The sequence below is a fragment of the Phocoena sinus genome, chromosome 3, assembly GCF_008692025.1.
Source record: "Phocoena sinus isolate mPhoSin1 chromosome 3, mPhoSin1.pri, whole genome shotgun sequence".
Taxonomy (NCBI): Eukaryota; Metazoa; Chordata; class Mammalia; order Artiodactyla; family Phocoenidae; genus Phocoena; species Phocoena sinus.
Genome location: NC_045765.1, coordinates 5,643,618 through 5,767,401, shown reverse-complemented (window position 1 = coordinate 5,767,401; position 123,784 = coordinate 5,643,618). Strand labels below are relative to the sequence as shown.

At 51.5% G+C, this 123,784-nt stretch overlaps 3 protein-coding genes across 5 annotated transcripts; 1 reads left to right on the top strand and 2 right to left on the bottom strand.

Moving 5' to 3' along the window:
- Positions 1-3,334: 3,334 nt before the first annotated feature.
- On the bottom strand, positions 3,335-7,771 carry TEX45 (testis expressed 45). The gene is made up of 9 exons (XM_032629139.1): positions 7,197-7,771; positions 6,765-6,780; positions 6,079-6,161; positions 5,882-5,986; positions 5,506-5,618; positions 5,315-5,424; positions 4,767-4,968; positions 4,088-4,173; positions 3,335-3,562 (listed from the first exon to the last, which is right to left on the bottom strand). Exons 1-9 carry the CDS (start codon positions 7,769-7,771, stop codon positions 3,335-3,337), a joined length of 1,518 nt encoding a protein of 505 aa, XP_032485030.1.
- A 4,736-nt stretch (positions 7,772-12,507) lies between these two features.
- PEX11G (peroxisomal biogenesis factor 11 gamma) lies at positions 12,508-23,865 on the top strand. Of its 3 annotated transcripts, XM_032627318.1 has the most exons (6): positions 12,508-12,547; positions 15,696-15,765; positions 17,480-17,668; positions 20,065-20,243; positions 22,622-22,684; positions 23,302-23,865. In XM_032627318.1, the coding sequence occupies exons 3-6, from the start codon at positions 17,480-17,482 to the stop codon at positions 23,606-23,608; spliced, it is 738 nt and encodes a 245-aa protein (XP_032483209.1). In that variant the 5' UTR covers positions 12,508-12,547; positions 15,696-15,765; the 3' UTR covers positions 23,609-23,865. The 3 variants fall into 3 exon arrangements, with proteins under 3 accessions (XP_032483209.1, XP_032483208.1, XP_032483205.1); XM_032627317.1 differs by lacking the exon at positions 12,508-12,547 and having other exon boundaries at positions 15,609-15,765; XM_032627314.1 differs by lacking the exons at positions 12,508-12,547; positions 15,696-15,765 and adding an exon at positions 16,031-16,116.
- A 1,905-nt stretch (positions 23,866-25,770) lies between these two features.
- On the bottom strand, positions 25,771-121,596 carry ARHGEF18 (Rho/Rac guanine nucleotide exchange factor 18). Its single transcript, XM_032628198.1, is given in 33 exon segments — positions 25,771-27,908; positions 27,995-28,111; positions 28,890-29,220; positions 29,592-29,930; positions 29,932-29,961; positions 29,963-29,983; positions 29,985-30,077; positions 30,199-30,246; positions 30,339-30,397; positions 31,139-31,264; positions 31,675-31,812; positions 32,908-33,055; positions 33,057-33,091; positions 41,069-41,160; positions 41,954-42,132; positions 43,489-43,565; positions 44,836-45,084; positions 45,962-46,079; positions 47,765-47,890; positions 48,624-48,874; positions 50,204-50,344; positions 50,503-50,615; positions 52,126-52,264; positions 92,966-93,107; positions 93,254-93,356; positions 94,269-94,346; positions 94,839-94,883; positions 95,201-95,258; positions 95,940-96,054; positions 96,729-96,879; positions 97,805-98,070; positions 104,339-104,460; positions 121,297-121,596. Coding segments are annotated over 33 exon segments (4,491 nt in total). The 5' UTR covers positions 121,583-121,596; the 3' UTR covers positions 25,771-27,753.
- Positions 121,597-123,784: the final 2,188 nt, after the last annotated feature.

The following is a 123,784-nucleotide window of genomic DNA, read 5'->3' as shown; positions in this document are numbered from 1 at the left end:
GAGTCTTTCTGCCCTCTAGATTGTAACCTGGGGCAAGATACATGCTGTGGGGCTGGGCAGGCACAGGTCTGTTGCTAGGAGACAGGATCCAGCAAGACTGGGCTCCAGACTCCAAGATCTTGGTGCAGTTTGGAGAACCAAATCACCCAGGCATCCAATCACAGCATTCCATCCCTCTGGGCACAGTGATTGGTTCACAGCTGGACATGTGACTCAAATGGGCCAGTCAGAGGGTTGTTAAATTCTAACGTGAGGAGTTGAGGGGAGGACCTCCACCCCTTCCTTTGGGGCTTTAATCATTAGGATTTGCGTTTTGTTTTGTATTGTTTTTGCTTTTGTTTTTTGCCACCGCTTCGACTGAGAGGCGGCAAGGGAGAGAGCATGCCTGATGAATTAGCAGGCTTGATGTTAGACCTAATTACAGACTTTCTTGTTTCTAAGTCAATAAAATCCCTTTCTGCTTGAGCAGATACAGCTGGGTTTCTGACACTTGCAACAAAAATACCCAAGACATTAACAAAATTTAGGCACTGTTTATTGAGCTGCATCCAAGTGCGAGACCCTGTTTTAAGAATGGTATATGCGGGCTTCCCTGTTGGTGCAGTGGTTAAGAATCCGCCTGCCAATGCAGGGGAGACGGGTTTGAGCCCTGGTCCAGGAAGATCCCACATGCCGTGGAACAACTAAGCCCATGCGCCACAACTACTGAGCCTGTGCTCTAGAGCCCGCGAGCCACAACTACTGAAGCCCACGCCCCTAGAGTCCGTGCTCCACAAGAGAAGCCACCGCAATGAGAAGCCTGCACACTGCAATGAAGAGTAGCCCCCGCTCGTTGCAACTAGAGAAAGCCTGCACGCAGCAACGAAGACCCAACGCAGCCAAAATAAAATAAATAAATTTATATATATATAAAAGAATGGTACACGCACATTTTATTTACTCCTTGTAACCACCCCATGAAGGAGGAACTGTTGCCATCCCCATTTTACAGATGAGGAAAGTGAGGGTCAGAGCATGAAATCATTTGCCTAGGGACAGAAAAAGACAAGTCTGCTGCTTAGCAATGATTACCATTGACAAAATGTTTCCCTTTAAAATTTAATCTCTTTTCCCATGTTCAATCCTATTTTACTCATCTTATTTCATAAGTCTTTTTAGTTTTTGTAGTTCATATGAAATGCCTTTTCTGGGGGGTAAATGGGATATAGGAGAGATAGACATAAATCCATAGAATACATCCAGAATCATCATAATGTAGTGTCTTTCTGTACTGAAGACATCCTGAGTAAAGTTTCTGTTTTTTCCTGGCAACCCATCCTGGGGCTGGTCCGTTCCATTGTTAGAAAATGCTTCAAGTTGTGCTGAAATCTGCTTCCTTGTAACTCCTACCCATTATTTCTCATCTGATGTCTCGGTTGTTTAAACCATTCCTAGAACCAGGCAGGAGTACACATAATCCTGCAACTGGAGCTACATGGAATCAAAGCAAGCTTTCTGAGCTTCCTGGAAGGCAAGGCAAAAAGGGAAAGCTTTTTGTACATGTAGTCTGGTCAACAAGCAGACCGGCTTTACCAGGAGAGCCTAATTTTATCCTAGGAATCATTGTAGGATGGGTTTATTGCAGTGGTTCTCAACCAGGGGCGACTTTTCCCCCCAAGGGACATTTGGCAATGTCTGGAGACAATTTTGGTTGTCACAACTGGGCGGGGGAGAAGGAATGTGCTACTGGCATGTAGCGGGTAGAGTTCAGGGATGATGCCAAGCATCCTACAATGCACAAGACAGCCTCCAACCGCAAAGAATGATCTTATCCAGAATGTCAATAGTGCCGAGATTGAGAAAGCTTGTTTTATCATGAGGTAATTCAGACGAGTGTCATCTACATCATTAGTGGAAGCAAGCAGAAGAGGTGTTCTGCCTCTAGCAGACCCTCTCATGGTCGACATGGATACCATGACTGCAGCCGAAAGGTCCATCTTGTCCCCGTGGGACCCCAAACTGGACTCCTCTCCTTCCTGTGGAAGTGACAAGCTGGTCTCACAGGATTGCTGCCCATGGGGAAAGGTCTCCTGGCCAGGCTTGAGGTTGGCTCTTAGTGGCCCATTTGATTGGGGGCCTTGGTCTTTAAAGGTCTGTCTACAGGGTCAGGGAACCGTGTTCATTCCCTGAAACCAGATTCTCAACAGCCTGCAGAGGCAGGGCCCAGGCATGGCCACCAAGGCCCATCTTATCGTCCCAGACAGATCTGGCTTCTTGGTGGTGATTCATCAGACCCCAAGACTTTCAAGGTGGGGTGCTGTCCAAGGTACTAGTCCTTGACATACTTGATGTCCTTGACATACTTACCAGCTTCAAGGCTCCACCCCATACTCCTCCTTTCCACCCTTTTCATTCTGTCTCTGGCTGAACACCTACCCCCTTGGACCTGAACACATGCTGATGACTTTTGTTGATGTGCCCCTGGACCCAGCTGTGATCTGGGGGCCAGCTGCCCAGCCAGCCAGTGCACCAACCATTCAGCTTCCAGCCTCTGCTCACAATAGGGGGGTACATTGCTGGGCCATTCTCAGCATGTCCACCCTTTCATGCCCCCCTCTGAGCCTCACCCAGTCTCTCAATGATTGAGCTCCATCCTACACCCTCCTTACCTTCATCCTTGGAAAGGAAGCTCTCCCTTCTTGACCCCCAGCCACGCACACTAACCAGTGTGTACATTTCTCATTTACAACAATCTAATGAGAGAGAGCTATTGTTTATCGCCATTTTACAGATGAGCAAATAGAGGCTCAGAGGGGTCAAATGACTTGCCCAAGACTACTTTCCAAGACATGGAGGAGTCAGGATTTGCACTCTGTCCATTCAGCCCCAGGAGCCTACATTCTCAACCTCTCACCACGCTGCCTCCGTTCAACACTGTAACTCCATCCTCCCACACCATTCAGAACTTTTGGCAGCGAGAATTCCCTAGCGGTCCAGTGGTTAAGACTCGGCGCTTTCACTGACATGGACCTGGGTTCAATCCCTGGTTGAGGAAGTAAGATCCCACAAGCCCTGTGGCACAGCCAAAAAAAAAAAAAAAAAAAAAAGAATAAAAGAAAGAAAGAAAGAACTTGTGGTATCACCTGAACACCTTACAAGCGTCAGACCACCAAGCTTTTGCACAAACTGAGATGGCCTCCCTGCCCAGAGTGGGATGACACCCAGGGTCTGCGGAAATTCAGGGCTTCTCCATGGAGTCATTCTCTCCTGTACGTTCTCTCACCAACCCCACAGGCACCCTATCCTCTTTCACAGCTGACTGATGGAAAGCGGTGGGATGTTGCCAAAGTGGTGTTTATTGCTGGCTGCGGCATGGGTAGGTAGGGGTCTGGGGGGCCCGAGGGTCCACCTTCCCAGCCCCACAGCCCCACTGGCGAGGGGAGCCCAGGGGCACATGACCCTCCTGGAGGTCGTCCCATCTCAGCACTCCTGGGCCCTGGTACTTGAAAGCAAACTCATCCTTGTTTAGGGTTGAGAAGAAGCGCTGTGTACCCAGCGGGGGCTCCAAGTGGCTATACTTGCACTGTGGAGTCAGGGTGGGGAGCCTGGCAGGGCAGCCTGGAGGATGGCTGGCCCACCCTGGCCACCCTGTAGTTCCTGCACCACCTTGGGAACATCAAAGAGTGGGGAACGGCTCAGCGCAGTTTGGCTGATGATTGGGTCCTGGGGAGGTGGGCAAAAGGGAACCCCAGGTTGGGCTGACCCAGGAGCTGGATGAGAAGCTGGAGAGAAAGCAGGTGGGCCCCTGGAATGACCTCAGGGCTGGGTTAACCGTAGGTGACTCTGAGCTAACCCCTGGCTTGGAGTATAACTGTGGCTGGTGATACGAAGCTGACCCTGACATGACCCTGGGGCTGAGCTAGAGATGACCCGGGACTGGGATGACATTAAGATGACCCTGAGCCTGGGGTGACCCTGGGGTGACCCTAGAGTGACCCTGAGCGGACTTGACAGTGAGTCTGAGTTGATGCTATAGTTTTCCTGAGAAAACTCTACACTGATTTCGGGGGTTACCTGGTTAGAGAGATACCCCTTCCCCCTCCCTCACCCACTGTAGCATCTCCTCAGTCATGGAGGCTGGAGCTGTTCTGTGTGGCTTCAGCATCTTCTGGTTCATGGTAAAAAAATCTGTTTCTGGAGATTTGGGAGGGGTGGCTGAGCTGAGGGGCTGAGGGAGGAAAGGCAGGGCCCAGGGGGAAGGGACATGGGAGACTAAGGATGGGGTAAGGGTTCAAGGGTGACGCCTGGGCTAGTGCTGAAGTTGTCAGGGGAGGAGGATGGATTATGAGGCAGGGAGGACGGGGCAGCCAGGATAGGGCTGAGGACGCCAGGGGCGGGGCAAGGGTAGACTAGCGAGGGTCGGGGGCTGGGGGGGAGGGGTGGGCAGGAAGAATAGGCTAGCTGGTCATGGGGCGGAGCCAGAGTGTCCCAGAAGAGGAGGGGTAAGAGTCAGGAGAGGGCGGATATGGAGAGGGGCGGGGCCAGACCAGAGGGGCGGAGTCATGCAGCGGTGGGGCCATGACGGGGTGTGTCGGGGGGCGTTGGGAGTCACGATCACGAAAGAGTGGGGTTGTTCAGGGTCAGAGTTGGTAATCTTGGCTCATGGGGTGGGATCTAGCCTTTCAGGAGGCGGAGCCAGACTCGGGCAGGGGGCGGGGTGGGATCGGCCGGGGGCGGGACCACAGCTGTGCCAAGGGCGGGGCTTCCGAGGTGGGTCCCGCGCTCACCGCCTGTGCCCTGGGGCAGGTTGCTCTGCAGCAAGTGGAGGTTGAGCGCTTTCGGCGGCTTCTGCATCCCAGGGAGTAAATAGTCTGTGCCCATGGAGGTCTGGAAGAACTGTCCGAGCAGCGACGGCTCCCCTAGGGTTATGTGACTCTGTAATTTCTCATGAGGCATGTGGCGGCTGGGTGGCTCGGTCGCGGGCAGCGGCTGTAGGACCACATGGCATCTGGGAAGCTCCCGGTGTCAGGGATGTCCCATGGCCAGGACGGAGGGCAGAAGTGGGCGCTGTGAGACCTTGGACGGCTCACACTCTCTCTGGGTCCCACGTGATGGCGCTGGGAGTTGGTACTGTTATCTCAATTTACAGGCAGAGCCACTGAGGTTTGGAGTGGTTAAGCGACTCACCCCACTTCACACAAACAGATCCAGGAGATGCCCGCACGCATGTCAAGCTCCCTCCCACCTCAGGGCCTTTGCACTTGCTATTATTCACTCTGCTTGGGAAGCCCTTTTCCCTGACGAGCCCTGCTGCCTTCTTCCCCTTCCTGCTGACCTGGCCGTGGAAGAAGTGCGTGGAGGTAGTGAGGCTGCCCGGACCAGGGCACCCATTTCCTTCCAGGATGTGTGACTCCGGAGTCAGGTCGTGGTGAAGAACAAAAGGCTCTGCCAGTGGCAGATTAGGTCCTGAGCAGCTCTGAGAGGCTGCTGTGGGAGCGAGGGGTGGGGCAGGCAGCAAGCTCTCACCTGGCTCCCGGGCATAGAAGTGTTCACCCTTGGTGGTCCTGTCGTGGAAGAGGCCATCTCCAGGTCGAATATTCACACCGTGGTTGTGGGCTGAGGCCTGGGCCTTGTCATACCTGCAGATAAGGAGGTGGGAGAAGGAGGACCCATCTGATCTGAGCCCATGCAACTCCTAGGAAAAAGGAGAGAGGGACAGGCTTTCTAATGGCCGAGCTGTGGGGTGCTAATCGTGGGAAGTGTGGCATAATAGTGGGTCTTGCCTGTGGGTGATGGAGAATTCAAAGGCACAGCATTGGCCCTACAGCCTTAGGTGACACATCCCACATGTCGTTGAGAGCCGTTTGCCCCATCTTAGTAGTAGGCCATGGTCCCTTTGTACCTGTCTGGGGGCAGAACCTGGGGCCTGTAGGCTTGTTTCTGCTCTGCACACATGGGTCCATAGCCAATCTTGAAGTCTCCCAGTTCTATGCTGGAGGAGGCCCGTGGGAGGACAGGGGTGGGAAGGGCAAGACCACCCAGCGCCCACCTCTGCTCCCCCCGCCGCCAGCAGCACCAGCCCAGCCTCAATTTACCCTCTTACACGTCAAGGCAAGTGGGCCTGGAAGGGCCTGGAACTGTCTCTGGTAGGAGGTGCTGTCATCCTGTCTCCTGTGCTCCCACTCCAAAAATAATAAAAAAATAATGAGAACGAGGGCGTTCCTTGGTGGCCTAGTGGTTAGGATTCTGGGCTTTCACTGCTGTGACCCGGGTTCAATCCCTGGTCGGGGAACTGAGATCCCGCAAGCCGCGTGGTGTGGCCAATAATTAATAATAATAATAATAATAATGACAACAAGAATAGCTCTACCAAGTTTTGAGCCCAGTACCTAGGTTAAGTGCTTTGCATCTCACTTGGGGGGCCGATATTATTCCCCCCCCCCCCACCTGAAGCCTCCTTGAAGCTCGGAGAGGTCAAATAACCTGCCAGAAATAATAGAAATTCAGAACCAGGTGGAGTCAAAGCCAACTGACAATCCATGAACCCAGCTTGGAGGGTCTCTGACTAGTGATGTCTACCAGAAGGTCCTCTGTATCACAGAACTGGAAAATCATATGAATGACAGCGACCCTTTGTTGAGTGCTCAGTATTTGACAGGCATATTCTGCACTCGGGGCTCTTTCGGCTTCACCAGTAACTATAAAGTGGGGCCCTGTTGTTGCACCCACTTTGCAGGTGAGTGAACTGAGGCTGGGAGAGATCGACTTGCTCAGAGTCACACAACTACTAAGGTCGCAGGGCTGGGGTGGTGGTGGGGGACACTTAGCAGATTTGCACGACCCCAAACCAGCTTTCATGACTTCGGGCCACCGCACAGCACCCTGGAGAGATTCGGGAGACATGCCTATTGTGTGGATGCAGAAACTGAGGCTCAAGGAGCTTCCAGTGTGTCTCAGCCTCTGCACTATTGACATTTGGGGCTGGATAATTCTTTACTGTGGAAAGCTCTCCTGCGCGTGGTAGGATGTTTAGCAGCATCCCTGGCCTCCAGCCGCTCCCTGATGGTACCGCCTTCTCCCCCCACCCCCACGTCCAGTCGTGAAGACCAAAATATGATCCCCAGGCATTGCCAAATGTCCGCTGGGCTGGGCACAGAATCCGCTCGCCATGAGAACCATTGTGTTGGGTAAATTGCCTAGGGTGCCCGGGCGCGCGCTCACCGAAGTGGCAGGAGGGCTCGCGGAGCTTCGGGCAAATGTCGTGGAGCGAGAAGAACTCCTGGTGCGCGCTGGGCGGGATGGGCAGCTTGGCTCGGTCGCGGGACGGCACCGAGTCGCGGTCGAAGATGAGGCGCGCGCCGCGGATCTGCTCGCTGGCGCGCTCCGGAAGCGCCGGCCTGCCGCAGTGGGCGCGCGCGGGGGAGAGGCCGGTGCGGGCGCGGGAGTCCGCGTGCGCGTGCAGGTTGCTGGCCTGCATGGCGAGCGTGCGCTCCCGTGCCAGTTCCCGCTCCCGCTCCCTTGACAGCAGCGGTGACGCGGGCGCATACGCGCAGTGCGTCTCCGACAGGAGCTTCTGGCCGGCCCAGCGCGCGTCCTGTTGGAAGAGGGACGCGCGGGGCGGCGGCTGGCACAGCGGCCCACGGGTAACGTTCCGGTAGGCGGGAAAGTCCCGGTGCGACGCGGACTGCTCGGCGTCCGCGTGCAGCCGCGGCTCGGGCCCCAGCGCAAAGTGCGAGGCCTTGAGGAATTCCAGCCAGGACATTGGGCACGGCAGGAGGGCTCCCGCGGCCATCGCGGGACGCAGCGCCACCTGTGAGGGCGCGGAGAAGGGACTGAGCAGGTGCCCGCGGGGTCAATGCTGCCTTTTACTCCTTTCTCTGTGCCAGGCACTGGATATCATAAGAAACAGGTGTCGGGGATTCCCTGGTGGCCTAGTGGTTAGGACTCCGGGCTTTCACTGTAGGGCTCGGGTTCAGTCCCCGGTCAGGAAACTGAGATCTCGCAAGCCGGTTGGCACGGCCAAAAAAAGAAAAAAAAAGAAACAGGTGTAGCCCCTCTGCCTGCCCCCAGGGAAAGTAGAGCTATAAGTCATCACTCATATGGCACTTATAGTGTGCCAGACACGGTTCTAGGCCCCCAGAGGGGGTCCATCATTAACAGACCAAGAGCCTTGCTTTTGTGGAGATGGTAATGGGGCCCAGAGGAGACAAACAATAATGTATAAATGTAATCACATAACATGCAGAGTCAGTTACAAGCTGATAAGTGCTGTGGGGAAAAAAGTCACACAGGGTAGAAGGATGGGGTTTCGGGTGGAAGGGTTGTAGTTTTTTTTTTTTTTTTTTTTGCGGTACGCGGGCCTCTCACTGTTGTGGCCTCTCCCGTTGCAGAGCACAGGCTCCGGACACACAGGCTCAGCGGCCATGGCTCACGGGCCCAGCCGCTCTGCGGCATGTGGGATCTTCCCGGACCGGGGCACGAACCCGTGTCCCCTGCATTGGCAGGCGGACTCTCAACCACTGCGCCACCAGGGAAGCCCCCTGTAGTTTTAAATAGTCAGGGAAGGCATCACCGAGATGATAGGCAAAGACCTGGAAAGAGGGGCAGTGGGGCATTTGGGTATCTGGGGGTAAGAGCATTCTGGTCAGAAGAAACAGCAGGTGCAAAGGCCCTGAGGCTGGTGCAGAGAAACGGGAAGAGCTGTAGAATTAACCACTGCATTTGACAGTTTGCTGCCACAACCCACTCTCCTCACGCTCAGTCAGTTGTCGAGGCCATGGCTCTCCGCTCCTTCATGTCTGGGAACCCACTTCCGTCTCTCTGCCCAACCCTGGCCACTGTCCCATCTCTGCCACACACCCCCTCACTGGTTTTCCTGCCCTCTGCAGTTGTCCCAGGTCCTGACTATTCTTTCTGTCCTCAAGCTGTTTGAGGTTGACACACCTTCTACTCATTTCTCTGGGCTTTTAGCTCTGGGCTCCCAGCACCCCACTTAGCCGACTGCGACTTTCTGGTCTTTGCTCAGAGCTGGGGTGTTTCCCTCACTCTCCTCTCTGCACCTTAGAGACCAGACCCTTGGATGCCACCAGCACCCCTGGCTTAGCCTCTTCTCGTGTGGGAGGCCCTCCTGGATCACTTCAGCTCACGGCTATTTGCTCATGTCAATCTCTTTAGAAAACACATATCAAAGGTTTTAACGTGGCAACCACTTCAGCGTGGAGGATTTGACATCAGAGGCCGCTGATGTCCATTATCCCCATTTCCCCAGGTTTTCCTCCTTGTCTGCTATCTAACACTCTTCTGCACAGGATAGGCCGAACCGTCTGAGTCACTGTACCGCTTAATGCCACTCCAGGGCTCATATACCTGCAATGTCGCCTTAGAGACATCTGTGCTCTCCACCTCCAGCCCCAAGACCACCAGGAACACACAGGTATTTGAACACATAGGGCTTGTTACCTGTTGCAGCGGGGAGGGCATACTCTATGGACCTATCAGACTTGGGCTTGCTTGTCTTAGGTGCTTCCTGGGAGGTTTCAGTAAGTGGGGCTTTGCTCTGTGTTGGATTTTTTACCGGTTGGGAATTTGACTTCCTTTTTTTGAGATGTTCCGACAAATAAAAATAATATATAAAAACATCAGGACAGGGAAGGGGGGTGCGGGGAGATGGGAAGTTGACGCTTAATGGGGACAGAGTTTCAGTTTGGGAAGATGAGGAAGTTCTGGAGATGGAGGGTGGGGATGGTTGCACGACAGTATGAATGTACTTAATGCCACTGAGCAATTAAAGATGTTTAAAATGGTCAGTTTTATGTATATTTCACAATACAAAAAAATTTTTTAAAGGAGAAAGCAATTTCTTAAAAAAAAAACCAAAAACAACTAACAAACAGATGAAATAAAAATGTAAGGGTGGTGAACCTGTCCCAGTTCATGGTGCCCTAAATCACCTACTGAATGGGATCTTCCCTTCCTTCCTCCCTCTCTCCCTCCCTCCCACCCTCCCTCTCCTCTCCCTTCTTTCCTCCCTCTCTCCCTCCCTCCCTTCCCTCCCTCCCACCCTCCCTCTCCTCTCCCTTCTTTCCTCCCTCTCTCCCTCCCTCCCTTCCCTCCCTCCCTTCCCTCCCTCCCACCCTCCCTCTCCTCTCCCTTCTTTCCTCCCTCTCTCCCTCCCTTCCTTCCTTCCTCTCTCCCTCTCTCTCTCTCTTTCTTCTTTCCTTTCCATATAGTTGACACAACACTGTGTGAGTTTAAGGTATACAACATGCCGATTTCTGACACATTTCTATTGCAACATGGTTGCTATTGTAGCCTTAGCCAACACCTGTATGGTGTCACATAACTATCACTTCTTTCTAGTGTCTGCAACGATTAACATCTGGTCTCTTGGCGGGTTTAATGTTTATAATACAGCCCTCTGGTCTGTCGTCCCTGTACTTTGAATTTGAGCTCCAGGACTTATGTACTCGGTGGGTTCCTTTTCACTAAATTCAAGCAAAGTTGTTGTTTTGTCCACTGGGTCGAGGTCCCATTACCTGCTCCCTAGCCCAGGGCTCTGCTGAGGGCTTTGGCCCAGCCAGGTTGATGCAAATATACATTTTCCCTGCCCGCTGGGAAAAGGAGGACCCAGGAGGGTGTAGATCCTGGATGCTGTCAGGAAGCAAGGGGGAGAGGTAACACCCTAACAGAGAAACAATAATTTGGATCACGACGTCTAAGGAATGAAGTAAGATTAAAGCAGCGATTGGCAAAGACACAGAAGTCATTTAGATTAGCCAGGAAATGTCTGGTTGCTGTTGTGAGTTGGACAATGTTCATGTTTTGTCTGTGTTCAGACACCACGATGGAGTGGGCTTGTTTTGTCTTGTTCAGCCACGGTCACAGGGTGGCCTTGTCCAATGCGGGCGTTCTGTGAAATGCTGTGATCGCCAGGCCAGGCCCTAGCAACCACAAGGCCAGCTGTGAATGCCAGGCCGGTTCCTGTCTCTTTCCCAAAGGTCAAGCTCAGCCCTAACCAGATGGTGGCAGACACTGGGAGGGCGGGGCCCTGCCTACAAGACTCACCGCTGTCTCCTTGGTGCCTAGAACAGAGCCTGGTGCACGGCAGGCATCAGAGAAATGCCTTGTGTTTTTTTTTTTTTTTTTTTGGCGGTACGTGGGCCTCTCCTGCTGTGGAGCACAGGCTCAGCGGCCATGGCTCACGGGCCCAGCCACTCCGCGGCATGTGGAATCCTCCCGGACTGGGGCACGAACCCGTTTCCCCAGCATCGGCAGGCGGACTCTCAACCACCGCGCCACCAGGGAAGCCCTGCCTTGTGTTTTTACAAGGTCCATGGGGACAGTACAGGCTCAAGAGAAGGGATCCAGTCACTCATGGAGCCGCTCCACAGCCCAAGGGGCCCCCTTCCCTCTGTGGGCCTTGGGTTTGGCTTGGACTTTTTCTGCTTTTTGTGTGTGTGTGTATATAGTTTTTGTTTTTAATTTTTTTTGGCTGTAACATGCAACTTGCGGGATCTTAGTTCCTCGACCAGGGATTGAACCTGCGCCCCCTGCAGTGGAAGCGTGGCGTCCTAACCACTGGACCGCCAGGGAAGTCCCTGGATTTTTTCTGCTGATGGAGCAGTGTGCCCAGTTAGGGGGTTGGGGAGCACACAGACACCTGCACCCAAGTCTTAAGCAAGGAGGACTGTGCTCGAATGTGAGGATTAAAGAGTCTCTTGGATGTCTTGGGGAAGTCAGGCCCTCGGAAGGAGGCTGGGGCTTGGGGTCCGGGTAAGAGAGAATGGGGGCTGCCCATGGAGGAGGATGTGGGCTGGGAAAAAGTAGATGGATTCCAGGGATATTTTGGTGGCTCTTGGGACATGGGAGGGGCATACTGAGGTAGAGAGGTGAGAGTGATGTCCAGGGCTGTGCCTGGGTGATGGGTCGCCTCGAGATGGGAGTACAGAAGAGCAAGATGCCGCTGCTGTCAGTCTGGGAGTAGCTGAGTGTGAGGGGGCTTGTAGGATTTGCAGGGGAACTGTCCAGGGAGCAGGTGGGAGCAGTAGACAGGGCAGGATTGGAGAGAGATGGGGGGGAGAGGCCAGCAAAGGGGTGGCTAGGGAAATCGTGGGAGTGGATAGGATCTCCCAGGACAGTGTGGATGGAGCAGAAACAGTGAGCTTTTGACAGGGCGCTGAGCCCCACAGGCAACACCGCTTATTGAGAAGCTATTTTGTGCCACGCTGTGGGGATCTAGCTGTGACCAAGACAGATCCAAAGCCCTGCCCTGGTGGAGTTCACATTCTGTTGAGGAGATACAAATAACTAGACAACCAGGCAAATAACTAGATGACTAGGTTAAGCCACAACATAGACAGTCATGTTAGGTAGTGTTACCAACTAAGAAGAAAAATAAGGCAGCAAGAAATGTGGGCAGGAAGTGCCCAGGAGGGTGTGCAGGGGAGGTCCCATGAGAGGATGACATTTGAATAAACATGAGGAGGAGGTGAGGGAAGGAGCCATGTGGGTATCTGGAGGGAGAGCCTTCCAGGCAGAGCGAACAGCACACGCAGAGGTCCTGAGTCAGGTATGGGCCGCAACTTCAAGGAACAGGAGAAGGGCAATGTGGTTGGATAGGAGTGAATGAGGCTGGGAGAGTAATAGGAGTCAAAATCAAGAGGAAATTTTTGTTTTTATACAGGAGATCAGTCAACATCGTTAGTGATTAGGGACACGCAAAACAAAACCACGGTGAGATACCACTTCCCAGCTAGTAGGAGATGTGCCATCTGTGTCTCCTTACTGGTAAGCCAGCTTGTCTTTCCCTGACCTCTATTAATTATTTTAGGTTCAGGAAAAATAGGAGAGCAGACGCAATCTTTCACAGGAGGAAAGTATGTAGAGGCATTTCCTCAGCTGACTGGGAAGAGGAAGAAGAAAGCTGATGCACCATGAGAAGAGGATGGAGGTGGGGGGAGTAGGTGGTAAAACGTACGTACGTTAGTCCGGACTGAGCCCATGCTGGCATGACAATATTTTTGGATATGCTGGGTTAAAATGTATTATTAAAATGAATAGTCCAAGTGTTGGCATGAATGTGGAGAAATTGGAACCCTTGTGCATTGCTGGTGGGAATGTAAAATGGTGCAGCCACTGTGGAAAACAATCTGGTGGCTTCTCAAAAAATCAAACATTGGGCTTCCCTGGTGGCGCAGTGGTTGAGAGTCCGCCTGCCGAGGCAGGGGACACGGGTTCGCGTCCCGGTCCGGGAAGATCCCACATGCCGCAGACCGGCTGGGCCCGTGAGCCATGGCCGCTGAGCCTGTGCGTCCGGAGCCTGTGCTCCACAATGGGAGAGGCCACAACAGTGAGAGGCCCACGTACTGCAAAAAAAAAAAAAAAAAAAAGTCAAACATTGTTACCCTATAATCCAGCAATTCTGCTCCTAGGTATATGCCCAAAGGAATTGAAAGCAGGGACTAGAATGAGTACACGCACACCACGTTCATAGCAGCACTATTCACAAGAGTCAAAAGGTAGAGACGACCCAAGTGTCCATCAACCGATGAGCAGATAAACAAAATGTGACAGAGCCAGAGCATGGAATATTATTCAGCCACAAAAGGAATGAAGTACTGAGACATGCACAACGTGGATGAACCTCGAAAACAGGGTCAGTGAAAGAAGCCAGACACAAATGTTCACATGTGGTGTGATTCTATTTATATGAAATATCCAGAATAGGTAAGTACGTAGACACAGAAAGCAGATGGTGGTTGCTAGGGGTTAGGGAGAGGAGGAATAGTGACTACTCGAAAGAGTGACAGAGTTCCCTTTGAGGGTGGTGAAAACGTTTTAAAACTCTAAAGGTGGGATGTCTGTGCAACACGTGAGTGTACTAAATGCCACTGAATTGTACATCTTTTTTTTTTAATGTTTATTTATTTATTTTTATTTGGTGGCTCTGGGTCTTAGTTGCAGCAGGCAGGCTCCTTAGTTGTGGCTTGCAGGCTCCTTAGTTGTGGCATGTGAACTCCTAGTTGCAGCACGCATATCGGATCTAGTTCCCTGACCAGGGATTGAAACTGGGCCCCCTGCATTGGGAGTGCAGAGTCTTTTTTTAAATTATTTTTAATAAATTTATTTATTTATTCATTTATTCAATTTTTGGCTGCATTGGGTCTTTGCTGCTGCACGCGGGTTTTCTCTAGTTGCTGAGAGCCGGGGCTGCACTTTGTTGTGGTGCGCAGGCTTCTCATTGTGGTGGCTTCTCTTGTTGCGGAGCACGGGCTCTAGGCGCGCGGGCTTCAGTAGTTGTGGCTTGCGGGCTGTAAAGCGCAGGCTCAGTAGTTGTGGCGCACGGGTTTAGTTGCTCTGCAGCATGTGGGATCTTCCCGGGCCAGGGCTCGAACCCATGTCCCCTGCATTGGCAGGCGGCTTCTTAACCACTGCACCGCCAGGGAAGGCCCGGGAGTGCAAAGTCTTAACCACAATGCCACCAGGGAAGTCACTGAATTGTATATCTTAAAATGTTGAACTTTTTGTTATGTGAATTTCACCTCAATTTAACAAAAAAAAAAAAAAGGAAACAGGCTATGCTAACTTTTTGAGAAAATGTCTTTGATTTTTTTGACCGGCTAGTCCATAGGGACTGCACAAAATTCAAAAGCTACAAAACAGTGCAAAGGTGAACATTTTAATCTCTTCTCAGTGACGACCAAAGAATGTTGCTCACCGTCTGGCTCTACAAGGACTGAGTCATTGGCAACTGCAGTCACTGACCTTCATCAAACCCTGACAGGAGTTCAGGGCCGAAGATCAGGAATGAGGCTCTTTCTGCTCGGGGAAAACTGGCAGGACTTCACATAGATATTTTCAGGACAAATTTTTTATGAGCCTGGATTCTTGCATCTTTCCAAACTAAGAAAAGCACTAAAATCCTTAACTGCGGTATTTGTTTCTTGTGACCAGAAGCTACCTTCTCCTGAGATGTGTGATTACACATACCCTTCTCCAAAGTCACACATATACTGACCTTTCCCCCACCTTTTCCTCAGAGCTGTCTGAGGCTGTGCCCTCAGTAAATCCTTCAATAAAACGGAAACTGGGGCTGCCCTGGTGGCGCAGTGGTTGAGAATCTGCCTGCCAATGCAGGGGACACGGGTTCGAGCCCTGGTCTGGGAACATCCCACATGCCGCGGAGCAACTAGGCCCGTGAGCCACAACTACTGAGTCTGCGCGTCTGGAGCCTGTGCTCCCCAACAAGAGAGGCTGGGAGAGTGAGAGGCCTGCGCACCGCGATGAAGAGTGGCCCCCACTCGCCGCGACTAGAGAAAGCCCTCGCGCAGAAACGAAGACCCAACACAGCCAAAAATAAATAAATAACAAAACAAAACAAAAAAACCCCCCGAAACTCACAGCTCTCACAGTGTGTTTTTATTTGTCAATACCAGCCACCCAGTTATCCTCTCTGGTGCAATTCCAGTTATCAGATTCTCATCTATTCTTCTAGAACGGTTCTATGCGTTTGACTTTTTTTTTTTTTTAAAGGGGAAGAGTTTATTTATTTATGCATTCATGCATGCATGATGTTAGTCCCAGGGACTGAACCTTCGCCCCCTGCAGTGGAAGCACAGCGTCCTAACCACTGGACCGCCAGGGAATTCCCCCAAGTTTCCTTGACTTTCTAAGAATGCCGTACATGATATGACAACAGCCATCCATGCTCCCTACAGACAAGAAGACAATACAGAAAGGGTGACGCAGGAAAACTAGAGAACTCCCTTCTTGGACCACGGCAGACAGGTTGGTGCTTTTGCTTGGAATATTTTTTTGTGTGTGGGCAGTTGGTTACCTTTGAAAACACGGATAGCTAACTCCGATGATCCACCTGGGTGCACAGGCCCTGGGGAGCGCACACGTGGCGGCCCCAAGGCTGCAAACTCTGTCCCTCCCAGCAGCAGACAAACGGTCAGGCGCCCCACAAACAGTCGCAGCCGCGCCTGCGCAGAACGTTCCCGGGAGCGCGCAGCCTGGTGCCGGGCCCGCCCCCTGGCGCGGCGCGCTGACGTCGAGGTGACGTCACGGCGGATCACCATGGTGGCCCTGAGCGGTCTGGCGTCGGCGCTGGAGTCGTATAGGGGCCGCGACCGCCTGGTGAGGCTGGGGTGGAGCGCGGCCAGAGGTCTCGGAGTCGGGCCAAAGCCCCGAGACCCGGACACTGAGGCCAGAGAGGGAGCGGGGTCACTCACGATCCCCCAGGGCAGAGGCCCTGTCCCCGAGTAGTGGACATGTAGGTTGTTCCGGCCACCCCATCGTGACTGGACATTTACAGTACCAACCAAATCCTCACGTTTGCGCATTGGGATCCGGCCGGATCACTGTAGCTGGTCGTTGGGTCCCAAACAATATCGTATGAGGATTTAGGATGTTGCAGGGTCCCCTCTGGCTGGACATTTGGATCCTGATAAATCCCCTATAGTCGGGCACCTAGGTGGTTCTGGCCAATTCAACCTGGCTGGACATTTCCATGCCAAACAAATCCATGTCTGGACATGTAGGATCGGACTAGGCCACTGTAGTTGGTCCCTGAGTTGTCCCAAACAATCTCATACGGGGATTTAAGATTTTGCAGGGCTTTCCCTATGGCTGGATGTTTAGGATCTCACCACATCCCCTCTGGTTGGGTACTTAGATTGTTCCTTCCAGGCCCCTGAGGTCAGACTCTGAGCTTGTCCCAGTCAGTCTTTTACAGGTAGGCATTCAGATTGTACTAGGGAGTGTACCAGTAGCTGGGCATTCAGGTTCCAATCAAATCCCGTATGATTGGGTGTTCAGGTTTTAACAAATGCCCCCAAGCTGGACATTTAAATTGCAGCGTTTTTGCCATTACAAAGGTGCTGAAAAGGAATGACAAGTAAAAATAGTATATAAAACAACAGGAAAAAGTATCTTCTGAAAAGCAGATGATATAAAGATATAAGGGTGGTGATGCAGACCCAGTTCACCATGCCCCAAATCACCCACTGATTCCCAAATCACCACTGGGTTCCTTCTCACTAAAGTAATAAAAACAAATTATCCTTTTGTCCACTGGGTTGAGGCCTGGCCACCTTCCCAATCCACAGCCCAGCCACAGAATTTCGTGCAGCCAGGTAGATGCAAATATATTCAATACATTTCCACCTAGCCCTCCTACATGCTGGGAGAAGGAGGATCCAGGAGGTGGGAAGTGGGGGGGGTTCTCTTTCTTGTCCCCATCACATATGTCTCCAAAGACTGTGCCATTCAGTGACATGAGCCAATACTCTGTTAGTTTCCCAGTGCCTTTTGGACAATGATGTCATGTGTCTCCATTTATCCCACCTACAAGTATCCTTTTCAACTTTTGGCTTTTACTGGAAGTGTGTTGATGGAGACTCGTCCTCCCACTTGATCTTATGGGGTCCACGGCCAGGTCAGGGGTGATCCAGCTCAGTCCTGCCCCAGGGCCATGCTGACTGCTTCCGGTTTCCCACAGATGCGAACGCTGGGGTACTGCTGCCAGCTGGTGGGCGGGGTCCTGGTGGAACAATGTCCTGCCAGGTCAGAAGTGGGGACACGCCTGCTGGCACTGTCCTCCCAACTCAGCCACTGCAGGACCGTCCTGCGACTCTTTGATGACGTGGCCATGTTCGTCTACACCAAGCAGTACGGCCTGGGGGCAGAGGTAACAGGGCGCATTGGGCTGAAGGGAGGGGGTGTGGACCCCGGGGAAGTCAGCGTCTTATGGACTGGTCTTTATAAAGGCAATCATGTGGGCAGTTTATTACTTTTTTCAATTTTACTTTTTTTTTTTTTGGCCACACTGCACAGCATGTGGGATCTTAGCTCCCTGACCAGGGATGGAACCTGCGCCCCGTGCATTGGAAGTGTGGAGTCTTGATCACTGGACCTCCAGGGAAGTCCCCAGTGTTAGTTCTTTTGGAGACACCATCAGATGTTCTCATTTCAATTTTAATTAAAAAAGTTAGCTCATACGTTTGCACATCCCTAAAGACTACATGATTAAAAAGTCTCTCTCCTTCCTGACCCTCTGGCCGCCAATTTTCCTCCTCGGAGGCAGCCACTGTTGTCAGCTTCTTGTGTTTCCTTTATGAGATCTCCTGCACCTGCACAGGCAAATACACATCGCTTACATCAATAGTTGCATGCCATTTACACTCTTCTACCACTTGCTTTTTTCACGTAACAGTACAACTTGGAGGTCATTCCGTATCAATCCAAAAGAAGCTCCTTCCAGGAATTCCCTGGCAGTCCAGCGGTTAGGACTCCATGCCTTCACTGCCGAGGGCCCAGGTTCCATCCCTGGTCGGGGAACTGAGATCCTAGCAAGCCACGTGGTGCCGCCAAAAACAAAAAAACCAAAAAACAAAAAAAGAAGCTTCTTCCTTCATTATGGCCACATAGTACACATATATAGCCAGATGGTGATTTATTGAACTGATCCCCTGTTGGACAGGTAGATTAGTTACATCTTGCCGTTACTACAACAGAAATGCATCATTTCACCAGTGGATCTAGAGCAGTGTTCCTCATCTGGGTGGTGGTACGATCTTGTGCCCCCCAGGGGATGGGCTGAGAAGCTGCCCTGGGCCAGCCCGGCTGAGTCATGCCCCCTTCCTGGGCTGCCCTGCCCCTCCTCACTGCTCTCCAAGGGTCTCCTCTCTGACTCACTTACTCAATGCTCCCCCATTCTGCCCCAGTGCCCGTGGCCTGATCATCCCCAATCTCAAGTGTTTCCCTGGACTTTCCTCCTGCTTTGACACCCATCTCTTCAGCTTCCTGTGCATCCCCCCCCATCTCCTCTGTGAGGACTCCCCTGAGTCCCCAGGCAAGGGGTGGGGGGCTCCCTGCATCTCCTATGTCCCTTGGCCAGAACAAGAACCTCTTTTGTTGGTCCCCACCCCCGCTCCCACCTCCCGCCCCGGTGAGAATCTCCTCCCCAGCGTAGGGCCCGGACCTTGCTGCTTCTCAGGAAACACCAGTGGAATGAGCACATTGGGGTGGGGGTGGGAGGCCCCGTCCTCACGGAGGGGTGAAGTGTGCCAGAACACCCCAGAAGGCCCCAGACAGGATGGCGGAGCTGGAGTGGGATTCAGAACCCAGAGGGAGGCAGGATCACAGCTGGCCAGTAGGAAGGAGGCGAGCAGCGAGCATTGGTGGGGCCTTGGCTGGGAGGGCGGGGTTCCTGGGACGACAGAGAAGAGGCAGAGGGTATGGCAGGCAGTGAGGGTGACGAGGTTAAAGGTAGAGAAGTGAAGGACTTGGCTGGCGACCCGGCCAGCTTGGAGGCCTTGAGGGGGCCGGACCTGAGAAGCGGAGCCCAGGGTAGGGGCTCCGGCAGCCTCCACTGGCCCTGCGTCGCTGGGTGCAGGCAGGGGTTCAGGACTCAGGGCTGGAGGGCATGGGATTTGCAGCTCAACAGCCTGAGGCCCATCCCTGTATGAGATGGGGTAGCTGGCAGCTTCCTCTAAGAGCCTCAGTTTGCCTGTTGGCAGGGGTGGTGACCCCTTTCTGCTTTGGGGGAGCTGACCCAAGCCTTGCAGCGTAGCGCCTGCTGGAAGTTGGCACCGGGTGTGTGGCAGCCCACCCGGCCACCCTCATCTGCCTGCTCAGGGCTCCCTGTGGGGCTGCCTCCCCTGCTCCCCTCGCAGGGTCCTGTACCAGACACGCACGCACAGGAGCTAGGAAGCCTCTGATGCAGGGTGTCCCAAGTTGTCCTACACGGGAATCACCGGGGACTTAAAGAAATTTCCTGGTGCTGGGGCCCACCCCAGCCTTGCTGAGGCAGAATCCCTGGGGCTGGGGGCTGGGTGTGGCGTTTTTGAAACTCCCTGGGGGATTCCACTGAGTGGCTGAGTTCAGACCCGCCACTCCGCTGGGCAATGTTGACCACACTGCTGAGAAATCAGGCCTTTGTTCTCCTGCAGTGCCAGCTATAGGCCAGCCTGCCAGGCCTGGACATTGCCCTGTGACTGCCACCTGGCATGGCCTGGGCGCCTAACGTGGGCAGTGGGTAGGTCTGATCCCAGGCCCATCCCCCCATCTCTCCCGGTCCTGCAGGAGGAGGCCATCTTTGTCCGCTGTGTGTCTGTCCTGGGCAACCTGGCTGACCAGCTCTACTACCCCTGTGAGCACATCGCCTGGGCTGCCGACGCCAAAATCCTCCACGTGGAGTCTGCGCCGTGGTTAACACTGAGCACAGCCCTCTGGGGCCTCTCCCTGCTCCTGGGGATTGCTAGGTAAGCAGCGGGGCCGCCCGCCAGGGGGCTGGAAGGGAACACCCGAGATCCCCAGGCTGACGGAAAGACAGGCTGGAGGCGCGGGGGTCTTTGCTTCCTCTGCTTTTCCTCCTCACCACCTCACTGTATCCGTCCCCTATTGCCGCTGAAACAGATTTCCACAAACTCGGCGGCTTCAGGCAACACAAATTGATCATCTTAACAGTTCTGGAGGTTGGAAGTCCAAAATGGGTCTCACTGGGCTAAAATCAAGGTGTGGGCAGGGCTGAGTTCCTTTCTGGAGGCTCCAGGGGGGAATCTGTTTCCTGGCCTTTTCCAGCTTCTAGAGGCTGCCTGCATTCCTCGGCTTGTGGCCCCATCCTCCATCTGTATTTTGTTTTTTGATTTTTAAAAATTCTATTTATTTATTTGGCTGCGTTGGGTCTTTGTTGCTGTGCACGGGCTTTCTCTAGTTGCGGCGAGCGGGGGCTACTCTTCGTTGCAGTGCGTGGGCTTCTCATTGCGGTGGCTTCTCTTGTTGTGGAACTTGGGCTCTAGGCGTGCAGGCTTCAGTAGTTGTGGCTCGCGGGCTCTAGAGCGTAGGCTCAGCAGTTGTGGCGCACGGGCTTGGTTGCCTCGGGGCCTGTGGGATCTTCCCGGACCAGGGCTTGAACCTGTGCCCCCTGCATTGGCAGGTGGATTCTTAACCACTGCGCCACCAGGGAGGCCTGTGGCTCCTTTTTGATGTAAGCTCCCCTCACAGCCACAGTGGCTGTCGTGGAGCTGGCCTGTCTCTCTGGGCATTGGCCTTCCTCACGTGATTGGGCAGCCTGGGCTGGGCTATGGCTGCTCTGAGGCTGCAGCGTCTCCGCAGGCTGCCTTGTGACCTCCGGCCCCAAGAGACTTAAGGGGCAGCCTTGGTTCCCTTAATTTTTTTTAATAGACTTTTTCTTGGGGGCAGTTTTAGGTTCACAGCAGAACAGGGCCGGAAGTAGAGAGTTCCCATGTACGTACCCCCTACACACACACAGCCTCCCCTACCATCCACACGGCACCAGAGCACGGCATTTGTTACAATCGATGAACCGACGCTGGCACAGCGTAATCACCCCACGTCCATGGTTTACATCAGGGTTCACGCCCTGTGTTGCCCGTCCTGTGAGTTTGGACAAAGGTATAATGACATGTATCCACCAGTGACGTATCATACAGAATATTGTCACTGCCCTAAAAGTCCCATTTTTAGGATGAATATGCGCTGCCTGTTAGTCCATTCAGTTTTAGAGCTTCTAGTTTCCCCCTCATTTCTCTGTATGTGATGTGAGCAAGGGTGTAGGGCTTGGGAAGCATTTAGTGGGTGCTCATCATGACCGGGGGTTCCTAAGACCCCAGGGTGCCGGAGAGTCATGTGGGAGGTTGTTGAAATGCAGGTGCCTGGCCCAGGCTCCCAGAGGTTCTGATTCTTCAGGTCTGGGGGCCCAGGAAGCATCATTTTGCCTGAGTCCCCCCTGGTGGCTCTGATGCGGAGCCACTGACCTCACTGCGGGTGGTGCCCTCTGTCCCGTCCCCTCAGGGAACATGTCAACTGGATGGGTACACAGTGGCTGGGAAGATGTGATCCGGCCCTGGACGGACCTCTGAGTCAGGAAGCCCGGCTGAGGTCAGCCTTCCAACTGGCGGGACTCGGCACGTTCACGTCCCTGCACGCCCCACAGCCCAGGCTGCAGGGTGCAAGGGCTGTGCAGAGCAGCCTGGTTGGACACCACCAGGGCCCCAGAGTCCCCAGGGAGCTCTAGAGGATGCCCATCTGATGGCCGCTTCCTCAGTCTGCAGACACCAGCCCTCGGGGCCCAAAAGGTCATCTAGTTTCACCTCAGACAGGTCTGGCCAGTGTCCAGGGTGTGTGTGGGGGGGGAGGGGACAGGCCTGGCGCCCATCTGGACCCCATTTCCCTGGTGAGCCAGCCGAGGCGCAGGGAGGGGAACAGCTTTCCCAGGCCGGCTGTGGGCCAGCCTCGGTGTCCTCATCCACAGAGGGGTGGCTTCCCAGCTGGGCCATCAACCCTGCACGTGGCACAATGTTCTTTGGAGCTGTGGTCCTGGGGCCAATGGTTCACAGAGGCCGGGCTGGAGCCTGACTGGCCAGGTCAGAAGCACTGGACACTCCCAAACCTGCAGCCCAAGTAGGTGGGGGGCCTGCCTTAGGGATGAGTCCCCAGGAGCTACCGAGGCACGGCTGCTCTGGGGCTCCAGAAGGGCGCAGGACAGATGGAGCCACCCACTGGCGAAGCTGGCAAACTTTACAGGGTACCTGTGGCCACAGTGGCAGGCGGGAGCCTCCCCTCAGGCCCTTGCGCACCCCACCCGGCTTCTCCAACCCCATCCTCTGTGGTGTTGCAGGTCCCTGTGGATGGTCCTGAAGCTGAGACAGAGGCTGAGGAGCCCCCTGGCAGCCCTCACCAGGTACGATGTCCGGGGTTTTGCCCAGGAGACAGGCCGACTTCTTCCTGCAGGCTGGGTACCCCAGAGGGTCTCCCCAAGCCAGGGAGGTGCTCAGAGTCACCAGCAATCAGCCCCGCCCAGTGCAGGCCCCGTTGTTGGGGGGGGCATGATGTGTGCCACATCGAGGGGCCTCACTGCTGCCTCCGGGTGGATGTAGCACTTTTACAGATGGGGAAACTGAGGCTAGCTGCAGGCCCCCTAGGCAGGAAGTGGCAGAGCCAGGACTCCAGGGCTGAGCCTTCACGGCTGTGCCCCCATCAGGGAGGATGATGGGAGATGGAGTCCGTTTGCTGAGGGCCAAGGTCAGTCACTATCTCATCCTGGGAGAGAACACAGGGTAGGGCCACTCCCAGCACAGGCCCAGAAGCTGCCCACACCCCTGCCCAGCTCCACGGGTTCAGGAGGACAGAGGTGTGGACCTGAGACTCTCGCTCCCGCTGTGGGCAACCTCTGGCGAGTGTGACCTGGACGCAGCCCTGCCAGTCCTCCTCCCTCCCCAGCACTCCTTGCCCTGCCCTTGTGGGTGGGCGGGGGGCGCCCGGGCCTTCCCTGAGCACCCCCCTACTCTGCTCCCACAGCCGGCTGCCCCAGGGCAAGCGGAGGGACATGGAGGCCCAGATCCGGTCGGAGGCGCTGACCCTCCTGAGCAACCTGGCTGACCTGGCCAACGCAGTGCACTGGCTGCCCCCGGGCATCCTGTGGGCCGGCCGCTTCCCCCCGTGGCTGGTGGGCCTCCTGGGCACCATCTCCTCGCTCCTCAGCATGTACCAGGCAGTCGGGGCCGGCGGCCAGGCCTACGCCACCCCTGACGGACCGGGGAGCCGGAACCCTGACGGCGGCCCTTCCCACGGAGCAGCGATCGCCCGTGAGGGGCCAGGTCTTTAATTGAGCAGATCAAGGCCAGGTGTGGGGAGGCGCGGCCAGAGGATGCGCAGAGCAGCCTGGGGCACGAGCCCCCAGAGGGGCGGGTGTGTGTGGGCGGAGTGGGTAGACCCCGAGACTCGGTGCAGTGGAACAGGCACCCGCAGGCCAGAGTCCTGTACCCAAAAGGTGAGCGGGGGAGCCGGGTTGGGATGGCGAGCGCCAGGTGGGCCTGCAGAAAGTGAAATGAGAATCAATTAAAGGCGGTGGTGCTGGTGCGAGGCCAGATGTGAGAGCTTATTCCCAACGCCCCGGTCCCTCCTGTCCGCTCACTCACATGCCCTCTCTCCCGGGCGGGCGGGGGTGCCCCTGGGCCTTATTTTAGGGAGGGTGTGCAGGTGCCCCTGTGGGCCTGGGTTCAGCCTCCTGCAGGCTGGAGCCGCAGTGGGAAACCACAATTCCCCGCCCGCCTTTGGAGCATCCTTGGCCGATGGTCTCCTCCGACGCTGCCAAGCGCGGCCCGCCGACCCTGAGCGGCCCTCAGCCATGGAGGGCGGTCCTCCCTCCCCGCGGGCTCGGGCACCCCGGCCATGGATGCTGCCTCCACCAGGCTGTGCCCGGGTCTCGTGCTCCTGGGCATCACGGGGTGCCTGTCATGGCCGAAGCATCTCACAGCCACCGCTTGGACCCAGAGCAGCCGTTGTCCGTTCAGGGCTGGTCTGAGCATTTCGTGGGCTCTGAGCATCTCTGGAGACGCCCGAGGCTCCTGTCTCCCAGCTCGTGGAGAGCACGACAGGCAGGACAGGACGAGCTTGTTTTCCAGTCTGACGTTTGAGAGGCCACACGCATGTGGCCTCGGCGGGTGGTGGGTGGCCCACATCTGCCCCTGGCTCTTGCCTGTGACCCTCCACATCTGAGTCCTGGCGGGAAAGCGGAGGGAATGGCGCTCTCCCTCACAACTCAGAAGCACCGGGGAGAGCCAACGCACCGGTGGCGTTTACAGCCCCTAAAGTCTCATGTGATTTCGACCACATTTTGTTCTTTTACAAAGAAGGTACGTGGCCGGGAAGAGCTGGGGTGGCTGCACGGACCCCACCTGGCCCCATCCAACGGGGGGGGGCTCCCTCTGGGCTAGGGGAGGGAGGAGGAGGAGGGAGGGGGTCCCTCTTCCCTCTGGTAAAGGGGGGGGCACGCTCTGCCTTCCCAGCACCCAGAGGCACCAGCGACATTAGGGTGGGGGTCAGAGCGGCACCTGCCTACCTGTCGGGAGACTCAGTGAGTTAACACCTGGAAGGCAGCGTGTTTGTCAGGGGACCACGTGAACACCTGGACGTGTAACACGGCAGGTCACAGGTGCCCCAGGAGGCTGGCGTCCCCCTCGGGCCTGGGCCCGCCTGGGCAGTGGGGCGGGGATGCAGCTGATGGCCTCAGGCACAGCTGGGTGGGCTGGTGACCAGGAGCCGGCTCCAACTGCCGTGTGGCCACGCCCTGCCCCGTGCCCTTCCTTGGGCTGGCAGCTCAGCTGCAGGTCGGGGTGAAGCAAGACAGTTCCAGGGGACCGGCCCCGGCGCGGGACTCAGGGAGCGCGTGCTCCGTCAGGGAGCAGGGAGGCTGACGCCCCAGGACCACAGGGGCGGCCTAAGTGGGAGGGGACCGGCCAGGGCGGGAGGACTTGGCGGCATTCTCCGCACCCTGGCTTCATCAGCGCTCCCCCTGGGGGCCACTGTAGCCACCTTGGCACTGGCACTGCCTCCAACTTTGTCAAGATGGAATCACCGTCTGGGGCTTCCTCACCGGGAACAGAGCAGGCTACCTGGCCTGGGCTCTCTCTGTGCAGTCCATCCAACCACTGGTCTGAGCTGGTGCCCAGCGGGGGGAAGGTGCTGTCACTTGCCTGGGAGGTGTCTCCACCTCCCTACATTCCCCACCCCAGCCTCGGGGCAGGGGGAGCAGTGCACCCGGCAGGAGGGGTGACAGCGGCAGAGAGCACTGCTGTGGTGTCCTGGGCCCACATGGGAGGGACAGGGCATCACAGGCAGGCCCTGGGCCTGGTGTTCAGGCCTCCTAGTGCAGCAGAGGGTCCGAGGCTCCTCTCCTCTCCGCCCCCCCCGCCCCGAAAGCACACTGCAGCACCAACCTTTGGGCAGGTGATCCTAAAACAAAACTCCAAAGAACCGCCACTCCGGTCAGCTCATCTCAGACACGTTTATTGCTAGAATCAGGTCTCAAGTTCTAGGGCGGTTCCGACATACATCACAGTGAGGAAATGCTGCCATCATTGTAAAAATAATTGTCAGGTGAACTAAGGTCACGGTCACGGTTAACGTGCACAGATCCCACAGAAACAGGAACATCTGCTCGACCCCTAACTTTACAAATAAGACTGGACTCTACCCGGGAGTGACCCCGGGGTCCTGGTGAGCTGTGCCCACGGTGCTGCCCAGCTGCCGGCACCACCCGGAAATCTCCTCTGCTGATATCCACGCGGCCTCGAGCTGCTGATCGCCCGAGGAATCCTCTGGGAGGGTCACAGCGTCACAGCGGATCTGTGGGTGGGGCTCGCGGCCCAGCAATGTCCTCTTCACAACAGGACAGGAACTTAAGTCAACTTTTCTAAAGTGCTCTGATGCGTCTCAGTACAAAACACAAACACTGATTACAGACGTGGCACGTGTCCTGGGGCAGGGAGGCTGCTGCTGTTTGCTGCTCGCTGCTGCTGCAGGCTCTCGGGCAAGGGCGAGGTGGGGGAGGTCCCCAGAGGGGCAGGAAACAGCTCTGGAGAGGTCCGGAACCACCGTCAGTTCCTTGTCACTGCTGGCTGTGTCACCTCGCCCCGGGTGCCCGGGCTCCTGTTCCGCCAGGACTTAGTCTTCCCGCCAATGCTTCGGGCCGTGGGTTCCACTGGGGAGCCTGGGGTGCAGGAAAAGGCTGGAATGCCCCACCCTCCCGCCTGGCACCCAAGCCTGCACTTGGCCAGAGCTGGAATGTGGGTCTGACCCAGTTATCACCCTGGGACTGTTCATGGACATGCGACGCCATCCCCGACACCTACAGCCTCGCCTTGAGGCTGGACTGGCGGCCTTCTCCCTCCTCCTGGGTGTTTGTTGACAATAAGCTGCAACAGCTCACTGGACTTGAGGTGCCCGCGAGGCGGCCGTCTGTGCACTTGCTGGCAACAGTCACCACCCAGGCCACACGGGTCCCTCCAGCGTTCCACCCCACTGCCCTTTGTCCCAGCATCTATCTGCCCATCGGCTCGGGACACCAGCCCTAGGGGCTACCCCCCGGCAGCCCTGGAACAACTGGCCCATCTCATGGGGATGGAGGACCCTCAGGTGTGTGCCAGCCCTGGCTGAAGCTCTGGACCTGGCTTCCTGGGTGCCTGGTGTTCGAGAGGCCCACAGAACCACGCTGCCTTGGTGAGGCGCCTTGGGAAAGCACCGAGTTTGACAAGAGCAGGTTTTAAAAACCTCCACCACATTAAAATGAGCTACGCTCAGTCCCTTCCAGGTCAGCCCCTTTCAGGACGAGTTTCTGCACCTGTAGGACCCGCCAGGCAAGCCATCAGCCAACCTCTCTGGCTGCCCAGCCCTGTGGCCCTGTCCCGGGAGAGCTGTGTGCCACCCCTGGCTGGGCTCATGTCTTGGCCTGGAGGTTCACCATGAACCCACTCCTGGAAGTCAATTCTGCCTAATTCTGTGGACAGAGCCAACACCACTGGGCCCCTTCTGGTGCCATAATGACTCGTTCCAGGGTCTCCTGGTGGCCATGGAGCCCAGCCTGGGCCAGCATCTCCTCAGGCCAGGGTCTGGCCTGTTGTCATGCTCTAGGTGGAGCCACCACAGTTGGTCACTACCTTGCAAACACAGCCTGGAGTTGATCTCTCCTCTACCCAACTGGGGTGCTACGATGACAGCTCCATGGGTTAGCTTTGGTTCAACCTTCCGTTAAAAACTCTCCTTTCTGCATTAGAAAAAATAAGTTTACAAAGTTGCCCAGGCACCACTGCTAATCCTACAGAGAGCCTCGAGATGGCAGGCCAACGCTGCCCCGGCCTGGTGGTGGTTGGCAGAGGCCTACTTGGGAAGGGGAGAGGGCCGCGGGGCGCGTCCCCAGAGAGCACGGATGGTGGCGGCACAGGAAGGGGTCTGCACCCTGAGCCACGCCCCCTAGAAGAAGATGACATCTTCCTTGCTGGCTTCTTCCTTGTCGAGTGGTGTGGAGAACAGGGCCACGGGTGGGAAGGATGCCCCCCAGGCCTTGAGGGTGAAGTACTCGTTGGGGACATCAGCCGGGACCGGGGATGGGACTGGGAGGCAGGAGTCTGGAAGAGAGAGGGGGTTGTGGGTGTCAGGAGCTGCCAGGCACTGTGGGTGCCAGGGGGTGGGGGTGGGGTGCAGGCCGGCTCACCTGGGGGCGGTGTGGAGCTGCGCAGGACGGGACTCAGCGAGCGGCGGCTCCGAGAGGCGTTCTCCTCTTTGCCCATGAACTTGTTGAGAAGCAGTGGCTGCTTCAGGTCAAATGAGGCTGGAAGCGGGAGGAAGGTGCCGGCTGGGGTGCTCGGCCTCGCTCCAGGCACAGGAGTGCTCTGCGGACCTGGGCCAGGGCCTCATCCCCCTTCTCGCCCACACTTTCCCCAGCGCCCGTTCCCAGGAATAGACCCCACTCAGACGTTAGGCCCCAAATTCAGTGACAAAATCCAGGGCAGACACCCCTGCCCGACCACAGAAGGCCCTGGAGTCATTCAACCTTTGGACGAGAGGCCCTGTGACCCTGCTGCCCAGTGGTCCTGGGACACAGGCCCTGCTCCCCAGGAATGTCCCAGGGACTCTCGCCCTGGGCCTTCCCTACCAGGGCCAACTGGCTGCAGGGTGCTCTGGTGCAAGGGCTGAGCGTGCCATCGGTGGAGCAAGGACACCGGCAGAGCTGGCAGCACCTGGACCAGCGCAGGGCGGGGCTCGGTGGGGGAGCGGTAGCATTGATCACTGTGCAACTTCCTGCCCGACTTCCCGCCCGGGGTGACTGACTGCGCAAAGGTTTCCAAGGCTCGTTTCTGAGTCACCAGGGCGTTCCCTTGTCCCTGATCCCAGTTTGAGGGCCAAGGCGGGAACAGAGCTGAGGTTTGATGTTTCCATTTTTTTGCTCTTTGAGATGAAAGACCTCCACGTGTTGGGGGGGAGGGGGCAGCCTCAGCTGCCTCACCAGTTGTGCCTTGGGGTTTCCTCCCGATGCCCCCTCCAAAGGCGAGGGGCCAGGCGGGCCCTGGGCAAGGTAGGGAGGGGGCTGCCAGGAGGCCCCGACTCACCTGAGCTCTCTGAACGGTGGGAGCCCCGGCTCTTGCCGCCCTTGTCCTTGCCGCCCTTGGTGGAGGCGGCCAGCTTGGTGGGGATCTGCTGCTGCACGGCCGCCTGCCTCTGGATCTGGTTAGTGGCGCTGAGCAGCTGGATAGGCACGTCGCTCTTGGCTGGCCGACCCTCAGCTGGGGTGCTGTCCCTGCGGGTCACCTCGGGGCGCTCTGCGTACTCAGGCCCGGCACCAGACAGCAGCGAGCTCACCCGGGGCCGTGGCGCTTTCACGGCCGCGGACCCTTCCAGCCCTTCCCCGTTGAAGCTGGGAGTGTGGCTGGGGGGCTGGGCCTGAAAGAGCGCCAGAAAACACCAACGCTGGTTCCTTCTGGCAGCCCTTCCGTGTCCCGACAAGGAGCCACGCCCCGCAGATTTGCATGGCGCTGTGGGCCAGCCTCGCCCTCACTCTGCCGGCTCCCCGGGTGGGGCGGGGTTTTTGGAGATGGATGGATCTGGCCTGCCTGCCCGCCCAAACTCCCGGGTGAGGGGTGGCTTAACGGAAGCTTCTTAGCTGGGAGGGTCAGATCTGGGTAGAGGACTGACACTGGTCCGACGGAGCTGCCATTTACCGCCTGCCCCCAAAATACATACACACCCACGCATGTGCTCATGCACTCACAACTCACAGACGCGCGGGCCCAGGGCGCATCCCCGGCGCTCACCTCCGCAAGCACCTCGGGCGGCAGCGCCCCGGCCGCCCCGGGCATCGTGTTCTGCTTCTTCACTCTGCGCAGCAGCTCCAGCCGCTCGCGCTCCCGCTCCACGGCGCGCTGGGCTTCGCGCAGCCGCTCCAGGTCGTGCTGGTAGGCCTGGCGCTGGCGCTCCAGCTCCTCGCGCTCCTGGCTCAGCTGCTCCTGCAGCCGCAGCGCCTCGGTCTCGCGCTGCTGCAGCCGCGCCGAGGCCAGGCCCAGCTCCTGGCGCTGGCGCTCACGCTCGCGCTCCCAGCGCTGCTGCTCCAGCCGCAGCTGGCCCTGCAGCTTCTGCACGCCCGCCAGCTCCTCCCCGCTGCTTCTCGAAGTTGCGCTGCCGCTCCCTGCTCCAGCAGCAGGTTTCCCGCGCGTCGACTGCAGCCGGAAACTATGCTTCTCCCGCTCCTGGAGGGCCGCCCTCTGCGTCCTCCACATAGCTGTCCTGCTGGCGATGACTGCCTGGGGGAGGGGAGGGCCGGTGAGCGGCCGGCTTCAGGAAGAGCCCGGCCTTCCCCCAGACCACAGCCTCAACCCGGAGAAGGGCACGTGCAGCCTGCCACGCTCCCCGAAAGCCGCGTACCTGGAGGCTGAGGAGCAGCTGGGACAGTGTCTGGATCCGCCGGACGAGCTGCTGAGAAGGGGAGAGGGACGTGGGCGCTCTGCAGGAAGCCCCGCGGGCGTGCGTGCCGGCCCTGGGGGGACGCACGAGCCCGCGCTTACCTCCGACTCCAGGAGGGCGGGCAGCCGGGGGCTGGGCTCAGGCACCTGGTGCGGTCCGCCTGTGGAAACACGGCATCACGGCTCAGAGAGCTGCTAAGGGCCAATCCAACTCGAGCGGACACGCGTATTATCGCTAAGGCGTCCCCTTAGCATGGGACAGGCCCCCGCCTGATCGTCTGACGTGTGCCATCCTTGGTGTCTGGAAACGGAGGGCGCAGGGTGGGTGCAGGGTGGCCTCCGGGAGGTGCGAGGGCGGCGGGCGGGCTGGGCCCGCCGTGTGGGAGGCTCTTAGCCTGGCCGCGGGGGTGGGCTGGCAGGGGGTGGTTGTCAGAAAAGCCCAGGCCTCAGACCTCAGAGATGGCCAGAGGCGGCCAGCCTCCAACTCTGAGCCCAGCGCTTGGCAAGGGTGGGCCTTCTGAGTCAAAGAGGGAATAGCCAGTGACCTCAGCATCCGGCCGGGGGCGGGGGGGCAGGACACCTGTGCAGACTGAAAGCTCGTGGTCCCCGCACGGTGGCTCTCACCTGTTGCTGAGGCCGCCGCCCTGAGCCCGCCCCTCCCCTGCCTCCCACCCCGCCCTTGCCGGGGCCTGCAGGAGGAACCAGGAGGGTCACCTGGCCACATGTCAATCTACACGTTAACTATTAGTCCCCCTCAACCGGCACGACGCTGCGCACTATTTGCCCCGAGATGGAAAAACCAGACAAGCCAAGCACGGGCTGTTCACCCTCACTGACGATAATTAAAAGCACCGGGGCCGACTCTGTATGGAGCTTGGGAACATCCCAAGGAGGCAGCGTACCGCCTGCGGTGCTTCCTCGGAGGCCCCCGGGGTGTCGCCGAGCCTCGAGTCCGGGCTGCCCGCGGCGCCCTGCCAGTCTCGGAGGCTGGGGTTGCTGCTGCAGACGTTCTTCCTGAAAACTGCCATCTGAAACCCCAAGTCAAGCGCATGAGATGCCGCGGGTCTCCCGAGGGTTCTGCATGCCCCGTTCCCCACCCCTGCCCCCAGCCTGGGTAGGAATCGTGGCCGGGCTGCTGCCTTCCAACCTGGGCAGAAAGGGCGGCATCTGGGGTTCAGAGACCAGCAGCAGGAACTGGCCTGGGTGCTGCTGTCAGAATGTGACTCACCACCCCTGGAAAGTTCCAGAACCCTGACCCCGGAGAGTTTATAGAAGGTTGAGGGGAATCAGCAGCAGAGATGCTGAACAGCAAACACCTGGGCTTTGCCAAGGATGCTTTGTGAAGGGAACGTTTTAAGAAACTGCACATCCTCCTGCACCCGCCGACCTCCTGGGGTCCCGAGAAGCCCCAGCCCCAAGAGAAGGCAGCGCCACTCACTCTTGCCGAGGCTGCCGGCGCTGTCGTAGCCCCCGGAGGCCTCCACCCTCCGAGCTGGGGACGAGAAGCCACCCCCGTCATCCACCTGGCCGTTGGTGCTGCCCAGCCGCCTGCAGATGAGGCTCTGGATGTCCTCGACTGTGGAAGGAGATGGAGGGGAACCAAGTCACCCGCGGCCCTGCCGTGGGCATCAGAGCAGGGTGCAGGGACCCGGGCCACGGCTTCGCAGGGTGTCAGTTACCCCCTCTGACTCTGCGCACCCCCCTACACAGGTACTGCAACCAGGGTGTGCCAGTCTGTATCTACACGAGGCCGGACCTTGGGGCGCTCTGGGCCCTGAGCCTGGGGCTGCGCTGGGCCTAGGAGGGAGCTCGGTGTGGCCACTGCCTGTGTGCTGACGGTCATACAGAAGGTCAGGGGCCACAGGAGGTGGCCTTGGGGGAGCAGGGCTGGTCACATAAGGTGCTCGAGGAGACGGGCTTTGGCCAGGTGAGGAGGTGGGGAGACTATTCTAGGCCAAGGCACAGGACGTGAGAGGGTCTCGGGAGCCCAAGAGCAGTGGTGACTGGAGGACATGGGAGGCATGGCCGGAGGGAGGCAAGGCTGAGCAGGGGCACAGGTCCAAGCGGGACCCCTCTGGCCTTTTCACTCCGATGGAAAATTCTGGAGGGCAGGGCTGTGTCTGTCTCGCCTGCCGTTGAAAGAACAGTGCTGGCCCTCCTGCCTGACTGCCCAGCAGGAGCACATGCCCTGGCCTAGCATGGGGCTCAGCAGCTGCGTGGAAGTTTCTAGGAGCTCCGGCTGTCAGCTCCCTGTCAGCTCCTGGAAGCAGGCTGCTTACCGGCCAGTGCCCGCCCGTGGCTGTGCGGCCAGGAGCCCCTGAAAACAACCCACCAAATGTGTATGTGTGTATTTTTCTGGGGACAGCATCAGTGACCCACTCATCAGAAAAGAGGAACCGTCTCAGTCAATTTGAGACCCCGGGTCCAGCACTGGGAGTGTTCGTTGAGTGAATAGGAGACGGTACTGTAAATCTGCAGCGAGGGGTCTGCACCCGACTGGGTCCAAGGACCTTCCAGCTCTAAGCAGAATAGAGGCAGACAGAATCGTGCCCGGACAGGGTGGCCTGTGGGCCCCACGGGGCTGTGTGCCCAGCCTGGGGTTCTCCCAGGAGCCCACCAGGCAGCACAGGGAGGGCGGGCCGGCGCTCAGCGAGGGCTGGTGGCTACTTACTCTCACTCCATGGCCGACTTGAGAATCAGCTCCCCTGCAGGTTCTCGGGGGGGTCCCCTCCCCGGAAGAGGAGCCGAGCCGGGGCTAGGTCCTCGAGGCCGCTCATCTCAGCCATCTCCAGGTAGATGTGCTGCTTCTCGCTGAGGCCTCTGGGCGATCTGCTGGTCTTTAATGTTAAGTCGCTCTGCAAAGTGGCAATGGGTGTGGGGTTCGGCCTCCTCTGGGGTAGTTTTCCCCCAGGAGCTGGTATAAGGATGCCTCACAGGGCCAGGCGGGCCTCTGGGAAACCCTGCTGATCCACGCCCTGTCCGGAGCTGGACCTCTCCCTTCGTCCAACATTCCTGACCAGCAGGCAAGGGTGTGGCCCTGTCTCCAGCTTATTTCCCTCAATTATAAAAATCAAGCACGGTGGGGGTATGGGGGAGGACCATAACGGGCTGATTTTTATTAGTTTGGGACAAACTGAGAGCCTTATGAGACTTAGTTTTCTAATCTTCTTACAAGTCTCTGGGTTTATACTTTTTTTTTTTGGCCGCACCACGAGGCATGAGGGATCTTGGTCAGTTCCCTGACCAGGGGTTGAACCCAGGCCCCCTGCAATGGAAGCATGGAGTCTTAACCACTGGACCACCAGGGAAGTCCCTATACCTCTTTTTTGCTGCCACGACTACGACTTATTTTACTAGGACTTTCTCACTGTGATTGCTAGTATAAATATACACATCCCGTTCAGCTAAATTATTGAGCTCTCTTACATTTCAAATAGTTTTCCAGTTGATTCTACAGGATTTCCTAGGCAGATAATCATGTCCCTACAAAAAATAATTCTGCCACCTCCCTACCAATCGTGATCTCTTACTTCTGCTTCTTCCCTTACTACCCTGGCTGGAATGTCCAGGAGGAAGATACTAATGTGAGAGTGGGGGGTGGGGGGCCCTGCCTTGCTCCTGACTTTGATGGGAGTGTCCCTTGATGGTCCAGTGTAAAGGATGAGATCGGCTTTTGGTCCAAGATAATAAAGGAGATCTTGGTGAAGGAAACATCTATTTCTAATTCACTAAGACATCTTGTCAGGAGTGGGTGATGAGGAGACGTTCCTGTATGATTCTGTGGTATCCATGGAGATGCATCTGTTGCAGGGCATGTATTTTATTACCTCCGACAGAAATAAGAGTTATGAACGGGACACACACTGGGGAGGAGGTGAACCAGCGCTGAGGGGACCGGCGGAGCCCTGACAACATTGGAACAGCCCTGAGGCTGAGTGGATGGGCCCCTACTTTCTAGATGTTGGTCTTCTACCACTATTTGCCGTGTGGCTGACAGGGTCTTGGTGCTCCAGCCTGGTGTCAGGCCTGAGCTCCAAGGTGGGAGAGGCCGAGTTCAGGACATTGGACCACCAGAGACCTCCCGGGCTCCATGTAATATCAATGGCGAGAGCTCTCCCAGAGATTTCCGTCTCAACGCTAAGACCCCGCTCCACCCAATGGCCAGCAAGCTCTAGCGCTGGGCGCCCCATGCCGAACAACTAGCAAGACAGGAACACAACGCCACCCATTAGCAGAGAAGCTGCCTAAGATCATACTGAGTTCCCAGACACCCCAACACACACCACCAGATGCGGCCCTGCCCACCAGAAAGACAAGATCCAGCCCCACCCACCAGAACACAGGTAGGCACCAGTCCCCTCCACCAGGAAGCCTACACAAGCCAGTGAACCAACCTCACCCACTGGGGGCAGACACCAAAAACAACGGGAACTACGAACCTGCAGCCTGTGAAAAGGAGACCTCAAACACAGTAAGTTAAACAAAATGAGAAGACAGAGAAACACACAGCAGATGAAGGAGCAAGGTAAAAATGCACCAGACCAAACAAATGAAGAGGAAATAGGCAGTCTACTTGAAAAAGAATTCAGAGTAATGATAGTAAAGATGATCCAAAATCGTGGAAATAGAATGGAAAAAATACAAGAAACGTTTAACAAGAACCTAGAAGAACCAAAGAGCAAACAAACAATGATGAACAACACAATAAATGAAATTAAAAATACTGTAGAAGGGGCTTCCCTGGTGGCGCAGTGGTTGGGAGTCCGCCTGCTGATGCAGGGGACGTGGGTTCGTGCCCTGGTCCGGGAGGATCCCGCGTGCCGCGGAGCGGCTGGGCCCGTGAGCCATGGCGGCTGGGCCTGCGCGTCCGGAGCCTCTGCTCCGCGGCGGGAGAGGCCACAGTAGTGAGAGGCCCACGTACCGCAAAAAAAAAAAAAAAAAAAAAAAAAAATACTGTAGAAGGGTTCAATAGCAGAATAACTGAGGCAGAAGAACGGATAAGTGACCTGGAAGATAAAATAGTGAAAATAACTACCACACAGCAGAATAAACAAATAAGAATGAAAAGAATTGAGGACAGTCTCAGAGACCTCTGGGACAACATTAAACACAACAACATTCGAATTATAGGGGTCCTAGAAGAAGAAGAGAAAAAAAAGGGGCTGAGAAAATATTTGAAGAGATTATAGTTGAAAACTTCCCTAACATGGGAAAGGAAATAGTCAATCAAGTCCAGGAAGCACAGAGAGTCCCATACAGGATAAATCCAAGGAGAAACATGCCAAGACACATATTAATCAAACTATCAAAAATTAAATACAAAGAAAAAATATTAAAAGCAGCAAGGGAAAAGCAACAACATACAAGGGAATCCCCATAAGGTTAACAGCTGATCTTTCAGCAGAAACTCTGCAAGCCAAAAGGGAGTGGCAGGACATATTTAAAGTGATGAAAGGGAAAAACCTGCAACCAAGATTACTCTACCCAACAAGGATCTCATTCAGGTTCGACGGAGAAATTAAAACCTTTACAGACAAGCAAAAGTTAAGAGAATTCAGTGCCACCAAACCAGCTTTACAACAAATGCTAAAGGAACTTCTCTAGGCAGGAAACATAAGAGAAGGAAAAGACCTACAAAAACAAACCAAAACAATTAAGAAAATGGTGATAGGAACATACATATCGATAATCACCTTAAATGTAAATGGATTAAATGTGCCAACCAAAAGACACAGACTGGCTGAATGGATACAAAAACAAGACCTGTATATATGCTGTCCAGAAGAGACCCACTTCAGACCTAGGGACACATACAGACTGAAAGTGAGGGGATGGAAAAAGATATTCCACGCAAATGGAAACCAAAAGAAAGCTGGAGTAGCAATTCTCATGTCAGACAAAATAGACTTTAAAATAAGGACTATTACAAGAGACAAAGAAGGACACTACATAATGATCAAGGGATCAATCCAAGAAGAAGATATAACAATTATAAATATTTAGGCACCCAACATAGGAGCACGTCAATACATAAGGACAATGCTAACAGCCATAAAAAGGGAAATTGACAGTAACACAATCATAGTAGAGGACTTTAGCACCCCACTTTCACCAATGGACAGATCATCCAAAATGAAAATAAATAAGGAAACACAAGATGTTTTAATAATGAAACATTAGACAAGATGGACTTAATTGATATTTATAGGGCATTCCATCCAAAAACAACAGAAAACACTTTCTTCTCAAGTGCTCATGGAACATTCTCCAGGATAGATCATATCTTGGATCACAAATCAAGATTTGGTAAATTTAAGAAAATTGAAATTGTATTAGGTATCTTTTCCAACCATAATGCTATGAGACTAGATATCAATTACAGGAAAAAAACTCTAAAAAAATACAAACACATGGAGGCTAAACAATACACTACTAAATAACCAAGAGAAAAAAAAAATAATAACCAAGAGATCACTGAAGAAATCAAAGAGGAAATCAAAAAACACCTAGAAACAAATGACAATGAAAACACGATGACCCAAAACCTATGGGACACAGCAAAAGCAGTTCTAAGAGGGAAGTTTATAGCAATACAATCCTACGTCAAGAAACAAGAAAAATCTCAGATAAACAACCTAACCTTATACCTAAAGCAATTAGACAAAGAAGAACAAAAAAACCCCCAAAGTTAGCAGAAGGAAAGAAATCATAAAGATCAGATAGGAAATAAATGAAAAAGAAATTAAGGAAACAATAGCAAAGATCAATAAGACTAAAACCTGGTTCATTGAGAAGATAAACAAAATTGACAAACTGTTAGCCAGATTCATCAAGAAAAAAGAGAAGACTCAAATCAATAGAATTAGAAATGAAAAAGGACATGAAACAACTGACATTGCAGAAATACAAAGGATCATGAGAGATTACTACAAGCAACTATATGCAAATAAAATGCACAACCTGGAAGAAACGGACAAATTCTTAGAAAAGCACAACCTTCCAGACTGAACCAGGAAGAAATAGAAAACATAAACAGACTAATCACAAGCACTGAAATTGAAACTGTGATTAAAAATCTTCCAACAAACAAAAGCCCAGGACCAGATGGCTCCACAGGCGAATTCTATCAAACAATTACAGAAGAGCTAACACCTATCCTTCTCAAACTCTTCCAAAATACAGCAGAGGGAGGAACACTCCCCAACTCATTCTACGAGGCCACCATCACCCTGATACCAAAACCAGACAAAGATGTCACAAAGAAAGAAAACTATAGGCCAATATCACTGATGAACATAGATGCAAAAATCCTCAACAAAATACTAGCAAACAGAATCCAACAGCACATTAACTCATGATCAAGTGGGATTTATCCCAGGAATGCAAGGATTCTTCAATATATGCAAAACAATCATTGTGATACACCATATTAACAAACTGAAGGAGAAAAACCATATGATTATCTCAATGGATGCAGAGAAAGCTTTCGACAAAATTCAGTACCCATTTATGATAAAAACTCTCCATAAAGTAGGCAAAGAGGGAACCTACCTCAACAAAATAAAGGCTATATATGACAAACCCACAGCCAACATCGTTCTCAATGGTGAAAAACTGAAACCATTTCCTCTAAGATCAGGAACAAGACAAGGTTGCCCACTTTCATGATGATTATTCAATGTAGTTTTGGAAGTTTTGGCCACAGCAATCAAAGAAAAAGAAATAAAAAGAATCCAAATCGAAAAGAAGAAGTAAAACTGTCACTGTTTGCCGCTGACATGATACTATACATAGACAGTCCTAAAGATGCTACTAGAAAACTACTAGAGCTAATCAATGAATTCGGTAAAGTAGCAGGATACAAAATTAATGCACAGAAATCTCTTGCATTCCTATACACTAATGATGAAAAATCCGAAAGAGAAATTAAGGAAACACTCCCATTTACCACTGCAGCAAACAGAATAAAATACCTAGGAATAAACCTACCTAAGGAGACAAAAGGCCTGTATGCAGTAAACTATACGATACTGATGAAAGAAATTAAAGATGATACAAACAGATGGAGAGACACACCATATTCTTGGACTGGAAGAATCAACACTGTGAAAATGACTATATTACCCAAAGCAATCTACAGATTCAATGAAATCCCTATCAAACTACCAATGGCATTTTTCACAGAACTAGAACAAAAAATTTCACAATTTGTACGGAAACATAAAAGACCCCGAATAGCCAAAGTAATCTTGAGAAAGAAAAATGGAGATAGAGGAATCAGGCTCCCTGACTTCAGACTATACTACAAAGCTACAGTAATCAAGACAGTATGGTACTGGCACAAAAACAGAACTATAGATCAATGGAACAGGATAGAAAGCCCAGAGATAAACCCCCACACAAATGGTCACCTTATCTTTGATAAGGTGATAAGGTGATAAGAATATACAGTGGAGAAAAGACAGCCTCTTCAATAAGTGGTGCTGGGAAAACTGGACAGCTACATGTAAAAGAATGAAATTAGAACACCTCCTAACACCATACACAAAAATAAACACAAAATGGATTACAGACCTAAATGTAAGGCCAGACACTATAAAACTCTTAGAGGAAAACATAAGCAGAACACTCTATGACATAAATCACAGCAAGATCCTTTTTGACCCACCTCCTAGAGTAATGGAAACAAAAACAAAAATAAACAAATGGGACCTAATGAAACTTAAAAGCTTTTGCACAGCAAAGGAAACCATAAACAAGATGAAAAGACAACCCTCAGAATGGGAGAAAATATTTGCAAACGAAGCAAATGACAAAGAATTAATCTCCAAAATATACAAGCAGGTTGTGCAGCTCAATATCAAAAAAAAAACCAAACAACCCAATCCAAAAATGGGCAGAAGACCTAAATAGACATTTCTCCAAAGAAGATATACAGATTGCCAACAAACACATGAAAGGATGCTCAACATCACTAATCATTAAAGAAACGCAAATTGAAACTACAATGAGGTATCACCTCACACCTGTCAGAATGGCCATCATCAAAAAATCTACAAACAATAAATGCTGGAGAGGGTGTGGAGAAAAGGGAACCCTCTTGCACTGTTGATGGGAATGTAAATCGATAGAGTCACTATGGAGAACAGTATGGAGGTTCCTTAAAAAGCTAAAAATAGAACTACCATACAACCCTGCAATTCCACTACTGGGCATATACCCTGAGAAAACCATAATTCAAAAAGAGTCATGTACCACAATGTTCATTGCAGCTCTATTTACAATAGCCAGGACATGGAAGCAACCTAAGTGTCCATTGACAGATGAATGGATAAAGAAGATTGGCACATATATACAATGGAATATTACTCAGCCATAAAAAGAAACGAAATTGAGTTATTTGTAGTGAGGTGGATGGACCTAGAGTCTGTCGTACAGAGTGAAGTAAGTCAGAAAGAGAAAAACAAATACCATATGCTAACACATACATACGGAATCTAAAAAAAAAAAAAGGTTCTGATGAACCTAGGGGCAGGACAGGAATAAAGACGCAGACGCACAGAATGGACTTGAGGACACGGGGAGGGGGAAGGGTAAGCTGGGACGAAGTCAGAGAGTGGCATTGACATATATAAAACTACCAAATGTAAAATGGATAGCTAGTGGGAAGCAGGTGCATAGCACAGGGAGATTAGCTCGGTGCTTTGTGACCACCTAGAGGGGTGGGATAGGGAGGGTGGGAGGGAGATGCAAGAGGGAGGGGATATGGGGATATATGTATACGTATAGCTGATTCACTTTGTTGTACAGCAGAAACTAACACAACATTGTAAAGCAATTATACTCCAATGAAGATGTTAAAAAACAAATTTAGAACAGGACGAAATGAATACTATGTTAACGTTATACTTTCAGGGGTCAGTGGGATTTCTCTGATTTCTTTTGGACATTTTTATTCCTTAATACCTTCAAACTTGCACCTCTCCCCACAAAAAGAAACAAAATACATACTGCCTAATTTTATGCGCTTACTGCTCAAATGTTACCTATGTTAAACATAAATATCACAGTGAGTGACAGAGAGGAGGGGAGTTGCCTGAGACCATAAAGTACTGAGATGGATTCTTGGCAATGACCTCGCTGAAATCTCACAGGAATCTGTTAAAACCGGGGAGCAGAATAAGCACGATGTGGCCCATCCATACAATGGAATATTATTCAGCCTTACAAAGGAAAGAGATTCTGCCACAGGGATGAACCTTGAAAACATCACGCTTGGTAAACTAAGACAGTCACAAAGCGACAACTATCCCCATTTACACGAGGTGTCTGGAATAAGTAAGTTCATAGACAGAAAGACAGTAGGACAGAAGTTCCCAGCTGCTGGAGACGGGGAAAGAACGGGAGTGACTGCTAATGGGGATGGCGTTTCTTTCTGGGGTAATGAAAACAGCCTAAAATTGACTGTGATGGTTGCACATCCTTTTGGTATACACTAAAATCCACTGCATGGCACACTTTATATGGGTGACTGGTAAGGTATGTGAATTATTGAGCCCTTCTTGAGCGAGGACCGAGGGAGCAACCCTAGCGCCCCACTCCCCTTTCCCACACGCCTTCGGGAAGAGCGCTACCCCAGGGCAAATGGCCCAGAGAACCGCAGGACATGGGATAGCCCACAGCCAAACTCCTGGTCACTTGGGCGGCGGTTCGCTCCATGGCCAGTTCTTATGGGATAGAACAGAAAGGCCACTGCCGGGCCCAGGAGGGCTCTCGGGGCCAAGTCACCAGACGAGGTCACACTGACCCCATCCCTCCCACCCCGCCCTTACCTTGGAAGTCCCTCAGCCTCATGGCGCGGGCCTCAACCACCTTCCTCTCCTCCTCGGCCTCGCTGTAGGGGCCCTCCTCCTCGTCCGGGCAGCTGCAGGGAGAGAGGACAGATGGGCAAGCACGCTCCATGGACTGGCTGCCTCTGAAACAGCACTGAGGTCTGCCTGCAGGCCCGGCTGCAAAGAGCATCTCTGATGTGCTGAGAGATTTAGTTTGTTAATGGTCAACCGTGCAGGACAGAAACACAGCCGTCGGCAAGCATCCAGTCTCAAAGTGTCAGGACGTAACCGGCCACAGGTTTCAAATGTCTTGCAGGGTGTGGGGGGTGGAGGAGACAGAGCAGTTCCTTCCCTGGGGACCTCCCAGCTACAGGACGCTGCAAGGCCAGCAGAGCCGAAGTTGAGGACTGAGGGGGCTCGAAGAAGACGAAAGCTTTGAGAAGCTTCTGGGCATAAAGGGAGGGAGCAGCAGGCTGGGGGTGGGGGCTGGACCACCGTCTGTCGGTGGCAGGAGCCAGGCATCACTCAAAGCCACAGGGCTGGGATCCTGAGGTGTCCCCTGGCCTGAGGAGGAAGGACAGCCCCCTGTGTCAGGTGGACAGCCCACCAATACAGAGCTGCAGGCCCCGCATCCTCCAGCCACAGACATCTGGGCCTTTTTAGCCGTTGTCGGAAGGGGCTGAATGGCGTCTTCTGTCTGCCCTTAGATGAAGGGACGGACAGAGCACCGAGGTGGAATGACAGGGAGGGGAAAAGCGAAGGGGTCTTCCGCCTGCGACCCCCGGCACCCTCGCAGGCGCTCCAAGGTCTCTGCTGATTAAGCCAGCCACCAAAGCCATGGGCACAGCCGTCAGTGGAGGGAAGGCCCACCCAGGCCCCTCTCACCTCTCCACGGCCCTTCGGATGTGAGCCATCCAGGTGTTCCTGTCCTCCTTGGAGCTGGTGTAGATCTCGTACATCTCGGGCCCGTGCAGGGAGGCGCTGATCAGAAACATGGCTTTCTCCTCGTTGGCCACCTCCCTCACGATGAGCTTTTGCAGCGAGATGATGGGGCGCTTGGAGTCCTGCACAGGTGGGACGGGGCGGGGAGGGTCACTCTGTACCTGGCCTACAGCCGTGGAGCCGTGAGTCGGCGGGGAAGGGGACTTGGGGGGGAACGGGGGAGGCGTGTACCCTGCTTATCCTCCAACAATTCAAAGCAGAAAGATTTTGCCACCTGGGGGAGACGGCCACTACCGCGATGATATCCTCACATCCTTTTCATGTGCTTGTTCAACGTGCTTAGAGAATGTTTTATAATTGCTAACGCACGTACACTGTGTAAGCTCAGAAGATACAAGGGCAGGCAGTCTGTGATGACAAATACATCTCCCTCCCGGCCGTGCGCCCCAAACCAGCCCGTATTCCCGATCTGTGGGGTGCCCGACAAGAGACAATGCCCTGACCGACCAGTAAAAGGCGCAATTCTAACTGGCTGTTATGGGCTACACTGCACCCCCCATGCCCCACTAAATCCAGATGCCGAGGTCCTAATGTGACGGGATTTGGAGACAGGGTCTTTAAAAAGGTGATTAAGTTAAAGCGAGGTCATGAGGTCATGAGGTCTGACCCAAAAGGACTGGTGTCTTTCTGAGGAGAGGCAGTCAGGACACAGACACACAGACACACACACAGAGGGCAAGCAGGGGAGGCCATGGGGAGCAGATGGCACAGCAGGTCATAGATGTTGCATCACCCCCGTGAGCGAACACACAGCACACACAAGGTGGGCTGGCGTCAGGGTGAGACCACCGTTGGGCAAGACAGCGTGACCTATTTCTGGAAACTTCTTGAGAAGCTAGTTTCAGTTCCTGGGAAAGGGGCGAGACTCTGGAGTTGAGTGACAAAGGCCACCTTCCTCTCCAGGTGAACCCAGAGGCAAATGGGTTCGCGGAGCCCCCCCCCACGGCAGGCACCCACGGGTCACCCAGGCGAGCAGGGGCGGAGGCCGTGTCCCCGGTGGACGTGGGCCGGGTGGGATGGGCGGAATCCCAGCCTGACTCCAAGCCCTCCGTCCGCACGGAGCTCCCGGCCAGCTTGGCTCCCGTGACGCGGCTGTGCTGGGACCAGCATGCCGTGGGGCCGACGTGGTCATAGCTCCCAGGGCAGTGGCTGCCTGCGTGTGCATCCTCAGCGATGCACTAGCTCCCCGGGAAGGAGGGACAGGCTCTTCCGGCGAGGTTGCCCGGGCCTGTGAGGGCCCAGGCGCCTGCGAGGGGAAGGGCCACGGAAGCACAGAGCCCGGGCGGAACTGGGCAAGATTTTGGCATGACCCTGAAGCCGCCTCAGGCCACTGGACAGGAGCCCATTCAGTCCCCCCGTCCCCAGCCCGTGCAGGCAGCTTTCAAGCAGCCCTTTCTGCGAAGGGACGGGACACGTACCACGGAAGCAAAGACGTATTTTTGATCCTTTTCTTGTAGCAGGAGAAGCACGTCCGTCAACAGGACAGCAAGGACATCTAAGGGGAGAACGCAGAAGGACACATCTTACAGGGTCCCGCCGGGCAGACGTGGAATCCCAGGCCGGCGCCACAGCCCGAGGGCGCCCTTCAACCTGACCCCACCCCATCACCCTCCTGGTTTCAGCTTTTAACGCCGAGCCCCTGGACGCTCGTGTCCTGCTCCCTGCCGTAGCAAAACTCTCGTGCCCGCATGCCCGAGCTTCCTGGTGGTGGCAGGCTCGGAGCCTTGTCCCTGTAGGGACATGGTGCGGTGACCCGCCCGGCAGAGCTGGTGCACGTGGGTGCACATCCTGAGCTGTGTTTCCAACAGGAGCGCTCGCGCTGCGGGAAGCAAAGATACCTCCTCCTCGGGGAGCTTGTTCAGACACCCCATCCCAACGAGACCACCTCTCCTCACGGAACTCTCTCGCGCTGCAGCCTGCTGGGATCCTCTAAAGCACTTACTGTGCTTTTCACTGTTTTTGTGTTTACTTCTCTCCTTCTGCCCACCGACTGGAGCCCCACGTGGGCAGGGGCCTCTGCCACCCGCCTCGGTGCCTGGCACGCAGGGGGTGCTCAACTGTAGACTATCTTTTGGCTGCTCGCCTGCTCAAATTAAGAACAAGCACATCCTAGTCGTGTGGGTGTGCTAGGTGGTCGCGTGGCTACCTGCGACACCCCCCAAAGATCTTTAAAGGGGCTGATGCCAGTGGACAGGTTAGGATGTTTCTAGAGGCTCATGAAACACACAGGAAACTCAGGGATGAGCCCCGGGCGCTCTCTGGTCTGGAACCACACCACGGATCTTGAAAGTAGGGCGTGGAGCTCACCCCGAACAGCGGCCGGGACGCTGGGGGCCACAGAGGTCCGTGGCCCAGGTGGCATCCTCTACCCTGACTGGGGCCTGGGACTGTTGTTTAGAACCCTGGGGCCTCTGCTAAATCTGGGGTGTCCTGATACCCTGGCTTTCTGTTCAGGAGTCAAGGACTCAGTGTGCCCTCTTCACCCGGTGGCCTTCCCTGTGTGCACCACACCATCTCAACCACCGGACACAGAGCGTGCTGGTAGGACCACCTCCACCTCGTTCCTGCTCTACTTCTGTGCTCGACCTGACTCAGCAGGTAACCTCCCTTCAGCCGCGAAGCAGCCAGGCTGCAGTGGCTCTGTGCCAGCTGGTGCCCATCAATCCAAAATGGTGCTCACTCATCCAGGAAGGTGCCCAAGACTCCAAGGTGGTGCCATCAACCCAGGATGGCATCCAGCAGAGGTGACTGGAGCGGGACTTTACCTTTTAGGCGCCCGGACGTGGTCTTCCAGCACAGCGTGCCCTCCAGGTGGAGCTGCCGCTGTAGCATGTCCTCCTTGCGGAAGGTCAGCCCATTCTTGAGCTTGCTGGAGGACTTGAGGTCCATCTTCCCCGCGATCTCCCTGAGGCGCTGGCCTTTCTCACACTCGCTGACCCTGGCGTCCACTTGCGAGATGATGCCTTTGATGAGGTTCAGGGCCTGGGTCAGGTCTTTGTGGTCCTCGGAGTCAGCTGCCACACACAGCAGAATTAGCGCTTTCCTTGGTCTGCGTCCACGAACACGATGGAGGCGGACAGGCTATGGGGTCGAGGAGGTGTGTCCCGAGGCCACTGCTCAGAGGACCCTCGAGAATCACCTTCCAACTCGAATTTCCTGAGATGTAAACGCTTCTCCAAAGTAAACGTGACAGCCCAGCGTTTGGTTTTCACCAAGACAGAGCTTCTGTCGAATGCAGAAGCTGAGGTGCAAATCAAGTGGCAAGAACGGCCCCTGCATAACTCCGCCGGCCATTCCTCGGTAAACAGACTCCCCCCTGCCCTCCAGCTCTCCATAAAAGACTCCCTCCACCTCTGGCCATTACCAAGGGCTGGCTCCTCCCACTCCAGGGGCTCTGCTTTCACGGCAGGAGAACTTTGTGCATTCTCCCACCACCCAAATCCCCTGGAGGTAAGGGAGGTGCGGTCAGCACTGCCCTGGCCTCCGGGAACCCCCGGCTGGGCTACATGCCCTTCCTCTCTGCCCTCCACGGCACCAGGCACGTGACACGGAGGTCACCTCTGGGCCTGTGTGGGTCACCCAGGGGTGACCTTAGCAAGGGCTCTGCCTGTCTTTTCATCCACTCTCCAATACTGACTGAGGGCTGCTCCAGCCCAGACTGTGCGGGGACTGGGGGGGTAACGGCAGGCGAGACCAGGCACCCTAGCACCCAGCACAGTGGACTCTGCAAGGTGGCAGCTCAGTTAGTGACTGCCGAGCCCAGCTGAATCCAGAGAACCAGGGACAGATCGCAGAGTGGATTATCTAACCCGCTATTAGAATAGGTGGTGGGGAGACACAGACCCTCCTCGCCACCAAGCACCTAAGGGCAAGACAGGAGAACTACCATACCTTCCGTGTTCTGAATAATACGCTCCACCAGCACGGGGTACTTAGTTATACGCTGCGTGACCAGAAGGATACACTCCTGCACGCCGAGCCGCCTCACGATGGAGAAGTTGCCGATTCTCTATGAAATGGAGAAAACAAAGGCATGCTGCGTGGGTGTCTAATCTCCTGCCACATCAGTTCACAGTCAGATAGCGAGTGATATCCAGTTCACGGTCCCTTTTCGGCTTACGGGGACCTTTTCCTGGCCGCTTTGCAGGTACTTGAAAGCAGGGACTGCCTGCTGTATACAGAAAGGCCACACAGGCAGAGGCAGCCTCACCTGCTATAAAATGTGGGCCCCCACAGAACCCATTAGGAAGAAACCAGCCGGGGGCCGGGGGAGTGAGTGGGGGGTGGTTGTGGGAATCGCCTGGAGAGCTGTCCACGTGCACACACACATGCGCAGACCCTAACCCTGCTGACGGCCGTCGGGACCCTCCAGACGCGGCTGGGCCGGTGCTCTCTGAACTGGCTCCCTGGTGGCTGCTGGTGCACGCTTCTGGCTAAGAGCCTAAGAAGTGGTCACCTGAAGTCACTTTTTTTTCCCAGCCACGTCATGTGGCTTGTGGGATCTTAGTTCCCTGACCAGGGATTGAACCTGGGCCCGCGGCAGTGAAAGTGCCAAGTCCTAACCACTGGACTCAGGCCCCCAAACGACCCTCTCCTTTTCACATCTATCCACTGCCAGGATAATGCAGTGAAAGTTAAAAAAAAAATTTTTTTTTTTTTTGGCCACACCTCGTGGCGTGCAGGGTCTTAGTTCCCCGACCAGGGATCGAACCCGTGCCCCCTGCAGTGGAAGCGCGGGGTCTTAACCACTGGACCGCCAGGGAAGTTCCCTGGGGTGAAATTTAACAACCCTGCATCCTTAACTCTAGACCTTTAGTTGCTGGACATCACTTCAGGGTAGAGTCCTTGGGGTACAGGCTGCAGGTGTGGAGCTGTTGTGGGGTGCAGGCGCCCGGCAGCCTTGACCCAGGAGTGCCTCCCAGGATGCGGGGGGACGGGGTCTTGCCCGACTACTGACTCAGCTCCTGGGCCCTGAGCACTTGCACACTGCTGGGCAGAAAGAAGACAGGTGTGGGTCATTCCACGGGCTGCGGGGGATGCACGGGGACCAGACAGGGGAGGAGGTGATGAAAGGACACAGGCTTAGAAGAAGGCAGGCCTTGCATCTGCTGGAGAATCCGAGGCAGAGCGGGTGGCTCTGGAGGGCCGGTTCCCGGGGCAGGGCGGCCCCTTGCGAGGACGCTCGTGTCCGCTCAACGGTCTGAGGACCCATGGTCATCCATTGAGGGGCATCTCAGGGGCCACCCTGCTGCGGCAGGAACAAAACCCTAGGCCTGCTTTGCTTTACACCCGGGGACTCTCCAGAGCTTTCACCACTGTGCTCTGAATTGAGTTTGTGGTTAAAAATGAGACAGAACCTTGAAAAATCACTGCCTCATAACAAGTTGTTTATAATCCCAACCTCTCCAAAAGCCTACAGTTCGGGGGGGGGGGGGGGGCGGGGGGGGGGAGGGGGAGGAGGGGGAGGGGAACAACCTATTGCAAAGAGGATACTTCTTTTTTTTTTTAAATTTAAAAATTTTTTGGCCGTACCGTGCAGCACGCAGTATCTCAGTTCCCTGATCAGGGATCAAATCCGTGCCCCCTGCATTGGAAGCGTGGATGCTTAACCACTGGACTGCCGGGCAAGTCCGGAGGATATGTTTTTAATTAAAAATAAATACCTTTTTTTTTTTTTTTTTTTTTTTTTTTTACCTTGATCAAGTTCTGAAATTTCTTGTTTTGCTGCAACAGCAACTTGTAGTGACTGACGGCTTCGTTGTGGCCGCTACAGAAGACGCCGTATTTTTCTTTCATTCTCTCCCCGTTTTCACCTGAAAACTGAAGAGAGGCCGTGGAGGCGTTACCAGAAGGAAACACAAAAACCACCAGGGAATGTTTTCCCCTCATTCGCCTGACGCTGCTAAAACGCAGATTGACTTGACTTGGGATTTCACTTTCTTGTCTGGCTCGCTGGCACCCAAACAGAGAAATGCTTCAGTACGTGGTGTCTCGGCACAAGGTACCGAGAGGGAAAAGGAGAAAACGTCTACACGTCACAGGTGCTTGTAAAACATCCCGAAATCCGAGAAGGAAAAAGAAATTTAAGTGGAAGAATGTTAGAAAAATTCAAAAGCGAATGGCGTCTTCTTCTCATGAATCCTTGGGATGCTCCAGGTACTCCGAGGGCAGACGAGGGGTCCTGCGTCCCCTCTGTCAATCTCGGTCTTGGCCCAGAAGTCCACTCAGAAGTCAGCTCAGGGTCAACGGCCCTACCATGGATGGCTCTGGTCCAAAAACCAAACAGCCGTCGAGACCAAAAAAAATGAAAGCCAGCCAACCAACCAAACAAAAGCCCAGAACACCCACTGGATAGTGTCTAGACCAGTGCGTTCGCCGTTTAGGTCTCTGTGTTTCTAGGCTGGTGGCAGGACGCGTGGCTGTTAAGGGGCCGGGACTGAAGTCCTCGGGGGCTGGGGCTCCCAGGAAGTGGGGGGCATGTTCTTTCTGCATTGGAAGGAAAGAGACGGGGCAGGGGCTGGTCCAGGCCCTGAGCCGCCCTGGCCGCGCCCACCTGCTGTACCAGGAGGTCCCCGATCTTCTGGACGATGTAGTTGCGGTCACTGCCCTCCTCCAGGGACTCCTGACGGCGCTCCTTCAGCCGAGAAAGGAAGTGGCCGTGCACCTCCAGCAGGTCGTCTGCGCCCGGGAAGAGGAGGCTGACGGCCTTGGGGCTGAACTGCAGCTCCTCCCGCAGGGCCCTGGAGTAGACCTTCAGCATGATCTTGAGCGTCCGCACGTGGTGGGCCTCCGTCTGCATCAGCTCTGCAGGGACAGGGATGCGGGACTTAGTGGTGTGGGGCCAACACCCCGGCTCGGTTCTCCCTTGTCCCACAATGGGCCAGGCCGCTTCTCAGGTTTCCACGAAGCCCTCGCCCTGGTGGTCTCACAGCCCAGGGGCCAGGCTTCCTGTCCTCCCCGACCCAGCAGTGCTGGGGGCCCAGCTTAAGGGGACAGCGAGGGGTGGAAGGATATCAGGAAAGAGAGGACCCGATGTGCGCTGGGACCTCAAATGCACAGGAGGGGTTCCTGCCTAATATTAACCGAAGATGTTTCCAGGCTGTTTGAAACAAGAAGACTGTTCTGACCAACACCCCTCCCTGGGATGTGAAACCTGCATGTCAGAGACCTGCCCCAGACTATAACTGATGGGAAAAGTGGAGCTCCAGGGAGGATTTTAATTCACTGTTAAAGGCAAAGAAAGATTCGATTTTGTGATGGAGCTCCTCTGCCGTTTAAGTCAAGGCCTTGAAGTTGCTAGAGATGAAACAGAAGTCAGTGGCGCCGGCGGGGGCCAGGGTCGCCAGCCACAGGGCTGGAAGGACTCTGCACTTGCCCAGCAGCGGAGACAGCATGACACAGGGCTGCCCAGAGGGAAGCGACGGACTGCACTGCCCACCCCCCCACCCCAGGCAGGACTCCTGGCTGGGCTCAGGCTCTCCTCTCCACCCACACCCCAACCTGCTCTGGCCCTGGCAGGGAGCTCAGTGTGCAAAACATGGAAGGCAGTTGAGTGTCCACTGGTGAGTGGACACCACTGAGCAGTGCTGGGGGCCTGGAGGGACCCAAGGGGGGCACCCAGCCCAGGGATGGGCGGTGCCTGGGAGATGTGGTTTCCATGGTGACTGCAACATCCCATCTAAGGACAGCGGCTGCCCTCGGCCAGGTTTTCCAACAGCCGGTGGGAAGGGGCGCCCACCCCGGAGCAGCGCTACAGTCACATGCAGAGAGGGACCTGCCTCCAAAACCTCCACCACGCCCGGGCCTGTCTGTGGTCACCAGGGATGGCTGGGATGGGCCCAGGAGGTCTTCTCTCCCGGGGTCACCAGCAAAGTAAGGACGAGTCAGGACTGGGCATTCGGCCATTCCTGTCCTCGGGGACTGGTTCTCACAAAGCCCCGTCTGGCCACCTCCTTCCCGGCCCGGAAGGCAGGGCTACCCTGGGGCAGTAGGTGGAGTGGGCCACACGGTCTCAGGGAGGGTCAGCAGTGGAGCCCTGGCTCCCAGATGGAATTAATAAATTAAAAAAAAAAAATCAAGAAGAAGAGGGAGGAGGGGTAGGAAGTGAAGGGCTGGCGTGGCAGGCCTCCTTACCATAGAGCACATCCTGCCTTTTCACCACCTCCCTCTTCTGTTTCTTCACATATGCGGGGTCCACGGAGAGGCTCCAGGACTCAGCCTCGAACTCGTGGGCATCTGCTTCGATCTCACGCCTCAGCGAGGCAGTGTAGGGGTCTGAGGGAAGGATAGGAGGCCGCTGCTCAGGGGCCCGGGGCCTTGGCAGGCTTGGGGCTGCCCCTGCCCATGCCGCCTGGACGCCCGGATGTGGGTCCCGGCGCCTCCCAGTGAATGGAGACCACCTGACACCCGAGAAAGAATCGAGGTGACGGTACCTTCTATAAAGATGGAGTCAGCGTTCAAAGATGTAAGTGAAAGAGAGTCATCGGCTGCCTGCTTGAACTTCAGAGACACTGTGTCGGTTTCATCCATCTCTCCTGTGACTGGTCTAAATGGAAATCATAAAACCACTCATTTAAAAAAACTGCATTACACACACACACACACACACACTCTACAAAGGCAACTCACGTTATTACTCAATCTGATTAGATACTATTTGAGAACTTTCTGGCTATCAACGTAAGCCTTAACTCACAGATCATTCTGAAAATTAGGAGACTATCTGTCAATGTGACATCAGGTCTTCCATCAAAACTGCCTGTTTTTGGGGGGAGTACAGTTGATGTACAATGTTATATTAGTTACAGGTGTATAACATAGTGATTCACAATTTTTAAAGGTTATACTCCATTTACACTTATTAAAAAACACTGGCGATATTCCCTGTGTTGTATAATATACCCGTGTAGTTTATCTATTTTATTTTTTAAAATAAATTTATTTATTTAATTTATTTATTTTTGGCTGCGTTGAGTCTGTTGCTGTGCACGGGCTTTCTCTAGTTGTGGCGAGCAGGGGCTACTCTTCGTTGCAGTGCTTGGGCTTCTCACTGTGGTGGCTTCTCTGTTGCGAAGCACGGGCTCTAGACATGAGGGCTTCAGTAGTTGTGGCACGCGGGCTCAGCAGTTGTGGCTCATGGGCTCTAGAGCGCAAGCTCAGTAGTTGCGGCACACGGGCTCAGTTGCTCCACAGCATGAGGGATCTTCCCGGACCAGGGCTCGAACCCATGTCCCCTGCACTGGCAGGCAGATTCTTAACCACTGTGCCACCAGGGAATCCCTATCTATTTTATACATAGTAGTTTGTGCCTCTTAATCCCCTGCCGCTATCTTGCCCCTCTCCCCTTCCCTCTCCTCACTGGCAACCACTATTTGTTCCCTATATCTGCCATCAAAACTAACTTTAATCTAATGTTCAAGTACATTCTAAGGGCGCATTCATTATATGCTTCCTTTCCTGGCCACCGGAGCCCTCAGGAACCCCTGGAATTCTTTCTGGCCAGAGTAGGGTGGACACAGCCTCATTGCCACTTGAGATTGGAGGGAGAATCCTTTCTAGAGGAAAAAGAAAATCAGCTCCTTTCCCCACCGACTCATCCAAGGATCACTGCAGTGACATTTTTTTTTTTCTTTTTTACATGAGGTTTTCTACCTGAACGCTGTTGAATGCAATATTACAAGAACCACCTCAAAGTCCTAGGAAAATCGGATTAAGCCATGAATAACAGGACACAAACTTCGCAGCAACCTCAGTGGACTTCCAGCCTCGTCTGGAGGACACAGAGGAGCCCTGTCCAAGGGTCCTTCAAGAGCAGGAAGCAAACTGGCTCCAAATGGCCGAGGACCCCCAGAACACATCATTTTTGAAAAAGGAAAAGGAGTGAATCTCCAAAGCAGGTGTTAACAGCAATCTTGCCGCTTGGTGGGGCTCTCCCCAACACACCCCCCACCCCCGCCACCGAGGGTCTTCTTCCGGAGAGGCTACCCTCGGGGTCCCTGAGGAACGCCACCTCTGCTCCCTCCCTTCGCCAGCCCCTGAGGGGCTACCCGACTCACCCAAGTCTCGTCCCCGTTCCCGCCGGGCTGGGTACTGGCTGTGGACCCCCCTTCTGCGAGACCGTCATGCCGACATTCCTGGCCAGGCCCGGGCTGCCATCGGACAGGAGGGTGGCCCTCGGGTGCTCCTTCAGGGATGCTGCGACGGAGGCAAAGACAGAGTTGGTGCTGAGGAAGTGGGCAGGGTAGCGGAGGTGGCCCGTCCGGAGGCCCCGCTCTGACTGGGGCCGCAGCACGGACAGAATCTTGGAGGTCAGCAGCTCGTTATCCAGAAAGACGTTCTCGCTCCACTTCCTGGGAAAAGAGCTGTAGAACGAGAGCTCGGGGCGGCCGTGGAGCGAGCTGGCCCCGTCGCTGCTCTTGGAGTGTGCGTTCCCCATGGTCACGCTGGGGGCGCCGAGACCCGGCCAGGCTTTGCCGTTTTTATAGCCCCGGGGGTGATCCTTCTAGAAATGGAAAGCTGCTTCTCGTACTGTATTGGCTGAAGCCTCGGGTATGGATGGCAGGAAGTTGGTCCCCGCTGTGACCGTTTAGTGTGGAAATCGCACAGTATTTTCTCCTCAGGTAAAAAAGGAACAACACGACAACTCCTCCACCCTGTACCTCCATCTTGGTAGGGGGTAAAAAGCAAAGAGCGATTTACATCCACCGCAAAGAGTCTTAAGATAACGGATTGGGAGCTTGTGCCGACATCACACACATCTCAGATTGTAATTAACCTGAGACCGGCTGTCAGGATGATTCTGAGATGCTGAGACCATGGTGTCTCTGGTGTTTGGCCGCACGCGCCACTGTTCCTAATTGCTCTGATAGAATTTGACTCCCAAGGTTGATGAGAGGCCCTGATCCTATATTATAAGGTGATCGTAAACCAACCTAACACACAACAGGAGCCCCGAAGGGTTGTCTGCCCTCATCTGCTAGTTAAGAGTTGGGATATTACTGTTGATGCCAACTACCTCCAGTAGATCATATACTTGAATATGTTCTTCCCCTATGTTATATGTTAATTCATTCGATCCTCTCAATAAATATCAAGGTATGCAATCTTATCTTCACCTTGATAAATAAGGACAGTGAGAATTAAGATATGTACAATGTCCAGTGCCACTTATATTTGATAAATGAAAGCCCATGACATCACTCACAGGACTGCCTGATTCAAATCTGCAATTTTTTTCATACTCGGTACTAGCAAGAATTTGTATGTTCTATTAAGGTCATAATCTACAGACAAGTATTCATCTATTATAATTATACTTGAAGTACATGACTGTACTGGATTTTGGACACATACAACCAAACACATACATACACACACATAACAAAAACAAACAACAACAAAAACAGAAATCTAGCATCAGATTGGATATTGAATAGAAAGGATGTTGAACACAAGTAAGAGACAAAGAGTCAAATTATTTTAAAAAATAATGTGATATTAGAATAAGTGTTTAAAGAATGTGAATGTAATTTTTACCTTTTTAAATTAAAAAATATGTATTGAAAAGAAAAAAAAGAGTTGGAATGTTCAGATGTATTGTACCCACTGATCCTTCCCCATCGATGGAAAGATGCAGCTCTTTGAAAGCCAGGCTGTCATTAATGAAGCTGTTTTTTTTTTTCCCTCCTCCTATTTGACAAGTTGACCATTTAAGTCGAGCCTAGTTGCGACGGGCCGCTTGGCTAATTTATTTATTCTCAGGGTGAAAGCCACATCTGAAAGCTTTGCTCTAAGACAAACAGCAACCTTGAAAAGAAATCTGGGGACGTTCCTGGTGGTCCAGTGGTTAAGACTCTGTGCTCCCAATGCAGAGGACATGGGTTCCATCCCTGGTCAGGGAACTAAGATCCCGCATGCTGAGCAGCATGGCCAAAAAAAAAGAAGAAATCTGTCCAGTGGCCTTCCTGACCCGGCTCCTGGGTCCCTGATGCACCCACCCACCAGTTTCTCTATGTCACACAAGGAAAGTAGTTGGGATTCTGGTTCTGAGCAGCACAGAGACTATGTGATGCCATTTGGTCAGTGCCCTCAAACATCCTGACGTCATGATCATAAACAGCTAACAACAGCTATTATCATAGTAGACAAAGGTGACAAGGCTGTTCGTTCACATACCAACACTCGTTTGCAACGGTGAAAACCATAAATCGAGGCCTCCACGGTCCAGGGCAGGCACTTCCTGGCATTTCTACGCCCAGTGAACTCCACCCAGGCAATTATGATCTGGAGGTACAAATATGGGACAAATGCTAAAATGAAGACTTTGCCCGGCATCCTGGCGCGGCTGACAGATTGTTCCTGTGATCCGAGGTCCTGCCTGAAGTCGGATGGATTCTGCTTTAATCAAACAGCCCACGGGAGGAAAAGTCACCCTAAACACCCTCTAAGAATCACTGGTTCCAGAGAATTTTTCGAAAATGATCGGTAATGCTAAATCTACGAGAAATGGAATTAGATCTTCCTTGGGTGATTAAGACACTTTGAGGTTTTCATGTCTTGGGGGTCATGATTAGGGGCCCCAGGTACAACTGGACTCAAAAGGGTACAAGGGGTAGAATTCCAGCTAAAAGAATGATGAACTAAACGTATGATATAATTTACTTATTCTGATCACTGTCTGCCTCCCCAGTAGAATAGAGGACAGTGCCTCCCACAAAACACGTGCCAAGAAATCACTGTTTCACGGGATTTTATTTAGCCATAAAAAGGAACGAAATTCTGACACTTGCTACAACATGCACGAAATGTGAGGACATGGTGCTCCGTGAAAGAAGTCAGACACAAAAAAGACAAATACCCTCGGATTCCACTTCTAGGAGGTCCCAAAAGGAGTCAGGTTCATAGAGAGAAAAATTAGAATGGGGGGTTCCCAGGGGCTGAGGAAGGGGAATGGGGAGTTTTGTTTAACATGGACAGAGTATCAATTGGGGAAAATGAAGAGAGTTTTGAAGCTGGATGGTGGTAGTGGTTGCCCAACACTGTGAATGTACTTAATGCCACTGGATTGTACTCTGGTTAAACTGGTCAGTTTTATGTTTATGTCTATTTTACCGTTTTTGTTTTTTTTTTTTTTGCTGAATCAAAACCCCACATGTGTTTAGTTATTTATTTTTGGCTGTGTTGGGTCTTCATTCCTGTGCGAGGGCTTTCTCTAGTTGTGGCAAGCGGGGGCCGCTCTTCATCGCGGTGCGCGGGCCTCTCACTATCGCAGCCTCTCTTGTTGAGGAGCACAGGCTCTAGACGCGCAGGCTCAGTAGTTGTGGCTCACGGGCCCAGTTGCCCCGCGGCATGTGGGATCCTCCCAGACCAGGGCTCGAACCCGTGTCCCCTGCACTAGCAGGCAGATTCTCAACCACTGCACCACCAGGGAAGCCCTACCACCGTTTTTTAAAAAAGAAATCATTGTTTATTTAGGGTGATGGAATAGTCCTGCCTCTTGACTGTGGTACTGGTTCCTCACATCTACACCTGGAAAACATTTCACAGATATATACACTCCCCTTTCCCTCACAAGAGTGCAGGTAACAATGAGCAAAACCCAAATAGGGTCTGTCCCTGAGCTGATAACATTGTATCAATGTCTTGGTTTTGCCACTGGGCTATGGTTACGTGAGATGTCAGGAGTGGGGGATGCCTGGTGGAGGGTACACAGGAAGTCTATTTTTACAACTTCTTGTAAGTCTTGAACCACTCCGGAATAAAAAGTTACAGTCAATTCTTGTTATTCGTGGTAGGGACTGAATTAGCTAATACGGAACCACGGCTCCTATGGGAGCTTCTGGCTGCACTTTTGCCAACCATTCATCCTGTAACCTTGTTTTTATGTGTGTTTCTATTGAAAAACGCGTTAGTTAACATATACTGTTGATTCATTGACATTGAACGTGTGTCTGAACGAAGCTGGTCTAACACAGATTTTCTCTGTAAGGCCCACTGTAGCCTTCTTGCGCTTAAGACCACTAGACAGCACTTCAGCGCTATGCTTGGGGGCCCCTTTGCCAAATCACCAACAAAAAGCTCCCCTCCCCACCAAAATAAAGGGCAAAACATGTGGCACCAAATACACTGCAAAAAGGACACGTGTTTGCAGTATGAACTGAAGCAAGAATGCAGGGCACGGCCTGTTCAACCTCAGCTGGGAACGTGCGCCTTCATGATTCACATTTTTCACCGCAAGTGTCTCTGCACGTGACTGTGAAAACACCCCACAAGTACTGATTGGAGGGTTACAAATACATTTTAGCCAGTAGGTGAACTTGCAGAGACAGAATCCTGTATCCATACAATGGAATAGCGCTCATCTAAAGAAGAAATGAGATGCTGAAACACGCTCCCTTATAACTCAGTTAAGGCTGCTCAGCGGGTAAACTCCTGTGAAGGAGGGCTGCCTTTCTGCAGGAGAACAAGCCCAGTGATTTGTAGGTTTCACACCCAGTATGATTTAGTCATGCTGCGCCTGGCTCTGAGACAGACAGGAATCTGTATTTATCCTGCTCTCGTGTTCTCCTAAACCAGACAGCCATGGTGGGGCAGACAGTGGGTGGGGGGTCGCTGGGATCTGGGCTGTGCTGTGCGCACAGCCATCGAACCCGATTCGGAGCTTAATTAGCACCGTCTGCCCACCGCTGAGAGGTGCCATCGATCGGCATGCTCCTGGCCCGCTGCGGCAACCGGTCCACCACAGAGGGGACCCAGAGGAGAGCCAGGAATGACAATGAGAAGTGAACGGTGAAAATGGAAAAAGTTCTTGGCCCAGAGGAAAAAACACACCCGTTCTCAGCCACAGACAGCAGCCTGTTCTCATGATATATATATATTTTTTAAACCTGTTTTGCCTCGGTTTCTTGAAGAGTGGTCTCTGTGAGCAAATCAGATGACTAAGCTGGTGTGACAGCTACAATGATCCCACTTTGGGATTTTACTTGGACAACAGACCCCACGCCACAAAGTTCAGGTTAATAGGGGCTAATTTCTAGCGTACTTAGGCTCCCGAGTGACCTGCAGTCTATAAATCCTCTGATACACAAGCACGACCCCATCAGCCCTTGGGGGAACCTAAGGACCCACGAGGGAAGTCCATGAACAAGACTTGATAGTTAAGAACCTGTTGAAAGTCATTTTTCAAGGAAACTCATTATGACATATCAAGTGACCATCTTAATTGGGCTTAAACTGTCCTTTATAATCTAGAAGCATACTGGCTTCTAGAAACACCAACTTCCAAGCAAGAATTTTATATTCTAACCAACAAGGACCTACTGCATAGCACAGGGAACTATACTCAATATCTTATAATAACCAGTAATGGAAAAAAAATCTGAAAAAGAACATATAGATATATATACGTATAACTGAATCACTTTGCTATACACCTGAGACTAACACAACACTGTCAATCAACTGTACTTCAATTTTAAAAAAAAGAATTCTATATTCTAAATGGCAGATTCCTCCTGCTGCTCGATGGGAAAGTAACTGGAAACATCTTTGGGAGGCAGCTGGGCCCGGGCACAGAGGTCCCTGCAGTTTTCTGCAAAAGGCCACGCAGGGGATTTCCCTGGCGGTCCAGGGCTCCCAATGCAGGCGGCCTGGGTTCGATCCCTGGTTGGGGAACTAGATACTGCGTGCCACAACTAAAGATCCCGCATGCCACAACTAAGAAGTCCGCATGCCGCAACTAAGACCCGGAGCAGCCAGAATAAACAAACAAACAAATAAATAAATATTAAAAACAAAAAAACAAACGAAAAAACCACCAGCCGCCCGGCAGTTTCAAAGGCTTGGCTTCGAAACAGCTGCCCCTTTTCTCATATTTGGTGAGGTCCTAGGCCCCCCTCCCTGCCCCCATTCTTTGTGTCTTCGAAGACTTTTCTCTCAGGCTGCGAGTGCCACCTGTCTCTGGAGAGTTCTAGCAAGCACGGGCTGCGGGCGAGTGTTCGAGAGACAATTAAGAAAATCTGATACCAAATGAAGTTTTCAGTTCACAGTTCCCAGCTTGGCAGCCACCTGGGAATAGACTAAATCAATGCCAAGACAACTCATTGATTTCTCTGCCCTGCTTCAGTTGGATGTTACAAAAGCAAGACAGCATAAAAAAGAAAAAAAAGAAAAATACAGGAGGGGGAAAAAAAAAAACCCCAAACCCCAAACCTTAACCCCATGCCTCAGAGGACAAAGAGAGAAAAAAAAAAAAAGAAGAAAAGAAAAAAAAAAGGCATATTGGGGCTTAGAAGTGTGAGCCAGAAAGAATACTCTTTGTGAACCTGAAATTAAAAAAATACACAAGCCCCCCGCCCACTCCCAAATTACGTCAAACCCAGCAAACACCACTTAAAAAAGAATTGTGGGATCTTCCTGACTGTGTGTGCAGAAGACTTAAAAATCACAAAACAGTATAAAAGTAGAAATAACCTGTACTGCTACCACCCACAGTTAATTGCTTCTGGAATGAAGATTTATACGTTGAGAATTAATGTTTAATAATGAGTGATCTAGAGATCTGTGTTGAAAAATCCCTCATGTATAGCAAAAGGATAATATGGTAGCAAATATATATTTTTGGCGTAAATATCATGCAGGACATGTGGGTTATACCATCAAGCGATATGCTTGCAAATCACTATTCTACAAAATAGTTTGTATTATTCTATGGATAATTCCAGAAGTTAATGCAGAAAGAACCAATGGCCACGTCTGTGGGCATAAAAATGAACCTCAACCTAAACTTCATGCTTTTCACAAACAAGAATTCAAAATGGACCACAGATTTAAACAGAAAATGTAGAACTATAAGACTTTTCAGAGCTAACATAGGAGAAAATCTTCAGGAAATGGGGCTTGGATGGGTGAAAGAGTTCTTTGCTATGACACCAGAAGCCTGATCCACAAAAGAAAAATATATCTTTAAATTGACTTCGTCGTAATTAAAAACATTTGCTTGTGGAAGATCTGTTAAAAGGATGAAAAGATAGGCTACAGAGTGGGAGGAAATATTTTGCAAACGCCTATCTGATGAAAGACTAGCATTTAGAATGTATGACGTGCTCTCAAAATCCAACAGTAAAAATACAAATAACCCATTCAGAAAATGAGCATAAGAGATGAAGACTACATTTCACCGAATAAGATATACATATGGTAAAAAAGCATGTGAAATGATGTTCAACATCATTTAGGCATCAGAGAAATGCAAAACCACCGTGAGCCGTCACTACCAGAACGGCTAAAATAAAAAACGGTGATGATGCTAAATGCTGGTGAGGATGTGGAGAAACTGGATCACTCATACATTGCTGGTGGGAATGTAAAAGGGTGCAGCCGCTCTGGAAAACAGTTGGGTGGTTTGTAAAGAAAACTAAACAACTGCATTCTTGTGTATTTATCTCAGAGAAATGCAAAACTCAGGTCCAGACAAAAACCTTTACATGACTGTTCGCAGCTGCTTTGAGGCCAAAACAGGAAACAACACAGATGTCCTTCACTGAGTAAATGGTCAGACAGACTGCGGTCCACCCATGCCACGGAATACTACTCGGCAAGGAAAAGGAACTGTTGATAACACACAGCAACCTGGGTAGATCTCACGGGCGTTACACTGAGATAAAAGACAACCTCAAAAGGTCACCATATGATTCCATTTATGTAACATTCCTTTTTTTCTTGGCTGCACCGAGTGGCTTGCGGGATCTTAGTTCCCCGACCAGGGATCAAATCCAGGTCCCCAGCAAGGGAAGTGCAGAGTCCTAACCACTGGACCACCAGGGAATTCCCTATGTAGCATTCTTTATTTATTTATTTTTTTTTGGTACGCGGGCCTCTCACTGTTGTGGCCTCTCCCGTCGTGGAGCACAGGCTCCGGATGTGCAGGCTCAGTGGCCATGGCTCACAGCACTAGCCGCTCCACAGCATGTGGGACCTTCCTGGACCGGGGCACAAACCCGTGTCCCCTGCAGCTGCAGGCGGACTCTCAACCACTGTGCCACCAGTGAAGCCCTGTAGCATTCTTGAAATGACAAAATTATAGAGATAGAGAAAAGATTTGTGGTTGCTGGAGTCATCAGTGGATGGGGCGGGGTGGGTGCATGAAGAGTGGGTGAGAATATAATGCAGAAGTTCAAGGGCAATCTGTGGTGATGGAACAGTCCTGGATCTTGAGGGAAGTGGTGGCTGTGGGAATCTACACATGTAATAAAATGGCATTGGACCAGACTCACATATTGTCCAGATAACAATTTCCTCGTTTTGACATGCTATTATATTGTAGTTACAAAGAAGTAACCAGTGGGGGAAACTGCGTGAGGGGTACACGTGACCTCTCTGTACCACCTTTGCAATTTCCTGTGAATTTGTAATGATTTCAAAAGAAAAAGTGTGAAACAAACAAAAGCATCACCACCAACAACAAAAAATGAAAGAACACTCATGCCCAAAGTCGTAAACAGCTCTGGCTGCCATAATAAAATAACAGATTGGGTGGCTTAAACAATAGAAATTTATGTCTTACAGTCCTGGAGGCTGGGAAGTCCAAGACTAAGGTGCCAGTAGTTTCGGCCTTTGCTGAGGGCTTCAGATGGCCACCTTCTTGCTGGGTCCTTACATGGTAGAGAGAGTGCGAACAAGCTATCTAAGGTTTTTTCTTATAAGGGCACTAATCCCATCATGGGGGCCCCAACCTCATGACCTCATCTACTCCAATCACCTTGCAAAGGCCCCACCTCCTATTACCATCACGCTGGGGGGTTAGGGATGCAACATGGGAATTTGGGGGGAACACAATTCAGACCAGAACACAGTGAATAAAGCCGTGTTTCCTGCGAACTCATTTAATTCCAGAGCTTCTCTTATCACTCACTGGACACCTCAGCAGAAAGAACAAGCAGACTTCCTCTTTCTTCTCTCCCTTCATCTCTTAGAGGGAAGGCCAAAGGGCACAGCCTCTTAAGCAGAATTCCTGCAGAAGGTGATGGACACTCAACCGAGACCTCAGAGAGCAGTTCTGATGGTCAAGGAGGAGGGTCTGGGAATAGTGCTTTATAAGAAAGCACGCTTGGAGACATTCAGAGAGGGTTACAATGAAAACGAGAAATGCCCGACGACCTCATGGCGAGTCACCATAATTTGGGAGAAGAGACTGTGAGAGTATAAAAAGTAATGAGAGGGACTTCCCTGGTGGTCCAGCGGGGAGGACTTGGTGCTTCCACTGCAGGGGGCATGGGCTTGATGCCTGGTTGGGGAACTAAGATCCCACAAGCTTCGCAGTGTGGCCAAAAAAAAAAAAAAAAGAGCCACCCAACAGGATGTGGGGCTGCTCCACTGAGAGTGGCCAAACGCAAGACTTTGTCCTGGCTGGAAACCTGGGGACTTCATGCAGAAGCCTCTGCCAGGGGCCACCATGTAAAAGAGAAATGCACAAAGGTGTGGATGGTAAGAAATTATACCTGGCTCAGAGAGCTGCCAGACGGCCCTAGGCCAGTCATCCCTGCCTGTCCCTGACCTCATGGGAGAAGCTGCCCTTATTGAGTAAATCCCCACATCACCGCAAGACATAGAAAAAATTCACTTTGGGGACTTCCCTGGTGGCACAGTGGTTAAGAATCTGCCTGCCAATGCAGGGGACACGGATTCAAGCCCTGGTCTGGGAAGTTCCCACATGCCGTGGAGCAACTAAGCCTGTGCACCATAACTACTGAGCCTGTGCTCTAGAGCCCGCGAGCCACAACTACTGAGCCCGCAAGCCACAACTATTGCGCCCACGCGCCACAACTACTGAAGTCCGCACACCTAGAGCCTGTGCTCCGCAACAAGAGAAGCCACCATAATGAGAAGCCTGTACTCTGCAACGAAGAGTAGCCCCTGCTCGCCGCAACTAGAGAAAGCCTGCATGCAGCAACGAAGACCCAATGCAGCCAAAAATAAATTAAAAAAAAATAATAAATGAATTTAAAAAAAAAAAAAATTTACTTTGTTATTAGCATGAATGCTAAATACAGTCAGCCCTCGGTATCCGGAGGGGATTGGTTCCAGGGCCTCTAAGGATGCCAAAATTCCAAACTCCAGGATGCTCAAGTCCCTCACATGAAATGGAAAAGTATCAATACAGTTGACCCTTGAACAACACGGGTTTGAACTGTGCAGGTCCACTTACAGCGGATTTTTTTTTCCCACTAAATATGTGCTATAGTTCTATACAATCCGTGGTTGGTTGAATCTGAGGATGTGGAGCCACAGATATAAAGGGCCAACTATAAAGTTCTACTCAGATTTTCGACTGCACAGAGGGTCAGCGCCCCTACCCCCCACCCCCGCACTGTTCAGGGGTCAGCTGAATCTGCATAGAACCTATGCACACCCTCAGGTATACTTTAAATCATCTCAAGGTTACTTATCATACCTAATACAATGTAAATGCTAGGTAAATAGTTGGCTGTGAGCGCAGCAAATTCAAGTTTTGCTTTCTGGAAGTTTCTGGAGTATTTTTGATCCTTGGTTGGCTGAATCAAGGATGTGGAACCTGTGGATATGGGGGGGCGCAACTGTACCTTGTCTGCTTAGCTAAGAAACTGTGCCCAACTCACTGTCTGCCTGTGTCTAGAGAAAAGGGAACTGCGTGATCTTTTATGCGTGTGTATCTTGCTGAAAATTAATCTGAGTAAAAGATTTTTGGAAAGCTCGGGGCTGAAATGACATTTCGCTGGGTACACCCGACGTTTGTGAATGTTACGTTACTGAACGGGGCCTGCAACTTAGGAAGCATATGTACCTTAAAATTAAAACAAAAACAATAACAAAAATGAATGGCCAAGGAGCTTCCTCTCTCTGAAATGGGTTGGTTGGCAGATAACCTGGAGGTTCATCACCTGAATGGCATTTTCCTTTTCTCCAATGATATCAATGAATATGTTGGTACCAAAATGCAGTAATGTTTTATAATGAGTAGATGCCTACCTATTGTGATTATAGATAATTCCTCCTTTGTTTGGTTTTGTGTTAAGAGTTTACTTTTGAGAAGAAGAAAAGAGGTGTTTATTTCAAAGACCTGATATCTGAGATTAAAGGGGGAAGGGGAGGCGTCTTAAAAATTTGGAAAATGAACCCAGACAAAACTATAATTCAAAAAGATACATGCACCCCAATGTTCGTAGCAGCACTGTTCACAATAGCCAAGACATGGAAGCAACCAATATGTCCACTGACAGAGGAATGGATAAAGAAGATGTGGTACACATACACAATGGAATACTACTCAGCCATAAAAAAAGAATGACATAATGCCATTTGCAGCAACATGGATGGACTTAGAGATTATCACACTCAGCGAAGTAAGTCAGACAGAGAAAGACAAATACCATATGATATCACTCACAGGTGGAATCTAAAATACGACGTAAATGAACATACCTACAAAACAAAAACAGACTCACAGACATATAGAACAGAATGGGGGGTGGGGGTGGGGGAGGGATGGATTGGGAGTTTGGGATTAGCAGATGCAAACTAGTATATACAGGATGGATGAACAACAAGGTCCTACTGTGTAGCACAGGGAACTATATCCAATACCCTGATAAACCATAATGGAAAAGAATATAAAAGGAAGGGCTTCCCTGGTGGCGCAGTGCTTGAGAGTCCGCCTGCCGATGCAGGGGACGCGGGTTCGTGCCCCGGTCCAGGAAGATCCCATGTGCCGCGGAGCAGCTGGGCCCGTGAGCCATGGCCGCTGAGCCTGAGCGTCCGGAGCCTGTGCTCCGCAACGGGAGAGGCCACGACTGTGAGAGGCCCGTCTACCGCAAAAAAAAAAAAAAAAAGAATATAAAAAGAATATATATATATATATAAATAAAAATAACTGAGTCACTTTGCTGTACAGCAAAAATTAACACAACATTGTAAATCAACTACACTTCAATAAAATAAAAAATTTGGAACATGATTTGATGAAGAATCATGAGGAGTAAGGAAAGGGGGCAGGATCTGAAGGAGGAGGATGAGGGGCTGCCATGGAAGACCACCAAGTTCAGATTTTCAAAGGCTGGTTATTAGAATTGGACGATGCTTAACTGCAAAGGATGACAACATCAGGGAAGTAGCTCAAAAGTGAAATCCGCTAAGCGCAATGTGGGCTCCTGGGCTGGACCGTGGCACAGAAAACCTGGTGAAACCTGAATAAAGTACAGAGCTTTTAGTCAACAGTAATGTGAACATCGGGGGAAACTATGTGGCGGGGGTGGGGGTATAAGGAAACTCCGTACTCTCTTTGCAAGTTTTTTATAAACTGAAAACTATTCTCAAATGAAAGTTTCCTTTTTTTTAAAAAAAGTTAAGTTCGGGAGGAACTGAGCCTTGTTAAAAACAAAAGAATAACATTTGAAAAGGTATGTGTGTGCGGGTGCTCCGAGTTATGTTTCAAAAGGGCAGGAGTGGGCCAGGCCCCTCTTGGGACAGAGGGAGGGAAGTGACAAATAATCAAAAATATTTAGGGACACCCATGTTTGTAGCAGCATTAATAGCCAAAAGGTAGAAGCAACTCAAATGTCCATGGATGGATGAATGGATGGATAAACAAAATGTGGTCCTTTCGTAACACTGGAATATTATTCAGCCCTAAAAAGGAAGGAGATTCTGACACCTGCTACAACATGGATGAACCTTGAGGACATTATCCTCAGTGAAATAAGTCAGACACAAAAGCACAAATACTGTGTGATTCCACTCATGTAAGGTCCCTAAATGAGTCACATCCACAGAGACCGGAAGTAAATGGTGAGTGTCAGGGGCTGAGGGTGGGGTATGAGGAGTCAGTGTTTCATGGGGACAGCGTTTCAGTTTGGGAAGATGAGAAAGTTCTGGAGATGGACGGTGGGGATGCTTGCACAACAATGTGAATGTACTTAATGCCACCGGGCTGTGCACTTACGATGGTTAAGATGATAAAGCTTTTGCACAGCAAAGGAAACCATAAAGAAAACGAAAAGACAGCCTACGAAGTGCGAGAAAATATTTGCAAATGATGCGACTGATAAGGGCTTAATTTCCAAAATATACAAACAGCTCACACAATTCAATAACAAAAACCCCCAAAAAACCCAATCAAAAAATGGGCAGAAGACCAAAATAAACATTTCTCCAAAGACATACAGATGGTCAACAGGCACATGGAAAGATGCTCAACATTGCTCATTATTAGCGAAATGCAAATCAAAACTACAGTGGGGTACCACCTCACACAGTTCAGAATAGCCATCATTAAAAAGTCTACAAATAATAAATGCTGGAGAGGGTGTACAGAAAAGGGAACCTTCTTACACTGTTGGTGGGAATGTAAATTGGTGCAGCCACTATGGAAAACAGTGTGGAGGTTCCTCAAAAAACTAAAAACAGAGTTGTCATATGGTCCAACAATTACAGTCCTGGGCATACACACAGACAAAACTATAATTTGAAAATACACATGCGCCCCTAGGTTGATAGCAGCACTATTCACAATAGCCAAGACATGGAAACAACCTAAATGTACATCGACAGATGAATGGATAAAGAAGATGTGGTATACATATACAGACTATTTCTCAGTCATTTAAAAATAATGAAATAATGCCATTTGCAGTAACATGGATGGACCTAGAGATTATCATACTAAGTGAAGTAAGTCAGACAGAGAAAGACAAACACCATGTGATATCACTTACATGTGGAATCTAAAATATGACACAAATGACTCCCCCCCATTTTTTTGGGCCACACCGCGTGGCTTGTGGGATCTCAGTTCAGGGATTGAACCCGGGCCACAGCAGTGAAAGCCTGGGATCCTAGCCACTAGGCCACCAGGGGACTCCCTAAAACGAGACTGTTTAACCATGGTTTCCTTCTGTCTCCTCTGTTGGTGAGATGGCACTTGGACCAAGAAGGATCAGAGAAAACACGTTGAGAATGGCGTCGAAGCTCAGTGCAGGACGAGGGACATGTAGCTGACCTCAACTCCTCAGTACCTGGCACATGGCTGTCCAGGGACACAGATGGCACCAACTAAAGTCGCCAGATCGGACAACATTTGCGTCAGACACGGAGACAGTTGGCTGAGCCTGTGTGGAGTGCCTTTGGGGAGCCGGGGAGCACAGAGTGACAGAAAACAACAGAAGGGCAAAGTGATCCTGATTGGAAAAGAGGAAGGAAGTTAATCGTACAAACTCGATGTTAATCTCTGGCAAAAAATGGCTTATGGGCTGCGGGGATGGGAAATAGGCCGTGAATTCTGGGTTTCCCGTTTCCTGGAACAAATCAAGACTAAACTCTGAGAGATGTGCTTTGCAGCCCTACAGGAGAGTAGACAGAGTGAAGGTGTTTACAGCCACTACAGCAAATGGGTCGCTAATCCTCGTGGCTCTGGGCACAGTGGGGAGACAGAGTGGATACGGGCCCCTGGGGTATCAGCTAGGTGCTGGCTGAATCCCTGATGACATCCTTGTAAATTCCAGGGGGTATTAAGAACTGATGAGTGCAGGTTGGGCGACTTTAAAATTTACTGGGCATCCACACTCAAGCTTGTTACGTAGAAAGAGGGTCTCTAGTGGAATGCCAAAGGGCTCTGTCCTTGGTCTTGCCTGAGATGAGACCATAGGAGGCTCGCTTATCAAATTCACAGATGACATGGAGCAGAGAAGCTGCCCCAGATTTTGTTTGGAAATAAAGACAGAGAGATGAATTAACACAAAGGTTTTTTTTTGGGGGGGGGGGTCGCCCCATGTGGCATGCGGGATCCCCGACCGCTGATGGAACCTGGGCCCCCTGCGGTAGAAGTGCTGAGTCCTGACCGCTGGACCGCCAGGGAGTTCCCAAACACAAAACCATCTTGATAGGCTACTATGGAGGAAATATCAAGAGATTCAGCAAAGATGGGGGGCATGGGAGGTTCCCACCTGTAGCAGCAGCACAGGTGAGAAAACCAAAGGGGTTTTTGGTGCCTGCAGGCAGGCTCAATAAACCAACAGTGTGGTGCACACAGGGCTGGGTCATCTTAGGTCACAGCAGTATCAGTGCGATAACCAGAGCTAGGAGGGCCAAACTGCTGGCCGGCCAAGCCTGCCCTGGAGTTTATCTAGGGCCTGGGCCAAGTTCAGTGAGTTCATTGGCTGGAAGCGGCACCTAGAAAGCTGTGTTCTAATAAGTACCATGGAGGGTCGGATGTAGGCGGACTGAGGCCCCCATCAGGGCCAACTCGGGCTGAGAGGGGTATGCCCTGGAGAGTTTATAGAACTACCTAGGGGTCCCAGCCGTGACTTGAGAGGAAGGGGCCGAAGGATGGGGGTGATGCTTGGAGGAAAGGAAGTCCAGGATGGCGGTCCCCATGAACGGCTGGCTCATGGGTGGGTGTGGAAGTGGGCTCTCCTGGGGGGTCCCCTATGTAACAGGTGACGTTAACGCAGACGAGGGATTTCTAGTTTTCCATAATAATTAAATAGCAACCGCCTGGGATTTCACAAACCAGACAGAACCACTGCTCCTGTTTTAGCACATTCCTTTCCATTCTTATTTCTGTTCATTTCAATGAGGTCACACGGTTGCCAACCATCAACCATTTCTGACCTACAAAAATGACTATTTCCCACGGTTTGACCTAATACATGGGTGAGCTCCTGCCCAAACTTAATTTTACATCCTGCCTTTCTGCTTAAGATGTGTCATAAACATTCTGCCAGCCTGTCAAATATATTGTGTAAAGCCTTTACAACAGCTTTCTTATGGAAATCTTTTGCAATGGCTGTAAAATCACTTATTAAACACGACCATTCCTCTAATGTCGTGTTCTTGGGGTATTTCCAACGTTTCCCGTGGTTGTAAATTAAACTGTGATGGACATCTGCGTGACATACTTCATCAGCAATGGATACTCTCCTGGGATAAATTCTTAGCAGCTGGGTCCCCCACCCCTCGTTTCCACAGTCCATCTTCCCCCACCATAGCACAGACTGTCTGGAAGCTTCCTGAGAGCAGGCCACTGTCTGGTCGACCACTCTATCCCCAGCTGCTGGGGAGCTTAGTGGGTCGCACTCTGCAAGCAGGGTCGAGGGTCTGGATTCTCAGATACTTTAGATCCACTCAAAAGAGCTCTTCTGGCGGCAGGGGGAAGGGATAAATTGGGAGATTGGGATTGACATAGACGCACTACTATATATAAAATAGATAACTAATAAGGACCTACTGTATAGCACAGGGAACTCTACTCAGTACTCTGTAATGACCCATGTGGGAAAACAATCTAAAAAAGAGTGGATATAGGTATATGTATAACTGATTCACTTTGCTGTAGAGCAGAAACTAACACAATGCTGTAAATCAACTCTACTCCAAAAAAAAAAAAAAAAAGAGCTCTGCTGAGCACCGTGGTGAGCTGGGAGCACGTGACCTCCCCCCACCAGGGAACTTGGACGTGACACACTTCCCAGGAGAGGTGGCTTCCCCTCCGCCCACACTCATTCTCTCCCTGCATTGTCCCCGGGGCTCCTACCCCGCGCTCTCCGGGAGCCTCCTCCCCTCTGTGCAGGGCCCTCCCTCTGTGCCAGCGGGACAAGCCGTTGAGCCACGGCTGTGACCTCCTTGGCTGACTGCCCATCCAGACTTGCCACCCCGGTCCCTCCCCACCTGCTGCCTGTGCAGCTTCCCACACACCTGATCAGCGTCCCCATGGCTTCGGTATAAAGTCCTAACTCCCTGGCCTGCTTGTGCCGGACTCTCCAGGGTTCAGGCCCCTCCCAGGCCTCACCTCTTGCCACCAATTGCACCCTGTACCCCAACTGTGCTGTCATGCAGCACTGGGGCGCCCTGGAGGCCCTGGCCCAGGTGCCCCTTTGCTCGGCCAGCTTTGGGGCCAGGTCAGAGTCCCTCTGGGTTGCCCTGCCCTGCTCCCCACCCCCGTGGTCCAGGCCTTCCAGTGCGCTTCCGTTACCTGCCCCCCATCCCCCTACACACACTGCTTTCATCTCATTGCCTCAGGCCCCATCAAACCTTGACCTCGTCAGGGTGAGGGGCCGGTGTCACTCATCTCTGAGTGACATCACCGGCCATCTCTGTGCGCATGGCACAGGTACACAGGAAGACCTGGTCCCTGCCAGGAAGGTCAAGGGCAGACACCCAAGGGTGAGGCCTGCAGGGGTCGGGTGCGAGCCCGTCCTTGGCTATTTCACTTTAAAGACAACTTGTCATCTTTCCACTTAAGAAACAAAAAAATCTCCACGGAACAGACTGGGCTCTGCTGGAAGGTGGGGGAACGAAATGAGGGTCTGTCAACCCTCACGGCTCCTCTCTTGATGAACTCCCTGTCCACCGCGCCCCCCACCCCAGGTGCACTTTCTCACCCCCAGAACTGTCGTTTACTGAGCCAGCATCACCCCGACAGGACCTGTCCCGTCCTGTGCGCCCTGAAAGTTGGCCTCCCCCTGCCCAAGCCCACTCTTCTCCTGGGGTCTCCGTGGCCCTCTTGCTACCCTGGCTGACTTCATGAGGACAGCTCTCCTCCTCTGCACGGTGCCCAGAGACATTCCCACCCTTGGGAACTGGGCAGACACAACTGCCCTTGGCCCCAGAGGGTGGGCTTTCCTAGCAGAGTTTATTTATTTTTATTTTTATCTATTTATTTATTTAGGCCACACTGTGTGGCTTGTGGGATCTTAGTTCCCCGACCAGGGATCGACCCCGGGCCTTTGGCAGTGAAAGCTCAGAGTCCTAACCACTGGACCGCCAGGGAATTCCCTCCTGGCAGGTTTTAAAGTTCTGTGTCTGCAAGCAGGCCAGACGGAACCCCACTACCCGACTGGAAGCGAGGAGATGGGCCAGGTGGCCTCTAGCTTGTCAGGGGAAAGATGAGGGCGGGGCCGTGAGTGGTCTCATCTCTAACCGCCCAGATCAGGACCCAGTCTCCCTCGGGCTCCTCCAGCCCCAGAATCCTGAGAGACGCAGAAGGCTCTTCAGAACCTTTCCACACTGCGAGGTGACCTCTGATTAAAAAGTTCTGATGGCACACTAAGGAAAAACTCAGATGCGTGGGGAGAAACCACACCCCTCCATGAAAACTGTTCGAAGCTGCTTTTTCTTCCAGGACATCTAAGAGTCAGGGACACTTCACGGCACAAAATATACGCTAACTGGAACTATTCATGTGAGACCTTTATCCCGGCAGAAATGGGCCAATCAGTCCCCATGATACGTCAAGCAGTCTAGCATAATTTCGGTGACAAGATGTGTAGAAAAATATTACTCTGATTTTGCATAAGGGAAAAAATGAGGTTGGCATGGGACAGTCAGGCAGAGAGCTAGATTTTAGTGCCCAAATCACTAGATGTCAATTAAGTAGCTGGTGTACTGCCCAGGAGTGAATTCTTAGTGAGTGTTCTTTTTTAAAAAATAAATTTATTTATTTATTTATTATTTATTTTTGGCTGCATTGGGTCTTCGCTGCTGCGTGCGGCTTTCTCTAGCTGCGGTGAGCAGGGGCCACTCCTCACCGCAGTGCATGGGCCTCTCACTGCGGTGGCCTCTCCCGCTGCAGAGCTTGGGCTCCAGCCGCACGGGCCTCAGTAGCTGTGGCCTGAGGGCTGTAGAGCGCAGGCTCAGTAGTGGCGCACGGGCCCAGCCGCTCCGCGGCATGTGGGATCTTCCCGGACCAGGGCTCGAACCCATGTCCCCCACACTGGCAGGCGGACTCCCAACCACTGCGCCACCAGGGAAGCCCTTAGCGAGCGTTCTTAATAAACCTTAACCTCAAAGGTTTTTTTGGGGGGGAGGGGGCGGGTGGGCACTGGCTTAATTAGTCCATCGATAAATAAGGCACATCTCTGATTAATATCTAATGCCAAGATGGTGTTTTTTAAAATTATTCTTCTTTAATAAAGGTAAGAACTAACTGAGGCGAACTGCTAGTGGTGAGTCGTCTGAGGGGCAAAAAAAAAAAAAGAACAAAGCGGAACATTCTTGGGCATAAACCCAGCCAGCTGCATGTTATGGTCCTGAAGAACAAATGTGGTACAAACTCTTCACCTGCAAAGAGTCCTGGCTGATAAGAAACGGCCCTTATGAAACACTAGTAAGGGCTCATGAAAAAATGTCACCTATGTCACTGTTACCTGAATTTGATCCCTCAATTATTAGTACAGGAGTGAACTTAAAAATTTTTTTAAAGGAAAAATTAAAAGAAAAGGAAAATTGGCCAATATTCTTGCCATCGTTTACAAATGTCACTGTGCCCCGATCTTTATTTGCCTGGGTGTATACGATGACAGTTGTCATCACGGTGAATATACCAACGTTCCACGTTTTGCATGCTGCTATGGTCTTTGTAAGTATTGCTTTAATCATTTCCCTGTTGTCAGATGTATGCATTCCAATCACACACACACACACACACACACACACACACACACACACACACATCTCAAAGGGACAGAATTGCGGAGGCAAAGGTTAGAAATGCTTTATGATTTTAGATATGCATCATCAAACTGCTTTTTCAAATGATTGTACCGACAAGGACAACCCTGCAGGAAAACAGGGGTAAAGAAAGAAAATCCTGGGAGGTGATACAACAAAATGAAAATTAACTGTAGCTGCAAGGGATTTTGGATGTTTTCCCCCATTTTTCTATTTTCCAAATTTTCTGCAATGGTCATATGACATTTATAATTAAAACAAAAAAAGTTAACGCTAGGAAGCTGGGTGCAGGGTATATGGGAAGTCTCTGCACCATCTTTTTTCTTTTTGGCTGTGCCACATGGCTTACAGGATCCTAGTTCCCTGACCAGGGATCGAACCTGGGTCCCAGCAGTGAAAGCATCAAGTCCCAACCACTGGACTGCCAGGGAATACCTGCATGATCTCTTTTTTTTTAACCCTTCGTAAATCTAAAATTATTTCAAAGGATTCAGCAGTTGGATGGCCGGAGGTTTCTTTAAATTTCTGATTAAATGGAAATTAGAGAGCAGAGTCTCTACCATAGGTCTGGTTTCAAGAAACGTGACAAATTTCCATCGGTGGAAAGGCTGTTGGATCTACACCAAAAGACAGGCAAATAAAAGTACATTTATCTACTTTAAGCTAACTACTGAAGGCATATGACTTTTAGAAATAAATGCTGGCCTTTTGTCAAGAGTTGATCATCTCTGAGTGCTCACAGGCTGGAGGTGAGGCCTTGGGCTGGGCTCGGGCCTCCAGCGGGCAGCCACCTATCATGCCGTGTATGGAGTTCAGAAAACCCGTACTGACAAGGTAAGGACCACCAGGGCAGGCTCTGCCCCAGATCTCCCGTGTGACTCATTCATGTCCCACACCTGTACACCCCAGCTGGCTGGTCCAGAGCATGGGGAAAAGCTGGGGTGGCTCCTTGAAATGAGGAGTCCTGAGTGAAAAGGGGCTTGGAGGAGCAAGGGTCAGGAGAGTAAGACATGGAGACAGATGCCTGTCCTGCAGCAGGCATGGCAGGGCCTCCAATTCAGGGCAAGGGTGTGCTCCCGAGACAGGCTGGGGATGAGGAGTTCCCTGTACAGTGGCTGGGGATCCCAGGCTGCAGATGCCTCTGGGGTGCAGGGGACAAACGTGGTTGGAGAGAAGACACACCTGCAGGGCAGAAGTGAAGGGGAAGGTCAAGGAGGCCCAATCTGGGAGGTTTCTGCACCCCCTCGTGCACTGGTTACGTCTATAAAGTTGTTGTGAACACTGAGTTAGTGGTTACCGAGCCGTTGCTTCTAGGGCAAATCTGGGGTTAGATTCCAAGAGCCTCTGGTCATATTTTCATCAAGCCATTAATACAGAATCTTGTGTGATGTGTGTTTCTGTTGAAAGGCGACTTACTGAATATGTATCTCTGACTCATTAACACTGAACTCGTGGCCAATAGCTCTGTAACTCACAGAGCTCGTGGAACACACGTGTTTTCCCCAAGAGGGAGCGTCGCAGCCTCCCTGGGCTTAGGACACTAGACAGCGCTTCAGCCCTAGGCTTGGGGGCCATTTTCAAAACAGCGCAATTGCCAACAGAAAGCACAAGAATGCAGAAAATGTGGCGCTAAATACACCACAAAAAGGATGCTTGTTTACAGAACAAGCTGAGACGGCAGAAGGCGGGAAGGGGAAGTCGGGAAGGAGTGTGCAGTCCAGCCTCAGCCCGGAGCGCTGTTGAATGGCGGAGAAAGCTCTGTGAGCACTGACTTGGGGGGATTCCAGACAACCTTTAGCCAGCAGGCGAATTCGTGAATACAGAATCCACAAATAATGAGGAGGGTACTGCATTTTCATGTTTTACTTAGGAAACTCCACGCAGGTGGGGATCTCTGTGTTGTCGGTTATGGGCACAGGGCCTGGTGCAGGGTGGATGCCCAATAAATATTTGTTCGAGGGAGGGAGAGAGAGGCAGGCAAGTAAGGGAGATACCTGGTCTGAGGTTTAGAAGAGGAGAAACGAGGAGAAACAAAGTGGGGTGGAGGGGCAGTCGGGGAGGGGATGCCTTGTGCTCAACGGTTCTGTGGTGGGCCTTAGGGGGCCCCTGGGGGTTATACTTTATTCTTGAAACTGAAGCTACAGAAAGGTTTATGCATGAGGTTATTAGTTCAGATTTGCCTCTGGAAGCAGCGGATGCAACCGGGCAGCAGACTGGAAGGGGCCGAGGGTGGAGGGTGCCAGGACCACTGACCTGGGGGTGGGGGACAGGCAGGGCAGACTTGGGGCCGGGGGCGGGGGAGCAGTGGCGGGTTTGACCCAAGCTGCTTGGGAGGACTCGGGGTGATGGCAGGTGGCAGCTAGACACAGGAGTGGGGCGCTCAGGAGACAGGTCTAGAAGAGGGATGGAGATTTGGGTAGAGGACGGTACCCGAAGCCAAGGAGTTTACAAGATTCCAGGGCTAGGGAGACTGCTTTGCAGAGCTGCCTGGGGACTGAATGGGACAAGACACAGAAATTACAGCCCTGAGGGGCCCTGCTTTGTTGCAGGTAGTACCGGAACAGGAAAGGGGGGTGAGGAGTAGTTCATCTCAGAACCACTGGTTCAAACTATTATTATTATTATCAACTGAAATCTCTAGGTTGTTTTCTCACAGGCTGTCATTCAGTCCTATTTTCCCATCCTATATTTCCATAGTTGCTTATTGAGACCAGTGGTTGATTCAGATCCCTGGGAGACATCTGGCAGCATCTGGACACATTTTTGATCATTACTACCAGGGGTTATGGGGGGTGCTCCTGACATCGAGTGGGTCACCACCAAGGATGCTGTTCAGCATCCCAACCACGGAGAATCAGCTGGCCCCCAATGTCCATGGCGCCCAGGCCAGGAAATGCCGAGTTAGATCCAGGCATGGGAATCGAAACATTCCTTGCCCCGAAGCCCACCTTGCTGGCTTCAGCTAACTATTTCAGTCGCTGAGATTTGGGGGCCCCGATTCTATGACACAGAGATGGAGGCCACCCCTCCAGCTTTGATAAGCAAACTTTCCACATCTTTGCTTTTCTAAATGACATGGTAAGGACTTCCCCGGTGGTCCAGTGGTAGAGAATCTGCCTTCCAATGCAGGGGACGTGGGGTCGATCCCTGGTCAGGGAACTAAAAGCCCGCATGCCGCAACAAAGACCAGACACAGACAAAATAAATTAAAAAAAAAAATTACATGGTAAATGACTGGTGGACAGAGCAGAGGATGGAACCCGGGGGGCCATCTCCCTCTAATTAACTCACTAATTAACGCCGTTTGGGAACTTTCACCCAACTAGTTATAAGCCTGGCTAAATGGTGATTAGCTCAGAATTATCTTAACATCTCTGTGTGCTTCTCACTTCTGCCCCCAAGAATGATGTCCAGGACCCGATCTGACGCTTCCCATCTCCCCACGTTCCACCCCGTTTTCCTGGTCTACTGACTAGACGGTCACCTGCCAGAAGAGGAAATGAGGCTGATGTGATACCATTTCTTCCTAATGATTCATGCTGGCTTTCAGGCTCATGACTTCAGCTCTGATAACCTACTCTTCTGGGGGACAGGGGGATGACAGCGGGTTGGCTGGTCTCTAGTTGGGCGACTGCCCTGGGCCAATTCTTCTGCTTCCTTCCCAGGCCTGGGACCACACTTACCAGACACCAGTCTTCTGGTGGAATGCCTGGAGATGTCAGAGGTCATGGGTATCTAAGACTTGCTTTTAAGTTCTTACAACCCTCTGGTGTCAGATGCAATGAGTGTAGAGAAGTCTTACCATTTAGCGATTAAAAAACAATCTGATTCAGAAATGGGTACAACCCTCTGGTGTCAGATTCAATGAGTGTAGAGAAGTCTTACCATTTAACGAGTAAAAAACAAACAATCTGATTCAGAAATGGGTAAAGGGCGCGAATAGACATTTCTCTAAAGAAGATACAGACATGGCCAATAAGCACGTGCAAAGATGCTCAACATCCTTACTGCTAGGAAAATGCAAATCAAAACCACGAGGGGCTTCCCTGGTGGCGCAGTGATTGAGAGTCCGCCTGCCGATGCAGGGGACGCGGGTTCGTGCCCCGGTACGGGAGGATCCCACATGCCGTGGCGCGGCTGGGCCCGTGAGCCATGGCCGCTGAGTCTGCGCGTCCGGAGCCTGTGCTCCGCAACGGGAGAGGCCACAGCAGTGAGAGGCCCGTGTAACGCAAAAAATAAATAAATAAATTAATTAAAATGCCAACCCTGGGGAGGGTTCGGTTTAAAAAAAAAAAAAAAAACCACAATGAGATGCCACTTCAAACCCACTAGGATGGTACAATGGAAAGTAACAAGGGTTGGTGAGGATGTAGAGGAACTAGAATCCTCATGTGTTGACGGTGGTGTGGCTGCTATGGAAAAGTGTGGCAGTTCCTCAGAAAAGTCAAACATAGAATTACCATATGATCCAACAATTCCACTTCTGGGTATGGACCCGAAAGAACTGAAAGAAGAGACTCAAATAGATACTTGCACACCCATGTTCATAGCAGCATAATTCACAGTACTCAAAAGGTGGAAGCAACCCAAGTGTCCGTTGACAGATGAATGGATAAACAAAATGTGATATATCAGTAAAATGTAATATTATCCAGCCTTAAAAAGGAAGGAAATTCTCATACCTGCTACACCTGGGTGAGGACATCATGCTCCGTGAAATGAGCCGGTCACAAAAGGACAAATACTGCATGATTTTATGTATACGAGGGACTCAGTGTCGTCAAATTCTTAGAGGCAGAAAGTAGAATGGTGGGGGACAGGGGCCTGGGGAGCCAGTGTTTAATGGGGACAGAATTTGGGAAGATGAGAAAGTCCAGGAGATGGGTGGAGGGGATGGATGTACAGCAATGTGAATCTATACTTAAAAATGGTTAAAACGTTTTCTTAAAAAAAAAAAAAAGCACAACTAGAGCTGCAGGAGACACTCAAACAGCACTTAAGAGCTTCACTCCTCCTTCTCTACTGACAGCTGTCCTGCGTGACGGTTGGGACCCTGAGAGCTTCGTCGAGGAACACCCAGGGACCCCCATAGTGTTCTGTAAGTGGCCTGGACGGCACCCTGTGGTGCTCGCTCCTCACAGCTCCCTTAGCATTTGGCAAGGATGGGTCATGGAAATAAGGGGGAAAAAATCGCTCCATTTAGTGTTGTGAGGCATTCCGATGAACTAGTTTAACCACTGCATGGGGGGGAGCGGGGAGGTGGGGGTGTCCCTGGAACTTTTCACCAAGAGTAAACTAGCAGTTACCATATGATCCAGCAATCCCACTCCTGGGCATATATCCAGAGAAAAGTCTAATTCGAAAAGATGCATGCACCCCAATGTTCACAGCAGCACTATTTACAATAGCCAGGACATGGAAGCAACCCAAGTGCCCATCAACAGTTGAACGGATAAAGAAGATGTGAGATACACACACACACACACACACACACACACACACATACATATGAAATAGAATATTACTCAGTCATAAAAAGAATGAAATAATGCCATGTGCAGCAACATGGATGGACCTAGAGATTATCACACTAAGTGAAGTAAGCCAGACAGAGAAAGACAAATATCATATGATATTGTTTATATGTGGAATCTAAAAAAAATGATACAAGTGATCTAATTTACAAAACAGAAACAGACTCACAGACATAGAAAACAAACTTATGGTTACCAAAGGGGAGAGTGGGGGGGAAGGAGAGATAAATTAGGAGTTTGGGATTAACATATACACACTACTATATGTAAAACAGGTAAACAACAAGGACCTACTGTATAGCACCGGGAACTATACTCGATATCTTGTAATAATCCATAATGGAAAAGAATCTGAAAAAGAATACACACACACACACACACATATTTCTGAATCACTTTGCTGTACACCTGGAGCTAACAGAATATTGTAAATTAACTATACTTCAATTAAAAAGAAATTCTATAGTGATTAAAAAAAAAAAAGAGTAAACTAGTAAGAATCACACCTAAAGGATGACACTGACCACCAACAGAAATGGCCTTCCAACATGAGGTTGAAAAAGGGCAAATCTGGTCGGGAGGACAGAGGTATGACCTTGACACTTTGGTAAGAACACAGCTGGGAAAGAACATGAGGAAGACACCCCTGCGCTGTCCAGGCTTGTCCCAGAGCTTATCCACTCCCCTTTGCTCCATTTCACACTACTTTCTGGTGTCAGGAAGGAGGCACCTTCAGTCTCATCCACAGGGAGTTCAGACCCTAAGAAAGCATATGCCTCGTGGGTAAGTATTTCTCGTCCCTCTGAGTAGAAGGCCAGATGCTTGTACCGGCCCCAGCAAAACCATTCCATCCCCTTAGGCCCCGCCAGGAAGGGCAGCCGGCTTTTCATCACTGGCGTGTTTTAAACAATTATGTTAATTCAACTGACTGTCCAGAAATCAAAATGACATGACTGAAAAACGTCAATGAAAACAGATGATTTTGAAAAGATTAATTCAGGTGTAGCTACTACACATCTGAAATCTTCCAGAAAACCCCAACTGGCCTTATTATATATTATTACTATTTTCAAAACCTTCAATGCAGGAAACACAGAGCAAATGTTAGCAGAGGTGGCTGGAAGGAGGGCAGAGGAAATCAAACACTTGACAGAGGCCAGTGGGTTTCTCTTTCAGCAGATAAAAAGCATTCTGTTAAAGGCGGAAGGGAGGAAAGAAAAACTTGCACCTACAATGCCAGGAAAAAAAAAAACAAAACCTGTTTGCTTGCAATGGCCTGGGAAATTATTCAAGGGCGCTGCATTTCTGTCACAGGACAACCAAAATGGTGTGAGGGGTAAGTGAGGCTTAGCAAGACCCTCCATGGGGAGTTCTCAGTGTAAACTCACACCTGCGAGGAACTCCTGTCCCCCCTGCACCTGTGTCCCTCACCAAATTTACAAGATCAGAGTCATGGGCCTAGAAAGAGAACAGGAAAAGTCATGAGTCTATTGTAGTGGGTGGCAGACTCTGGCCTGTGGGCCAGCCACCTGTTTTTGTAAATAAAGTTTTACTGACTCCCAGCCATGCCCACTTATTTCCGCGTAGTCTGGGGCTGCCTTAATAAGTTGGGTAGCTGTGACCGAGGCTGTGTGACCTGCAGAGACTATAGTATATACTATCGGGCTCTTTACAGAAAAAGTCTGCTGAGCCCTGGTCTACTGTATCTAATTGGTTTGTTTTGGAAACGAGGGCCTATTCCCAACAATCAAGATGCACCCAGCAGGGCTCATGGGGCATGGGAAGCTCCCATTTTTAATCCCCGACACACACAAGGGAATGGAATAAAGGAAGCAGCAAAGTGGCTTAACTGTTTGGAGTCATTACTGAATTCCAGAGCCCTGAAATAGCCCATGCTGGCAGCAAACAGGTATGAGGTGGGTTTCTGAGCATCTCAAGATCCTCACCGTCCTAAGAATGCCAGCTCTAACCAGCTCCTATATTAGGAAAATTCCAGAACCTTGCAAAACCTTCATTAGTATTCCTTTTAGTGCTGCAACGGTGTGAGCTCGAATATATTTGAATATATCTCATGTCTCAAGGTCAGGAAGAAAACACTTTCATGTACTTATGTAAGCTAGGTGCAGGGCTAGGCAGACGGAACATTCTTTTCCCTCTCTAAGGTACAAGAGTTGTGTATTTGATGAGGGTGGTATTGGAACGCACGGAGAAGGAGGAGTTATTCAGAGTACAGGCAACTAGCCAAACATTTTGACCCACTGTAACATATTAGGCACCTATTTATACTTTGTAGCAAATTATATTCACAGCAGATTCAGATTTAGAAGCTGCCAAGCAAGGAACTAGTTTTCCTGAAGATCTCCTCTTTCCTCTTCTTACTTACTGGGTTCCTGAGAGTGAGCCGAAGTTCAACACTTAGCTTTAAAATACCTGAAAATTACAATGTGTTCTAAAGAATGTAAGAATGAAGTACTAATAACCCCTGTAAACTTGTTCTCATTTACACGTCACTGGAAATAGAAAGTTCCTGAGGGGCATGGAATAGGGTCCCCCCCAGATTCATGTCCACCCGGAACCTCAGAATGTGGCCTTATTTGGAAACGGGGTCTTTGCAGATGTAATCAAGTCAAGGATCTCAAGATGAGATCATCCTGGATTTAGGGTGGGCCCTCCTAGATCCAAAGGATGGTGTCTTTATAAGGGAAAGAAGAGGGAGATTTGGACGCAGAGAGACACACCGATACAGAGACAGACAGACACACAGAGAGGAGAAGGCCACGTGAAGATGGAGGCAGGGGCTTCCCTGGTGGCGCAGTGGTTAAGAATCCGCCTGCCAATGCAGGGGACACGGGTACGAGCCCTGGTCCGGGAAGATTCCATATGCTGCGGAGCAAATAAGCCTGGGCGCCACAACTACTGAGCCTGCGAGTCACAACTACTGAGCCCACGTGCCACAACTACTGAGCCTGCGTTTCACAACTACTGAGCCCATGTGCCTAGAGCCTGTGCTCTGCAACAAGAGAAGCTACTGCGGGGCTTCCCTGGTGGCACAGTGGTTGAGAGTCCGCCTGCCAATGCAGGGGACACGGGTTCGTGCCCCGGTCCAGGAAGATCCCACATGCTGCGGAGCAGCTAGGCCTGTGAGCCATGGCCGCTGAGCCTGCGCGCCATGGCTGCTGAGCCTGCGCTTCTGGAGCCTGTGCTCCACAACGGGAGAGGCCACAACAGTGAGAGGCCCGCGTACCTCAAAAAAAAAAAAGAGAAGCCACCACAATGAGAAGCCTGCGCACTGCAACGAAAAGTAGCCCCTGCTCGCCACAACTAGAGAAAAACCGCACGCAGCAATGAAGACCCAACACAGCCAAAAATAAAAATACATAAAATAAATTTATTTTTTAAAAAAAGATGGAGGCAGAAGGATGGATAAACAACAAGGTCCTACTGTATAGCACAGGGAACTATATCCAATATCCTGTGATAAACCATATGGAAAAGAATATGAAAAAGAATGTATACATATGTATAACTGAATCACTTTGCTGTACAGTAGAAATGAATACAACATTGTAAATCAACTATATTTCAATTAAAAAATAAAAAAGATGGCCAAAGCCAAAGATCGCCTCTGGCCACCTCTAGAAGCTGAAAGAGTCCATCAAAAGGAAGGATCCTTCCCTAAAGCCTTCTGAAGAAGAATGGCCCTGCACACACCTTGATTTCAGACTTCTGGCCTTCAGAACCACGAAAGAATATATTTCTGTCATTTTAAACCACCCATTTTGTAGTCATTTGTTACAGTAACCCTAGGAAACTAATACAGTTCCTCAAAAGTCAGAGTTATTGTGTCACCAAGTGCTTCATCCTTTTCTAAACATTTTTTTACCGTCTGGTGCACTGGGACCCCGGTGTGGCATTCTGACATTGAGGACCAGTTGAGGACCAGGCCCATTCATGAGTTGGGAAGACAGCTTATAATAAAATAGAGTAGAAACTACCAGAGTAAAACTTTGGATCCCATGGGGTGTGTGTGTGTGTGTGTGTGTGTGTGCGTGTCTATGCATGTGTGCGCATGCTTATGGCATCACTGTGTAAAATGGTAGTTTTCATTATGATCGTGGTCAAAACCAAACACACAATAGTGTCCCAGAAGCCCCCATATCCAGGCCCATCTACAAGGCGAACCTTCCAGACCAACAGAAAGCAACCCCAGTTTTTAAAAATCTCCGGGGACAGTGTTTAGTTTTACCATCTAGAAGGCCTTCAGATTTCACCTTAACTCCGTTTCTGCTTTTTGTTTGTTTATCTTTTGGCCTTGCCTTGCGGCATGTGGGATCTTAGTTCCCCGACCAGGGATGGAACCCGCGCCCCCTGCAGTGTAAGCGCGGAGTCTTAACCACTGGACCGCCAGAGAATTCCCTCTGCTTACTGACTAGAGATCAGTTGTCCAGGCAAAATCCATAGAGACAGGAAACAGATGTGTGCCTGGGGACAGGGAAATGGGGGGTGACTGCTACTGAGTAGGAGATTTCCTTTTCCAGTGATGAGAATGTTCTGGAATTAGTGGTGATGGTTACACAACTCTGTGACTATATTAAAAACCACTGACTCATACACTTTAGGAGGGTGAATGCTATGGTATATGAATTATAATATCCCAATTAAAAAAAGCAGCAGCAGAACGGCTGACCCTGTGGATGGCAGAGCTCTCCCCAGCAGGTGGAGAAGCTGGGGGCCTTCCCCTTGGATCAGAGCTCTGGGAATATTCTAGAAGAGGGAGAAACACCACAAGGAAGGTTTTAGCTTCCTGATCATAAGCGGGGAGGGGGTGCAGGGGGAACCTGGTGACAAATTTAGAAGCACTGATTTACCAGGTGTGACTTATAATTGGGCCTCGGATTTCTGGAGGAGACCACTGTGGTTGTACTTCGTTCAAAAAAGTAGATATATATTTGTTATGAAATTAGTTATTTAAAAAAAAAAAAAAAAGCAAAGTTGTGTTTGCTGTTGTAACCCTAGGACCTGGTTCACAGAGGGTGCCGGGTAAAAATCTGCTCAATGAATTAATAAAGGAATGAACGAACACACGCAAACACTGCAGAAGCACTCCACACGCAATGACAGCCCTAGGAAATGAGGGGTGGTATTATGCTTCTAATTTGATAGACAGGAAACTGAGTATTAGAGAGTTTTAGCTGCACTTCCAATATCACGGAAGCAGAACTGAGCTCCCTGCTGCCACCTCTGTGTTCACGGTGCTCACGGCTATTAGTGCAGAGAAGGAGCTGCAGGGCAGGCCAGCGAAGGTGGGGTGACAGCGGCTTGCTGGGGAATGTTAAAAGCTTCCGTGGTAGAAGGACAGACGGAAAGGGAAATGAGATGGCGCAGGGGTGTGCATAGGAGGCTCCCAAGTCAAATGAGAAGGAAAACCAGGTGCACTGAGTTTCCTATTGCTTCTGTAACAAACTACCACAAACGCTGGCTGAGAACAACAGAAATCTATTCTCTTTCGGTTCTGGAGGTCCGAAGTCTAAAACAGGTCAAGGGTTTCCCTGGTGGCACAGTGGTTAAGAATCCGCCTGCCAATGCAGGGGACACGGGTTTGATCCCTGCTCTGGGAAAATCTCACGTGCCGCGAAGCAACTAGGCCCGTGCGCCACAACTACTGAGCCCATGCGCCACAACTACTGAGCCCATGCAGCGCAACTACTGAGCCTGCATGCTTCAACTACTGAAGCCGGTGCGCCTAGAGCCCGTGATCCGTAACACGAGAAGCCATCGCAATGAGTAGCCCCTGCTTGCTGCAACTAGAGAAAGCTCCGTGCAACAACAAACGCAGCCATTAAAAAAAAATAAAAACAAAATAAAATAAAATGTAACCACCCACAATGCGCTAACCGTAAATACTCTAAATTAAACCTTTAGAACATTATTTTTTCAAGATACCATGGCAAGTCGGCTGTGTATTTGCTACTTTGAACGTAACCAAACACTACTTTAATCTCGGTGGAAACTATGAATCTACTTAAGAACAAAAGCAAAGAAACGCCAGTAGAATTTAGTTTACACCCAAGGCAATTTTAACCACACAAAAAATGAGCATAGCTGCAGGGGTCCTTTCCCTGAGACCTCCACAAGGACATTATTTTAATCACTCTGCCCCTCCCCCGTCAGCCACATTCCTCCTCCAAAAAAATTCCTACCGGCCGCTCCAGAACTGTGACTGGAATTGTTTTGCACCTGGAGAGAGGGTTTTCAAAACAGAGCGGCTCTTCGCCACTTTCAGGGGAAAAGTTTAACTAACAAAGAAACAGTGACTGGGCTGGACGTAACAAAGACCTCTGGGCTTAAAATGACTTAAGAGAGTCCCGATGAAAATGTTTAGATGAAAATGTTTAAAAAGTCATCGATGGAATTTGAGGAAATGGAAACAGGACCCAGGATGAGTGAAGAAAAATGAAGGAGACCTTGACACAAGGATCAGAAATATGCTAAACACGTGGAAGGTAAACACCCAGGGAGGCACAGCTGGTGACCACAGCCCTAGTCCCGGGCGCTGGTGACATGGGCAACGGGCCCTGCAGCCAGCTGTAATCGTTACTGTGTGACAAGAATGAAAATTATACCACAGTTTCTGCCAGGAAAAACGTACATGCCACCACAACTTTCAGCGTGGGGGCATTCTCAAGTCGACTGAAGGAAAAAAGAGAAAGAAAGGAATCAAAGAATCCCTTTCTCCTTTCTCTCAGGTATGCCATGGAAAAGGGATATAAGCCATACAAACCCCAAACAAGTTAAATTTACAAGAATTAAATTTAGTATGCCTGCCGGCTGTATGCTCTTACTGGATTTAGAGCAACCTTTTTTTTTTTTTCTTTCCCACTCAAAAGGGCTTGACCCATAGAGCTAGCAAGCTACTGATAAAGCATAAAACTCTGACCCAGTCCACACAACCGAGATGCTCAAACTTTCCAGACTCTTTATTACTTGGAATGTCAACTTAAAAATACAGGCCTGGGATGGAAGGAAGGAACGAAGGAAGGAAGGAAGGAAGAAATAATGCCATTTGCAGCAACAGGGATAGACCTAGAGAATATCATATTTAAGTGAAGTAAGTCAGAAAGAGAAAGACAGGGCTTCCCTGGTGGCACAGTGGTTAAGAATCCGCCTGCCAATGCAGGGGACACGGGTTCGAACCCTGGTCCGGGAAGATCCCACATGCCGCTGAGCAACTAAGCCCGTGCGCCACAACTACTGAGCCCGTGCGCCTAGAGTCCATGCTCTGCAACAAGAGAAGCCACCACAATGAAGCCCGCGCACTGCAATGACGAGTAGCGCCCGCTCGCCGCAACTAGAGAAAGCCCGTGCGCAGCAACGAAGACCCAACACAGCCAAAAATAAATGATAATAAATAAAATAAACATTAAAAAAATCTTATCTATAAAAAAAGACAAATATCGCATATCATTTATATGTGGAATCTAAAAAAAAAATGATACAAATGAACTTATCTACGAGGCAGAAATAGACTCACAGACATAGGAAACGAACTTATGGTTACCAAACGGGATGGCGGGGGTGGGGGATAAACCAGGAATTTGGGATTAACATATACACACCTGTTGTTTACCTGTTTGTATATGAAGCAGGTAAACAAAAGGATTTACTGTATAGCACAGGGCACTATACTCAATATCTTGTAATAACCTATAATGGAAAAGAATCTGAAAAAGAATATATATAACTGAATCACTCTGCTGTACACTTGAAACTAACACAACTTTGTAAATCAACTGTACTTCAAAAAAATTTACAATTAAAATACAGGCCTGGGGGCATACCATATGCACGGAGTATATAACATGTATTGAGCATTCACCATATGCTAGGCGCTGTGCCATGCACCTTACACATATGATCCCATCAAATCCCCAACCAATCCTTATTCCCGGTTTAAAGGTGGGGAGACTGAGACTTAGTGGTGGAAACTGGCACCAGAACCCAGATCTGATTTGACACTCAAGCCTGGGCTCTGGACACTTCTCCGTACAGCTCCAGAATTACTCATTCACCCGGATACCTGCAAAATCATCCCCAGATCGCCCTTGGCCATAGGGCTGTTCACCTGTCCTGAACTCTCTCTGGTCAACAAGAAGGGACCCGCCCTTCCTCGCTCCTGGCTGGAGTTCCACTCTCCCCGAACGGAGGCAAAAGGGGGAAAAGCTGTGTTCTTCGCTTCTGTGGTAAAACTTCGCGAACACTTTTGACCCCTTCGGCCAGCCATCTCCTCTACCGCTTCGATCTCAACAGAGCACCAGGTAGAAAAGACAAGAAGACAGCTACAACAAACCGTGCAAGGACCAAGGGCCTCTCATTCCTGCACCGCACCATCTAAATTCTCCCACAAGAGAGAAACTGGAGAGATAACTAAGAAAGACCCAAAGCACACACACTTCGTATGTTTTTGTTACCCCAACGATCAATTGTCAGGAGGACGTCTGCTCCGCGGAATAAGTGCTGCTCGGAGGCTTCAAGTCCCCCCGGTGCTGGGTATTTTTATGGTTATCGCCACATCCCAGGTCCTGCCCCGGGGAGCTCCAGAACCTGGAACCCGTGTCCTCTCCCGGCTGAACCACGGAGGTTGCACCGCCCAAGCGCTGGGGGTCGGACAGAACCGGCGGGCATCGTCTGCACTCTGCATTCGCCAAACACAGCCCACATGCACGAAAGGGGCAGCCTGCACTGCAGGACCCGCCCGCCAGTTTGGACGAGCCCATGGGGGCCGGGCCCGAAGCCCAGGCAGCCCCGGGGGTCCAGCGCCCGACGCCGCCCCCGGGCCCCGACGGCGCCTCCTCGGGGCCCGAACCCCATTCTCCTCAGCCCCGCCCCGCCGGCCTCACCTCGGTCCCCCGCTGGTCACTCGCCGCCCGCAGCTTCGTTAGTGCCCGGGCCGCCTCTGCCGCCCGGCCTCCCGGGATCCACTGCCGCCCTCAGCCCGGAGCCGGAAGCGGGAAGCCGCGCGGGCGAGGTGCGCACGCGCCGCTCCGCCCCGGAGGGCGGACTAGAGGGTGTGGGCCCGGAAGGGGGCGTGGCCGCGAGGATCGGTCGGTCCCGGTAACTAAGGACTTGGGTTGAAGCTGTACCTGGGGCCTCAGGCAGGGGTCGTTCGCTCGGGTTTACGCGGGGCGAGGGGACTGAAGAGTATTTGCGAGGAGGGTGAGAGTGATCCTTGAGGGGCGGGTTAGTGGAGCAGGGGGGCTACGGGCGATCCTGAGGGGAAATCCGCGGGGTGGGGGGCTTTTTTGGGGAGGGGGTCAGTGGGGCGCTGGGGTATCTGTGGGACTGGGGGGCGCTTAGAGGGGATCTTAAGGAGAGATCAGTGGGGTTGGGGGGCGTTTTGTGGGGTCAACGGGGGCCTGGGTGATTAGCGGGACCGGGAGGGGATTCCTGGGAGAAGATAGCAGTACTGGGGGGGGGGCTTGGGGAATTGGGGGTGTCTGGATGCGGGAGTTGGGGTACAGTGGAAGCCTGGGGACATCTAAGGGGGATGAGTCCGGGGGCGAGAAGTTTGAGAGGGGAGAGTACAAGAAATGGAGAGAACAGGTCTGTCTCCTGTGAAGAAGTGGTAGCATAGATTACAGGAAATGAAGATTACAGGTCTTGGAAAAATGAGTCATATATCTCTCAAGTGGTCCCAGACACCCCAGTATAGGTACCACCAGATACCCCAAACACATACCAGACACCCAGGCAGATGCCATCAGATACTCACTTTCAGGCACCCTCAAATAGGTCAGACACCCACGTAGGTCTGTTAAATGCCCCCAAACTATTCAAAATCTGAAAAACATGCCAAATATCTCAAAAGTACCGGACACCTTCATCCAGGAGCCATCAGACACCCCCAAACAGGCTTTCAGACACCCAGAAACATACCAGAGACCCCACATGGACACTTTCAGACACCCTCCAACACAGATGCTATCAGATGCCCCCAAACAGGTGTTCAGAGTCTGAAACATGCCAGACACCCCCACACAGATGTTTTTAGACACCTGTAGCCACGCCAGATGTCTCTCCAAGTGTCAGCACCCCTCAGGTGCCATCAGCCATCCGGGTCCTGAGGCTTCTTGTCTAACCCAGGTCCCCCATAAGTGGAGGGGGTGGGCAGGAACCAGGAGAGAAGCCAAGCACCTTTCACCTAAGGCCGAAGTTGTTCAACCAGGTCAAACCAAACTCACCTCAAAACACACACAATCTGTGGTTGAGAGCTCTCAGTTCAGAAACTGGGTGGCAAAGTTCCCAAGTGACCTGCCTTCACTTTAAGTTTAGGCTTCATGATCAAGAGAGGGAGCATGTCCAGGGAGTTGGGGAGCCCAGAAGTGCAAGAACCCCACCCCAGTTGAGGCCATCAGATACCCCACCCCAACTGAGGTCAGAAGCCCAGACACAGGCATTTCGAGGTCTCGATGGATCTGTAAATGTTCACTCTCTGAATTGCTATGACTTTTGGACTTTATCCCAAAGGCAATGGGGAGCCATTGACGATTCTAAGCAGGAAGAATGGCATGAACCTTATTTCTATAGCCCCCTGGGTTATAGAAACCTTCAGGTTGACAAAGTTCTCCCTAAAACCTTTCCAAGGGGCCTATCAGGAAGGAGAGGTATCTCTTGTCTTCCTTTTATCCATCCAACCATTTTCTGCATGTTTTTGAGTCCTTATCATGGGCCAGGGACTCTGCTAAGAGCTAAGGAGCTATATGTCTATAGCTGCATTTCCCAGTCTTGGTACTAATGACAATGGGGGCTGGATAATTCTCTGTCGTCAGGGGCTTCTGTGCATCAGAGGATATTGAACATCCCTGGTCTCTTCCCATTAGATGCAGTAGCACTCCTAATCCTGACAGCCAAAAATGTCTCCAGATATTGCCAAATGTTCTTTAGGGGGACAAAATGGCCCTTGACTGACAGCAATTGGCCTCAGAGACGCTCAGAACCTACAGTCACCTAATGCCAGCTTCCTGGGGAGGTGGCCCTTCGCTTTGTTTTAGAGAGTGAGTAAGAGTTATGTGGCAGAGGGAGTTCCAGGAACAGCGCTGAATGAGCAAGGTGCAGGTGATGGGCACAGGCAGCCACAAGACTTCAGGGTGGCTGCGGCGGGCAATCCCGGTGGCTGAGTAGTGGGAGAGAAGGGTGGAGGGGTAGCCGGGGTCAGACCACGGAGGGACCTCAGAGGTCAAGGCTAGGAACAGGACCGTCTGGAATTGTGTTCCATCAGCGGGGCTGGTCTCTAGGAAAGCATCTCAGCTTTACCCTGGAGACGCACCTTCCATAATTACCTGGAGCGTGACTCATTCACTGTTCTGTTTAACTTACTGTGGGGCTGTTTCCTTAAGTCAGTAACATCTGGCTTTGAATACCTGCGATGGGAGGTAGGCTTGTGACGAGTTATACCTGGGCAGTGCCTGCTCTCCGCCTGCTGGGAGCGAGACACAGCTGTTCTGGCCTCACATGCTTCCTTAGACAGGTGTGGGGCTGTGGTCAGAGCCCAGGGTTAGGGTCTGTGATTTAGATGCTAGCTTTGCCTCCTCAACAACAAGAAATAATGATGATGTCAGTAGGTGCTACCATTGCCTGTAAGTACCAGGCGCCACGCTGAGTGCTAGCCACATCATTTCTGTGACACGAGCTCCAATCTTCCTTGACCTCAAAGGGTTGTCCCAAAAGTCAAATGATGTTTCCAGGAGGTGGAACTTGACTCCTGCCATCCTGAGAGTAGGCTGGATTGAGGGACTCGCTTCCAAAGAAGAGAGTAGGGAAACGGGAAAAATAGTAACCTGGCAGATGTTACCTTAACCAGGTGTTAAAGGTGAACATCTTCACGGATGTCATGTCAATAGCACGTTCCCCAGATCTGATGAGCCAGGAAGGTTCCCCAAATCCATAACCCCTTTCTAATTATAAGAAAACATGAGACAAACCCAGATTAAAGGACATCGTACAAGACACCTGGGTAACATTTCTCAAGACTGTCAAGGTCATGAACAATAAGAAGAGATGGAGAAATCCTCAAAGACCAGAGAGACTGGGAAGACAGGGTGATTGAAGATAATGTAGTATCTGAATTGGATCCTGAAACAGAAGGAGAACACTAATGGAAAAAAAAAAAAACCCCAAACTGGTGAAATCTGAATTAAGTCTGGAGTTTGGTTAATAGTACTGTACCAATGTTGGTTCCTAAATTGTGACAAACATATTGTGGTCATATAAGGTATTAACATGAGGGGAAGCTAGGTGAACCACGTAAGGGGGCTCTCTCTGCACTTTTCTGTAAATCTAAAGTGAAAGTACTTCCCTGGTGGCGCAGTGGTTAAGAATCCGCCTGCCAATGCTGGGGATACGGGTTCGAGCCGTGGTCCGGGAAGATCCCACATGCCACGGAGCAATTAAGCCCGAGCGCCACAACTACTGAGCCTGCGCTGTAGAGCCCACGAGCCACAACTACGGAAGCCCACGTGCTCTAGAGCCCGTGCTCCGCAACAAGAGAAGGCACCGCAATGAAGCCCGCGCACCGCAACGAAGAGTAGCCCCCGCTCACTGCAACTAGAGAAACCCCTCATGCAGCAATGAAGACCCAGCGCAGCCAAAAAAAAAAAAAAAATTAAGAAAAATTTAAAAAGTTTCGGGGAGAAAAGGGATCTGCCGCCCACTGGAGGGTTAGGGGAGTCCTCAGATAGATAGTTGTATACTCTAAGTTAGGGTATAATGCCAAAATGCAGCAAAAGATTCCACTTACAAGTCCCAGGTCTGGTCTTTTTGAAGTAACAAAACATTTAAGTTATCCCTCCTGCCTGCCTTGCACTGCATTCTACGCGTGGTAATTCGTTGCTTTATGCTAGCCACAGACAGCAATCCACAACAGTTTCATGCTTATACCAAAGAATGGAATCTGATCCTTAGTACCTGGTATTTTGCTTGTAAGTCTACTGATAAAAGATTATTGGAAGCCAGTCACAGAATCTGAAAATAAACTCTAGTCTCTCGTTTACTATTTTAGGGCTTTCATAGAAGCCAAGGACTCATTGCAAAACATTTTTGCAAGGATGACCGCTTGTATTCCATCCAGCAACAATACATTTTTGCCTGGTTTAGAATTACCGGTAGCTTATTTCAAAGCGAAGGAAAACCAACTGAGCACGTGTCTGCTGTCTCTAGAACAGCTGGCAAAAATATGGTATGAAAGTGTTTTCATCTTCCTATTACTCTAAATATTATTGTACAGAGCTATTATTAACACCGTTCTTTGGTGGGAAAACCTTAAAAATTGCCCCAAATATTGACATTAAGCGCGTCAAGCAACAGAGTGTCTTTGGTATATTAAACTTTTGGTTTTCATGTATCTGTAATTTAATTTTCCTTTAAACTATAAAATTTTGCCTTTGGTACAACTAAAAGAATTAAAAATTAATTTTATTAAACAAAAAATAGGGACTTCTCTGGCGCTCCAGTGGTTAAGACTTCCTCTTCCATTGCAGGGGGTGCGGGGTTGATCCCTGGTCGGGGAGCTAAGATCCCACATGCCTCGCGGCCAAAAAACCAAAACATAAAACAGAAGCAACATTGTAACAAATTCAATAAAAACTTTAAAAACGGTCCACATCAAAAAAAAAAGTTAAAAAAATATTAAATGGCGTCATGTGGCAGTGGATTGGTGATCAGGGGCTCAGTCTCTGAGTTCAGACCCTGCTGTGTGACCTTTGGCGAGAACTTAACTCCTCTGGGCCTCAGATTCCTCATCTGTAGAAAGGGGGAATACTAGCGCCTATCTTACAGAGTTGTGAAGATTAATGAGGAAATCTGTTTAAAGGACTTGGTGTTTGGGATATTGTATCTGCTCAGTATAGTAATGTTACTCTCTATTTGTACAAAGTCTTCTGTGATTGTAAAGTGACCTTCAGGAAACGAGTCCCTGTTGGAACCCTCATCTTCAAGGTCAGATGTGTAAGGGGTTCATTGATCTGTTGGCTACTGTAAGTCACTTCTCTGGGCCTTCCTTGCTGCTGGGAAAGCTAGCTCGGGGATCGGCAAACTTTGGCTATAAAGAGCCGTAAGGTAAATATTTTCAGCTTTGAGAACATGCTGCAAAATACTCAACCCTGCCATTATAGCGTGGATGCATTTCTGTACTGTCCGTGGCCCAGTCCCGGACCTTTGACCTCATTCTTCCTCCTGCCAACCTCCCACTTGCCCCTTGAATTTGATGCCTCAGATACAGCTCCGTGGGGCTTGATCCTGGCCCTCCAGGGAAGTCCCTGTATCCAGCAGACCTCACCCCCGACCCCCAGAAGAAGAGATTAGGAAGTCAACAGAAACAGGAAGTCACCTGCTGCTTAAAAGGACTTTAAGATGCTGAAGACTTGGCAAAGCCCAGGTGGCCTCAGCTGAAAACTGAGGCCATGTGTCAGAAAGCGGGTTGGAAATCTTCCAATGCAGAGAAAGCTCCGAAGGGGACACCCCTGAGAAGAGCAGGCAACAGTCCCACCACCAGCAAAAACAGTGCTCCGGAAAGAGGGAGGAATCAGGAAGAAGGAAGATGCCCATGTGTGGGGCCGGGCAAGGAGGAAATGCAAAACCTGTGGCTCAGGTCACAGGGAGGCACCTGCCCTGCAGGTGGAGGGACAGCTCTCATGGCACAGCCCATCCTGGGGCCAGTTCTCTACTGCACTCCGCAGTGATTCTCACTTGGGACAATCCTAGCCCCCAGGGGACACTTGGCCACATCTAGAGACATTTTTGGTTGTCATGACTCATGGGATGGGGGGGTAATAGGTATCTAGTGGGTGGAGACCAGGGATGCCGGTCAACATCCTCCAATGCACAAAATAGCTCCCCCTTCCCCCAACAAAGAATCACTAGGCCTCAAATGGCAATTGGGCCAAGGTTGAGGAACCCTGCACTAGCCTGAATTTGCAACTAACAAGCAGTTGCCGGTGCCTCTTCTCTCTCCCTTACAAAGCCCGATTTGTTTTCAAAAAGGTGATACGTTAAATCTCAGAGAAGGCCAGAGTCATCTCCCTCCAAGGCCTCTGGATCCCAGTACTTTTTCCTGAGCAGACACCATTACCCCCCAGACAGCCCCGGGAGGCAGAAAATTGCCTGTTCTGGGCTGATCACGCCTCCCCAAACCGACCCCAATTCATATGTTATAGTCCTAACCCCCCCTCAGTACATCAGAAGGTGGTCTTATTTGGAAATAGGGTCATTGCCATTTTATTTAGTTCAATGAGATCATACTACGGTAGGGTCAGCCCCTAATACAATGTGACTGACGTCCTTAGGAAAGGGGGAATTTCAGACGTAGACAGGCATACAGGGACAATGCCATGTGAAGATTATAGTTCTGCTGGCACAAGCCACCAGAATCCCAGAAGCCAGGAGAGACACCTGGGGTGGACCCTTCCCTAGCACCTTCAGAGGGAGCCTGGCCCTGCTGACACCTTGATGTCGAACTTCTTCAGAACTGTGAGACAATGCATTTCTGTGGTTTAAGCCAACCAGATGGTGTTACTTTGTTACGCAGCCCTAGCTAACGAATATACTGCCCGAGTCTGGATTTTGCCAAAGGATTTTTGCAACGACGAAAGCTGAGACTCAAAGGGAATTTGGCGGCGGCGGCGGTGGGGGGGGGGGCCCAAGCTAACCAAATGGTCCCTGCTCTTAGGGATGGATTCCTGGTGAACATCCAGGAAGCCAGGGTTGGTTCGAGCTTAGAAAGGGTGAAATAGGACGAGGATGCAAAGAGAGAAGGATACCATGAGAATGATTTAGGGGAAGTGAAGGAGAGGAAGTGGCTGCCATCCAGGGGGATGGGCTGGGCCACCAGACTTACCAGAGTTCAGAAAAGGTTTGCCACACAGCGGGCAGCTGGAGTGGCCAGAGAAGGTTCCTTGAGCCAGCTGGTGCCCGTTGACACATTCCTTCCGCTCTCGAGCATCCTGTCCTTTGTCTTTCAGAAGCACTGGGCTCTTCCCCTGTTGGGGACAGAGGTGGGCCTTAGAATGCCCTGTGCATCCAGTCTCGCCTCAAATCATAGAGATCTGGAGCCAGGGGCGCCCTGACAAGCAGCGGAAGGCAGAGGGGGATTCCCCCCCCCGCACCTCCGGCCCGGCCCCCTGACCTTCTCCTTCTGCCTGGTGACTCGACATCGGAGGGAACTCAGTCTGCGCTTCACCCTGGCACTCCTGTCACTTCTCTCCATCTTCCCCGCTCTGTCCTCGCTCCTGAGGGGCAGAAAATTTGGTGAGGAGAGCGCAGCAGACCCAGAAGGCCCTTCTGAGCCAGTCCTGCAGGTCGCTTCTGGGATCCACCTGGAATCTGTCTCCCTGAGGCCCCTTCATCCTGTTTCACCCCTGCTGTGGTCCCTAACTCTCTCCCCCCTTCTCTCACTCACTCATTCAGTGAACAAACATTTACAGAGGTTTGCAAATTTCAGGAACCTTGGGGACCAGGTTTGCGGAGGGGAAGGTGAGATGGTCTCCAACGTGAGGTCCCTTGATGGGCCCTGTCCATCTCAGTCTCCTCCCTCTGATTCATGCCCCCTTCCTATCTCCATCAGCCTAAAATCCTGCCCATTCTTCCTGTGGGATATCTGTCAAACCCGGCTTCCCTCTTCCCATCCAATGCTCCAGCCCCATCTCCTGGATGGCTGGCACACCCTCATTTAATAAATATGTATTAAGCCATTGGCAAAGAAACCCAGCCCCTGCAGAATCTAGTCCCTGGAGGGAGATTCCATACCTCCAGTCTGTACCCCTCAGTGCTCACCATCATCGCTCACCACAGAGCTGTGCTCCTTTGCTTCCCAGGTGTGATCTGGCCTCTGCTGACTACCCCCCTCCCTCCCCTCCTCCCAGCCCCACCCCGACACTGTTCCTGAGGAAGGCACTGATTTCTTTTCCCCATCCTCATTTCTTCGTATTGGTGAACTCCTACTGTTCCATCGGAATCCAGCTCAAGCTGTCACCTCCTCCAAGAAGCCCTCCTCTGCCCTCCCAGGGCATATGAGGAGCCCCCCTACCACCCCTACCGTTGCCCTGGCGGTTCCAGTGAGAGGACGGGGCCCCCAGCTCAGGGCCCACGGTAACCTCTTGTGGGAATCCAGTGGCAGCCCGCCAGCAGCTCTGCGTACTCACTCGGACAGGAACTCAAACCAGGTGAGGTTTGAGTGGGCTTCTCCGGGGCTGATGGACAAGCGAGCCCTCTCCCGGGCCCTGCAGGATCAGAGGGGACAGACACAACAGCCCTTTCTTCCTCCCGCAGATGCCCCCTCTAGTGCCCCTCTCCCTCTGGGCTCCTGTGGATAGGTGTGCCACCCGTGCCATGTCTGAGATCCCACCATCCCTCCACATGTGGGCTTGTATACATGGTCATTGCGATGGGTTTTCCAGCAGAGGGTGATAACAGGTCTTGGTCAAACAAAATCTGCATGTCAGGACGTTTTCCTAACAGATGGCAGTATTTTGGGAAAGAGGTACCTTTTCCCATTTGGACAAAGGTAGTGCATGGACTGGTGGCGGCTTGCTTCTGCATCCTGCCCTTTCCCACACCTGGGCGTCCTCCCACCTCTCCTGTCACCGTTTTCCTCCCATTTCTCCTTGTCTTCACACCATGCCTGTTCACCCCTATACCTGTCCCCCTACACCTGTCCTCCGCATCTGTCCTCACATACCTGTTGCCTCACATCTAGCCCCCTTTCCACTTACCCATGGTACTGTCGGAGTTCTTGAAGCACCTGCTGGACAATTAGCCTGCAATGGCAGATAAAAACAGCCCACAGCTGCCCCACATGACAGATATTCCCCAAGGCGAGCTGTGATTGCCTGACCCGGTCCCGGGTCCTGATGCAGCCCCTAAACTGGGTCCCCAGCCCCTCCCCATGCTGTCGAGGGGTCTGGGTCCCTCTCTGGGGAGAAGGATGGTGTGGTAGAGAAGATCGAGATTATTATAGGGGGACAGTGGCTGGTCACTTACAGACAGTGATGCTACACCCTGCCTCCCTCCTCCCTAAGCCTTGACTCCTTGGCTGTCCAGGGGGTCCCTCCCTGACCCAGAGGTGGACACTCACACATGATCTGGCTCCACGTGGTCCTTTTCCATGCACTCCAGCACCGGTGGGTCCAGGCCTGGAATCAGCCCCCACCCCAAGTGGCACAGGCGTGAAGGGGGCCCTGGGGCAGGACCAGCCCTGCATGGCGCCCCCTGAACCCACCCCTGCAGAAATGGAGACTGTCCAGATGTGGCTTGCCACTCTCGGGGAGGAGAGGTGAAAAGAGGGCAGAGAGCCAGGGATGGAAGTGTCCCCAGCGTGTCATGAGTGCTTACGACTGGCTAAACGCTTTACACTTATGCGGTCAGTGAACCCTCCAAGCGACCCTAAGGAGATACAGTAATTGTTCCATTCTCCGTGAGAAGGTTAAGAAGGCTTAGAGACTTGCTAGAAAGTGGTAGATTCTGGTTTGGCCTGTAGGTCTGTCTGACACCAGAGGGACACAAGCTCTTCAGATAGAGATTCAGAGACAAAGAAGGAGATAAAGAAAGAGACAGAGCCAGAGGGAGAAGAGGGAGCCCTGCGGGTCATTGCAGTGTTGTGTCCACCTTGGCTGGAGGATCCTGGGGGTGGGGTGGGGGGGTAGGGGTGGGGGAAGGGCAGATGATGCAGGAATCCCCCCCACCCCCTCAACATTCTGCCCAGTTCCTGTCCAGGAGACCCTAAGCCCCCTCCACCAGCCCCACCCAGGGGACCCTCCAGCAGAAACCCCCTACTCCACTTAGTTTGAATGAAGGAAACCCCCAGCCTGGGCTACCTTGAACCGCTGGAGTGGGCACTTCCAAATCCGGAAAGATTTCCAGGGAGCTGATCTCATCGAAGGACACGGGAACCGACCGTGACCTCACTCTTTTTTCGGGGCTGTCACATTCCTGCAGGGAATAAGCATCTCGCTAAGCCTGGAGACAGCCCAGGTTGCAGGCAGGCTCACTGGGTCGAGGGTCCCCAGCCTTCAGCTGCAGACAGGGGCTGCCCCCAGCCATGGGGCCTGAGCACAGCGTTGGGACTCCATAGCAGCTGAGGGCTGGAGCCATACCCTCCCCAGCCATGGGCTGCAATCCTGCCAAGGACCACCAGCTCCCCACCCCAGCTGTGGGCTGCAGCTCTGGAATTCTGAGCCACAAATTCCAGCCGTGGCCAGTAATTTCCCCCCAGGTCATGGTCATGGGCAAAGATGCCCCAGGCAGAGGCAACAGCTCCGAGCATGCATTCCCCAGTTTGGGGCTAAAATCCCAGACCTCAGACGAGCCCTCCCTACTTCCAAACTCCAGTCACAGGCAGCACCTCCTTCCAGCTGCAAAGATGAGGAGACGTGCCTCTGCTCCCCAGCCCAGGGGTGAAATTATGGCCAAGGATCCCAGCCCAGCAAAGGACCTTCAGGTCTGGGCTGCAATCTCAGGACCCAGAGCCTCCCCAGTCACGGGCTATACCTGCCATGATAAAGCAGTCCCCCCAGCTATGGGCGAGGCACTCCTTGGAACCTGCAGAGACAGTGCCTGGGCCCACAGGTGTGTTATCATCCGGGGTGGCTGCAGGTTGCACCCACCTTGTTTGGTGCCTCTGGGGGGGTTCCACCCCCAGACAGACACCCTTTGGTCCAGGCCTGCAGGCCCTCTCCTGGCAAGTTCAGAGCAAGGCTGGCCAGTGTCCGAGGGAGACAGGGCCCCTCATTTGCAGCTGAGGCTTCGAGGCTGAGCCTGGTGGAGGAAGGGAGGGAGTCGGGTCTCTTCCACCTGGTTGCTGCCCCAGCTCCAGCATGTGAAGCATGGGGGCCTGGAGGGAACCCGTGGGTAGCCCTCTGGGGGGACAGGGCACAGAGAGGGGTCCAGCTCTCCCAGTACCAGAGAGGCGGGTGGGGAGTCTAGCTGGGGGATTTGATGCTGAAGTTCCATTTGCATCGCGGGCCCACTGTTTTTTTGTGTTTGGGGTTTTTTTACCTTTTTTTTGGCCCAGCGGCATGTGGTATTAACTTAGTTCCCCGACCAGGGATCAAACCCATGCCCCTGGATTGGAAGCTCAGAGTCTTAACCACTGGACCACCAGGGAAGTCCTCCCTCCCACTGTTTTTTTTTAACACAGACTGGATTTCTATCTGGGGGGACCTGTGAGGGGTGGAGGGGGCCGCTAAAACACCCCTCTCTACTGTTTGGGGCTGCCACTGTGGTTTGTGGGTGGCACTGAGCACGCATCTGTGTTTTGATCACAAGTGCATCTGTGGCTTTGTGCACGCAAGTGCAAGTGACATGTTTATGCGTCCCTGGGTTTGAGCAGGGAGAGGATGCATGCCCGCGTGTTGAGCGTGGGCGTGTACGCCCAGGGTGCACGGGCGGGTGTGCACATCTAGGTGTGAGCCTGCCGACCGGGTTCACACAGTTCCGGTCTGGGCTGGTGCACGCTCCTTCAGCGTGTGCGTGCTTACCCATGCACACGGATTCATGTGCCCACGTGAGCTCTGTGTGCAGGCCTGCATCTCCGGAGAGGGCCTTTGGGGCTGCCTTCTGACAGTGCAGACACCTCTGGTGGCCCTTGAGCTAGATGACTGAGAGGCAGGGGGGCAGCGTAGCCTGGCCGCCCTGGGGGTGTGTCCCGGAAGGCATTGGGGGCGGGTGGGGCGGGACTGACCTCTGCCAGGTCTCAGAGCAGCTCCGCGACCTCTCCCAGCTGCGTCTTCGAAGCAGGCCCTGGGACCCTGCCAGGCTGGAGAAGGGCGAGTCTTCTCCGGATTCTTCGCTAGGGGGCCCACTGCCCCTGGCCCCCCTAGGCTGGTTTTGTGAAGGGACCTCAAGGCCCAGGTCCTGGATATACTCACTGCCCTGAAGGTCCCCCAAGTCCAGGCTGAAGTCCTCCGAGCTCTCGCCATTGCCGAGCAGCCCTGGAATTCCATCCTCCTGGAGATGGATGGGGAAAAGGCATTGACCCGAGGGCAGCAGAGGCCCCCAACTCGCAGACCCTGCCTATCCCCCTCCCATCCAACCTGGGTTCAGCGCCCATCTAGTGGCAGGTGGGGTAGAATGGGGGTGGTCCCCTCGGTGTAATGTCTAACCCAGGCCTTCAAGGCTTTATCCCCCCAAAAGGGGCCAGAAATCTGGGCTGGCAGACCTGATTCCACCTCCCTTACTGAATTTCTGTCTGATGGTCTTATGAAACAGACAAAATAACCTCTGTCCTGTCGGCTCACCCAGCTTGTTTTAAGCCCCACGTAAGATCATGCCTGTGAGCGCAATTTGTAAAAGCGCTGCACGGAGGTAAATTATCCTTGGTGCTACTGCTACTGGTGGAATTTCAGGCAGTGTCAGGGCTCGTAGTCTTTTTTTTTTTTTTGGCCGCACTGCGCGGCATGCGCTATCTTCATTCCCCGACCCGGGATCGGACCCGCACCCCCTGCAGTGGAAGCGCGGAGTCTTAACCACTGAACTACCAGGGAAGTCCCAAGAGGCTCCTAGTCTTTTCCCGGGGCTGCTTAGGGTGTGTACCCATGGGTCTCCTGTACCCTAAGTCTCCCTCCCAGGCCTAGGGGGAGGCAAGTGAGGCACTCACCTCGGACACAAAATTGTAGGGGGTGCCCCAAAACTCAGGAATAAAGAAAATCATACTTTAATATAATATTAAAAAAAAGAACTCAATACAGTGCAAAGAGTTCCGTGATGAGCAAATTATAAAAATGTTAAGACATGACAGTTTCGGACCCCGCACCTCGCTTGCCTCCCCCTATTTCCGGCCCTGCTCCGTCCTACCAGAGGGTAGCCTGGAACCTCTGCGCTCCTAAATCCCCTGCAATAACTTCCGCTCCCGGACAGCAGAAGCCTGAGCTGGTGAGCACAGTGCAAAGGGCTCCAGGGTAGGCTGCCTCCCGCTTCTGGCCCGTCTGCAGCCTCACGTCGCAACCCACCCACGAGGCATCGATGTGCCAGGCGCTGTTAGACACGGAAGATACACAGGGGTGGACGATGATTGCCACATCCACCAAAGCAGCAACCAATCTGCACCCAGAACTACATGGGTGTTAGCCCTAATCTCACAGAAGCTCCACCAGGGGGAGCTGTTGTCCCACTTTCCAGATCAGGAGACAGGCTCAGGGAGGAGAAAGGACCACACAGTCCTGGGCCACACAGTCAGTAAACCGCAGAGCCAGACCCAAACTCAGATCTGTCTGGATCCAAAGCTCTATCCTCTTTCTTACCCTTGTTACTCTTCTATTTCTTTTTCCCCTCTCTCCCTCCCAGTCATTCTATTTGTCATTTATTTACCCCCCAGACAGAGCACCTGCTTTTTCCTTTCCTTGGAGAACCTCTTCTCCCAAGCTACCCAGAGGCAGCCTGGTGAACTCCTATTCACCCGTCAAAACCCAGCTTGGGCATGCCCTCCAGGCTGCCTTCCTGACTCCTCCAGTCTAAATAAGGTGTCCCGCCTTTGGGCTGTCAGGATCTGCAGGACAGGGACTGTCCTTTTCCAGGCCTTTGTTAGCACTGTTCTCAGACAGGGTTTTGTGGGTAGGTGGGAAGTCCTCTACAAGTGCTCCAGGCAAAACCAACCCTGAGATGTGACCCCAGACATCTATGTGAGCTCAGGCAGCCCTTGATGGACTGTCCCAATTGGTGGCCTGAAGGGCCCACTGAGCAGACCTGGCCCCCTTCATGAGCTCTATAAGAGGCCCCAGGATAGGACTGTCAGATAAAATGCAGGACGCCCAGTGAAATTCCAATTTCATATAAACAACGAATTTTTTTTCTAGTGTAAGTAGATTCCAAACATTACAATATTCAAGTCTAACTGCGCATCCTTTAATTTTATCTTCTCAGTATTGCAATCCTATTTATCCCTGGACCATTTGGCCGGTCGTGGCCAGTCTTTACTAGGGGAGGGGTAACAGGAAGGTCCCTGCTAACACTTGGTGTGGGGAACTTTCAGAGAAGCAGCCAATTGAAAGTGGAAAACACCTGCCAGCCAAGAGCCACGCTCTTGGTCGGCTGCAGGTCTTGGCTTGCAGGACGCAGGTGGCAGTGTCCACACCTGCCGTGGAATGAGGGTGCAAGAGCTATGCAGGGTCTGGCTTTTTCTCTCACCTCCCCCACTTGGAGCTTTCTACAGTTTTGACACCTTCCTTCTTTTTTAAAATCGTAGTAAAGTATACATAACATAGAATTCACCATTTTAAGCATTTTAAAGTATACAACTCAGTGGCATTAAGTACATTTACACTGTTGTACAATCGTCACCACTGTCCATCTCCAGAACTTTTTTTCATCTTCCTCCACATAAGGTTTGTACCCATTAAACAGTAACTCCCCATTCTCACCTCCTTGAGCCTCTGGTCACCTCGAATCTACTGCGTCTTATTGAATTTGCCTATTCTAGGGACTTCGTATAAGTGGAATCATACAATCTTTGTCCTCTTGTGTCCAGTTTATTTCACTTAGCATAGTGTTTTCAAGTTCATCCTTATTTTAGCATGGGTCAGAATTTCCTTCCTTTTAAAGGCTAACGTTCCATTGTATGGATGGACCATATTGTATGGATATAAACAAAACTACATTTTGTTTATCCATTCAGTCTTTGATGGACATTTGGGTTGCTTCCACCTTTTGGTTCTTGTGGATTATGCTGCTATGAATATGGGATGTACAATGTCTGTCTGAGTCCCTGCTTTCACCTCTTTTGGGTAGATCTGCAGAAGTGGGGTTGCTGGATGGTACGGCAATTCTCTGATTGGCTTTTTGAACCCTGGCCATGAGGGGGGGCTGCACTGCGTGGCACGTGGGATCTTAGTTCCTCGACCAGGGATCGAACCCATGTCCCCTGCAATGGAAGTGCAGAGTCTTAACCACTGGACTGCCAGGGAAGTGCCTGTACCCACTGATCTTTCTCACCCCAACCTCCCTGGCTGCTTCTTCTCTGCCTGCTGCTTCCTCCCTGTATCTTTCATATACCAGGGTCCCTCTTCTTCAGTCTCCGTCCAAAAAACCCACACCCCTGGCCCTGGCTGGTCCAGGTTCCCCTGGTTCTCCTATGACTTCAGCGGCAGCCTTCCCGAGATCACTCCAGTCCCATCTCTGGTGCCTTGGTAACCTCTGCCAATTCCTGTCTCCTCTGCCACGGCCCCAAAAGTTTCCTTGCCTCTCTGGTTTTCATCCTCCTATAAATATAAATACATCAGGACAGCCTCTTGGCCTGGGCCGGGCCCTCCCCACCCCCTCTCCTATCTGGCCTCCCTCACAGGAGGCAGAAGTGGGAACCCCGCCAGAGCTTTGGGTGGAAGGGGATGGTGGGCAGCTGTGGCAGGTACAGAGATGGAGGGGGGAGGGAGGGGGCTTTGTCCTTTGCTGGGGAACTTGTATCTTTCCTCCAACATTTCCTGGGTCAGAAATGGGAGCTGGCCCACTGAGGGCCTTCCCAGGCTTCTCCCTAAACATTTGTATGTTGGCCCTGATGCCCCAGAGAGGATACAGTAAATCCAGGTTCCCGCTCCCAGAACCCTGGGGAACCTTGAGGGATGGGTCCCCCCTCAATGGCAGACCCAGAGACGAGATGTCCCAGGAATCCCACTCTACCAAAGGGCTTGCTGCGTGCAGATTGAGATAGTACATGGATCCACGTTTTTAAAAAATGTAAATAGTTATTTATCTCCTTGTATATTAAGAAAAAATAGCACACCAAAGCAACTTCAAGCATATCATTTCTCTGGTTCCATTTCATCGTGTAAAAAGGGAATTGATTTCAAACAAAAGAGCAAATAAATAACAGGGACAGACAGTTTTCGGATGGCTGGAATGATAGAAAGGCCTTAGTCAAGGTTTGCATCCCTCGCGTGTCTTTTATTAGCTCAGTGTGACCTCAGGCAAGTTTCTAAACCTCTCTGGGCCTCAGTCTTCTCACCTCTAAAATGGGTGTGATGCTGCCTTCTTGTAGGATTGCTGGGCAGGTAGAATGAGATGACGCTTACACGTTGCAAGCCCTCGATCAATGGAAGTAGATATTGGTTGTTGCAACCATGGTTATTGTTTTTATACTTCAGGAGTCAGGGCCCTTCCTCTGGGCAAATTGATGACCCTTCCAGATGGAGCTAAGTAGAGTAGACTGACAACTAAGTCCAGCGATTATAATCAAGGATTAGTGAATGATCTAGAAAATGGGCTGGAGAAGAACTGAAGGGGGGCCCGCTGACCCTGTTTTAAGGGACAGGAATTCTGGTTTGGAGTTATCCTTAGAAAATCCCTTTTTTGTTATTATTTTAAGCCTAAATTTAATTTTTTTAAGTTTGAAAAATAAGATTTATTCTAAGCCAGATCATATAGAAAATTCCTTTTTAAGAAAAGGACAAACCCTGGGGTAATCATTGGTGTGCAAAATCTACTAAGGACAACTCAACTAGGACAGGTTAGACCATCTTTAGACAGTTTCCGTAACAAAATAAAACCCCAAAACCCTACTTCCAACCACATAAAATAGTGTCTATGTGACATGTAAATGATTTCTTGAGCTGGCTATATAGGTCAAGTTGCATATATTTTAAAATAATTTACATCTTATCAGTATATATATCTTTTTCAATGAAAAGTCCTACTGAGTGTTTTAAAAACAAAAAGACAGAAAGAAGGAAAGAAAGAAAGAAAGGAAGAAGAAGGGAAGAAAGGAAGGAAGGAAGGAAGAAATCAGGGAGGGTTTCCTGGAGGAAGTGACAGTGAGAGAAGCCCTGAGGAATGAGTAGGAGTTAGCTAGGTAGAGGCTCTGGGTGAGGGCATTCCAGGCCTTAAGAGAACAGGATGTTCAGAAGCCTGCTGGCTTGAGAGCTCACGGTGCTTCCCCCACAAACTGGCAAGATTTCCTTATGGCTGAAGGGGTTTGTGTTGGGGAGGGAATGGGGTTGGATCAGCAGGCCTGGTAGGCCAAGGAAGGATTTAATCTCTAAGTTCCAAACAATGGTGGTATGGAGGCCAGGGGGCTGTGATTTGCCTTCAGAAAGATTATGCAAGATGCAGAGCCCAGATAGGCTTGGACAGGGGCAGGGCTGTTGGAGCAGTGAAGACACTTGTGCAAATCACCTGGGTGAGCAATTACAGTGGCCTCCACCAGGGCAGTGGAGAAGGAAGGAGAGACATGGACAGAATTGAGGGTTGTACAGGTGAAGTGTTCACAGGGCTTGGGGAGGGAGGGGCAAGGCAAGGATGTTGCCTTCTGCTGCTTCCAGCTCTGGTGACCAACTAGATAAGGACACGGATGTGAGTGGCGGGGCTTATTTGGTGGTGGTGGGGTAGAGCCTCCCCGTATATACCCAGGGCTCCCTGCTTCTCCAGGTACACGCTTCCTCCATTGCCGTCCTATCTGCCCAATTGCCTGCAGCCCAGCGTTCCCATTCCAAGAGGTCCAGAGCCCTGGAAGGTCCAGAGCTGAACTTAAGTCCTGGTCTTGTCTTCATGTACCCTGAATTCTCCCTGACACCTAGGCCAATTCTTTCCCTGCTTGGACCCCAGTATGCTCTTCTGTAAAATGATAGGGGCAGACACACAGAACTTCCTACATGTGGTTTGACTGTAATGGACCCTCCTTCCTTAGTGTGGTGGGCGTTATAAAATGCCACCCAGACCCCCGCTTCAGTGAGGATGGGCTGCCCCAGGTGCTGGATGAGGGCTGCCAGCAGATGGCTGTCGGCTGTCAGTCTCCTTCTGGTAAGTCACGTCCCTTCCTGGGCAGTCCACAGGCCGCTACTGATTGATGTGGGGACGTAATGGCTTGGCCATCTCAGCCTGATTTAGGACCACTCTGCAGGGCTGTTCTAGCTCAGAGGTGCCCATGGGAGCTTTTTCTTCCTTTTTCATTGATTGTTCTACCCACCCATGCACCCATCTAGCCACCCTTCCCTCCTCCCTCCCTCCCTTCCCTCCATTCTTTCATCCATCCATCCATCCATCCATCTCTTCTGTCAATCCTTCCTTCCTTCCATCCATCGTCAACCCTCCCCTCTACTCATCCCACCCTCCCTCCGCTTGTTCCAGAAAGCATTCATTTCCTCCTCTGTAGAATGGGATAATAACTACTCTGCCATGTCTTGAGGAGCGTTCCCTGAAATTATGCACACAATGTTCCTGCAGGTGCTAAAAATGTGTACTTGCTGCCACAGGCGTCATCAGCTCCTGCCCGTCTCAGCAGTCAGACACATGCCTGCTCATCCCCCATGGCGGGGAAGTCTGGGTCCTCAGGCCTCCAGGGTCCACCGCTGCTCTTGGTGGCTGAGTCTGCAGCTCCAGAGTCAAAGGGCTGGACATATGGCTTGGGCTCAGAGCCTGTGGGGAAAGGAGGGACAAGGTGTCACGGCTGAGTGGGAGGCCTGAAGAGTCAGGGCCTGAGTGCCGCATCTGGGCCTCAGTTTTCTCATCTGTAAAATGGGATGGCAGGGGAGGATGGTCCCAATGATCTTTTTTTTTTCTTTGGCCACACCCTGTGGCTTGTGGGCTCTTAGTTCCCTGACCGGGGATCGAATCCAGGCCCTCGGCAGTGAAAGAGTGAGTCCTAACCACTGGACCGCCAGGGAATTCCCTCTTTAAGCCAACATACACGACACCACTCGACACCACTCGTGCTGAGCCTGGGACAGATATTTCTATTCAATCCCAGGGCTCTTTCTTCCTGAGCCACGGTCCCCTCGGAATGCTTCCCACTGCATCATTTGTGGAAGCCATCTCCAGCTGATCTGAGTTAGCTCATGAGAGGAAACCAATCTGTCAGGCCTGCCCTAGCAAAAAGCCCTCATTTGCTAGAATGGGTCCCTAAGACCAAATACAAGTACCCAGTGCCCACATTTAGAGGGTCTCTAATGGTAGAACTTCAGGCTGTCTCTGTCCCTATATTGTACTTTGAGTTCCAGGGACCCCTGGGTGGCGTGGTATAGAGGAGAAAACAAGGGGTTTGGGGCCACCCAGACTGTGTCCTTGCCTGGACCTGCCCCTAATGGCTGCAGACCTTTGGGGAAGTCACCTCTCTGAGGCTCAGTTTCTTCACCTGGAAGGTGGGTGTGATGGTGCCCACATTTCAGGGCCCGATCCTGGGGTGCTTGGTCACCTTCCTCGCCCTCCAGGTCAGGAGGGTGCCCTGGCTTGATCTTGGGCGTTGGATGGAGCCTTTTGCCGAGGGAGAAACAGGCACGCCCGACCCTCTCCCACTGCCCCTTACACTGCAGCTAGAGCGCATCACCCCTGCGTATCCGAATCCCCACGGAGGTTACCCACCACCTGCAGGAAGAAGGTCAAATGTCTTGGTCCAGCCACTGGTGTCCACCGGGATCTTCCTCCTGTGCCTTGTCCCTGCCGCTGCAGGACCCACTGCCTAAGAGCCCCCCATTCCTGTTGTAGGGCCACCTGCCTAAAGACCTCATCCTGTTCGCTCCAGAAACCTTCGTCCACGCCCCCATCTACGGTGCCTGTCTCCTGTGCATTGCACTACACAGCATTGCCTTGGTATCTGGACCCCCTTCACTCCTCCACACCCCCTGCAAAAACATCCTGGGTCCTGCTGCAACCAGGCAGCTGAGGGGAGAGTGCCTGGAGGTGAAGCTGGAGGATATGCGTGAAGGTGGAGGCGAGGAATCCGACGGAGGTGATACCCAGAGAGACTGACCAGCACGTTTGCGGTAAGAGCGATAGCAGCTTCAGAAAAGGCCAAGGTGGGGGTGGGGAGAGGGATGGCGATGCCTTTGGACAGTGGCAGTTAGGTCCTCATCCAGTCCTTAGCTTGGGTCCCCTGTGGCTGGGTGACCCCATGTCTCAGCTTGCTGGGGACAGTCCTGGTTTATGCTACTGAGTCAAGTAATGACTAACAGTAGCCCACTTTCACCCTCCAAAGGGTACAGGTGGGGCGATCTATTTTGTGACCACTCTGCCTATAACCGTTGCAGATGGCAGAGGGGAAGGGGTGACGCTGTCCTTTTCTATCCCAACATGGGGTGAGCTGTCTGTACCCACTTATGTTCCCTCTCCTCCCAGCTGTGTAAATACAAACACTGCCCCAAGTTTTGGGGGTGCTGACAGTTGTATAATTTGGGGAGCCTTCTTTAAGAAAACAAATACAAAATTGTGAATGCAAAATTGCTGGGGCTTTTGGAAGGTAAAAAGAACAGCAGAAAATAGCCAAGGCAGAAATAAACACATTTCATAAACAGATGAATGAAAAGGTATCACATGGGCATAAAAAACTCAAGGCGTCTGGAAAACATTTTGGCAATTCTTCAAAAAATTAAGCATAGAGTTGCCATACGACCCAGCCATTCCACTCCTAGGTCTATACCCAAGAGAATGGAAAACATAGATCCACCCAAAAGCTTGTACATGACAGTTCACGGCAGTATTATTCTCAATAGCCAAAAGGTGGAAACAACCCAAATGTCTGTAAACAGATGAATGGATACACAAAATGTGGTCCATCCATACAGTGGAATATTATTCAGTCATAATAAGGAATGGAGTCCTGGGAGTTCCCTGGCTGTCCAGTGGTTAGGACAGGACTTGCGCTTTCGCTGCCAAAGGCCTGGGGTTCAATCCCTGGTTGGGGAGCTAAGACCCCACAAGCCGCACAGCACAGCAAAAAAAAAAAAAAGAAGGAATGGAGTTCTGACACCTGCTATACCATGAATGAACCTTAAAGACATGATGTGACATCACAGAAGTCAGCCACCAAAGACCACATACTATGTGATTCCATTTATATGAAATGTTCAGAATGGGTGAATCCATAGAGGCAGAAAATAGATTAATGATTGTCTAAGGCTGGGGAGAAATGGGAAACTTTGGGGTATGCCTAAAGGATACAGATTTCTTTTGGGGGTGATGAAAATGTTCTAAAATGGATTGTGGTGGTGGTTGCACAGCACACGGCTTGTGGGATCTCAGTTCCCTGATCAGGGATGGAACCCGGACCTGGCAGTGAAAGCGAAAGCACCAAGTCCTAACCACCGAACCGCCAGGGAATTCCCATCACTGCGAATATTCTAGAAACCATCACTACTTCCCCAGCTACTCTCCCAGCCTGGTTGAGGGCCTCTGTTCTGCTGCCCTCATTCAAACTTGCATCTCCCGTGAGGCAGCTTCTATGACTCAGGGAGATATAGGACACGACAAGCAGCCTGTGAAGGACGAGAAAAGCCAGATGCGGGGTTGGGTCCTGGAGGCTGATGGGAGCTTGCAAGGGGAGGGGGAGCCGCCTGGAGGAGCCACCCCATCCCTCAGCCAAGGCCCCAGGGGGTCTCAGGAGAGGATGCAGGGTCTGCCTGCTTCCCTGGGCAGGGACCTCACAGAGGCCTGAGGCCTCCTGCAGCCTGTAGAGGCCGAAGGCAGAACCTTATGCCTTGCATCTGTGACCCTAAGAGTCTGGGATCCAAAGGCTAAAGGTGAAAGGCCAGGGCTGAGTTTATTCTTTGCATGGAAGTTTCTGACCCAGGAACAGGCCTGGCTTGACCCTGATGACAGACTCCATTCTGATCCCAGTGTCACATGTTGAGCCTCAAACTTTGTGTCACAGACTGAGCCCCTAACCCAGTGTCATAGACTGAACGTCAACCTGATGTCACTGACGGAGCCCTGACTTTGGTGTCATGGACTGACTCCTGATCCTGGTGTCATGGGTTGAGCCCTGATCCTGGTGTCATGGACTGAGCCCTGATCCTGGTGTCATGGACTGAGCCCTGATCCTGGTGTCATGGACTGAGCCCTGATCCTGGTGTCATGGACTGAGCCCTGATCCTGGTGCCATGGACAGACTCCTGATCCTGGTGTCATGGACTGAGCCCTGATCCTGGTGTCATGGACTGAGCCCTGATCCTGGTGTCATGGACTGACTCCTGATCCTGGTGTCATGGACTGAGCCCTGATCCTGGTGTCATGGACTGAGCCCTGATCCTGGTGTCATGGACTGACTCCTGATCCTGGTGTCATGGAATGAGTCCTGATCCTGGTGTCATAGACTGGGTTCCATTCCTAGAGCCACAATCTGAACCCCAACCCTCATCACGTGCTGAACCCTGACCCCAGGTACAGACTGAGCCTTAGTTCTGGTGACAGATTATCTCCTCCAAGCTCCAGACTTTGTCTCCAACGGCCTCTGCCTTTGTCTCCAGTGGTGACTGTCTGATATTCCCACCCGCGCTCCAATCTCAAGTTGTCAAGGCCAAACTCCTTGTTTTCCTTCCTCCTTCTGTGTCCCCATATCAGTGTGACTGCACCGTCTTCCCAGTGACCCTGCCAGAGACCCGGAGATGAGCCTTGCCTCCTTACTACCCCGCAGGACACAAAGCCCTGTCAATTTCACCTCCACGACATTTCTCTACTCCATCCTCTTTTCTTTTTGCCTCTGCTACTATCTTAATGTCAGCCTCCATTATAGCTCTTTCTACACAACCACAACTCTTGTCGGGATTTTCCTGCACAAACAATTGCCAACCACAATTGGCTTCTTCTGTCGCAGTAGCTGGTATGTCTTCTTGGCATGACATTTCAGAGAGTCACCCCCCTTCCTCTGGTCCTTACCCCTGGACTCCCCTTAGAATGACATTCGAGCCCTTTTCAGTCTACCCTCTCAACTCCCCCCACACACCTGAGCCCCTAACTCAGTATTCTCCTGTGTGCCTCTGTGCTGTTCCCACCACCCTTTTCCACTCTTCCTGCCTTGGCAACCGAGGACTTTTTCTCTAATCCTCTGCAGACCGTCTTAGCCAGAGGACTTTGGATTCGTCCGCACCACTTTTCTACTCCCTGTTGTACTTTAACTGGCTTACTTGTTCGCTTCTAGACCAGGAGTTTCACAGGCCAAATCTGACTCAACACCTGATTTTGTAAATAAAGTTTTAATAGCACACGGCCACACCCATTCGTGTCCGTATCGTCTGACTGCTTTCATGCTACAACTGCCGAGTTCAGTAGTTGTATCAGAGACCATATGACCTGCAAATCTGAAGACACTTACTCTCTGGCCTTTTACAGAAAAAGTTTGCTGTCCCCCGCTCCAGATCGTGAGGCAAGTTCTGGATCCAACCCACTTTTACACCCCCCAAGTCCCAAGTGGTAAAATCTTACGTGTGTGGATCCGTTCCAATATGCCTTGTCTTGTGCTAAGCCTGTCATGTTCTTTGCATTCTTCTATCCTCACAACAGCCCTCTGAGTCCCCACATTATGGAAGGGGAAACTGAGGCTCAGAGAGATGTACCGACTCATCCAAGGTCATACTGGACTGGCAAGAGGCAGAGTTGGGATGTGAACCCAGGTATTTCTTGCTCCAAAGCAAGGGCTCACAACCACAGAGCTATCCTGTGGTGAGCAGATGAACGGATAGATGGGTGAATATATGGTTGGATGGAAGCGTGGATGGTTGTACGGACGAATGAATGAATTGTTGAATAGATGGACGAGTGGTTGGATAGTTGGCTAGCTGGCTGCCTGGCTGAAGGGAAAGTTGTCTGGCTGGGTGGTTGGATGAATGGATGGTTAAATAAATGGATGGATGGGTGGTTAGATGGAGGGGTGGATGCATCGATGCGTGGATGGATAGTTGGGTGGCTGGCTGGTTGGATGGATGGATGAGTAGATATTTAGGTGGATGAATAGGTGGGTGGTTAGATGGATGGACGGTTAGATGGATGGATGGGTGGATGGATGGATGAGTAGATATTTAGGTGGATGAATAGGTGGGTGGTTAGATGGATGGATGGTTAGATGGATGGATGGGTGGATGGATGGATGAGTAGATATTTAGGTGGATGAATAGGTGGGTGGTTAGATGGATGGATGGTTAGATGGATGGATGGGTGGATGGATGGATGGATAGTTGACTGTCTGTCTGGTTGAACAGATGAATGGGTAGGTGGTTGGATGGATGGACGAGTAGATGGACGAATGGATGTATGTATGTGTGGATGCAGGGATGGATGAATGGGTGGATGGTTGGGATAAGTGGTGTGTCAGTGTCCAGTGGCAGTGATGCATTACTTGGTATTCTGAGGGGATGAAGAGGGGAGAAACGTAGATAGAAAGAGGCAGAATTGTGGCAGAGAAGCCAGGCAAGAAGGAAACCAAGTTGAGACACAGAATGCACACATTATATATACACTTATTATGTACTAGGGAATGAGTGAAAAAGTATGGCCGAAATGGGTAATTGAGCAACTGAGTGGAAGGGCCAGTGGGGCTCTGCCCCAGGGAACTTCCTGCAGGTCCCATCCCCACTTCCATAGTCTTGTCTGCCTCTCCAAATCCACTCCATTATTTTCCCAGGAGGTCCCATCTGGTGCCCAGACAGCCAGTTACAGAGGTTAAGAAGGGCACAGAAAGGCGAAAGAATGAAAGGACTCGGTTAGGGAGTCCCTCTCTGCGCCCCACCCCCATGCTTCTCGCCTAGGAGCCGCCTCTCAGCCTGTATTCAAGTTCTAGGCAGCCTCTTCCAACAGCAGCCCCTGCAGCATCAGCCATAAAAGGGTTTAAGAGTTACCACTGGTTCCCACAGCTCACTCCCCAACCCGTCGGCCTATAGGTCACAGCTTCAACCTTCCCGGGCAGGGAGACAGGGTGGGCTGGGCGGCCAAGAGTGGGTAGACCTTCGTAAGGATCTGGGTCCCAGGTGGGATCCGTGGCTGATTCCCTAATTCTCTAACATTACCATCCACTGGTGGATTAAAAAACCCTCCCCAAGCCCTCCAGCCGCCCACACTGGTAGCTTTGTTCACTGGTCAGAACACACCACAGAGGTAGCCTTGAGACACACCTGGTTTCAGATCCTGGCTCCCTCAGCATGTACTTGTGTGTGACCCTGAGATCATCACTCCTCCGTTCTGAGCTGAACCTCGCAAGGGCTCAGTAACTGACAGCAATTTCCACCATTATGACTGCTCTTCCGTTGCATCTCAGTCCGCACGCCACCGTCTCCCTCCCCAGCCCCAGCCTCCAAGTCCCCCGATATTCTCAATAGTCCAGTCTCCTCCAGCACGGTGCCTGGCGCACGACAGGTCCTCAACCAGAGCGTATGTAATCAACAAGCTAATGAATCTTCTTATTGACTGCTCTCCTGCATGGAAACTCATTCATGAACAGGTACTCGGCTTATGCAGGGGGTACAGGGGGCTCCTATCATGCTATCCCCCGTGCCCCATAGCCTTGGACACCATCTGGCTATCTTCCAGGACTAAACTCCTGCCGAGATTTAAGAAATGCCTTTTTGCAAAAGCAGTTCACCCAGACCTTGGGGGATATGATACAAGGGTCTCTCCAGCTGCCACGTAGTAAACTGAAGTCCTGGGACCCAGGGGGCTACCAGCCAATGTGTGTGTGTGTGTGTGTGTGTGTGTGTGTGTGTGTGTGTGTGTGTTCTAGGGAGGTGTCTACCAGAATTTCTGGAAGTCTCAAACCTCCTTCCTTTTGCTGCCTCTCTGAACCTCTGTCCTGCAGCCATCCGGGAACATGTCGCGTCAGGAACCCCCAGGAAGCCACCAGGCTACCCCAGTTCTAGGCTGGATTCTCCTTCTACAGATTTATCTCCTAAGACACGTTCCTGGCTGAGCCTGGGGACATGTTTCCTCTGAGACAAGAGGGACCCCACAAGTCTGTGATGTTCTTTTGGGGTCCCAGGGAACCAGAGATCATGAAATTTGGGGCTGGTTCAGGCAGACTCTGTGCCCCTGGGCTGAGGAAAGGCTTGGGGTGGGATGGTTGGGCAGGCTGTCCAGGGAGCCCTGCCTGGGTGGCCGGTACCCACTGCTCACTGCCTGCCCCCTTACCTCTCTTGAAGGCCCACCGCTTCAGCCAGAGCTTGGAGAGGGCCGGCCAGGAGTGGTTGAGCGCTGAGCTAGCCATGGGGGCCGTGTGTGCGAGTATGTGAGTGAACAGCAGGATGAAGAAGGCGATCGGCTGGGAATATCTGCCAGGACGGGGCTGCCAGCAAGAGGGGCGGAGCCTGTCTGCAGGGGCTGCCAGATACATCAGCTGATGGGAGCTTGGGGCTGGGGCAGGGGGGGCCCCAGGGACTCCAGCCTTGGAGGAGGCCAAGTCCTTAGTACTAACCCCCACCTCCCCTGCCCTATAAGCTTTTCACCCTGGCTGGACAAGACATTCCCAGGAGGAGCTGAAGGGTGCAGTGAGGGGTCCTCAGGAAACAAGTATAGACTGGGTCCTGAGGTGGACCTGGGTATGCGTGAATGTCTGAGCGTTTGTGTGTGTGTGTGTGTTTCATTGTCTCTGTGCTTCTGACAGTGTATTTGTGTGTTAGCACAGAGTGCGTGTTTTCAAGTCTTGAGTGTCAACTTGTCTATGGGGGGGTGTGTATATAAGCATTTTAGGGGTTTTTCCCCCGGTTTCATTGCGACATAATTGACATACAGCACCGTATAAGTTGAAGGTGTAGAGCATAACGACTTGACTTACATATGTGGTGCAATGATTACTACAGTAAGTGTAGTTAACTCCCATCATCTCATACAGATACCAAAAAAAACAAAAAAGAGAGAAAATAATGTTTTGTTGCTGTTGTTCTGAGGAGAACTCTTAGGATTTACTGTCTTAGCAACTTTCAAACACGCCATGCAGCAGTGTAAACTATAGTCACTATGCTGTACATTACATCCCCAGGACTTATCTATCTTGTAACTAGAAGTTGATACATTTTGACCCTCTTTATCCAATTCCCCCACCCCCACCCCCTGCCTCTGATAACCACAATTCTGATCTCTTTTTCTATGAGTTTGGTGGTGGTGTTTTTTTTTAATTTAATTAATTAATTAGTTTATTTATTTATTTTTGGCTGTGTTGGGTCTTCGTTGCTGTGTGCGGGCTTTCTCTAGTGGCGAGTGGGGGCTACTCTTGGTTGCGGTGCGCGGGCTTCTCATTGCGGTGGCTTCTCTTGTTGCAGAGCATGGGCTGTAGGTGCATGGGCTTCAGTAGTTGTGGCGCATGGGCTCAGTAGTTGTGGCTCGTGAGCTCTAGAGTGCAGGCTCAGTAGTTGTGGCCTACGGGCTTGGTTGCTCCGTGGCATGTGGGATCTTCCCAGATCAGGGCTCGAACCCGTGTCCCCTGCATTGGCAGGTGGATTCTTAACCACTGTGCCACCAGGGAAGTCCCTGGTGGTGGTGGTTTTTTTTAGATTCCACATCTAAATGAGATCACACAGTATTTGTCTTTCTCTGTCTGACTTATTTCACTTAGCATAATGCCCTCAAAGTCTATCCATGTTGTTACAAATGGCAAGATTCCCTTCCTTTTTTTTTTTTTTTCCTTCCTTTTTTTATGGCTGAATAATATTATCCACGCAGTTTTAAAAATCTCTGTGATCGTGTGTGTGTGTGTGTGTGTGTGTGTGTGTGTGTGTCTGTGTGTGTATCTGAATGCCCATCAGTATCTGTGGGGTTGGATCTACATGACTCATCTGGGACTTGGGGAGATCTGAATCCGGTATTTGTGGGGGTTTTTGTATCTGCCTGGGTTTCTTTGTGTCTACTTTTGTGTCTTTATCTCTGTGTGCATCTGTGTGGGTGACAGCCAGCGCCTGTCTGTACAAGTGCTGCCGCCTGGTGGCGGAAGCCTCCTTACTTGCATTTTCACTAATGTCTGAAAAATTCCTGGCTGTCCCTTCTCTCTTCAGTGACCTCTCAGCCTCCACCCTCCCTTCTCAAAGGGTTAGCCACAAGTCTGTCTTTACCTATACATACCTACTCGACTTCATCATCCACTGAAGTCTTTTTTTTTTTTTTTTTTTTTTTTGCGGTACGTGGGCCTCTCACTGTCGCGGCTCCTCCCGTTGCGGAGCACAGGCTCCGGACGCGCAGGCTCAGCGGCCATGGCTCACGGGCCCAGCCGCTCCGCGGCATGTGGGATCTTCCCGGACCGGGGCACGAACCCGTGTCCCCTGCATCGGCAGGCGGACTCCCAACCACTGCGCCACCAGGGAAGCCCCACTGAAGTCTTATTTCCATCCCCTCCAGTCTTTTAGCTCTCCCTGGGGCTAAATCTAATGGGCGCTTTTCAGTTTCCCCTTTACTGGACAAGTATGACCACTTTCTTCTTGAAATCCATTCCTCTCATGCCTTTTCTTCTTCTGTCTGCTCCTTCTCAGTATCCCTTCCTGACTCGGCTCCTCTTCCTTTCTCTGCCTGACCTTTAAACTCTGTGTTCCCAGGGCTCTGTCCTTAGCCACTTCATGGTCTCCCCACTGGCCTTGATGACCCCATCTGCACCTCTCTCATCACTTCCGCTATCCTATTATGAGTAGGTGGCCTCCACATCTTTCACTCACAAAAAGACATAAAGACACACACTCTATACACCAACACCATCCGATACACTTCCCAGTGCATGTAGACAATGGCAAACATACACACGCTAATAGTCAGACATACGTTCACACACACACAATTATACACAAACAGCCACATACATACATAGAAATCCAGATACCGGCTCAGGGAGAGTTAAAAAATCACCTACTCTGCTGTGCTCCAGGGTTCAATTCCTCATCTCCCACCATATACTTTTCCCTGGACAGACTACAAATGCCTCTTGGATCTTCCAGACCTTTGGGTGGAGAGCAGATATGAGAACTTCAGGGAAATTAAAAGCAGTGAGAAGCCAGGAGGGACCTCCATCGAACTGATGGCAACAAAGACAGGGACCCAGGAGCCCAGGAACAGAGAAACGCAGCGAGTCAAACACAGCCGTGGAGGCTTGATAAAAATCTTGTGTTAAAAATACAACAGGGGCTTCCCTGGTGGCGCAGTGGTTGAGGGTCCGCCTGCCGATGCGGGGGACGCGGGTTCGTGCCCCGGTCTGGGAGGATCCCACGTGCCGCGGAGCGGCTGGGCCCGTGAGCCATGGCCGCTGAGCCTGCGCGTCCGGAGCCTGTCCTCCGCGACGGGAGAGGCCACAGCAGTGAGAGGCCCGCGTAACGCATTAAAAAAAAAAAAAAAAAAAAAAAAAAAAATACAACAGGGATACCTATTTCTAACGATGGCAGGCTACCTTATTGCAGATTTACCTTTCCACCAGGGTAAATCCAGCTAAAAAATCTGGATAAAATCAGAAGAAGAAAAAAAAAAAACACCTTCAATTTGAAGGCATTGGCAGCCAAGGTTTGAGGTGTCAGAATCCTAGAGAGGTGAGGTAGACATAATGCAATGCTGGGTGGGTTTTTTTTTCCTTACAAGCGAATTGTTGATATAAATGCAGTTCTTAAGTGTGAAGCAGACCAGAAAGGGGCTGAGAAACTGAGTGTAACTTCTGGCGATCTTCTGGGGCTGGAGAAATGGACGTTGGGAATTCAGGGCTCACAAAGAGGAGAGAGCTGGGGTCACCAAAGACTATACCCTAGGAGCAAGGGGAGACCAGAAATGGACCAACCTTCACCCAGACCAAAATAGCTTCAAGTCAGTTTAATCCCTGATTAAAGTCACCTGCCTTTACTTTCACTCCCTTCCAGAAGCAAAAAGTAAAACCTCTCTGGAGGGAAATAACACCATGAAGAACCACCAATGATATCTACAGTTTTTCATAAACGTTATCAGGCATTCAATAAAGATTGAAGCGCAGCAGAAGATAGAATCTCGTGACCTAAAATCAGAAGAAAAACCGACAATAGCAACAGACCCATAGAAGATACAGATACTGCAGTGAAAAGTACAGCAGAATGTGGCACAGGGATGGGGTTGGTCTGGTGTAAAACATCACGGGGAAGGGATATTTCCAAGTATCCTCTCCACGGGCAGTATCAAGGGTACCCACTTAGGGGAAAGTTCTGATATACAACCATCCCTCGGTACCTGCATGGGATTGGTTCCAGGACCTGCGGTGAATACCAAAATCCTCAGATCTTCAAGTCCCATAGCTGGCCCTCCGCATCTACGGATTCAACCAACCGCAGGTCATAAACATAGCACATGCTCCGCAGTTAATTGAATCCACAGGTGCAGAACCTGTAGATACGGAGGGTTGACTATGTAGTGAGTAGAAGTGGGAGGTGACTTCTACTGTGGTTAACCCCCCGATTTCTCTTATTTCACCAGGGCCAGAGTTGACCATGGTGTTGCTTGAGTCCTAGGTTAGGAACCAGTGGTTCCCACCTTGCGCTGTCGAGCTGATTGTGATGTTGTGGGGAGGGGAGGAAGGCTGGGTGGATTTGCATGTGTGGGAGTCATTAGAGGCAGAGGGCCAAGTGACCTTGAATGGCTCAGGTTAAAGTGTTCTGATTTTATTGTGTGCCTGTGCCAGAAGGAGGCTCTGATGGCATTTACCACTTGGATTGCCTCCTCTAACCTGACGCTAGTTCCTGTGAGTTGTAAATAGCCCCTTGGCCTGCCAAAGGGTGGTCTTCTGGTCCTGGATGGTAATAGTAGAAAGAGCTGGTGGAGAGTTTGAATGGAGGTGCAGGGTATGGAATGTGTTCCATCTTTTTTCTTAAAGATTCTCTTTTTGACGTGGACAATTTTCTAATTTTTTAAAATTTTATTATTATTTCTTTTTTTTTTTTTTTTTTTTTTTGCCGTACGCGGGCCTCTCACTGTTGTGGCCTCTCCTGTTGCGGATCACAGGCTCCAGACGCGCAGGCTCAGCGGCCATGGCTCACGGGCCCAGCCGCTCCGCGGCATGTGGGATCTTCCCAGACCGTGGCACGAACCCGTGTCCCCTGCATCGGCAGGCGGACTCTCAACCACTGCGCCACCAGGGAAGCCCTATTATTATTATTTTAAAATTTATTTTATTTACTTTTGGCCGCATTGGGTCTTCGTTGCTGCGTGCGGGCTTTCTCTAGTTGCGGCGAGCGAGGGCTACTCTTTGTTGTGGTGCGCGGACTTCTTATTGCAGTGGCTTCTCTTGTTGAGGAGCACGGGCTCTAGGTGTGTGGACTTCAGTAGTTGTGGCGCACGGGCTTAGCTGCTCTGCGGCATGTGGGATCTTCCTGGACCAAGGATCAAACCCGTGTCCTCTGCATTGGCAGGTGGACTGTTAACCACTGCACCACCAGGGAAGTCCCTGGACCATTTTTTTTTAAAGTCTTTATTGAATTTGCTACAATATTGCTTCTGTTCTATGTTTTTGGCTTTTTGGCCACGAGGTATGTGGGATCTCAGCTCCTGACCAGGGACTAGAACCCATACCCACCCCCAGCATCGGAAGGCGAAGTCTTAACCACTAGACCACCAGGGAAGTCCCAGAATGTGTTCTATCTTTATCGAAGTATCTGCCATCTTGGCAAGGATAGCCTCCATATTGGTGAGGGCATCTGTCATCTTGGTGAGAGTCTCCGCCATTTTAGTGAGGTCTTTTACCATCTTGTTGATGGGGACTGCCATCTTGGTAAGGGTACCCTTGGTAAGAGTACTCTCTTGACACAACGGTGTCCTGACCCCTAGAAAGGGCAGATTCCAGGGAAGCCTCCATGACAGTGTCCCATGAATCCATTAGTGAACCCAGCAGAGATTGGCTGAGGCAAGAAGAACCACGCAGCTGACCCAACAAATCACGAGCTAAACAATTGGATGAAATCAGTCAAAAGATACAAACTTCAGCTGTAAGATGAATCAGTACTACTAGGGATGTAATGTACAACATGATAAATACAATGAACACTGTTGTACGTTATACATGGAAGCTGTCAAGAGAGTAAATCCTAAGCATTCTCATCACAAAAAAATTATTTTTCTATTTCTTTTTTTTTTTTTTTTGCGGTACGCGGGCCTCTCACCGCTGTGGCCTCTCCCGTTGCGGAGCACAGGCTCACGGACGCGCAGGCTCAGCGGCCATGGCTCACGGGCCCAGCCGCTCCGCGGCGTGTGGGATCTTCCCAGACCGGGGCACGAACCCGTGTGCCCTGCATCGGCAGGCGGACTCTCAACCACTGCGCCACCAGAGAAGCCCCTTGTTTTTCTATTTCTTTAACTTTGTATTTGTATGAGATGATGGATTCTCACTAAACGTATTGTGAAAATCATTTCATAATGTATGTAAGTCAAATCATTATGCTGTACATCTTAAACATAGACAGGGCTGTATGTTAATTATGTCTCAGTAAAACTGGAAGAAAAAAAGTCAGGAACTTGGGAGTTCCCTCGTGGTTTACTGGTTAGGATTCCGGGCTTTCACTGCAGTGGTCCAGGGTTCAATCCCTGGTCGGGGAACTGAGATCTCACAAGCTGCATGGCATGGCAAGAAACCAAAAAACCAAAAAAAAAAAAAAACCCATGAGCTAAATAAGTCGCTATTGTTTGAAGCTACTATGTTTTGGGGGTGCCATGCAGGGTGCTGTGGTTATTCCCTGTTGCATAACCAATCACCCCCAAACCTAGTGGATTAAAACAACAACAATCATTTATTATTTCTCAAGGTTTCCATGGAACAGGAATTTAGAAGTAAGTGGCCTGACTGGGTGGTTTTTGGTGTGGGGTCATCCATGAGATCCTAGCCAGACATGGGCTGGGGCTAGGCCATCAAGAAGGCATCTTTGCTCACACAGTTGGGAAAACTCAAAGAGCTGGGGTTCCATGGGCATCTCTTTTCGTCTCTATGTGGTCTTTTCTCATAGTCTCTTCTGCATGTCATCCTCAGGGAAGCCAGATTTCTCACTTGGAGGCTCAGGGCTCCCAAGGGGAGAGAGAGAGAGAGAGAGAGAGACAGAGACAGAGAGAGAGAGAGAGAGAGAGAGAGAGCTATAGCCAGTTATAATTGGCCTTGTCTTTTACGATCTCGCATTGCTTCTGCTAGACTTTATTAGTTGAGGGACCCATGAAGGTCTGCCCAAGTCCAGGCACAAGGGACTCCACCTTGATTCCACCTCTTGATGTGGAGAGGCGAGATTCTGGAAGAGCATGTGGGCCTGGAGTCCATGTGGGCAGGTGTAGGGACAGGTTAAGATGATGGGTATTGGGAGGGGGTGCCAACTAGGGGGCCAGCTGTGTGGGTCACGCCAGTCTAAAGGCCAGGGATGAAGTAACAGCAACCCAAGCCAACATTTAACAAGAGCTTGTGTTGTGCCAGGCTCCAGTCCAAAGGTTTTACATCAACAGCTCATTTAGTCTTCTCAGCCACTCTATGGTGGGATGATGGTAGTGACACTTCCATCACTCCCATTGTCCAAATGAGGAAACCGAGACACAAGGAGGGTAAGTAACAAACATCTTAAACACAGCTTCTTCTCAAATCACCTCCATCCCCTCATTCGAGTGGAAATCAGCACCGTGTCCTGGATTCCCTCTTAGCCTGAACCCCATCTAGAGCCACCAAATGGTCCCCAAGTCCTGTCCCTGGTCCTCCTCCTGCATCTGTATCCTTCTTGCCCTGACCTAGTCCAGCCACCTTCATCTCCTGAGAGGGTCTCCCTACCCCCAGTATATCCCCTTCCACTCAGTTGCTTCTCCATGGAGGTGTGGTCCCAAGGGATCTTCTAAAATGAACCTCACTGCTGTGTTCCGATGCTTCTGTGGATGCTAAAACCCCACCCCTCTTGAGGAAGAGCCCACCTCAAGCAGAGTCCAAGGAGGTGGTTGCCATGTTTTTTACAAGTCTACCCCACATACTTGATAGAGATTGAGACCCACCATTAGTCCCTCTTTCTAGGTGTGGCACAGAAAGTTCCTGAGGTTGCACACTTGTGGCATGGGCAGGGATTGCTCAGGGAAGCCAGGTTTGGGGACAGAGACAGAATAAGAGAGAACAGGCAAGGCTGACAATGTTTCAGAGCACCTACTGCATGCCAGGCACTGTGCCATGATTTCACATGCAAGGTCTACAACGACCCTTTTACAGAGGAACAAACGGAAGCCCAGAGTGGTGACAGTGATGTCCTGACCAACACCCACTCCCTGGGATGTGAAACTTACATGTCAGAGACCTGCCCCAGACTATAACTGATGGGAAAAGTGGAGCTCCAGGGAGGATTTTAATTCACTGTTAAAGGCAAAGAAAGATTCGATTTTGTGATGGAGCTCCTCCGCCGTTTAAGTCAGTATTGAGTGCTGTGTCAGGGGCTGGGGGGCCAGGGTGCATGCGGGGAATGTCCCAGACTAGATACACTGATGGGTTTGCAGTTGACATTCCACTGGTGCTTCAAGGTCCAGTGAAAAAGCCTGCCTCTGCCAGGAAGCCTTCCCACAGGGACTCACTTGCGGTGGTGGCCAGAGAGCTCAAAGGTGGCTGGGAGTAGGGACGGCATTCCCTTGGCTGTCACTGATTGTCAAACCCTTTCCTTAGAACCGCGGGTGACCCAGCCAGTGGAATTCTCCGTGGAGAGTCCACTCTCTGAGTGCGGGCTTCAGGGCCTTCCCCGATGTGCCCCCTAGGCTAACCCCACCAGCTCCATCGTCCTTGGCCCCAGCCGTCCAGTCCAATTCACCCTCTCCTGGCTGTTCCTGGGCCACCTTCCCTGACCCCAGAGTGCCTGAAACCCGCCTGATGGCCTTGTTGGCAACCAGGGCAGGGAGGAAGCTGCAGGCCTGGGTGTGCCCTGCAGAAACCACAACCTTCCCCACTCTACCTCGCCCCACCCCAGGCAGCCGGGTGAGTGAGACTCCCCTCGGTGGGCCACCGGGAGGGCTCCAACCAGGAGGGCTGCCCGGGGGGAGGGTCCTCCTTCTTGGATGACCTTGGAAGATCAGGGTGAGGCTGTCCTCAGGACTGGCTCTCAGACCTCAGTCTTAAGCGGGAATTTGTTTTGAATGTCAAACTCCCCAGCGCCACTCTTCGGATTCTGTTTCAGGGAGATCTGTGACCTCTCTCTTCACGCCAAATCTCTAGTTTAAGAAGCAAAGCGCCCCTGGAGACTCTGCCACAGGGAGCCTAATCCACCAACCCCCCCACCCCCCCCCACCCACCATTCATCCCCTGTCCCTTGTTCCCTGTGCAGACTTTGGTTACAAGGGGCTCCATCTTTCTGTCTGGCTTTGTTGCCCATCATGGACCCCACCCCCCTGAGGTATAAGTTCTTGCGACCACAGACTTTTGCAGAAGAGAAAGCAGCCTCCCCCTACCCACTCGGGAAGTGGGCTGACCGGAAGGTGGACAGAAATCGTGGATGGTCTGTCTGCGGCCCCTCAGGCCTCCCCCGCAGACCCCACTGCCGCTCTGTCCCCGTTGGTCCACCTGTCCCCCACTCCCCAGTGATGGTCACTCACCAGATGGAGCCTTGCCCTCACTGCTGTGGGTATCCAGCTTGGCTACAAGCTCCTGCATCCTCCAGGATCCATGGCTTGGGCTTTGATCCTTGGGGGGAGCATCTGTGGGCCAGAGCCCAGGGTAAACCGCAGGGTGACCCAACTCTGCCCTAACTTCCTCTTCCACAATTGCCGCCTGCCTGGCGGGCGCCTCCATTCCCAGCGGGGGGCTGAGGCCGGGGTCTGCGTACAGCACAGGACTGGTTTTAGAAGAGGGAGCCCTCCTCTTTCGCCCAGACCTGTGCATGCAGGTGTCTCGAGGAGCTGGGGTAGGGGACGGGGCGGGGGGTGGGGGGGAGCCTCAGAACCCTCCCCCCACCCAGACAACTTCCTGCGGAACCAACTGCCGAAGAGGTACGGGGTGCTGGGGCCTCACCCGAGCACGTGGGTACACACACAGAGATGCACGGGGACACACCAGTCATGTGGATTCACGGAGACACAGGCACTCGTGCACACCCATGAACAGGCACTGGCGTGTGGGCACGCACAAGGTTCCATGGGGCACATGGGTCCCCACGGTGTGTTGGTAAAGGGTTAACAACCACCTCTCTTGACCACACACAGAAAAAGAGCCATGATGTGAGCATTTGCAGATCCCTGTGGTGTAAATACTCCCATCGTGGCTGATTTCAACTGCCAACCTGATGTTATTTGGTGTGGGGTTACGAAGAGATGCTCAGACTTGCCTCCCGCACGCCACTGGAGTGGGTACCCAGGCAAGTGGATTCTTTTGGAGAGACACGGGCCCCCAAACTCACAGGTGCGTAGATAACTGTGGGTCTCGAAGACATGGGGGTGTGCAGACAGAGCGGTCTGTCTGCAGACACACCTGGGTGAGTGCAAGGCACACCTAGGCTCTTTTGCACTCAGAGACATGTGGGTGCATAGGCTCACACAACATAGTCATGGAGAGTCCGGGAACCACTCACGTGGGGACACACACCTGGATGCTGAGGCTAGAAGGAGCCTGTGACGGGACATGCTGGGCCAGCTGTCCTGGCTCACAGGAGCCTGTTCTTAAATGTTTAGGAATTTTGCCAGCTAGTTGTTAAAGACAGGCATCATAAAAATTTAATGATATGAATTTATGGTTAAATAAATTCTGTTCAGAACAAAAGTAAGAACCACTAAATCCATCACCTCGTACTTAATGCCACTGAACTGCACGCTTCAAAATGGTTAAAGTGGTACATTTTGTGTCACACCGTTTTACCGCAATAAAATAAAAACTCATCACTTCCTAATTATTTTGCTACATTTTTCTCTTACTTATGCTCTCTCTTTTTTTTAAACATCTTTATTGGAGTATAATCGCTTTACAATGGTGTGCTAGTTTCTGCTGTACAACAAAGTGATCAGCTATATGTACACATATATCCCCATATCCCCTCCCTCTTGCGTCTCCCTCCAGCCCTCCCTATCCCACCCCTCTAGATGGACACAAAGCACTGAGCTGATCTCCCTGTGCTATGCGGCCGCTTCCCACTAGCTATCTGGTAGTGTTTATATGGCCATGCCACTCTCTCACTTCATCCCAGCTTACCCTTCCCCCTCCCTGTGTCCTCAAGTCCATTCTTTACATCTGCATCTTTATTCCTGTCCTGCCCCTAGGTTCTTCAGAACCTTTTTTTTTTTTTTAAGATTCCATATATATGTGTTAGCATATGGTACTTGTTTTTCTCTTTCTGACTTACTTCACTCTGTATGACAGACTCTAGGTCCATCCACCTCACTACAAATAACTCAATTTTGTTTCTTTTTATGGCTGAGTAATATTACATTGTACATATGTACCACATCTTCTTCATCCATTCATCTGTCGATGGACACTTAGGTTGCTTCCATGTCCTGGCTATTGTAAATAGAGCTGCAATGAACATTGTGGTACATGACTCATTTTGAATTATGGTTTTCTCAGGGTATATGCCCAGTAGTGGGGTTACTGGGTCATATGGTAGTTCTATTTTTAGTTTTTTAAGGAACCTCCATACTGTTCTCCATAGTGGCTGTATCAATTTACATTCCCACCAACAGTGCAAGAGGGTTCCCTTTTCTCCATGCCCTCTCCAGCATTTATTGTTTTAGATTTTTTGATGATGGCCATTCTGACCAGTGTGAGATGGTACTGCATTGTAGTTTTGATTTGCATTTCTCTAATGATTAGTGATGTTGAGCATCCTTTCATATGTTCGTTGGCAGTCTGTATATCTTCTTTGGAGAGATGTCTATCTAGGTCATCTGCCCATTTTTGGATTGGGTTGTTTGTTTTTTTGATATTGAGCTGCATGAGCTGCTTGTAAACTTTGGAGATTAATCCTTTGTCATTTGCTTCATTTGCAAATATTTTCTCCCATTCTGAGGGCTGTCTTTTCGTCTGGTTTATGTTTTCCTCTGCTGTGCAAAAGTTTTAAATTTCATTAGGTCCCATTTGTTTATTTTTGTTTTT

Excerpts from the sequence above, each read along its gene's own strand:
- PEX11G (XM_032627314.1), top strand. The coding sequence starts at position 16,057 with ATGGTGGCCCTGAGCGGTCTGGCGTCGGCGCTGGAGTCGTATAGGGGC. Across the intron at positions 17,669-20,064 it reads AGTACGGCCTGGGGGCAGAG|GAGGAGGCCATCTTTGTCCG; the intron begins GTAACAGGGCGC and ends CCGGTCCTGCAG. Across the intron at positions 22,685-23,301 it reads CCCCTGGCAGCCCTCACCAG|CCGGCTGCCCCAGGGCAAGC; the intron begins GTACGATGTCCG and ends CTGCTCCCACAG.
- TEX45 (XM_032629139.1), bottom strand. The coding sequence starts at position 7,771 with ATGGCCGCGGGAGCCCTCCTGCCGTGCCCAATGTCCTGGCTGGAATTC. Across the intron at positions 5,619-5,881 it reads CAGGTTCTGCCCCCAGACAG|GTATGACAAGGCCCAGGCCT; the intron begins GTACAAAGGGAC and ends CCTTATCTGCAG. Across the intron at positions 4,969-5,314 it reads CGCACTTCTTCCACGGCCAG|CCGCTGCCCGCGACCGAGCC; the intron begins GTCAGCAGGAAG and ends GTGGTCCTACAG.